The sequence below is a fragment of the Emys orbicularis genome, chromosome 24 (assembly GCF_028017835.1).
Source record: "Emys orbicularis isolate rEmyOrb1 chromosome 24, rEmyOrb1.hap1, whole genome shotgun sequence".
NCBI lineage: Eukaryota > Metazoa > Chordata > Testudines > Emydidae > Emys > Emys orbicularis.
This window is the reverse complement of record NC_088706.1, coordinates 6030816-6174000: the sequence shown is the minus strand read 5'-3', so window position 1 is coordinate 6174000 and position 143185 is coordinate 6030816. Positions and strand designations below refer to the sequence as shown.

Below are 143185 nucleotides of genomic sequence, written 5' to 3'. Positions count from 1 at the left end.
ATATAAAAACCAAGGCGCACTGCTTTTGAGAATTTTCCTTTTCTCTTAAATGGGGTTTATGATCCTTCCCGACCTGTCGGAGCAGTGTTGTGAAGGTAAATTCATTAACGTTGGCATGGTGCTCGTCACAATGCTGAGCACCAGAGAAAAGCCTCTACGTAACCCTTGGAGAGGGCTGTTTTAGTACAGCAAGGAGAGGCAGTTGTGTGTTGTTACACGAGTGCTTCGTATCTTTATACGTGTCAGTAGTTCATAGATAAGGTGCTAGTAGAGGGCACTGAAGAATACGTAGCACAGTTCCTGGGTTTCGCAGGACTAAGGGTACGTCTTCACTTACATCCGGGTCCGGATGTAAGCAATCGATTTTCTGAGTTCGATTTATCGCGTCTGGTTAAGACGCGATAAATCGATCCCGGATCGATCCCGGAAGTGCCCCGGATCGATCCCGGAAGTGCTCGCCTTCGACGCTGGTACTCCAGCTCGGCGAGCGGAGTACGCAGCATCGACGGGGGAGCCTTCCTGCCGCGTCTGGACCGCGGTAACTTCGGACTAAGGTACTTCGAATTCCGTAGCTGAATTTGCGTACCTTAGTCCGAAGTGGGGGGGTTAGTGTAGACCAGCCCTAATGCTGTGCTCTGGAACTGGCTTCCTCTGGGCCCCTCCCTGCATGGGAGTCGGGAATGTGTGGAACCAACATGAGTCCGGCAGCTCAGTCTCCAGGGCAGAGCCTTGATTTAGCCTTGCAAAACAGATATGAAAACTTACAACTCAGGCACAAATGCTGCTCCTCTGGCCTTGCCCTGAGGGGAATGAAATCGACTCATTTGTCCCAGGACACTGGGCCAGTAGAACTTTACAAGACTGCCTTATATGGCGACGTCAGCACTGCTTCTCCTTCAGGGACTTCCCTCCTGCTCTGAAAGGAGCTACGTGATGTAACAGCATCTGTCCCCGGCAGCTACCCTTGCTAATTCTCTCCCGGGATCTCTAACTGCAGTTGCCATAACGACAGAATGATGCAACAGTTTATTGCTGAATGGATACACAAGCCGTGTTATTCACCTGCTGCCCCTGTGCAACCATAGACCTTCATGCTGGGGCCGATGCAGGATTGTTGCATACAGGTTGTTTGTCTCATCTAGTCTGAAATGTCCTAAACAGTGGGGCTCCCAGCCCTTCCCTGGTATTCATCCCACTACATACCATGCCTAGGAAGTGATTCTGAGATCTTGTCTAAACATTTTCCTTTTCTTAGGGCAGTGGTGTTCAACCTTGTTTTCATCTGCTGACCCTTAAAAAACGTTGAATGGAGGTGTGGACCCCTTTGGAAATCTTAGACATAGTTTGCAGACCCCCAGGGGTCCATAGACAGGTGGAAAACCACTGTCTTAGGGCTTGTGTGCATGGAGTAAATGGACTGGCGTTGCTATTCTGAAGTGAAGTACTTGTTCCGGGATAAGGTAACTGAACAATGTCCACATGAGGGAGTTATTCCGGAACAGCAAAATTATAACAGACTAACAATAGCAGAATAGTTATTCCAGGATACCATGGCCTCCCCCCCTCACCCCCCGCGTTGTAGAAAAAGCCTTAATTTCATCTCTTCCCTCCAGAGTTTTGCTTTTGTTTTCTAAGGGATTCTCTAGTCCACTGAACCTCACTCGGCCGTTACCAAGGCCATTGCCAAGGGATTGCCTGTTGCGGCTGACGTTGTTGTGGATCTGTTCTTGGGAAAAGACCTTATCCAAACTGAATGTCCTAAACACTCAAGAGTTTTCATTGCTAAGTGTGGTTTGGCAGATCCGGGATGTATACAGGAGCATGTTTGTCTGGGACGTCCTGATCGTCTATAAATCTGTTCTTCACTGTTGAGGAGTGAGCCAATTATAGGGTCAGCGTATGTCATAAAGCGTTTGGGACTCAGGAAATCTGCATTCTGTTGGTGGTTCTGCCACATCCTTACTGTGTGACCTTGGACAAGTCACTTAATCTTTATGGGCCAGATTTTCAAGGGAGCTCAGGGCCAGATCTTCAAAAGAGATCAGCACCCAAGAGGCCGAGCACCTTTGAAACTCTGGCCCCAGTTCTGGATGCTGTGCCCTTCTGAACACACTGTCAAATGATGTCTAAGACTTCCCATGCCTAAAATTTTGACTTCCTAATTTAGGGCCCTGATCCTGCAAACGCATAAGTAATCTGTTCATGTGTCACTTAGTCCCTCTACATCAGTGGGGCGGTTCACGTGAGCAAAATGACTCGTGCATGAGTGCAAGCAGGATCAGGCCCCTAGGTAGGCAGAATCTAATTACCCTGTTTTGCCATTTGGCAACAAAGCGGTGTTACAAGGCTTCCTTCATGGCGGGCTGTAAACTGCTCTGCAAGGGGAGGTGAAAATTATTGTTTTGTTCTCGCCAGGTTCAGGGATGGAGAAAGCCGGGGAAATTGTCAGACTGTCGCCATCACTGAACAGAAAAAGCCAGCTAAATTCCTGCAAGTTTTGTGCAGACCCTCCCATGGTGATGGTCCAGATCCCAAACCTGTTGAAGTTAATCGACTTCAGTGGGCTCTGCATCAGGCCCAAACTGATTAACTGTTACTTGTTTTTTGTTTCCAACACCTTAAGTTCTCTCTGGCATTGGTCCTATTGACTGGGTTCCCCCATCTCTGGCTTTTTCAGGCTACGGTAGCTGGTTGGGTCATAGCCATGTTGTGGTGCTTACTCTCTCTGTATCTGGGAGAACGTTGTTTTGCTCCTTTATGTAAAGTGTGTCCAGATGCCACCATGAGACAGGCACTTCATAGAAACGTCTGATTGCTAACAGACGGCACCGGCATGCAGGGCTAAAAGCCACCTGCACAAACTGCTTGGCAGATTCCAACCGAGGCTGTCTCCCCAGTCAGCTGCAAGCTTGTTAACTGCTGACACTTCAGCACCAGCTGTAAGAGACTTGGCACTGCCAAGGTGTTTGCTGAATCCCCATGGGCAGAGTGCGGGCCTTGTCATGTCATCTTGCTCCCTGCCAAGCCTGGCATCCGGTGACTCAGCAAGAGAGCTGCTTGCACGTTAGCTTCGTCACTGAACGTAGCACATGCTGGGCCAAATCCATCCCTGGTGGAATACCGCTGATTTCAGGAAAGCACGACTGTGTTGTATAAATTGCATACATAGGCTGCAAGCAGAGGATCCCTTCCGCTCGTGGATCACACAGACACGCACCCTGGCATCCTGCACAGGAGTGGGGATCAGTTGTCTTTGTCTCCTGGCACCATTCCACCTGTCTCTGGATTTGCAGGGAAACGCCATGATCTATGGGTGGGGTGGACAGGGGAAGAGGCCAGGAGGCAAGGACACCCATGCACGCTGACTCCTGGCAAGCAACAGTAAATCCTCCTTGAAATTAATACAGCTTGGGGCTGCATTGGCCTTTTTTTTGGGGGGGGGGAGGAGACAGATGGGATTCTGAACTTCCTGTTTGTTCTATATGAATAAATCCCCTTCCTTCCTAATGGGATGATCCAGGGGAAACTCTGAGACACAGAGCCCCCACCCACCCCCTCCTGTTTTTTTTTTTTTCAAGTGCATGGGGTGAATCTTCTAAGATGGTGAAGGTCAATAAACCACCCTGTGCCCAAAAGGGAATGAAGTGCTCCCATGAAACGTTTTCTTCCTTGGAGCAGACTTGAATACTACTGCCCTGTTAGATGATGGTTGTGGCATTTATCAGTGAGATCCCATCCTCCAATGTCCCTCAGCCCGTGAACTGCCTCCCTGATTCTGATTTCAAATTCAGCTCTTTCTCTGATCAACTGAGACCTCCTAGCTTCTGCTCCACCTGCTCATTAGAATCGAAGCTCATTCACCTTCCATCAGGTTGTGGGGAAAGAGGTGAGGCTCAAATTGGACTCAATTTTACCTTTCTGCCTCTTAGTGCAATTAATTTTGTCTTGGTGGCTTTGGACCAGGGCAATTAAAATCATCTCTGGCTTCAGCATGTTTGTATGTCGGTTTCTCAATTTCTCCATATCAAATGTTCCTTTGTATGCACACAGGGGGCAGTGTCTGGCTTCACTGCAGAATTAAGTAGGGTTCTCACCTGGGTGCCCTAATCTACCTCCTGTCAACACACAACCCTCTCAAGCAGGTTTAGAGGTGCTTTCATCCTGGGCTCGCTGGGGGGTGTGGGTTAGAGCCTGGGTACTGCTTTGACTCTCACTGGCCACTCTGCAGTGCGGATGCTGGCTAAACCACTTTATTAGTATTTGTGTTACGGTAAAGCCCCAGTCATGGACCAGAAGGCCAGGCTAGGCGCTGTACAAATATGGGGGGGCGGGGGGAAAGTCCCTGCCCCAAAGATTCCAAGCATGAGACAAGAGGAGACAGCCCGATGGGACGTACAAGAAAACAATGAGATAATGTCGGTCGACAAGTTGCACAGTGGTCTCAGTGCACCAGGGGCTTAACTGTTGTCAATTTTTTGGAGGCATCACAGCACAAGAGAGTTTTTAAGGAGGACAACGAAGTGGCTTTGCAGATGTTTGTGGGGCGTAACTCCCAACGGTGAAAGGCAGTGTGAAAGACGGACCCTCCATTTACCCGATCGCCCTAAGGGTATGTCTACACTGTGCAAAAAAACCCTCCAAAACCTGCAGCAGCGAGTCTCGGCGCCCAGGGTTACAGCCTCGGGCTCATGAGACTTTCACTGGGGCACTGGAGGGGGCTCTGTGGCCCAGGGATGGAGGGATGGTTGCTCTGTATAAATACACCAGGGAGGGAGAAGCACTTCTGAATCTAAAGGACAATGCTGGCACAAGAACCAATGGGGATAAACTGGCCAGGAATAAACACAGGCTGGAAATGAGAAGGTGGTTTCTAACCGTCAGAGGAGGGAGGTTCTGGAACAGCCTCCTAACGGGAGTTGTGGGGGCAAACAACTTAATTAGTTTTAAGCGTAAGCGGGACAAATGTATGAATGAGGTTATATAACGGGGGTGCTTGTGTTGGTGGGGGACAGGGCTTGGCAGCCCTGGGGCGTCCCTTCCAGTATATGTTTTATGTTCCTAAAATTGTCATGCGTCAGATGGTCAGCTGCAGGGGGTCAGGAAGGGATCTTTTTCCCCCCCAGTGTATTCTGGGGTTGGGTTTTTTTTGTCTCCTTTCTCTGAAGCGCTAGAGATGGGTCACTGGACGAGGTGGGCCAGTGCTCTGAGGTGTTTAGGTGGCTGGTTCTTGCTCACATGCTCAGGGTCTAACTGATCTTCATATGTGGGGTCAGGAGGGCATTTTCCCCCAAGTCAGCTTAGTAGGGTGTTTTTTGCTTCACTCTGCTGTGTGGGGTGCAGGTCACTTGCCAGGACCATCTGGGTATATATCACTAAATATTTTCCCTGCCATTGCGGGGGTTGGGGGCCTCGAGCACTGGTGCACCTCGGTCCCTCCTGTTCGCTGCCTGTGGCCCCTACCAGTCAAGTCTCCTGAGGGCTGTAACACTTTAGTCTAACTTCAGTTGGGTTTAGTGGATGGGTGGTGTTGGTGGCCTGTGATATCTGGGAGGTCAGACTAGATCAGGGGTCGGCAACATTTGGTACGCGGCTCGCCAGGGTAAGCACCCTGGCAGGCCGGGCCAGTTTATTTACCTGCTGACGCGGCAGGTTCGGCCGATCGTGGCCCCCACTGGCTGCGGTTCGCCGTCCCAGGCCAATGGGGGCAGCGGGAAGCCGCGGCCAGCACATCCCTCGCCCGCGCCGCTTCCTGCTGCCCCTACTGGCCCGGGACGGCGAACCGCAGCCAGTGGGGGCCGCAATCGGCCGAACCTGCTGCGTCAGCAGGTAAATAAACTGGCCCGGCCCGCCAGGGTAAGCACCCTGTTGCTGACCCCTGGACTAGATGATCTAGTGGGGTCTTCGGGCCTTAAACTCTGACAACACGAAGGTGGTGCTCTGAAAATGTAACCCGTGGGCAGTGGAGGCTGGCAGTGTGGGCTGAATGGAAGCAGGAGCTGACCTTTTGATTCTGAATGAGAGATGATGGGTAGAGGTGGTAATAGGCCATGAGGGGCCTTGTAAATGCTGACTTTAATGCTGATGATCCTCCAGCGCTTTCCAACAATTCTCCTCTCCCCTCCCCTGCCAGAAGGACAGACACATTCTCCCACAATTCACTGGGACTCATAGAGTGGCTCATTTCACTTTAACAGCAAGAACCATGGAAGATGCTCCTCTGAGCCCTAGCAACGCATGCAGCGGGGGGGAGGGGGGCAGCACCCGTGTAGACACAGCAACTTGAGTGTGGCCACTTACACCCCGGCAAGGCTAATTCGGGCACTGATCACCCAAGTTAACTCTGCAGGGAAGGCAGCATACCTCTGTCTGTCCGTCCGCCCCCACCCACCCCTTTTCTTTTGCTATGGCTGCAAATCCCATGATCTGGATCTTGGAGCCTCCTTAAAGTCTGAGATTGTTTAAATCCAGGGGTTTGGGTTGGCCACTTCTCTGCTTTAGGAGATAGCAGAGACCTTGAAATCTGGATCCAGATTGCACTTTATTAGCTAACAGGTTCTAAATCTCTAGCGTAGTATATGCTGCCTTATCTGCACTAGGCCTTTAAGCCTTGTCTAAACACAGGTGCTACCTATGTTGAAGCTGGTATGACTGTCTCATGTGGGTGAGCTCTTGGAACAGGTGGGTTAGAACCTGTTCCAGCACAGCTTGAAATCCAAGCCAAGACAAGCACTGAAACGGCCCGTGTTAGCCTCATTTTAGGGGGAAACAGAGGTCCCAGGGCAAGTCAGCTGTGCGAATGCTCCTCCCCAAGCTCTCGCAGCTAGACCATACTTTCTTATCCTGAGCGAGGCAAGTGGCAATTTCAGTGGAACAAATCAGCTGGGATGGAATTTCCCCCTTGTGCCTTCCTGGCCCCCACTGAGGCTGAGATCAGCCGTGTCCAGGGAGCCATTTACGACGCACTCCAACAGAGTTCAGCCGTGCAGGGCAGACGGGAGTGAACTGTGCTTTGCGTGGCCCCCAGATCATGGACTTTTGCCTTCTACTTAGATGGGAAGCTCTTTGGAGCAGGGACTGTCTTTTTGTTCTGTGTTTGTACAGCGCCTAGCACGGCTGGGGTGGGGGTGGGGTCCTGGTCTGTGACTAGGGCTCCTAGGAGCTACTGCGATGCAGCTGATAATCCGAGGTGCAGGCAGGTGTTGTAAACCCCATGCAGTCCCCTGTACATTGCACAACTGACCTGTGATTGGTGGAGGGGAGGGCGTGGAAGGTCACGTCTATGTGCCAACCAGGTCCCCCAACAGGTTGAATTTGGCTCATGACTTAGCTCCGGGTGGAGAGTCAGGTGCTGGAGCAGCTGCTGGAAACGGCTCGTTCCCCTTCAGGAATGACAAACGGCTTTCCACGGCTCAGCTGCAGATTAGTGGCTCCAGCCTATTCCCCCAGCCCGAGCATAAAGGGAGCTATAAAAGAGGTGAAAGTCACCTGACGCGTATCATTGCGGGTTGGAAAGCTCCGGGGCCTGCCCTTTACACCACAAGGGAGTTGCTGAGCTGGTTCCTTCCACACCCCTGTTGCCAAAGGCAGGCTGTAAATCTGCCCAGAAAAAGGAACGGCCAATGGGCCGATTCCCCCTCACCCCCTGTTCAAAGCGTTCATTTCCAGAGCCATCCCTGTGCTCCAGCAGTTCCTGCTCTGCTCAACTCCCCCTCCCCCCTCAGCCCAGCCTGCATTTCAGTTTCCAGATTGAGAATGACCTCAAAAAGCTTGTTCCCTTTCTGCTGTATTATACCAGATTAGGGCTCCCGTGAGAGAACCCTTGGCTGCTGCCCAGAATAGTATGGGATCAGTGTCAGGAGTGTGGGGGGGGAAATCGCTCTCCGTTCCTGTAAAACTTCAGCCAACTGTTTGTCTTGGAAGAAGAGAGGGTCCCGCCTGAAGGAATGTGTTCTAAAAGGCAGACCTCGCTCGTGATTCAAGCTACAGGAGGCCCCATCCGAGTGAGGGGCAAGCATTGCCGAGGAAATCTCGTTAATGGGGCGGGAACTAAAGAACCACTCCAAAGGGTGGTCGTGTCTTTGCTAGGCGAGGAAACGGGCACAGGGCCGTCGGTGGCTCAGAATGGCTGACTGGCTGCTACAAAGGATGTCCATGCAGCCATGTCCTGGCCCATCCGGATGCCGTGTGACTCTCACCTATGTTTGTATCTGTGTGCAATGAGAGACAGCTCCACACCCAGACAGCTGGCTATTGGTGGGGATTAAACCCATGACCCTGCAGCACATGGTACACAAGCTGTACTAGCTGCGTCAGAGGAGTAACCCACTTAACTGCCACTAAGTTGCAAGCTGTTACAGTCACTGGGGGAGACATGGTCACATGCGCTTAGCCAGCATGTTACCAGTGCATCCAAGAGTTTTAAAAGAACTGGCTGAGGAGCTCACTGAACCATTAAAGTTGATTTTTAATAATTCTTGGTATCCTAGGGAATTCCAGAAGACTAGAAGAAAGCTAATGTGCCAATATCTGAAAAGAGTAAATGGGATGACCTGGGTAATTATAGGGCTGTCAGTCTGACATCAATCCGAGGCAAGATAATGCAGCGGTTGATATGGAATTTGATTAACAAAGTATTAAAATAAATGATATTTTCCTCCTTTAAATCAACATTGGTTTATGGGAACTAGATCCTGTCAAACTCAGTTGATCTTTTTTTTTTTTTTTTAATGCAATTACAAGTTTGGTTGATAAAGGTAATAGTGTTGATGTAATATACATAGACTGCTGTAAGACATTTGACTTGGTATCACACAACATTTTGATCAAAAACCTAGAAAGATGTAGAATGAACATTGTACACGTTAAATGGATTCAAAGCTGACTGATAGGTCACAAACTGTAATTGAGAAGGGGGAATCGTGAAATGGGTGTGTTTCTAGTGGGGTCCCGCAGGGCTCAGTGCTTGGTCCTACACTATTTAACGTTTTTAATGTTCTGGAAGAACATGATCTGGAAAAAAATTAATGACCTAGAAAAAAATATATGATCATCACTGATAAAGTCTTTAGATGCCAAGAAGTGGGAGAGTGGTAAATAATGAAAGGGCAGGTCACTGATTTGGAGCAATCAGGATAGCTTGGTAAGCTGGGCGCAAGCAAACATGCGTTTTAATGTGACTAAATATAAATGTGTGTATCTAGCAACGAAGAATGTAGGCCGTACTTACAGGATGGGGGACTCTGTCCTGGGAAGTAGGGACTCTGAGAAAGATTTGGGAGTCATAGTGGATCATCAGCTGAACATGAGCTCCCAGTGGGATGGTGTGGGTCAAAGGGCTAATGCAATCCTTGGATGCATAAACAAGGGAATCTTGAATAGGAGTAGAGGTTATTTTACTCTGGTATTTGATACGGGTGCAACCACTGCTGGAAGTGTGTGTCCAGTTCTGGTGCCTACGATTCACAAAGGATGGTGATAAATTGGAGAGGGTTCAGAGAAGAGCCACGACAACGATTAAAGGACTAGAAAGCCTGCTTTAGAGTGACACAACCAAGGAGCTCAATCTATTTAGCTTAACGAAGAGACGTTTAAGGGGTGACTTGATTACAATCTATAAGGCTTTACCTAGGGAATAAATACACCTCTACCCCGATATAACGCTGTCCTCAGGAGCCAAAAAATCTTACCGCGTTATAGGTGAAACTGCGTTATATCGAACTTGCTTTGATCCACTGCAGTGCACAGCCCCGCCCCGCCCCTCGAGCGCTGCTTTACCGCGTTCTATCTGAATTCGTGTTATATCGGGTCGCATTATATCGGGGTAGAGGTGTAGTTAATAATGGTCTCTTCAATCTAACAGAGAGAGGCAATAACACGATGCAGTAGCTGGAAGTTGAAACAAGACAAATTCAGACTAGAACTAAGGTGTAAATTTTTAATAGTGAGAGTAAATAACCATTGGAACAGTTTACCCAGGGTCGTGGTGGAGTCTCCATCACTGGACATCTTTCAATCAAGATTGGCTGTTTTTCTGAAAGATCTGCTCTGGGAATGATGGTGGGGGCAGTTCTCGGGCCTGTGTGACACAGGGGATCAGATTAGATGATCACATTGATCCCCACTGGCCTTGGAATCTATTAATCAAGTGCAGTTGGGGATTCCCGAACAGGGCCGGCTCTAGGCACCAGCAAAGCAAGCAGTTGCTTGGGGCGGCAGATTTGCAAGGGGCGCAAGAATCCAGCATGGGAGCTGAGAACCAACAGGGGGCCCTGGGAGCTGTAGTTCCTTGGTTAGCTCCCTGCCTATAGAGCCAGCCCTGGAGCAGGGAAAGAACTACATTTCCCAGCATTCCCTTGGCCACTAGCAACAGGAAGGGGTGTGGGAAAGGAGTATGGAACTGAAATCTGCAGCTTGCTGTGAATGGTAGGAACAGAGCCAGCTCTAGGTTTTTTGCTGCCACCCCCCCTGCACCCCTGTATTGTCCCAGCCCTGGACTCTCCCCCGCCCACACCCCCTGCTGCCCCAGCTCCGGCCCCCACCTGCACTCCCCTGCTGCCCCAGCCCTGGGCTCTTTCCCCCCCCCAGGCACCTCCTGCTGCCCCAGCCCTGGGCTCTCCCCCCCGACCCGCACTCCCTGCTGCCCCAGCTCTGGGCTCTCCACCACCCACACCCCCTGCAGCCCCAGCTCTGGGCTCTTTCCCCTCCCCCGGCACCTCCTGCTGCCCCAGCCCTGGGCTCTCCCCCGCCCACACCCTGCCTCCCCAGTCCTAGGCTCTTCTCCCCCCCCCCCCCCCCCGCACTCCCTGCCGCCCCAGCTCTGGGCTCTCACCCCACCTGCACCTCCTGCCGCCCCAGCTCTGGCCCCCATCTGCACCTCCTGCCACCCCAGCTCTGGGCTCTCCACCACCCACACCCCCTGCAGCCCCAGCTCTGGCCCCCACCTGCACTCCCCTGCTCCCCCAGCCCTGGGCTCTCCCCACACCCGCACCCCCTGCCGCCCCAGCCCTGGGCTCTTCCCCCCCCCCCCCGCCCCTGCACCTCCTGCCGCCCCAGCCCTGGGCTCTCCCCCAAAGAAGGAATTGGAGGGACTAAATGGACGGTGCACCTCACTATCTGAAGCCTAGCAAGGGAGGTATGTGGATCTCACTAGAATTTAAAATGAAAAGTAAGGGAGGGGAGGCTCTGGACCTGGGCATCTTTAGATACAGTACCAGGCACTTAGGAGGATTTCCACTTCTGAGCCATGGAAGCAGAAATTGACTTTTCCTTTCCAGATATAGCTAATATTCAGAAAGGGAATCTAGCACCTGCCTTCCAGATTTGAACACCCTCAAAATTCAGGAGTGCTCAAGCTCAGTTTGGGCAGCTGTTACTTCATTTCCCCCAAATCAAATATACTGATCCACTGTAACTTGCTGTAGAAAAAGTAGAATAAATTGAGCAAGAAATGCTTCCCAGTGGTTATTAGGACTGGAATTGCTATTTTCAACAGCCATTGCTTGTTTATTTTTTTTTTTAAGTTTTAGTTTTATTTGTTTAAAAGGGAGACCGTGATAGTGCATTCCCCATAGAAACAAAGAATGGAACAAAAGAATAATAAAGGCACCTCAACTTTTCCTCATTTATGTAGGACAGTCTTATAATATGCATCCAGATATCCTCCAATCACACAAGCTGAAAATTGTTCCACTTTACTGCAGTTCTGTAACCATATGGGAACCAATCCTGTCTGTGTTCTGTGCACATCCAAAATTCCTGCTGAATGACCTGCCCTGGGAGCGAGTTACCAGTGACCCAGGGCTGGGGCGGCAGGAGGGTGCAGTTGGTGGGGGGAGGGGGAAAGCCCAGGGCTGGGGTGGGGGGCAGCCCAAAATTTTTTTGCTTGGGGCAGCAAAAAACCTAGAGCCAGCCCTGTTCCCGAACCACCTGTCACTGCTGCTCGGCTTTATTGCTGGGAACAGGGCTTTGTGGCAGATGCCAAATGAAGGCATGGCATTGTGAGATGGCCGTGCAAGAACTGATTGCTATTGGGAAGCTTTCTGTCTGTGCTGGAGACCGTATGCTGTGGCCAGGTTCAGTTGGCCCTGAGTTGAAGATCTTTACCCAGGTGTTGCAATAATGGATACAAGGATGCTTGCAAAGCACCTTGAATTGCTGTGGGGTACAGATGTGGAAGCTCAGACAGCCTTTATGCTGTAGCTTGCATAGGAGGCCTCATGCAAGAAGTTAAATCCCTTCCATTAGGGAACCCACCACACTGAGGAATGGGGAAGTAAGTTAAGCACGTTTTATTTCCCCAGGATGTTACAATTAACCTTGGCTTTATCAGCGCCCAGCACTGAATAGGACAGCGTACTGTAACTGTCAGCACTGAGAGGCAGGCCCCTTTGTGTCAGGGGCCGTACAGATACAGAGCGAGAGCAAATCTCTCTGTGAGAGAGAGAGAGAGAGAGTCCTTGCCCTGAAGAGTTTACACTCTAAATAGACAAAGAGGACAAAGGGCAGCAGGAAAAAACATGTACAGAAAGGGGAAGGGACTTGCCCAAGGTCACAATAGCAGGTCAGTGGCAGAGCTGCAAATAGAACCCAGGTCTCCTGAACTCCAGGTCCTCCAAACCACCCCAGCTGCTGTATACTAACCCAATGTGTCAGCTAAAGGACAGGGCTGTGTCCACAATCAGCTGTCGGCTGTGATGGTAACATTTCTTGAATTCAAGAGCTCAGAGAGATGCATGTGGGAGGTGGGGGGGAAATCTGTGCTGCAGCCTCCTCTGCGGAGGAGCACAACACCATGTCCAAGGGCAGGAGGTGAAGATGTCCTTAGCCAAACCCAAGCGCAAGGGTTGTCTGGGGTAAACCAGAAGGTAAGTTCCACCCGATGTTGGAAAATGCTGGGTATTGTATAAATCAAGCTATGGAGGCACTGCAGGAAAACACGGTCCCTTTACGGGTCAGAGACCAGTATCCTGCCCTGGGTTTACACTGCAGACTGTAACCTCCCCCAGATGGGGAGAGGGGGAATGAGGTACTGAGACAGTGCACTCAAGGAATTGGAATAGTCCCATGGCAAATTCATCATAGGACTAGAGCAGAACCACTGCTCATAGCCCCGGGTAATCAACCATGTGATCCCTTGCTCAACTTCCCCTCGGACAATTGTGCTCTGTGGTGAACCCCGCTGATGCCCCAGTGGCTAGAGAAGCACCTTGAGAGCTATAATGCTATCTATGCAACAGGGCTGATAGGCTCTTCTGGGAAAGTGAAACCCTGCATGCAGAGGGAACATGGTCTGCTGGTTAAAGCACAGACTTGTGAATCAGGACATCTGGCTTTTCCTTCCCTGCACTGCCCATGACTTAGTGGGCCTGCTTCTCCATTGACCTGGGCCGTGTGTCCTCATTCACACCTGTGTGAAGCCCTGCCCCTCTGGTTAATGGTACAGGGTAATAAAGGCCTCGCCAAGTCGGATTTTTCTCTCACTTGTTTTACAGCAGCATAAATGCCCTGATTTCAGTGGAGCTGCTCCTGCCCTGCTGTGAGGGGGATCAGAATCAGGCCGAATCTGTGACCTTGGGACATCACTTCCCCATCTATAGGAGAAGGAGAAGGGTACTTACTCACCAGTCTCCCAGAAAGGGCTAAGACATAAGAACAGCCATACTGGGTCAGACCAAAGGTTCTTCCAGCCCAGTATCCTGTCTTTCAACAGTGGCCAATGCCTGGTGCTTAAGAGGGAATGGACAGCACAGATAATCATCCAGTGATCCATCCCCTGTGGCCCATTCCCAGCTTCTGGCAAACAGAGACTAGAGACACCATCCCTGCCCATCCTGGCTAATAGCCATTGATGGACCTATCCTCCATGAACTTATCTAGTTCCTTTTTGAACCCTGTTATAGTCTTGGCCTTCACAACATCCTCTGGCAAGGAGTTCCACAGGTTTACTGTGCATTCGTGTTTATAAAGTGCTCTCACATCCTCAAGTGGAAGGCGTTGGAGAAGGGTGGAGTGTCATTGCTGGGCTGAAAGGTTCTTGGGACCTCATGGTAACCCGCCATTCCAGTGGGTGTTCTGCTCAGTTCCCCCAGGGCTGGCTTTGGCCCATATGTGTCCAGTAGCATATGAGCCCTGGAACATGTGGAGTTAGCTGGCTGGTTTGTGTTACTGTTTAAAAGCCATCACAATTTTAACAGGATGAACTTGATTTTCTTTCCAACCTCCCCTACAGGACGCTTCCAGCCCAAGCTCCTCCTTTGTGTTCGTTTATTTATCAGCAGATTTGCTTTGCCACAGGACTCAACCCAGACTTTTTAAAATTTTATTTTAAAGCCACAGTCGGACCTTCAGCTCCTTCTGACTTCATCTCAGCTGGAGGGAATGGGACATGGCAGGTCCACCAGGCCAAGATGCCAGGGCTTGGTGTGCAGCATCAGGGTCCCTGGAACTCCCTGCCCTGCTCACCCGTTGTGCTTCTGTGTGGCACCTACATGTGCCAGGCACCCTTGGCGCTGTGAGCTCCTTTGCCCACCCCCAATCCTCCTGGTTTAACAAGCCCTGCAGCATGAAAGCCGTTTGGGTTTGTTTGTGTTGCTTTTTCCCAGCCTTTAAAGAACAAGGGTGACTCCTTGGGCTGCCCGGGGTTCCTAGCTGCGATTTGATCCCACACGCCCCATTCAAGGGGATGGCAGTGGGGTGGGGGGATAGGCACGAATTGGAGCCATGCTGCCTCCTGCTCGCAGGGCCCCCCCGGGACAAAACTCAGGGTGCACGGGTCTGGGGACTTGAACCAGTTTGACGGATAGCGTAGCTGTTCCGAAACGTTTCCCGGCGCTGGGAGCCAGAAGAAGTGGGGTCCCCTCTGTTGAAGTTATGAGTTCGGCTCGAAAGCAGATCTACGCACGGCCACAGCTCTGCTCTGCAAAGGCTCTTCATCCTCAGTGCCTCCATTATAGCCACTGACTCTCCCCAGCACTAAGTGGAGGAGACAAGAAAGTGGTTAACCCTCAAGCTGTCAGGTGTCCAGAAAGCATTTTACCAGCATCTCTCGTGATAGCCCCAGGCTTCAAAGGAATAATAGCTGGACAGTGCACTAAGCCCCTCTGAGGGAGCAACATATGGCAGTTAATTAAATGGAGAGGAAGCGTGTCTTGTCACATGCCAAGGAGTCAGGACATGTGTTCCCATGCAGTAATCTGGGTCTCTAGGGGTTAGAGAATGACGGAGTCGAGATGATTCTGGGGCTATGGATGATTCTAGGAGGAGGACTGTGGGGTCCAGAACACACCTTATGGACAGTTTGCATTGGGGCAGTGTTAAAGGGAACACCCAATGCTCACTGTGACCAAGGCCAGTAACGCCAGCAGGGGGTGGATTATAGGCCCATTTCTGACTGTACCCCAAGCTCATCACCACTCTGCCTTAGTTCCCCCATTCAAGAGGGATGTGTAAGCCGGGTGGGGTAGCGCACCAGCCCCTCAGGGATCGATGCCCTCTCAGCAGTGTTTCAGGCCCTTCCCTCGGGGGCAGAGCGGGTCAGAACCCCCCCACTCCACTCCCCCAAGCAGTTTAGTCAGAGTTTGCCAAAGTAAAATGTTCTACGGAGACGGTTCCCTTTCAGCTCAGTGCCTCTGGAAAGCAGGCATGGTTCTGACAAAAATGTACCTGGATTTACTGGCAGCCTGCCCGCCCTCTGCAGCCCAGGCTTACAGGGCTCATCACTCCAGGGCAATCTACCAGGCAGACTGCCCCACGGCCAGGAACTGCCATTCCCCTCAAAGAGACTTGAGATTTTTGGTTGGCATTCCAAAGCCGAACCAAACCGGGTTTCCACAATAGCAAAATCCTCCATAAGGCAGGATCCCTCCTTTCCACTCAGCACACGCTTTATTGGTTAAACAGAAAACTTGGGCAAAGGACCAAAATAGAGTAGTTCCTCCTCCACCCAACATGAGTGCAGTTCCCTGAGGCTTTTCCCTCCCCGTCTCAGGCCTTTGCCCTGGCCTAGCGCCCCCCACTGGAGCCTTTCAATTCTCCGTCTCTGTAGCTCCTCCGATCTGGGAGTCATGCAATCACCACCTTCCCATCTCTCCCTGCAGGTTTTTCACTGCCCTTAATAAGGACCAGGTGCTCTTTAGGCGATCACCTGACCCCTCAGAGACAGCTGATTAGTCACAGCTGGGGCTGGGCCCGGGCCCATCTCCCCTTAAATGGGCAGTCATCCAGTGACAGGATGACAGTAATTTCTCTTCTGCTGCTCATGTCTCTCCTCCTCCTCTCCTCCTCCTCTTGCCTTTGCCTTTTAAATTCTCTCTCTCTACTTGTATTTACGTTTGGCTTTTTATAGGCACAGTGACAGCTGTAGTTAAGGGGCCCACAGGTTTTCATTCTGAAAACTCCTTTCCAACGTCTTATAACTTACAGAGGTTCTTGGTTGTGTCTCTCACCAACAGTGGCCCAAGAAAAGATATGACCTCACCCACCTTGTCTCTCTAATATCTTGGGACCGAGGCAGCATACAGGTTGTGTCTGACATTTCTATTTAGGAGCTCATATGGCATCACCATGGTATCACACAAACATTAATAAACAGAGCCTCTGATGCAGGGAGATCATATAATAATCCCTATTTCAAATGGAAAAACTGAGGTACAAAGTAAGCACTTGCCCAAGGTTCTACAGGTAGTTTGTGAGAGAGCTGGGAATTGACCTACTGTCTCCTGTAGGCCAGTATTTTGCTTTAACCCCAACCAACCTTCCTGGCATGTATGTTCTCTTTCCAGGAGTGATTTTTTTTCTGTTTAACTTTGTGAAGTGCTCAGGGATAGAGTTGTGTGAAGGACCACTATAGAAAAGAGAGTTTTCTTGTATTGTAGCTCCTCCAAGTTCTAATGGTTGTGCAGAAACTTGTCATTCAATCTGCATGTAGGACAGTGACCTCTGGTAAATTTCCCCCTCCCTGGAAGAGGTCCATCTTTGGCAGTTTGCTTTGTAACTGCGGTCCTTTCTGGATTGTATTTGCGTCATCAAGGCTACTAGATAGTATGTTACAAATGTTGACAAAATGAGAAATCACTTGTATTGCGTGGGCCCTCAAAATTTTTCTATGGGAAGAACTGGGACTGTCCCACTCCTAATGGGAAGTCAGAAGTTCCAGTGCTTCTCTGGAGGTCCCATCAAACTTCTGCACAACCTAAGCTTTCATTGTCTAAAGAGGGGGAAAGGTTTCTACCCCTTGCTGTTGTGAATACAATTTTCTGATGCTGAGCCAGCGCCTTGATAGACAGACTGACTCGATAGCTCTAAGAGGCGTAGCCTGCCCCATTGAACTCTGGAGCCTAACGACAACAATGTGAATATCAGTGTGACCCACACACCTTCTGGGTGTGGTGTTCTGGCCCATGTAGTGGCACTGAGACCACTTAAAGAGAGAGATAAAATGAGTCTGCTCTACAGCCTTAGCTAACAGCCAGTTGGCTTTTAGCTCATGCAGTAGAGGCCCATGCACTAAGCTCCATCGGTTCGATCCCGACAACAACCGGGGTCTGTTGGCATTACATCAGCACAAATGTTTTCATTGCTGATCATTTTAGCAGAAGAATCCAGCCCTTCTGGGGTTGTGACCAGAGCTTGGAAGGCTCCCACTTTATTTCCTCAACATTTCACTCCACAACATTTTATACCCTAGACTCTCGCAGGAATTATCTGATTACAGCAGTGCCCCCAGTGGAAAGAATCACCTAGTGCCCCATCTACTGCGGGTGGGAAGGGCTGTTTTTGGCTACGGGGGACAAGGCACAGACACCTGCTCTTATCAAATGTGCTTGGGTTTTTTAATGACCACACAGAGCCTTGGCTTGGAAAGGTTTTATCTGAAACATGCAATAAATTGTGTGGATCTCGATATACCAGCCTTGGAAGGAAGAAGGGCAGAGCTAGCTTGGATTTATACCTGCAATTTTGAGGATTCTAGTTATTTCATACCTGGGGATTATTCCCACTCAGCCATCCCCCCTGCACGACGATTCTATGCCCCATCACGTATAACACGTCCCCAGCTGGATTTCTCTGCTCTGCACATGCACTCAGGGATAGCTCTGTCATTATCTGTGATCATGATTATTATATTGTTCCTATGACTATAAATAACCTCATCTGCTCCCTCCTCCCACTGCTACATCCTTCCTCATATTCACTTGGCTCTCCGTGTGTCCTCAGCTGCGCTGCGTTTGTATGTGTTCCCCCCGGCAGACATCAGGCAGAAGGGTAGCCACCCATGCATGCTGGACTCCTGCCTCGTAGCAATCTGGAAATGGACCCTGCCTACTTTCCCTTCTCCACCCATTTACTCCATGCATGACTGGAAATGCTGAAAGGCCTTTCCTCAGATCCAGAGAGACAGCTCACTGCAGACCTAGCAGCAGGAGAGAGACCCACTCCAGTGGTTCTGGCGTGTGTATCGGTCTCCATAGATCAGGACAGAACCAGGCCCACATCCCAGACCGGAGATGTTGACCTATGCAGATCTGGATTCAGTATACACATTGCAGCAGGAGCCCACAAACAGCTTTGCAAGCCCTGCTCTTTCAGGGCTGCTGTGTCAACTTCTCACTAATAATCATCGCTCCAAAAAGACGGGTGAGCAGTAAGAATGTACGTCAGTGATTAGCATATAAAAGACACATTAACAATCAGAGAATTCTTGGTACTATTCAATCAGTGGATCCACAGCACCTTCCAAAATCCGTAAGAACAAGGGGCTCCCTAGTGTTGACAGCACTAGGTCGATAGGAAAATTCACCTGTTGACCTAACTCCGTCCCGCTGCTTGGGGAGGTGGATTAACTATGGGGACAGGAGAACCCCTCCCATCGGGATAGGGACCATATTCCGGGACATCACAGTGAAGTGCAACAGCGGCCTCGGAAGGCACTCAGAGTCCCACAGCTAAATACACGATGGACTAGATTGTTCAGCGTAAGGTGAAGTGGGCAGTTAACACTTCTACAGTCACAGGACAGAGGAGGGGGAGTGGGTCACAGATTGCTGTAATGAGCCATAAAGCCCGTATCTTTATTAACTTCATGATTTTTAGCACCTAACAAAGTTATGAATTTAAACTCCCAGGCATGGGCGGCGGGTGAAACCCTGCTTTGGGAGGCCAGCATGCCGGCCCGCCCCTTCCCCCTGAGGCCCTGCTCCCGCACACCGGAGCGCCGAACCCCTCCCCCCCCTTATCAGGAGGAGCCCTGAGGGCCTCCCACCCCAGCCACAATGGGTCGAGCCCCCACCCCAAGCGTGGGCAAGCTGCCAGCCCCCTGAATGCCGGGCCGCTGGTCCGGGCCGACTCCAGCGCTGGACAAGCCACCAGCCCCCCAAGCGCCAGCGCTGGGCCGAGCCGCTGGCCCCCTGCCCCTGAAGGCTCCCCGGTTGAGCCACTGGCCCCCTGAGTGCCTGGCCCAGTGTCCCCCCCACTGCTAAGCCACCAGCCCCCCCAGCACCGGGCAAGCCTCAGCACCCGGATGAGCCACCTCATCCCCCACCAGATGCCACTGGCTGCTGGCTTGCTGCATCCCTCCTCACTCCCCCTCCCAAGAGAAAGAGGGACACGGCGAGCAGCGGGGACTTCCGGAGAGGTGGTGGTGGTGGAAGGGAGTGTGACAGGTTGGATCACAGAAACCCCCTTGGGAGCTGCCACCTGATGTGTAAAGACTACCCCTGCTTCTGTTTTCCCTGCCAGCTCAGGACTCCAGCACCCTGTCTTGCTGAACCAGATACTCCCGTCTGGCTCCAGACACAAACCCAGGGTCTGAATCACTTGTCCCAAAGCTGCAAGTTTACCTGAAAACAGCTTACAGTAGTGTGCTTGTCTTTAGCACTCAGATGCTCAACTCCCAATGGGGTCTAAACCCAGATAAATCCGTTTTAACCTGCATAAAGCTTATGCAGGGCAAACTCATAAATTGTTCGCCCTCTATAACACTGATAGAGAGATATGCACAGTTGTTTGCTCCCCCAGGTATTAATACATACTCTGAGTTAATTACTAAATAAAAAGTGATTTTATTAAATACAGACAGTAGGATTTAAGTGGTTCCAAGTAGTAACAGACAGAACAAAGTAAGTCACCAAGCAAAATAAAATAAAATGCGCAAATCTATGTCTAATCAAACTAAATACAGATAATCTCACCCTCAGAGATGCTTCAGTAAGTTTTTCTCAGACTGGACACCTTCCAGGCCTGGGCACAATTCTTTCCCCTGGTACAGCTCTTGTTCCAGCTCAGGTGATAGCTAGGGGATTCTTGATGATGGCTTCTCTCCCTCTCTGTTCTCTTCCACCCCTTTATATATCTTTTGCATAAGGCGGGAACCCTTTGTCCTTCTGGGTTTCCACCCCCCCCCCTCACTGGAAAAGCACCAGGTTAAAGATGGATTCCAGTTCAGGTGACATGATCACATGTCACTGCAAGACTTCATTACTCACTTGCCAGCACACACATATACAGGGAGACTCACAGGTAAACAGCCATCTGCAGACAATGGGAGTCATCAAGATTCCAAACCATCATTAATGGCCCACACTTTACATAATTACAATAGGCCCTCAGAGTTACATTTTATATTTCTAGTTTTAGATACAAGAGTGGTACATTTATACATATCAGATGATCATACTCAGTAGATTATAAACTTTGTAATGATACCTTACAAGAGACCTTTTGCATGAAGCATATCCCAGTTACGTTACATTCACTTATTACCGTATTTTCTCTAAAACTATCCCAGTTACATTATATTGACTTATTATCAAGTTTTTATAAAACCATATAAACTGCACAACGTCACAGGGAGGACTTATTGGAAGGCAGCAGCAGCAGGCAGTGAGGGCGTCGGGGAAGGGGCAGGGCCACCACGGCCCAGGCATCCGGCGGCAGGTTGGGCCAAGCGTTCCCTGGCCTCTTATACCCACCGCCCATGCTCCCAGGCTCGCCTTTTGAAGGTGTTGGGCAGGTTTCCGTTGAGGACAAGGACTGAGAGGTCAGATATGGAGTGATCGCTTTGTGAAAAGTGTTTGCCCATAGGGTGTTTTGGTCTGTGTGAGTTTATTCAAGAGCGTAGTGATTGTCTGGTTTCACCCACACAGCTGTTATTGGGGCATTTAATGCACAGCGTGAGGTAGACCACATGTTGTGATGGCCATGTGTAGGACCCATGGATCTTGAAAGCTGTGTTGTGGGGGGAAGGGGATGAGCACTGTAGCAATCAAGATAAGTCTGCAGGTTTTGCCTCTGTTATGGCAAGGGCTGGTGCTGCTTTGAGTTGGTGGGTCCTGGTCTGTGGTGATGATTCGGATGCTGTTCCCTCTAATTTTTTACGTCCATGTGCGGAATGAATGTTGTTATGTGCACCAATATGGAGGTGATGAGTGGTGGGGGTGGGGCCGAGGGGTTCGGAGTGTGGGAGGGGGCTCAGGGCTGGGGCTTAGGATTGGCGTGTGGGGGGTGATGGCTCTGAGGTGGGACCGGGTTTGAGGGGTTCGAGGTGCAGGCTGCCCCGGGGCTGTGGCAGGGAGAGAGGACTCCCCCCAGCCCTCTCTCGCTGCAGCAGCCCAGGGTTGGAGGAGAGGTGCCTCTCCCCGGCCGCGGCAGCTCTGGAGCTGGGGTCAGGGGAGGGGCGCCTCTTTCCAGCTGCGGCAGCTCTGGGGGAGGGGTGTCACTTGCCAGCCACCGCAGCTCCGGGGCTGGGGACGGGGAAGCGGTGCCTCTTGCTGGCTGCATGGCCCTTGATAGTCAGCTGCGCAGTTTAGGGGGAACGTAAGTGTCTGAAGGCCAGAAGAGGGGATTCAGGAACGATTTCTTCAGGACGTGGTCCCCATCAAGTATCACTGTTTAGTGATACCCCATATGGGTTCCTGCGTGGGGTGGTAGCTGACAACCATGGGTGTGCAGTAAGAGGGTTTGGGTTGTTTTTTTTCTGTATTGAAGCAGGCTCTCTCGGGGTATTTGGGTGGCCCGTTCCATGATGTGACCTACTTCTCTGGTGGAGTGTCCTAGTTTGGTGAAGGCGGGTTTAAGTGTGTTAAGAGGTGTATCCCAGACTTCTTCCTCAGAGCATGTTCTGTGGTAGCTGAGTGATACCGAGATTCAGCCAATTGCCACTGACCAAATCAGGTCACATCAGCTGATCTGGGGCCTCATGGTCCCATGACGGAGGATGCTGGGGGGAAGTGCAGAAAGGAAGAACTCTCCACTCACCCAAGGGAACATGTGAGCCAAGCCCACTTCTGCACTGACTCACAATTCAGAGTCAAAGCAGGCCCTGGTCCAGCAAAGCACAGGTGCAAACTTAATTCTACGCTCCATTGACTTCAGTGGGTTTACTCATGCTTAAAGTTAAGCATGGGCTTAAGTGCTTTTCTCAAGAGTCATAGAATATCAGGGTTGGAAGGGACCTCAGGAGATCATCTAGTCCAACCCCCTGCTCAAAGCAGGACCAATCCCCAGTTAAATCATCCAACAGATTTTTGCCCCATATCCCTAAATGGCCCCCTCAAGGATTGAACTCCCAACCCTGGGTTTAGCAGGCCAATGCTCAAACCACTGAGCTATCCCTCCCCCATGACTGGATTTGCTACAGGGCCAACCCTGCTCCTACTGAAACCATCAGGAGTTTTACCTCTGCCTCCAAAGAGAGCAGGATCTACCCACACATGTATCCTGAATATGTCTACAAATGGGCCTGGAAGCAGGAGCCTTAGAGGCTATAGGCTGCTGCAGCTACTGGCAGAGGCGGCGGGAGCCGGGCTAGCTTTGGTTCAGCTGGAACCGGACGTTACTCTTTGCAGATTTTGCTTGGCCTTGCGCAGCCTTCCCCTTTATGGGAGCCAGATGAAGTTTTTGATTGTTACATCCTGGCCTGCATGAGTACCAGGCATGTATTGAAATGTCTATCCCCACATGCCGCATAAAATATTCCGCAGTTATTTGAGCTGCACGTGATCACCAACAATGGATACAATTTTCAAAGCCGGGAGCCTGACGTTAACATTAGGCTCTTTAATCCACTCCACAGCTGAACAGTTTTCCAATATGCTAAGGGCTGATGTATGTTAAAGAGGACGGTGATCAATTGCGCTCCAGGTGTCATTGGAGGTTTTTAAGAACAGGTTGGACAAACCCCTGTCAGGGATGGTCTAGTTTTAGTTGGTCCTGGCTCAGCACGGGAGGCTGGACTAGATGACCTCTTGAGGTCCACTGCATCCCTACGTAACGTTTCGGTGATTCTAATGAGGTGGGCGCCTTTATCCAGTTCCTAGTGGGACAGGAGTCCCCATCATAACTGGGCGGTGTTAACAGAGGGGGTGAAAGGTGGCTGAACGCTCATCCCCAGAGATGAGTGCTCCTTAGCAGGGCTGAGAGGTGTTGGCAGGGTAGAAAGGTGACAGGCATCTCGGGAATAGAAGGGCTAGCCAGGGAACAGGCTGGGGGCAGCCTGCCCTGCTCCTGGCTAAGGAAAGGAAGCTGGTAGAGTGCAGTGCTGGGAAATCGGACCATCCCATGAATGTTAAAGGTGACCCAAGGAGAAACCCAAGCCCCATCCCCGCAATTTCCGCAGAGCTGCATTAAAAGCCTGGATGTCTCCAGAGGCCCTGTGGGGCTACTGGGCTTTCTCAGCAGACACTGAATCTTGAATGGCTCAGCCCAGACCTTCAGCTGCTGTAAATGGGAGTTGATCCATCCACATCAGCAGAGCTACACCAGCTACAGCAGCTGAGCATCCGGCCTCTCCTCTTCCCACTGTCAAAGCTCCTCTTTGGCACCGGACTGCAGCCCTTTGCTCCAGTGTCTGCATGACTATGGCTTACCCTGCTCTCATGCCATCGCCTTCAGTGGGTCACTCCAGTGCCCGGAAGGTCAGACGGTGCATGGTGAGCAGGGCCCCGGAGGAAGGGGAAAAGGTGGGTGCAGGGCCATCTCTCTTGGATCTCACTCCTCCAGTGACACAATGAAAGTCACATACTCGGGAAAACAATGTTAGTAGCACAAAGGAGGCCAGGCTCCCAGCAAGGAGGGGGTAGGGGCTGCAGCACCCCTCTCCCCCCGGCTGATTAACACTCAGTCTGCAGAGCCGCATGCACTCGAGGGGGATTTGCCGGATGGCATTACTGTCAGGGGAAGATGCTGTCATGTGCAGGAGTCAGGCCTGCTCTGTCCTCCCATTTAATAAGGGGATTGTGTGAAAGGGGAGGATCACTGAAGACAAAGAAGCTGCAGAAGGAAGCAAAAATCAGTGGCGCCCTGTCAGTGAGGGGAGAGAATTTCAATAGATGCCAGATTCAGAGACATTCACTGTGTGGCTGAGAGTAACATGAAATCAGCTGTGCTGTGTGCAGCCGTGGAGTGAATAGAGCCCTTGTACAATATCCAGCTCAGCCTGCCAGCAACCCCACACCCCGCTCTGCTGATGCACCTCCGTCGTGACTCGCAGCCCCCACCCTCCTCCTCCAGCCCTGCGCTCCCCCGCCCACAGCCACTCAATCCTGACCTGCAGCTCCCACCCTGCTCTTCCAGTCTTGGGCCCCTCTCACGCAGCTCTGCTGATGCACTGTGATTTGAACCTGCAGCACCCCTCGCTAGTCCAGTCCTGGACCACCCCAGCTGGGCTGATGCCCTTCAGTCCCGATTTTTGCTACCCCAGGCCTGGTACGCCACCCAGCTCTGACATCGCCGTGACGATAACATTACCTGGTCCATAGTGCCTTCCATCCAAGGACCCGACAGCACTTTATCAACATTCACTCATTCGCCCTTCAAGCACGAGACAGGCAAGGGATCCCCGGGTTCCAGACGGGGAAACTGAGGCACAGGGCAGCGATGCAGCGCGTTGCAGGCCACATAGCGAGCCAGTGGCGGAGCCAGAAATAGAACCCAGGAGTCCTGCGCCTCCGCACCATGTTGGCCACCTCTGAGGTGCTGCACTGTCCGCCAGGCAGGGAGCTTCCCGCTCGCACACCTGCTGGACAACACCTAGACAAGCAGATCTCAGCTCCTAGCTTGTCCCCTGCCTGGGCATGAGTCAGGCCAGGCACAGAGCTTGCCCTCCTGGCACAATTTGGAATAGCAGCGCCATCTAGTGGACATTGAGGCCACGGACAGGCAAGAGTTGGATGCTCCAAGATGGATGCTTCAGGGTGTGTCTGCTGAGGCTGGTCGCCCTGGAAATAGCAGCCAGCGGCACTTGTTTGCTGCCTGGTCTTGTACAGCTGAGCATCCCCATGGCAGGGCCTGCATGCGCTAGTGACAGAGCCCGGGAGACGTACTGCACAGACTCAGAGCCTCGCCTCTCATCTAATGATCAGAATAAGAGACTGGGAGTCAGGACTCCTGGGTTCTATTCCCAGGCTCTTGTCAATGACTCACATGAACTTGAGCAAAGTCATTTCCTCCCCTGCCTTAAGTTCCCCGTCTTTTAAACAAGGTCAGTAGTACAGTCCTGCCCCACCACCCAGGGCTGGTGTGCTGCTTGAGTCCGTATTGGTGGACTTCGGAGCCATCATCTCGTTAGCTGACCATTCCCGAGTTTGGCATCCTCTCAGCTGCTGTGAGTTCCAGCAGGACCTGTGCTAGCACTAAATGCATTGTCTCTTTGTGCTAGCCTCTTCCAGCGACCACCCCGTGAATAACGGGGAGCAATCCACAACGCCTGGCAGGGCAATGGACCAGCAGAGAGAGAGCTGGGCGTTTGTTCCCAGCTGGGCCCTGCAGTGCTGGGGAACGCCTGGGAGACTGAGTCAGTGCAGACCCCCTGGAGCTGAGGTTCTCTAAGGATGGGCAGTGGGGAACCAGTGGGATGAAAGCAGAGAGCAGGAAGGATGAGGACTAGTCCCCATCCTGCCCAATCCTAGTCCAGATCCTCAAAGCTATTTAGGGTCCTAACTTCTGCCAAAATCTATGGAAGTTAGGAGCCTAAATACTGTTGCCCCTTTTTGACCCGAGCGGCTAGTCGAAGTTTGGGACCCTGTGGGTGTCCCGGTTGGGGACGTACAAAGTGATGGAGTCTGGTATTTTCTTTGGTGCAGCTTTTTTTATTACAAAGAATGTACCAACCCCTTTGTCTCTGAACGCAGAAGGAATCAAGCAGCAGGAAACAGCTTTGTTTGCTCCCAGCCCCTTTTAGCCTGCACGCTTGACCCCAAACCAAACCTCTTCCCAGGTTTCTTCCAGGGTCAGCCACCGACCTTTCAGCTGCTCCTTCAAGCTGTCTCTCGCTGTCTGTTCTTGTTTGGTTGCAGTTTCTGTGTGATGGCTCCTCCCCTCACCCCCCTCACCCAAAACAAAAGCATCTGGGTGGGTTCACACACACCTTTGGTAGGGTGGCCAGGTGTCCGGTTTTTGACTGGAAAGTCCAGTTGAAAAGGGGACCTGGTGGTGTCCGGTCAAATGTACTGACTGGACACCAAAAGTCAGGTTACTGCGGGGCGGGGATAAGGGTCGGGTCATTAACCTATACCAGCCCCTGATCAGCTCCTTGTCAGGTTTCAGCAGTTCCCGTCCCAGCCCTGGAACAGAGGGAGCCCAGTTGAGGGGGAAGAGGGAGGTGGAGATGATCCAGAGAGGAGGAAGGCGGGGGGCAGAGCAGTGATGTACAGGGGGAGAGGGGAAGAGGTGGAGCAGGGGTGGGGCCTTGGGGGAAGAACCAGAGAAGGGGGCAGGGCCTGGGGGAAAAGGCGGTGCAGGAGCAGGGATTCGGGGGCAGAGGTGGGGCAGGGGTGGGGCCTTGGGGGAAGAACCAGAGAAGGGGGCAGGGCCTGGGGGAAAAGGCGGTGCAGGAGCAGGGATTCGGGGGCAGAGGTGGGGCAGGGGCAGCGCCTGGGGGGGAAAGGTGGGGTGGGGCGGGGCCTGGGGGGAAGAGGCAGGGCAGGGGCAGGGCCTCAGGGGCCCAGTTATCAGCCATTACAAAATTTGCAACCCTAACCTTTGGCCTAATGCTTACAGTTACGTTAAGGATGAGTTCACCAACCAATCTCAATGGGGTTTTAATTCACCCAGCTCATAACAATACTTTTGAGGATCTGGCCCTTTCTCCTAAACCCAGCTTCTCTTTTCAGAGCATTGCCCAGCCGCTCGCTTCCTGGCTCTATCTATGGTGCTGCTAGGGCCCTCATCCCCACCATCTAACTGGGAGGCAGGGCTATTCTCCCCATTTCACAGATGGGGAACTGAGGCCAAGGTCACAATGAGAGTTTGTGGCGGAGCAGAGACGTGAACGGAGGTCACACAAGCTCCATGTGTGCTAGACCATCCTTCCCCTCCAGCTGGCTCCCTGCTGGGATCTGTACTGGTCTCTGTGTCATTGCCCTCAAAGCAGCCGCAAAATCAGTCAAGGAGAAAGAAAATTCCTCCAAAGAGCAGGTTTGCTGAGCTGAGAGTAGCCAGGCAGGACAGGGCCAGGGTGTGATCCAACCCGGGCTTCATTTTAAAGAGACAGGAGGGCATTTGTGGCAGAAGCTGCTGGCCACTGCACTGGGTCACAGCAGCTGAGCGGGTTCCCCTGTGGGCAATGCAGCTAGTGAGGTGACTGTTGATCCTGGCTGACCCAAGACAGTCCTGGTTTCCCTGTGTCTCGGGAGCAACTTTGGGGACCCTGGTTTTTCATTTCAACAATTGAAACATTTTGGATATTTTAAGTACTAAATGTTTGCCCAAGAGACGTTTGCAGCGAGCGGAACTGGCTGGGCTCTGCCAGGAGCCAGGTGCCCAGCGGAGGACTCGAAGGAGCATTCAGCATGGGTGCAGAGAGGAGTGGAGTGAACGCAGGTGCCAGCCGAGCTGTCTTTTGCTCAGAGTGGCTGTTAACGGCCCTTGGTAAACTCATGAAGTTAGGGGAGGATTTTCCTTGCTCGGAGAAATCTGTTCCTGTCCGTGGGGCTGCAGCTGTGTGTGATGTTTTAAAAAGGCACCTCTGTCTTCAGGGAGAGTTCACAACCCTACAAAGTGGCCCTTCAAATGACCCTGGGGTTTGATCTCAAAAATAGGATCCCTTTAGCCATCAGGCGTCATCCTGGGACCCTCATAGTGGGGGTGAGCCACAGGCAGGGATGAGTCATTCCTGTATTAGGCTCCAGCCAATCCACAAGCCAGGAGCTCTCAGGGCAGGTATATAAGCCTCACAGGTGAACCAGCTGCTCAGTCTTATCAATGAGGTTGCCTCGTTGCTTAGCAGGGATGTCTCCTCTGCCTGATAGCAGGGACAGCCTCTGCAGGGCCGGCTCTAGGCACCAATAAAGCAAGCACGTGCTTGGGGCAGCACAATTCCAGGGGCCGCATTCCGGCCATTGTTTTTCTCTCTCTTTTTTTTTTTGGGGCGGCATTCCGTCCACCCTTTTTTTTTTTTTGCGCTCTCGGAGCTTGGGGCGGCCAATTTTTTGCTTGCGGCGGCAAAAACCCTAGAGCCGGCCCTGGGCCTCAGCCTGCTCCAGCCAGGCTCTGGCTCCAGTCCTGTCCCTAGTTCTGCTCCAGCCCTGCTCTGGTTTCCAGCCCTACTCTGACCTCATTCCAGCCCTGCTCTTGACTCCTGGTTCCAGCTCTGACCTGTAGGCCCCACTGCCATCGCTCCAGCTCATAGGCCTGACCATCTTCACCTCAGTTTCTGGCGGAGAAACCCAGAGGAAAAGGACAATTTCAGAAACACCGTGGAGCTTAATAAGGCCTCCTTCTCCATGGCCCTACATCTTGTGCGGTCACTTACGCTACTGCAAAGCGCTACCGTTCTGGTAGCATTTTATACCTGCTCTGTACTGGTACAAAGTGCAGGCAAATGGAGACTCCAGCCCGGCTACTTTACCTCATGAGCGGAGGCAGGACATAATAATAACAACAATAATCCCGAACTCTTCTCTGGTGCTTTTTAATCAGTAGGTCTGAAAGTGCATTACAAAGCATTATCCCCATTGTTTTACAGTGTAGGAAACTGAGGCATCGGGGGGGGGGGGGGACGTGACTTGCCCAAGGTCACCAGCAGGGCCATGGCTGAGTTGGGAGTAGATCCCGGGTTGCCTGAGGCCCAGTCCTCTACCTACTAGGCCACACTGCCTTGTGTGTACTTATATAGCGTCAGTCCTCCAAGAATCTCAGCGCCCTGCACAACTGCTTATTAATTCAGCCTCACAACCCTTCAGTGTGGAGGGCTGTATCATTGGGCCCATTTCACAGAGGGGGAAACTGAGGCACAGAGAAGTGGAGGGGCTTGCACCCAACTCACCCACTAAGTCAGCGACAGAATTATATCCAGTCTCTTCCCTATCAGGCTGGTGCTGTTATTGTTTGTATTACAGTAACACATCGAGGGCAGGGCCCAGCCCAGCCAGGGTCACCAGTCTGCTCGGTGCTGTACAAACATTGGTAGATTATTACGGCCGTTACGATCCTGTAGTCTGACCTCAGTAAGGGACAGGCCCTGCCCTGAAGCACTTACAATCAAAAGAAACACGGCAGGCCAAAAGAACCAGAGAGAAACCGAGGTCTCCTAATTCCCAATTCTTGTGCCTCTACCCACTGGACCTCACTGCCTCTTCTATCCATCAGCACCACGCTCTAGGCTTTTGCATTTGTAGGCTACAGGCTGTCGTTTCCATTACGTAACATGAACACAGTATAAATAAATGAAAAGGTCTGAAGGGGCGTGAGCTAAGTGGCTTTTGTTGTTCCCTCTCTCTCCTTCCAGAAAGAGCATTCACTGTATCAGATGCTGACACCAGAGGAGGTTGGGAGAGGAGCTGGTTAGGGATTTTTCAATGAAACTTTTCCCCGTCAGAAAACGCCGAGACATCGGAACCAGAACTTCTCCGTGGGAAATGGGCCGATTCGGCAAATTGCTTAACTCGAAAATCTTTTGGAAAAGATGTTGTGACAGCGTCGGGATGTTTTGTTTGAGCATTGGCTTGCTAAACCCAGGGTTGTGAGTTCAATCCTTGAGGGGGCCATTTAGGGATCTGGGGCAAAAATCTGTCTGGGGATTGGTCCTGCTTTGAGCAGGGGGCTGGACTAGATGACCTCCTGAGGTCCCTTCCAACCCTGAGATTCTATGATTTTCTCTATGAAAACAATTCCCGTTGTCCTTTGAGTCTGAGCTGCTGCTTTGTGGGTGACGATTGCTGCTTCCTCAAGGCAATTTCTTTCCAGAGTAACGCGGCAGCTTAATATCTGCCGCCAAGATGTTAGATCTTAGTGTCTTCGCCAAAATATGCATCTGGAGTTTGCAGGCCTGGTCGCTGTGAACCTGCACGTGTCATTCACACGGATGCACAGCGAGATCTGCCGGGTGGCGTTTTACCCCTTCCTGGCCTGGGTGTAAATGTTGACACAAGTGGCAGGGTGACAGTGAACCAGGCCCCGGGTACGTCCATCAGTTCCGAGTTTAAGGCCAGACGGGACCAGCAGATCATCAAATCCGACCTCCTGCATAGCACAGGGCCCACGATGAGCCTGATAACTTGAGCGGGACTAACCTGGGTGCCACAGGCAGAGACCAAGGGCCACCAATGCCTCATGCCCCTGCAATGGCAGGGAATTAATTAGGTGAGATGTACCCAGATGATGCCAGCCGGCGATCCACACCCCATGCTGCAGAGGAAGGTGAAAACCTCCCCAAGGTCCTTGCTGCTCTGGCTTGGGGGGAAATCTGGTTAGACCCTGAGATGGCACACCAGCTTGGCACCTAGAAAGCGGATTCTCTGGACTACCCCAGTGTATCCCCTTCCCCGTGTCAGGCTCCCAGCTATGGGGGTCCATGTTGATGTGGAACCTGGGTAGGGGTGGACGTGGTCCGAGTTCAGTGTAGGTTCAAGGCCAGAAGCAGCACTCCGTACTAGTGGCACGCTGTAGGATCAGGCCAGAGTCCAGGTCAATGGGCCGCAGCGGGTCAGAGTGAAGTGAGTTAGTCAAAGAAGGGTTAGCAGAACAGAGGCAGGATGAGGGGTCAGGAGCAGAGTTGAAGACTAGGAGCGGGGCCAGGTATCAGGAGCAGAGCTGGGACCATTCTTCATCCTTTTATACGGATTTGAAACATGGGCATTGCTTAAACAAGATATCAGGCGCCTGGAGGCATTTCATACACATTGCCAGCGGCAACTCCTGGGTATAAAAGGGTTTGATTTGATGTGTCATTGAGAACTGGCCTTGAGAGGACTAAAGTCCCCATCAGTCACCGCTGGCTGGCACTTTTGGGTCACTTAGCCCATCTCAGAGACAAAGCCCCCATGCATTGAACCCTGACGATAGGACTCAAAGTCAGGAGGAGACGTTGCCCAGCCACAGACTGGAAGCAGCCATGAGGAGACGTTGCCCATGCCAGACCCGCCTTGTCTAAGCATGTTGTCGTTGCTGCTAGCGCTAGGACCCAGGAGCAAGGTGAAGTATCAGGAGTGCACAGCAGGGTCTGTTTGCAGTGGCAAGCCAAGGATGCACTAGGTGCATAGACAACCTCCAGGCAGAGGTGCTGGAAATAGGGGTGCTGCTGTACCCCTGGCTTGAAGTGGTTTTCATCATATACAGGGTTTACAGTTGGGTTCAGTGGCTCTCAGCACCCCCACTATAGAAATTGTTCCAGCTGCCCTTCCTCCAGGTGTTTTCCCTAGGGCGTAAATCTTGTGCCTGGGCCTGGACATCCAGCACTGCTTGAACCCCACTTCACCAGAGCTGTCAGGCAGCAGCATGGACATAGCTGACGCTAGGGTGACCAGATTTATAGATTCATAGATTCTAGGACTGGAAGGGACCTCGAGAGGTCATCGAGTCCTGTCCCCTGCCCGCATGGCAGGACCAAATACTGTCTAGACCATCCCTGATAGACATTTATCTAACCTACTCTTAAATATCTCCAGAGATGGAGATTCCACAACCTCCCTAGGCAATTTATTCCAGTGTTTAACCACCCTGACAGTTCGGAACTTTTTCCTAATGTCCAACCTAGACCTCCCTTGCTGCAGTTTAAGCCCATTGCTTCTTGTTCTATTCTTAGAGGCTAAGGAGAACAAGTTTTCTCCCTCCTCCTTATGACGCCCTTTTAGATACCTGAAAACTGCTATCATGTCCCCTCTCAGTCTTCTCTTTTCCAAACTAAACAAACCCAATTCTTTCAGCCTTCCTTCATAGGTCATGTTCTCAAGACCTTTAATCATTCTTGTTGCTCTTCTCTGGACCCTCTCAGATTTCTCCACATCTTTCTTGAAATGCGGTGCCCAGAACTGAACACAATACTCCAGCTGAGGCCTAACCAGAGCTGAGTAGAGCGGAAGAATGACTTCTCGTGTCTTGCTCACAACACACCTGTTAATACATCCCAGAATCATGTTTGCTTTTTTTGCAACAGCATCACACTGTTGACTCATATTTAGCTTGTGGTCCACTATAACCCCTAGATCCCTTTCTGCCGTACTCCTTCCTAGACAGTCTCTTCCCATTCTGTATGTGTGAAACTGATTTTTCCTTCCTAAGTGGAGCACTTTGCATTTGTCTTTGTTAAACTTCATCCTGTTTAACTCAGACCATTTCTCCAATTTGTCCAGATCATTTTGAATTATGACCCTGTCCTCCAAAGTAGTTGCAATCCCTCCCAGTTTGGTATCATCCGCAAACTTAATAAGCGTACTTTCTATGCCAATATCTAAGTCGTTAATGAAGATGTTGAACAGAGCCGGTCCCAAAACAGACCCCCGCGGAACCCCACTTGTTATGCCTTTCCAGCAGGATTGGGAACCATTAATAACAACTCTCATTAATCCAGCCAGTTATGCACCCACCTTATAGTAGCCCCATCTAAATTGTATTTGTCTAGTTTATCGATAAGAATATCATGCGAGACCGTATCAAATGCCTTACTAAAGTCTAGGTATACCACATCCACAGCTTCTCCCTTATCCACAAGACTCGTTATCCTATCAAAGATGTCCTGATTTTATAGGGACAGTCCCGATATTTGGGGCTTTTTCTTATATAGGTGCCAATTACCCCCCACCCCCATCCCGATTTTTCACACTTACTATCTAGTCACCCTAGCTGGTGCCCAGAAACCAGCAGACTCATCTTCCAGGCCCATGGATCCTCATGCATGAAGGTAGGCATAGCTTCATGCCTCCAGCTTCCATCCCGGACACACCACACGATCTGTCGTCTACAGCCAAGCGCTGCGGTACAACCGCATTTGCTCCAACCCCTCAGACAGAGACCAACACCTACAAGATCTTCACCAAGCATTCTCAAAACTACGATACCCGCACGAGGAAATAAGGAAACAAATCAACAGAGCCAGAAGTGTACCCAGAAGCCTCCTGCTGCAAGACAAGCCCAAGAAAGAAACCAACAGAACTCCACTGGCCATCACCTACAGTCCTCAGCTAAAACCTCTCCAACGCATCATCAGTGATCTACAACCCATCCTGGACAACGATCCCTCGCTTTCACAGGCCCTGGGAGGCAGGTCAGTCCTCGCCCACAGACAACCCGCCAACCTTAAGCATATTCTCACCAGCAACCACACACTGCACCATAGTAACTCTAACTCAGCAACCAATCCATGCAACAAACCTCGATGCCAACATATCTACACCAGCGATACCATCACAGGACCTAACCAGATCAGCCACAACATCACTGGTTCATTCACCTGCACGTTCACCTATGTAATATACGCCATCATGTGCCAGCAATGCCCCTCTGCTATGTACATTGGCCAAACTGGACTGTCCCTACATAAAAGGATAAATGGACACAAGTCAGATATTCGGAATGGCAATATACAAAAACCTGTAGGAGAACACTTCAACCTCTCTGGACACACAATAGCAGATTTAAAGGTAGCCATCCTGCAGCAAAAAAACTTCAGGACCAGACTTCAAAGAGAAACTGCTGAGCTTCAGTTCATTTGCAAATTTGACACCATCAACTACTCAGGATTAAACAAAGACTGTGAATGGCTAGCCAACTACAAAAGCAGTTTCTCCTCCCTTGGTGTTCACACCTCAACTGCTAGAAGAGGGCCTCATCCTCCCTGATTGAACTAACCTCGTTATCTCTAGACTGATTCTTGCCTGCATATTTATACCTGCCCCTGGAAATTTCCACTACATTCATCTGACGAAGTGGGCATTCACCCACGAAAGCTTATGCGCCAATACATCTGTTAGTCTATGAGGTGCCACGGGACTCTTTGTCGCTTTCAAGCTAAAGTGCATTCAGCATAATTCCCTTCGCTCAGGACTGCAATGCAAAGTTGAATCGGCTGGCTCAGCTGTGTTTCACAGCCTACTGGAAGAAGGCAAATGGAAGTGTTGCGTTGCTTTTCATAGTACGCTCCGCCAGAGGGCAGTCAGACACACCATCCCACACCTAACATGGGGGAGGAGGATGAACTGTCAGTGGAGGAGCTATCCACAGTAGCCAGGAGCTGCGTAGTGCAGGTCAGGATGCAAACTGCCCCCAAGTTCACATCAAGGGCTTTAGTTTGGACCCATCTCTGACTGACAGTCCTGCCCCTTCATCCAGCCTGGCTGAGTGAGACGCTTTCAGTCCCCTCGGGAAGTGTTCGGTGCGAAAGGATGGTGGAAAATAATCATAATAAAAAAGAGAATCCAGGAGGACTGAAGGCATGAGGGATGCCGTGGGGAACTGTGGGTCAGGCCTGAGGGGCGTCGGCAGAGGCGGGGCGGGGGGCAGGACTGGGATAGCAGGGGGCGGGTCGGCTCAGCACAGAAGTGCCTTGGCACAGCTCTGTGAGGTTGCAGGCCAAGCGTTAGCACAGACGCTATATTGCATGTGGAAGGAGGAGTCTTTTCCCCCGGTGGGACTGCATGCCCATGGCTCAGTAATGGGCTATGGAGCCTTCCGCCTGTAGGTCACCGGCACCGCTTTGAGCACTGTATTATCTTCCAGAGGATGGTGTGTAACGAGCTCCCAGTCTCAGTCCAGGTGCTCAAGGGCCTTGGCTACACTTGGCAATTCACAGCGCTGCGAGAGCTCTCTCGCAGCGCTGTGAGTACTCCACCTCTCCGAGGGGAATAGCTTGCAGCGCTGCGAGCGAGCGTGCAGCGCTGCAGGCGCTGATTACACTGGCGCTTTACAGCGCTGCACTCGGGGGGGGGGCGTTTTCACACCCCTGAGCGCAGCAAGTTGCAGCGCTGTACAGCGCCAGTGTAGCCAAGGCCTAAGACACCTGTCAACTAGCACTCCTTGTAGCTGGCCTGTGATGGGGCAGATGGGGCTTAACGAGGCGGACAGGCTCCCCGCTGGCGAGGAGAGGGTTAAGGACAGCCTGTGGACCCATTTCACCCCACCCTGCTACACCTGTAGCCAGTGACAGGCATGGAGACAAGGTGAAAAGGAGGAGACCCAGCCCCATTCAGGGCTGACCAGGATGGAAGGAGACAAGAGCGCTGCTACTTCCTTAGGGAGGGAAGCCTAGGACCCAGCTAAGAGGCTAAGACAGCTTCCATTTGGTGGATGAACCAACCAGGCCCAGGAAGATGGACAAGAAGGGTCTAGCCGCCCAGAGACAAGCCCGGAGCAGAAGGATGGGGTCTGGTCAATGAAGCCGCGAATGAAGCTGATTTTTTAGTTCACTGTTTTCCTTTTTGTTTTGGGCTCTAACGGCCTGGAAGGGGTCGGACTCCAGCGTGTGTTAACCGGAGGGCTAATGCACCCCAGCGCTGGGGGCAGCACCTGACTGTTGGGGACCCACAGTAGGGAAGTGATGCCGTGATGGGCCACGAGGGAGTGCTGCCTAGACAGCCCGGTTACACGGCCATAATCTCGGTTACGGGGTGTCGTCCGGCTCTTTGATGGGAAGCCGGCCCTCGTAGGCAGTGGACTGATTTCAGTCTCTCCCCGCGTTTTGTGTGGAAAGAAATAGCTAGTTGCATGCTGCTGTTTAGTGCCTCTTCCCTGAGCTGCAGCCTGCCTTCTCCACCCAGGTTCCTTCCTGCTCACCGAACCGGTGTCAGATGGTGTAGGGCTGGGCTCTGAGGCTACAGACCTGTCTGGGGGGACACAGCCATTATAGACTCTAAGGTCACACACCTGCTCCCTGTGAACCAAAGCCACTGGGCTTGGCGGAGAGGCACCCAGAGAAATCCCTGGCTGCTGCTGAGATCCCTTCAGCAAATCATTGGTGCCCGAACCCTGGAAGCCGCAGCTAGGACCAGACTTCCAAGGAGGCCCAGCATGCTGACCTCTGATTATGGGCACCGAGCTGCCTTGAAAACCTGACCACTAGAGCTGGACCATGTAGGAGATCCCTCAATGCTGGAGACAGTGGCCCAGATCCTCACAGGTATTTAGGCACTTAACTCCTATTGAAATGAATGGGAGTTAGGCAGGGGTGAAAGTAACTTAAAAGACTTACCGGTACGCCGGAGTCCTGAGCGGGGGCGTGGCCTCAACCAGAAGAGGCGGGGCCTTTCAAGTTTTAAAGGCCCTGCGGCTCCGGCTGCGGCTGGGAGCCCCAGGGCCTTTAAATCACCCCGGAGCTACCAGCTGCAGAGGTGGCTGGGAGCCCCGGGGCTCAGGGGCAAATTAAAGGGCCCGGGGCTCCGGCCACCGCAGTACTCCGGGCCCTTTAAATCACCGCCGCGGAAGCCAGTCCGGCATGGCGTACTGGCTCTTGCCGGTACGCCGTATAGGACCGTACCGGCTTACTTTCACCTCTGGAGTTAGGCACCTAACTATAACAGGGCTAGTTCTGCTAAGGCCTGGAGAAGCTTCCTCCTAATTGAGGGGGTGGCTGCTCTCACTGGGACACTGAGCATCTTCTGTGCTTTTGCAACATCACCTGAGGCCCAGAGAGGAAAAAAGACACTCCCAGGGTCACCCAGTGAGTCAGCTGCAGAGCTGGGAGCAGACCCCAGGAATCCTGGCTCCCATTTGCATACTCAAACCACTAGGCCTGCCTCCCTCCAAGGGTTGGGAACAGGGCGCAGGCTATTCAGATGCCCGGTCCCCTGCTCTCAGCACCGAGGGCCGGCTTTTCTAAATCACCCAGAACCCGAGATGCTGAGTAGTTTATACATCTGGCTGCTTGTTTTGGAGGCTAAATGACAGCTCAGTTTTCTTTGAAAATCTGGCCCTGTTTGCAGGCCCCAAGCACTTGAAAATCTGCCCCCTAACCCCGCCTGCCCTTTCTGCAGGGTAAAGCCACAAAGGCTATCTCGAGCCGGAACACGCTGCCTACTGCATGTGCTCCTCCGCCATAGCTTGGCCCCAGGATGTTGAATGTTATAAATTTTTAAACCATATTTTACGCTTACAAATTCCACAGAGTGGCCTTGAAGCCTCTCATCTGCAGAGAGCTCCTTGGAGGTGCATTGCCGTTACTTGCACATTGCACGCAGAGGCATGCGCTGGATTAGAGCAAACCTTTCCAAGGTCCCCTTTTCAAACGCTGGCCCCGTTTCTCTCCTAAAGCTCCGTCAGAGACAGGGGTGGGGATGAAGTTATTTATAACATGCAATCAACTGTGTGAATCTCGTCTCTGCGAGTGTGTGTGTGTGTGTCGGGGAGAGTGTTAAGAGTGCTGGGGTAGCTAAAAAATGACTGTTTAGTCAAAGAAATTAAACCTCATAGGGCCCATTCCTGCAACCCTTCACTCATGCAGATGGTCCTTCCCCACACAAGGAGTCCCTAGGAATTGGATAGGCTTATTGCCAAGAGTAAGGACACCTTCACTGAGTAATCCACCGAAAACCAGGCCACAACAAAGGAGAAATCGCTTCAAGCTCATACGTGCTCATTCCTTGACAAACAGGTAGTGGGTCAAACTCTGATCTCAGTTATGTGGTGTAAATCTGGAGTAACAAAGTCATTTTGGCCTAGAATAAGCCTATGCTTGCCCACCCCTGTGGAAAAGAACATCTGTATCTTCCGCATTTATGTTGCTGAAAAGCTATTGCCAGCATTATACGAAGACACATTTCTCTCTGTATTATAGGGAGGAAGGACTGACCTAAGGGGGGATGGGAATGAGGCAAAAAGTTTGGGGTGGGGACCCCTGGCTTTCAGCACCCCTACTGTAAAAAATGTTCCAGCGCCACTGGACTTATCCACAGAATATGAACGGCACCCAAAAGCATAGGTGCTGGAACTAGGGGTGCTTGGGGTGCAACAGCACCCCCCCTTGAAGTGGTTTCCATCATATACAGGGTTTGCAGTTTGATGCAGTGGCTCTCAGCAGCCACACTATACAAACTGTTCCAGCACCATTGCCCAAAAGTGTTGATTCTCTGTCTACTGCTCTAACCATGAGACAGAATTCCCCTTGTTAAGGCAGTCAGTATAATCACTTATAAATACCTTAGATAAACAGACATGTCCCTCCAGGTAGCATGGGAGCAGGGGTGATCTTATGGCTAAGGGACAGGATGGGAGTCAGGAGCCCCGCATTCCAATTATCTATCACTGCCACAGGCTTCCCATGTGAGCTTGGCACTACCACTAACCCCAAGCATTCAAAAACCATGAGACAGGCCCCCAGAATCATGAGATTGGGATTAAATATAGTAAAAATCAGGTTTTTTTATTTGATTTGTGTGCGTGCGCACATGTGTGTGTGTGCGTGTGCACATGTGTGTGCATGTGATGGTTTCAAGCTCTTCTCCAAAGCCACAGGAGCTAGAAACTTACTTTTTTCTACCACAGTGGGGTCCTCATCAGTGACTCGGGCTCCTAGGTGCTACGGTCAGACAGCTAATTATAATAAAGCTGTGAGAACTAGCAACACTGCCTTGGACAAGTCACTGAACAAGTCAGAGTCTCTGCTTCAATTTTCTCATCTATAAAAGAGGGTGATACTTCCCCCATTGATAGTGGTGTTAGATAAGGCTAAATTAACAGATGGTTGTAGAGCATTTTGTAATCATAGGAGCAGACATGGGGTCCACCTATTCCAGCATCCTGTCTCCAACAGTGGTCAGCACCAGCTATTCACTTCTCTGTAAGTTCTTATACTGCACTCATCACCAGGCTGGCTGAGTGCCTTCTGGTAGCACATTAAGCAGCATGACCACATGTCTGCCACATGACAGCTGCTTCACAGGGTTAGACACTGAGGCCTGATCAACACCTAAAACTTAGGTCAACTTAGATACGTCACTCAGGGCTGGAAAAAATGTCACATCCCGAGCACCGTAATTAGGTCGACCTCGCCTCCACTGTAGACTTGGTGAGATCAACAGAAGGATTCTTCCATTGACCTACCTAACACCTCTAAGAGGTGGATTAACTGCATCACCAGAAAACCCCTTGTGTTGATGTAGGCAGCATCTACACTATGGCGCTACAGTGGCACAGTTGCAGCACCATAGCTGTGCCACTGTAGCTCAATAGTGTAGATATACACTAACTGTTCCTGGAAGCCGCAGGCTTTTTGAAATTAACCATGTCATGGAAATCACAACACAACACATTTTCCAAACAAAAGGAAATAAGAATAGGATTGGAAGATTCCTCAGGAGGTCATCTAGTCCAACCCCCTGCTCAAAGCAGGACCAGCCCCAACTAAATCATCCCAGCCAGGGCTTTCTCAAACCAGGCCTTAAAAACCGCTAAGGATGCAGATTCCACCACCTCCCTAGGGAACCTATTCCAGGGCTTCACCACCCTCCTAGTGAAATAGTGTTTCCTAATATCCAACCTAGACCTCCCCCACTGCAACTTGAGACCATTGGTCCTTGTTCTGACATCTGATACCACTGAGAACAGCCGAGCTCCATCCTCTTTGGAACCCCCCTTCAGGTAGTTGAAGGCTGCTATCAAATCCCCCCTCACTCTTCTTTTCTGCAGACTAAATAAGACCAGTTCCCTCAGCCTCTCCTGGTAAGTCATGTGCCCCAGACCCCTAATAATTTTCGTTGCCCTCTGCTGGACTCTCTCCAATTTGTCCACATTCTTTCTGTAGTGGGGGGCCCAAAACTGGATGCAATACTCCAGATGTGGCCTCACCAGTGCCGAATAGAGGGGAATAATCAGTTCCCTTGATCTGCTGGCAATGCTCCTACTAATGCAGCCCAATATGCCATTAACCTTCTTGGCAACAAGGGCACACTGCTGACTCATATCCAGCTTCTCGTCCACTCTAACCCCTAGGTCCTTTCCTGCAGAACTGCCACTTAGCCTGTCGGTCCCCAGTCTGTAGCAGTGCATGGGATTCTTCCTTCCTAAGTGCAGAACTCTGCACTTGTCCTTGTTGAACCTCATCAGATTTCTTTTGGCCCAATCCTCTAATTTGTCTAGATCATTCTGGACCGTATCCCTACCCTCCAGCTTATCTACCTCTCCCCTCAGCTTTGTGTCATCCGCGAACTTGCTGAGGGTGCAATCCATCCCATCATCCAGATCATTAATGAAGATGTTGAACAAAACCAACCCCAGGACAGACCCCTGGGGCACTCCACTTGATACCAGCTGCCAACTAGACATCGAGCCGTTGATCACTACCCGTTGAGCCCGATGACCTAACCAGCTTTCTATCCACCTTATAGTCCATTCATCCAGCCCATACTTTTTAACTTGCTGGCAAGAATACTGTGTGAGACCATATCAAAAGCTTTGCTAAAATCAAGATATATCACATCCACCACTTTCCCCATATCCACAGAGCCAATTATCTCATCACAGAAGGCAATCAGGTTGGTCAGGCATGACTTGCTCTTGGTGAATCCATGTTGACTGTTCCTGATCATCTTCCTCTCCTCCAAGTCCTTCAAAATGGATTCCTTGAGGACCTGCTCCATGATTTTTCCAGGGACTGAGGTGAGACTCCCAGATTCTCCTTCTTGCCCTCTTTTAAAGATAGGCAGTATATTTGCCTTTTTCCAATTGTCCAGGACCTCCCGCGATTGCCACGAGTTTTCAAAGATAATGGCCAATGGCTCTGCAATCACATCAGCCAACTCCCTCAGCACCCTCGGATGCAGCGCATCCGGCCCCATGGACTTGTGCACATCCAGCTTTTCTAAATAGTCCTTAACCTGTTCTTTCACCACTGAGGGCTGCTCACCTCCTCCCCATACTGTGCTGCCCCAGTGCAGCACTTTGGGAGCTGACCTTGTCTGTGAAGACAGAGGCAAAAAAAGCATTGAGTACTTCAGCTTTTTCCACATCATCTGTCACTAGGTTGCCTCCCCCATTCTGTAAGGGTCCCACACCTTCCCTGACCTTCTTCTTGTTGCTAACATACCTGTAGATACCCTTCTTGTTACCCTTCACATCCCTTGCTAGCTGCAACTCCAATTGTGCTTTGGGCTTCCTGATTATACCCTTGCATGCTCAAGCAATATTTTTATACTCCTCCCTAGGCATCTGTCCAAGTTTCCACTTCTTGTAAGCTTCCTTTTTGTGTTTAAGCTCACCGAAGATTTCTCTGTTAAGCCAAGCTGGTTGCCTGCCATATTTGCTATTCTTTCTGCACATCGGGATGGTTTGTTCCTGCGCCCTCAATAAGGCTTTTTTAAAATACAGCCAGCTCTCCAGTACTCCTTTCCCCCTCATATTAGCCTCCCAGGGGATCCTGCCCATCAGTTCCCTAAGGGAGTCGAAGTCTGCTTTTCTGAAGTCCAGGGTCCGTATTCTGCTGCTCTCCTTTCTTCCTTTTGTCAGGATCATGAACTCGACCATCTCATGGTCACTGCTGCCCAGGTTGCCACCCACTTCTACTTCCCCTACCAATTCTTCCCTGTTTGTGAGCAGCAGGTCAAGAGGAGCACGGCCCCTAGTTGGTTCCTCCAGCACTTTCCCCAGGAAGTTGTCCCCAACACTCTCCAAAAACTTCCTGGGTTGTCTGTGTACTGCTATATTGCTCTCCCAGCAGATGTCAGGGTGATTGAAGTCCCCCATGAGAACCATGGCCTGTGATCTGGAAACTTCTGTTAGTTCTCCAAAGAAAGCCTCGTCTACCTCCTCCTCCTGGTCTGGTGGTTTATAGCAGACGCCCACCACGACATCACCCTTGCTGCTCTGGCCTCTAGACCTAACCCAAAGACTCTCAACAGGCGTTTCTCCAGTTTCATACGGGAGCTCTGAGCAATAGCGCTCCTTTAACGTTTCTTCTCGGGGGATCAGTTTACACAGGGATATCGATTGGCACAACTGATGACAAGGGCAAAGCCAGCCAGTCTATTTGAAGCTAGATGGGACAAAGGGCTGGATAGTAGAAGATTGGGAGCAATCCTGAACTGGCTGGAGAGATGGATTAGATGGGACCAGAGCTGCTCAAAAAAATGGGCGGGAGGGCTGCAAGGGAAAAGACAACCCACCAAAAATTGTCTATTTTGTTTTCCACATTTTAAATCTTTCTTAAAATATTAAACTACCTCTAGCAGGTGGCTTATAGAAACCTTTCCTCTAACTTCTATGGGCCTACAGTTCAATCAGTCATATAAACCCTTGTTCTTTCAAACTATGTAGCATAAAAAAACCATGTCTTCATTATTCCTTCCTCCCCACCCCACTTCCCGCCTGGATGGTCTTTAATTTTAATCACAGCTATGATCCAATCTGGCCTTAAGGTTGGAATTTTGATACTTCAACAGGACACAAAAGATGGTCTGGAGCCAAAACCTGGGGTCCAGGCATTCTTGGGGGAAAAATATGGATCGGGATCTGAATTGAACTGCTCAGGCCTATCTCCATCAGAAACTAAAACTAGGAGCCCTAATCAAGGACCAGCCCCTCCTTGTGCTAGGCACTGCACAAACACAACAATAAGACAGTCCCTGCCCCAGCGATCTTACAATATAATACAAAAGACAGCAGAGGGATAGACAGATAGATGGGGGAGTATAAAGAAACAATGGTTGATAATGCCACCCTTTTGGTTTTTCCCTTAAGAGAAGACAGGCTGTTAGCAGTAATTCTCCCTCATAAAAGGATATTAGGATGCATTAGCTGTTTGCTAATTTGTTTACAGTGGGTTATAACTGCAGTGCCTTCCTGGGGATCTTGTATTGCTCATGCCAGAGCCCATAACTGAAATGTGAACAGGCTGGGGTGAGGTGGCTGGAGATATTGGCACAAATGGTAACATTTGTCTCCAGAGGATGCCTGCTAGAAATGTACATCAGCAAAAGCAGAAGGTGACATTATTTATAACATAAAATCAGGGTTGCTAGTGTCACATAGGAACAGAAGCCTAGAGCTAAGGGAAGGCCCTTGTACATTAACCTGGACAATGAGTGAGATCAGGGTCTTAATTAGGGATCATCCCAAGCAGATTTCAAACCAACCGAAGTTTGGGAGTGGTGTGGCATCCAAGATATTGGTTCTGTCCCAATTGTTTAGAAATCTTTATAATGAGCTGAACCAAATAGGAAAGTCTGTGGCCCATCTCCATCAGGAACCAAAGCTGCCAGGTCCTCAAAATGTAGTGTTTTAAAACCAGATCAAGTACTGGATCCAAGTCGTGTAATCTGAGCCAACCCGTGTTTATGGGAATTTGGCCACAACTGGGTCTGGTAGCTGTTCTCTCCTCTGTAAGCCTGTTAAGGTTGTTGACCTATGTCTTTGTGTCAGTGTATATTTTGATCAAACCTTCAGCTTGAAAAGGGAGGAGAGTTTTGTAACCTATATAGGAAAAGAAAAATCGGGATTTTGTCCTTTTTTGCTTCTTTGTGATGTTTAAATACTTTTAAAATCCAAAATAGTTTCCCCCATCTTTTTTTATATTAGAAATATCAGGAAAGTGAATTCTGATTTTTCCAGAAGCCTCACTGTAGATCTCAGATGGGGACTGAGGGTTTTCATAGTCAGTCGTTAAAGGTTTGATCCTGCCCCTCTGCCAGACAGTGTGAGATTTTTTATTTATTTGAATGGGGGCAGGAGCATGCCCCAACTGAATGAACAGGGGATGGCGACTTTATAAGTGATCTGAATAAAACAAAACAAGTAAACAAACAGACAACCTGTATCATTTCTTCTCTCAGTTAAGCCAGTTTCACTTATGGTTCCTCTGATGTCACAATCTTGTTAGTGCTCCAGTTGTACATAGATTCCTTCAGGCAAAAACAGGGTAAATAAGACCTGAACGTTGTCAAAACCACGTAGAAACAAAAAGCAAAAGGTAAAAAATTGTTCATCCCTTCTTTATCCATAAAAAAGAAGCTAAGGAGGACACAGACATTTTTACCTGTGCAAGGTCATCTTTAAATTCCTGTCCTTTTTAATATTTGGAAGAAAAGGACTGGATGGAAGAATGGGCCCCAATCCCGTATTTCTTACCTCCACATTTCCCTTTACTCTGTCACTCCTTATCCAGAGCATCACCTGCCTTATAAGAGCCCTCACCTACTATGGAGAGCACTGCAGCTTTTGTCATGTGCATGCACAGTGGGTGATGTTCCAGATTATTTTCTGCTTTGGAGAATTGCTAGCAGTAACTCTGATCAGTAAGCTTAACACACAATGCCATTCAATGGGAGAAGCAGCATTACATCTGCACTGCATACATCTCTCCTCATGGGTGCTCTGCAGGGTCAAGATTTTCAAAAGCAGCTAGTGATGGTGGGTGCCTCAGAGTTTAAGTGCTGTCATAGACTCATCATTCTGGAGTGTTCCCTCTTAGTGGGACCTGCCTGGCAGTTTAGCAACACCGCTCTGCACCTCAGGACATCAGTGTAGGGTCACCAGGTGTCCGGTTTTTGACTGGAATATCCGGTCGAAAAGGGATCCTGGTGGCTCCAGTCAGCACCACTGACCTGGCCATTGACTGTCCAATTGGCGGCACAGCGCAGCGGGGCTGGCAGGCTCCCTGCTAGCCTCTGCACTGCGCGGCTCCTGGGAAGCAGTGGCATGTCCCCCCTCCGGCTCCTACGCGTAGGAGTAGCCAGGGGGCTCCACACGCTGCCCCCACCCCAAGTGCCACCCCCACAGCTCCCATTGGCTGTGGGCCAATGGGAGCTGCGGGGGCAGCGCTTGCGGACGGAGCAGCACACAGCCGCCTGGCTGCGCCTCCGCGTAGGAGCTGGAGGGGGAACATGCTGCTGCTTCTGGGAGCTGCTTGAGGTAAGCGCCACCTGGAGCCTGCACCCCTGGCAGACATCTTAAAGAGGCCTGATTTTCAGAAGGTGAAGGCTCAGCATTTTCTGAAAACCATTCTCCATGAAAGTGACCCAGTTTAGGCACCCAAACATTGCACGGCCCAAAGCCACTAGTCACTTTTGAAAATCTAAGTGGCTCCAGGGGCCACTTTATGTGTACATTTTTGGTGGGGTTTAACTATGAAGTGCCATTTATGACTTAGTGCTGTGTGTTTGTGTCACCCACACACCTCCTGGGTGTGGTGTTCTGGCCCATCTAGTGGCACTGAGACCACTTAGAGAGCAATTAATAGGTCTGTTCTACAGCCTTAGCTAACAGCCAGTTGGGTTTTAGCTCATGCACTAAGCTCTAGAGGTCCCAGGTTTGATCCTACCTGCTGATGACTAGCATCTGTCAGTGTTACATTTGCACAGTGTGTTGCACAATGGGGTCCTGATCCCTAGCTGGATAATAATAAAATAAGAGCACCACAACAATGCTCTACTGTGGCTTTGAAGTTGCTGCTGCTGCTTTCATATCCGCTAGTGGCATGTACATTTGTGCCTTTTACACTCTCAGAGACTAGCATTTTGGCCCCACCTGGATTCTTCATCCGCAGGAGTGGATTTGGATTATATTTATTATGTTGTCATGAATTATTATTTAGCTTTTGTCACATCATTTGTATTTATTATTACAGAAGATGACAGATTACAATATCATTTGTTATCATGCTGCTGTTGTTATTATGAATGACACACTCACACAATAGTATTTGTTATTCATACAGCCCTTACAATGTACCAGGCACTTTACAGTACAACCAAAAGGCATGGCCCTCTTGCCACATGCAGTGGTCCCGCTATAACGCTGGGAACCTGGTGTAGGTCACAGCACCAGGAGTAAAGGGGCTCAGCTTTTCTTGCAGCAGGATGGTGGGGCGGTGGGGAAAGGGGAACATCCCTGCATCATTGTGCATTAAGGGTCCCGATTCAGCAAAGCACCTAAGCACGTGCTTAAGGGCACCCCTATTCAGCAAGTGCCTAAAATGAAGCAGGTGCTTAGGTCGGAGCAGGTGAGCTTTTGGGGGGTGGGGTCACCTGGCTGATCCCTCTCCACGCCCCGGGAGTGCAAGGGCCCTGCTGGGGGGAATGGGGCGGGGGTGGGGGGAGCTGTTCCCCAGCCCCTCCCCGAAGGCAGCTGGCAGCTTCGGCCGGGTGACGTGGAGGCAGCAGCGGGGAATCACCGCTGGGGGGCGGGGTCAGGGTCAGAGGGCGGAGCTAGCGCCCAGAGGGGCCGGGGAGGAGAAATAGGCGCGGCTCTGGCACACAGGGGCGGAGCCAGAGGGAGCAGTGACGCGGCCTTCGCGGGAGTGGGCGGGGCCAGAAGGGGTGTAGGCGGAGATATGGGCGAGGGGGCGGGGCGGAGGGTGGGGCTAGCGGCTGTGAGGGCGTGGCGTGGCGTGTGGCGGCCCGGAGGGGGAGGGGCCGAGCCCTCAGCTGACCGGCCGCCATTTTGTCAGGCGCTCGGCTGAGCGGAGCCCGGAGCAAAGAGATTCCAGCCGCCGGGGCCGCCGCTGCCTCCTGCGTCCCCGGGGCGCGCGCGCCGCCCGGCCCCGAGCGGGATGTGAGCGGCCTGGCCCGCCTCGCCCGGACACACACGGCAGCGGCCCGGCCCGGCCCCTCAGCTCGAGCGCAGGCCCCGCCGGCCCGGCCCCGCCGCCGCGATGGCGCTGAAGATGGTGAAGGGCAGCATCGACCGCATGTTCGACAAGAACCTGCAGGACCTGGTGCGGGGCATCCGCAACCACAAGGAGGACGAGGTGGGCCGGGGCTCGGCGGAGGGCGGGCTGGGGCCGGGGAAGTGGGGCTGAGGGGGGAGGGGAGCAGGGCGCGGGGTCTGGGCTGGGAGGGGCAGGGCGGGGGTGGGGGGTCCTGGGGCGGCTGAGCAGGGCAGAGTAGGACCTGGTGAGTTATGAGGAGGGGAGTGGGCCGGGGGGTAAATCCCCGCTGCAGGATCCGGTGGGGGGGGGTAGAGTGGGAGGGGAGTCTGAACCACAGCCCCCCACCCCACAGCGAGCCGAGGAGGGCTTGAGGTTGCTTCCTCAGAAGAGCTAACCCCGGGCCTTTCCCATCTAGGCTCCTGGGGGGAAGGGGTGGCAGCCCCTCTTCCTTCACTCGGTAGGGTTTTGGGGGCGGGTGGCAGCTGCCTTCCTCCTCCTCTCTCTTCACCTGGGGCTGCCCCCCCTCAGTAGGGTTTGGGGGAGGGTGATGACTGTCTCTCCCATTCAAGCCAGGGCTGCCCACAAGAGAATACAAATCTAGTGGGAAACGCTGGACTTGTCTCCTGTGTGTGGTTCTGGAGGGGGTGACTCACATCTGCTGCCTCTCTCTGGGCTGTGCGAGTCTGAGTCTCTTTCTCACACACACCATCAAAATAAAAGGTGTTTCTTTTCTGCTGAAAAGGGGATGTTGTCAAGGGGGAAAAGGGCAAGTAGAAATGAAAATGAGGAAGAAGAGTCTTGTGCGGGGTCGCCTAAAAGGGAGAGCCAATTCAGGGAAGCTGCCAGAAGCAGTGGGGAAAGATTTGGCAGGTGGGAAATCTTTGTTCTTGGTTCAGTATTTGGTTATAGTATCAGAGGGGTAGCCGTGTTAGTCTGAATCTGTAAAAAGCAACAGAGGGTCCTGTGGCACCTTTAAGACTAACAGAAGTATTGGGAGCATAAGCTTTCGTGGGTAAGAACCTCACTTCTTCAGATGCAAGTAATGGAAATCTCCAGAGGCAGGTATAATCTCCAGAGGCAGCACCTCCAAGGGGCTTCACTCTCTACATTTGTCCTACAAATTCTCTAACCTCATTCTTCAATGTGATTTGTAATGTAAAGAAATTCCTGTCTGCTGCCTTCAAGAGATAAGTGACTATTTTCTAAGGTGCGATTGGAGTATAAGAAAAGTGAGTTCAAGTGTAATTAAGCTTTTTAGTTAAAATAATTTCATTTAGCTTCTGTCTAAAACACATTTCCATAGATGCCATAATTCATTCATTTAAGGTAGAAAGCACTTGGATGTCACCACCTGATATAGTCTTCTATATTATTTATGAGTTAGATCAGGAAACTGATGGAAAGTAAATAATTACTCATCAAGAACTAGTTTATCTGAGAAATGAGAATTCTTTTATCAATTGTTGTCATGTGGTATACGTTAATCAGGAAGTTCTTGGAGGCTTGGCACAAGCAAACTCGGTGTTGGAAACTTTTATGTGTACAACTTCCATAATTATCTTTTTGGCAGAAAATTAGTAACTTGGTGTGGAGTTTAGTATGATAGTACTGGGACAAGCTAGTAGATAGCATATCACAACTTCAAAATACAGTAAAGAGCAAAATAATATTGACCATGGAAGGGATTAAGAAACAAATGTAGATTTTGTTGCTAGAACAAATAGATTGTAAAATTCATTTGTGTTGTATGTTCTTTATCACTGCTGATCTCAGGATAAAATGCAATAGTGTTTCCAATAGACATTAACTTTCAGATAGCTTTAGATTTGGATATTTCACACTGATGCTCCACAGTACAAGGTAGTATTTACTAGAGCCACATACCACGAAAAACTACTGAATCTTTCAATTTCATAATGTAGTTTAAATACTGTTTGGTATTGCTTTGGTGGCATAGGAAGATGTAGTTGCTATCAAGGACTCAGTGTTCTGCGCACAAAAAATAGCACCTAGCAGCTTCTAGTATTTAATGAAAGAGCCAGCTTTTGTTAGATCATATCATAAATTATTTACAAGTGTTTATGTGACTGTTTATTGTGGCGATGGTGATATGTATATTAACCTTTTATCCATGCTTGTGTAGTTCATGCTTTGAGCTATTATTATTCCACTCAAAACTTAGTTCGATAAACACTTGATGAATAACTCTGTGGAGATTACAATTAGAAATTTCCTAGAGGACAGCTAGGCCTACTAAGATACTGAGCACCATATTATTTGGCAGTAGATCTCTGCAAATATCAGTGCCTTTATGATCTTCATGCAGGCCCTAGGCCTTACTTTGTGACTCCCATCATCTTTGTCAAGGAGAACTGAATACTGTATATTATTTCCAGTTCTAGAATAAGTACTTGACAAGTAAGTCCTTTTGTAGGGATCTAGAGAGTCAAAGAATGAATAGTGTAACTCTTCACCATTTAAAACTAGATAGAATAACTTCCTTTCTAGATCTTCACACATGCAGTAGGATAAGAACTGATCAAGTTTCAGCAACAATATGTACAGATCATTGAGCAATTTAAATGCATATTTCCTACTGGTACTGTTATTTCTCTAAAGATTCTCCACAATATACAGTCCCTCTGGAGGGAGACCATCAAAGATGCTACTTACTCACTGAAAGAAGTTGCTGTTAAACAATGTAAGGTATTTTTTCTTTCTTCCTTCCCCTGCCTCATTTCATTGCAGAGCAGTTTAAACACATGCTAGTTTTGAGTGAGGTACTGGGAACTGAACCAGAGCTTCCCAAATGGTGATGGAAAGCACTATATTTTTCCAGTGTTCGAGTACCAATCCGTAATAATCAAAATAGTACTTTAGGAATAGCAGTAAAAACTCTTCTGTACTTCTCCATTGATTCCATTGTTCATAGGGTTTAGGAAGTGCCATTGAGACACTGACAAGTCTGGATGTACATCTTCAGATTGCCTTGAGACAAGACTATCTAAAAGTCAACTAAAGGGTTTGGCCTGTCCAAAAGAGCAGATATTTACTAACACAGACTTGTCAACAAATATTGACACACACTTTATGCTGGTGTCTATTATTGTGTTTGTTGTTGGCTAGCAATTAGCATTATAAATCATGGATGCCTGGCAGTGACTCTTAGGCCTTGTCTGCACTAGGATTTCCCTCCCTACAACTTCCCACCATTAATATCTGTAATTTGTCTCCACCATGGGTAGCAATGGTGGAAGCATTACTATATACAAAGTTTGCTGGTGACTGCAGCATCTTTAGCATTGCATTGGCTAGACCTGCTTAGAGTCTCTTCTATGCTAGAGCTCTTACTGTTGCTGCTTCTGCTGGAGCTGAACTAGTGGGATATGCTAGGAAAAAAACGAGTGTAGACACCCAGTGAAAGCAAATATTAAAATGGAAAAACAGATGTTTCTTGCCGTTTGTCTTCACGCAGGGTTTTGTAATGTCATAATGGTTTTACTAATCAAAATGAATGGACCAGTTAAACTTTCCTTACTGGGTTGCTGGCAGACATAAGCATCTGTTGGACAAAGCATCCTGGAAGTGGTGACCCCATGGCCCTTGCTTTGTGTGCATGAAGAGGTTTCTTTCTCTGGGATTTTCGAAAGAGGCTAAGAGTTAGGCACCCAGCTCCTATTTAACTTCAGTGGGAGTTTGGCATGTAAATCAGTTAATCTCCTTTGAAAATCCCATTTCTAATGACAAAACCCCTGTCCATATTGGGAGCAGGACTGTACCAGTGACAACCATATTTGAAAACAGTTGTTCAGTAGTGATCTGGGGAAAAAGTGGCTGTAGCAAGCATGGTTTCAGTGTCCATTGTGGAAAAGTTTTTTAATAAAAATAAATAATGCTTTATTCTATTCCCCTTAGCAAGGCTGGAGTCTTATAAGTCCTTTCTCTTTTAGTTTCATGGCTTTCTATACAGTACTTTGACGCAGGCTTAATTTATCTAATTCTGGTTTCACTTATTTTATTTTAACTGTAGTAACATAAATGCATAAATTAGGGGAATTGAAAAATGTATTGGAAAAGTGTAAAAGCATTTCTTCCCACTGGCTGTGCTGCTGAGTAGACTTCCTCATTGATATGAGCAGGAAGATAGAATCATAGAATGTCAGGGTTGGAAGGGACCTCAGGAGGTCATCTAGTCCAACACAGGACCAATCCCCAGACAAATTTTTGCCCCAGATCCCTAAATGGCCCCCTCAAGGATTGAACTCACAACTCTGGGTTTAGCAGGCCAATGCTCAAACCACTGAGCTATCCCTATACTATAAAAGTACTACTGTTATAACGTTGCTTATTGATTAATAGCTTTTGAAGGTGAGATTCCCTCTGTTTTCATTTTGCAGCATTAACTTTTTTGTTTGGCATTTACATTATATTTTAATCTAATTTCTGCCAAAATAAAACGTGTGTAATATCCGCCTATTACCAGCCAGCTGCTGCCTAACCCTTGAATCATTTTTAAATTTTTAATATATGTAAAAACTTTTACTTTACCTTACATTTGTAGTGGAACATCCTGGGTCTGGTACACTTTGGCCTGTTTCCATGATTCCATCTGTGGGAAGAAGGTATAATGGAGGTTAAATAAAAATGTCTGAGATTGAATGAAAAACGTTGTCCTGGCTTTTATCTGTGGGTTCAGTTACACTTTATGAAGCATGTTTCTTTCTTGGCTAACTTTTATTTTGTTTCAGAGTAGCAGCCGTGTTAGTCTGTATCCGCAAAAAGAACAGGAGTACTTGTGGCACCTTAGAGACTAACAAATTTATTAGAGCATAAGCTTTCGTGGGCTACAGCCCACTTCTTCGGATGCATATAGAATGGAACATATATTGAGGAGATATATTATATATACACACATACAGAAAGCATGAACAGGTGGGAGTTGTCTTACCAACTCTGAGAGGCCAATTAAGTAAGTGAAAAAAATCGTTTGAAGTGATAATCAAGATAGCCCAGTACAGACAGTTTGATAAGAAGTGTGAGAATACTTACAAGGGGAGATAGATTCAATGTTTGTAATGGCTCAGCCATTCCCAGTCTTTATTCAATCCTATATTGATTGTATCTAGTTTGCATATCAATTCCAGCTCAGCAGTCTCTCGTTGGAGTCTGTTTTTGAAGTTTTTCTGTTGTAAGATAGCCACCCGCAGGTCTGTCATTGAATGACCAGACAGGTTAAAGTGTTCTCCCACTGGTGTTTGAGTATTATGATTCCTGATGTCAGATTTGTGTCCATTAATTCTTTTGCGTAGAGACTGTCCGGTTTGGCCAATGTACATGGCAGAGGGGCATTGCTGGCACATGATGGCATATATCACATTGGTAGATGTGCAGGTGAATGAGCCGCTGATGTGATTAGGTCCTATGATGATGTCACTTGAATAGATATGTGGATAGAGTTGGCATCGGGCTTTGTTACAAGGATAGGTTCCTGGGTCAGTGTTTTTGTTCAGTGATGTGTGGTTGCTGGTGAGTATTTGCTTTAGGTTGGGAGCTTGTCTGTAAGCGAGGACAGGTCTGTCTCGCAAGATCTGTGAGAGTGATCATTTTGTGTTGATACTTGTCTTCTGGGGAACAGTGGATTACATTAAAATCAGCATGCAGCAATTCCACCAAGCAACACTTTTCTCTTCAAGATTGTGCAATGTTTTCTGGTTGAAATAAACCTTATAAGCTTCCATCTTTCCAGCTCTTAAATATGACAGCTCCCCACTCCTCTGCAAGAGCTGACATTTGCCATCGTAAGTGCAATTTAATTAAACCAGTAGCTCAATTCCATTAGTAAACACCATAAGAATGGCCATATTGGGTCAGACCAATAATGCCAATGCCAGGTGCTTCAGAGGGAATGAACAGAACAGGTAATCATCAAAGGACACCATCCCAGCCCATCCTGGCAAATAGCCATTGATGGACCTATCCTCCATGAATTTATCTAGTTCTTTTTTTGAACACTGTTATGGTTTTGGCCTTCATAACAGCCTCTGGCAAGGAGTTCCACAAGTTGGCTGTGTGTTGTGTGAAGAAATACTTCCTTTTGTTTGTTTTAAACCTGCTGCCTATTCATTTCATTTGGTGACCCCTAGTCCTTGGGTTATGAGAAGGAGTAAATAATGTCGCTCACGAACCACGGTTGGCCACCCCTCACATATCATCTTTACTTTTGAGGAATCACATGCAGTGGCATGTGAATCTCTGCAGCATTTCCCTGTACCTGGATAAAATTGTAGGGAAACGCATGCATGCAAGCAGGGAAAACAAATAACAATCTGTCTCATTCTGCCATGCCATTCTTTTTCTGTCTTGTTTGTGATTCACCAGGGAAACACATCCTGCTGGCAGTGAGAGCGGTGGGCAGACGTAAAACTTAATTTTATCCTTTGTGTTAGGTGAATTTATATCATATGGAATAAGTTATCACAATAGGTGTCCATTTCTGGAGCACTTGCAGCACAGCTGACTAAAGGAAGAAGTGGGTTGCTGTGTCTGGCAAAACTTTTCAAGGAATCTGTGCACCATATGATGTGAAAGTGTATTGGATGTTTGCTCTGGGCCTTCCTAGCTGGGACTGATGTGGTTAAAGGTACATGGTTCCATACCTGAAATCTGCTTGCAGGAGGATTTTGGCACTGAAATTGTTTAGCTCTTGCATATCACTTTGCATCTTCAGTGTGTTATAAATATTGTCACCCCCATGAGAGAGCAGTATTATCTGGTACTGTGATAGATACTGTGGTGAGGGGTGCCATTATAAAAACCTGGTTAGGTGAAGCAACTGGGGCAAAATGGTAGAGAGACTTACTGAGGAGTTTTACACTCTGACCATGTGTCTTTGTAATTCAGGTACCTTAGGTTTATTGGAGTGGTCTCGTGTATTTATGGCAAAATCTGCACAAAATGTCTGAAGGATTGTCATATAACTGGTGGATAAAATTGCTCTTATGCTCTGCCTTTGATAGGACAGACTTCTTGAATGACAGGATTAGGACTTCATATTTTTTCAGTTGACAGCTTTAAGAAAAAACAGTTATATGGTAATAGGATCACTTTGGCCTTGGTTGCACTTTAGAGCTAGTCAGAAGCCATCTTTCATGTCTGAGCGTGAATTTTCATCAGTAGGCAAAACTGAGTTATGAATCCTTCACAGAATTTTTCTCTTAACATAAAAAGTATTGAAAAACACATCTTTCCATGCATAATGTAAAGTGATAAATCAACAATGAGTAATTTGAGGGGTTGTAGCTCCTGAAAGAGGCAGGGTACAAAGTTACAAAATCCTTTGCTCCCTTCCTCTTAAGATGGTTATGTAATCAGTTTCTAGGTGGAAAAACTTAAGACCTGAATTAGAATCAACCCAGTGGTCTAATGGGAGTACTCCATACTGAATGGTGGGTTTAATTGCCAGAAAGAATTAGGTGGGTTTTGGTGACCCTGCTCCCCTTCTTGGTGTGTATTTGGAGACAATGGATTTACATTTCTCAAAAGCCATCCTTCTTACTGAATAAAGACCTGTATTGACTAGTTGCAAAGTTTAATACAATTGTCTTCAGCTGGAAAAATGCCAGTCTCAATAGGGAGTTCAGAGGCATCCTAAATGATAAGCTCTTTGGGATGGGGATTGTCATTAACTGTGTTTGTGGATCTAGCACAATGGGGCCTTGGCTGCTTGGCCTCTGGGGACTACTGTATTATAAATATTACATAGTAATGGGCACAGGGTGGGGTATAAAATGAGGGAAACTGATGAATGCTAGAAATCTGACTGGAAAAATATTACTGGTAGGAAATAAGCAGTTCATCTGACATGTCTGTACCGTCCTTAAATTCACTGATACTTGATCAGTTCCTATGTGTTAAGATCTTTGAAGGAGATCATTATTCCATCTACTCTTGAATGGGCTGAGAGTTGCTGAATCCCTGCAAAAGGCAAAGGAGTTACTAGTCAAGTACTTTAACCCAGAATTGGAAATGCTACACAAAAGAGGGTTTGATAAGGACCTGCCAGTCTGCAAGAATCCTGGTCTCCACCTTAGAAGTGGAGCCAGTGTCCCTACTTAGCTCTTTTGTGGCATTGGCAAAGGGGAGGGTTCTGGCAACAATAAGAAACAAGTGACTTTTGTGTGTTTTATAATTATAAAGGGTAATGTAGAGTTTAGCCTTCACTACGTTTCTGCTTTCATTCTATGTTGAACCTTTGTTTGTGTTGTCTGAGGCACAGCTAGTACCCATAACTTGCTCTGGCCACACAATAATGATTGCTTTATTAGGGAGTAAGAAGCTTGAATCAACCAGGCTAATGGATCATTTTGCAGCTCTCTCACCTGTGTATTTAAAACAGCCTAGCAAAATCAAGAAGTGGGTTGTAGCCCACGAAAGCTTATGCTCTAATAAATTTGTTAGTCTCTAAGGTGCCACAAGTACTCCTGTTATTTTAGCAAAATCAATTTACTCATAGATTAAATAAAGGTGGTTCTTAGGCAAGCAGGTGAGGAGAGTTCTGCAAAACTTCTTGCTAGTAGCTTATTTTAAGAAGTTTGGAGAGCATGTAAGACAAATTTTGCAAGCTGAGAAGAACTTCCAGAAACTTTCAACAAAAATAAGATGTCAACTATACTGTGAATACTTAGTTCAATGGCATTTCATTAATTCATGCTTTGTAACCTCCCCATTAAAAACTAACTTCTAGACTTGTGATTTATTAAGCACAGATCTGCAGAATGCTGGTGGGGCCAGTGTGGGTGATTACTGCATTCAGGGTGCCATGTTGCCTGGTGTACACCTCCATCACTTGAAATCCCAAAGCAGGTCTACTTATGTTGCTGCTCCTGCATTCTCAACCTTCCTGCTGGTAGTGCTGCGATAGACATTGCATCCATGGCTGCTCTTAAGGAGAATCTGCACATCCAAGTTTGGGAGTAGGGTGCCTTTAGAAGGGCTGTAGACTCAGTTTTGCTCTTCAGTGATGGCTCTTCAGAGAGTTGTTTTGTATTCCCCGCGGCTTGTTGATGCAGTCACAGGAGAGATTAAAGATGGTAGCTGTCTCTGCTCTGTGTTGAGAGAGAGCCTCTGTTGCTTCTGATCTTTCCTGGCTTGGCACTTGTCCACAATCCTCATTAAGGCTCCTCCTCTTCGCTGCAGATTAGAGAAGATCTTTCATGTAGTTAGATTACTTTAGAGTAGTTAGTATAGAAATGTTCTTCAGCAGCATATTGCATTTCTGTGGCATAATGAGCAGCAGAGGAGGTATTAAACTATTTGCATGCATCAAAAAGACTGAATCATGGGACCAGTTATAAAGAAGCCTCTGTTCACTAACTTATTAAAAGCTGACAGTATTTATTTTGAAAGATGGCACTGAGGTATATTCTGAAGATAATTAAATAAATAAGTGGTACAATTAAGGAGATATTTGAACAAGGAAAAGGTACAGGAAGTATATGGTTAACAACACACTAGTGATAATTCATCCTAGTAGAAGCTGATAGTGGTATGTTCTTATGAGAAGACATGTTTAAAATGGCTGTGACATATTTAGCAATATCCTGCAATATCTTTGAGAGATCTTACTGAATTGAGCTTAAAATAGTTTGAGTCCTTTGTATTATAAATGCAAAGTTTAGGTAGTATTATGGGATTGTATGTAACTTGTATCTGGGGGAAACATGACCAATGTAAACTCTGGGAAGTGTTATGAGTTCCAAAGTACTATTTGAAACAATGTGCCAGGCAAGAATGAACTTCTGGAGCAAACAGGTGGGTTTCCTAGGAAATCTGTAGGGTGAGGTGTATGCAAATATACCCCCTTCAGTTTTATAAAGACTTAATTTTTCAAAGTTTTGTCCTAAGGAGAGGACCTTTGTCTGCTCATCTTCTGTTACATGAAGACAAAATCAAAGGCACAAACTGTATAAAGTTCAAAGTGAACAATTCATGGGGTTCTTGTTCTGTGCTAACAGCTGTTATGAACTTGCAACCACAGGAAAAAACCCTTGGTGGGATTTGGACTGATCACCTGTCAGAACCCTTGTTGGAATTGGGGGTGATCTCTGGTAAGCTTAGTATCCGTTTAGGTTCATTTATTGTTGTTAATGTTTTCTTTGTAGTGCTTTCACCTTAAGAATAAATGTGCTTGCTTAGGCTGTGTGGTGTCTTAAAACTAGGGACAATTATGCTGATTATAGCCTCTGAGGAGAAAGCAAAACAGGCCTCCTTAGGCAGTCTGACTTGCTGGGGAACTCATGAACTGTGCAGCCAGGAAAACTCCTGGTCAAGGAGGAGAGAGACATGGGTCATCAGCCAAGACGGCTGGCAGCTGAGGAGCTGGGAGCCTAGAATGTTTGCCACTGGTGGACCATGAGCGGAAAACACAGGTACAGTTGCCCTGAACTGTGAAAATGGCTATGGCAATATTTTAGAATCGCGTTAAATATATCTGTGAAAAAGGCTTCAGGAAAATGTCTAAGTGTCTCTAACCTTTGGCCAAGATGTCAATTACAGAAATAGTTCATGGAACACAGTTTAGCGCTATTATTTTACCCTTTATCACGTTTCTTTGTTTCATTACACAGACAGCGGAAGCTAATTTGTTCAGACAAGTCTTTCTTTGCATTCAGTTTTAGATACTGTTGATCTAATAGTTAAACTTAACTTTTCCATCCTGTGTGGTTTGTATTTGATAAAATGTTGTTAGGTGTAGTAAGTGGGTGTTAATATAGCTGTATAAGAAAGCTCTTCCGTTTTTGTTTTTCACAATAAACATAAGCCTGAATGAATTGAGTCACTCACTTGTTATAGCTGGCAGTGATACGTCTTCACTGTATTAAGGACTATAAGTTTGGTTTGAGCAGGTGGACAATTATCTCATCTGCTGCTTGTTCTACAGACTTGAATTGTAGAACTCAGCAAAAAAAGCATTTGTAGTGGACTTATAAAGAACAGCCACTTGACATGAGCCATTCTCCTTTTCATTATCCAGCTCAACGTTATCATTTAGAACATCAGTGGCTTAGCATGTACTGTAGTACTACGTTTCAAATTGTATATATTTTTAATATTTTGTCTGTTTTTTGTATATTTAGACAATGTTAATAAGCACAACTGCCCCTAACAAAAGGTTTATTTGTATATGGCTAAGCATGCTTTCACCAAAGCCTGATATACTGTACAGAAGTGTAGAAATATATCTGGTTCCATGATGCTTAGTGGAAGGTTCAAGGGAGTCAGAAAACTCTGATGTGTGAAATGGTTTTTCTTAAAAATCCATCCACAAATTGTTGCTCATTTAGGAAATACTCAGTTTGATTTTCTGTTGGCCTCAAAGTTGAGTCTGGAAATGGTGAATAGCTGTTTAGTTAAAAAAGAAAAAAGAAAGGGCTTTCATTAAAAATTTTTTTTTTTTTTTTACCTCTATAATATCAGGCATGTCGAGTCTTGTCATCCTTCTTTTGTAGAGGGCTCCTTGGTGGACCCAGAGAAGTGGTTTTCAGCTTTCCCAGGCCTTAATTGAAGCGACTGTAACTGAGGTCTTTTGTTACGCTCTTGGGTTAAATAAGGCATTTAGAGCTTTAAAGTCTGAGTGATTTTTGATTCAATCAGGTTTCACTTGCTTGGTAACTATCATAGTCTATTAATTCCTCAGTCATCCATAGCCTTCCCAGAAAAACAAGATAGTTGTAACCATTTAAAATGCTTCACACAAACCCTTTTAGAAAGAAGCAAAGAAGGCAAAACTAACTTTTGCCTTTACATCTGTTGCCTGAACTGAAATGGGTTTTGTTCTTGATTTCATAGTTGTTTTAACTAGCAAAATGAGCAACCTGTTGCCAGTGAGAAATTGGGATATTTGTGAGAGGTAGTTGCCAGTCTCACTTTCTTGAATTATTTTTCCTGAGCAGAATGAGTTTCCTATATTGTTTTTTCTTTTGTAGTAAGCGTGGACATTTCTGGTGTGCCAATTTTACTAGTTCTGCTTGGTGTCTTTATACAGTGTTTTGTCTTTGCATTTTTTACTGTTAAGGGTTCATTTTGAGCAAATGTGCTTATTTGAGTAAACTGTACTTAATTTATAAACTTATTGCTTCTGCATGTGGACATCTTTGACTCTGTAAAATAAATACAGAATTAACAAATATATATCTAAAAATACTCTGTAAAACCACTCATATTCTTCTGCAAAATATTCCAGAGATCAATTAAGCTTGATCAAACAGATGTCTACAATGGTAGGTGCTTTCATTTGCCACATATGTATATATTTGTAAGGTTTTTTTTCTCTTTTTTCTCTCTGCTGTAGTGCAAAGTGGGGAACAACTAAGACTCTTGAGAATTGTCTAATAGGAATACTGATCACTAAATCAATTGCCATACACTCAAGTTGACAGCTACTGGAGACTTATCTGTGTTTAAATGGTATATCCTAAACATATTGACAGTGTTTATTTGCAGACTTGTATTACCAAATATTACCAATCAGTATATTCTTAATATGTATATGAATCTAGGCCTCAACATATAATATGGCAATGGGCAACTTAGAAATGAAGATGATACGTTGTGAAAAGTAAGAGCATCCTTCAGTTAGACAAATTACTGTCTTTTAAGAGAGATTATGTAGAGGTTAATGTGATGGATATTTTAGAAATTCATGTAGGTGGATGATTGTCTGTCTAGGTTGGTGCCATATCCTATTGCCATTTATAGGAAAGAATATATTGTGAAAGTTGTTAAATGACATTTAGATAACTTTTTTGTCCTCTCCATTCAGAAGAGAAATAGAGATGGAAGATACCTATTAGTTCATGTTGGTGTGCTGTGACCAGTATTATCTCATTGTTTCCTTGTAATCCCCTGTCTGTATCCATCTGTTGTCTCTTGTTTTGTACTTAAATTGTAAACTCTTTGGAGGAGGGACTGTATATTCTGTATTTGTACAGAGCCTACCTAGCATAGTGAGGTCCTGGTCCATGACTGGGGCTCCTGAGGGTTAAAATGATGATAATCTTGTCCATTCCTTTATAAGAATTGTTCTCTATCTAGATTACAGATTCTAGTGCTTTGTCCAGTTTATTCCTAAAATTCTAAAAGATGGGGCTTCCAATCCTTTCCTTTGGGTAGTATTCCACAATCTTAGAGCTCTTTTCCTAATTTTCCTCTTTTTTAAAAAGCTTGGAGAAATAAGATTAATAGAATAAAGTCAAAATGTGAATGCATTGAGGAAGTAGGGTCACTCTTTGTTAGGACTGGCCTACACTGGGAACTTAATTGGCATTGCTGTGTTGCTCAGGTGGTGTAAAAAATCCACATCCCTGAGTGAGGTAGTTAAACTGACCTAACCCCCAGTGTAGACAGCGCTAGGGTAATGGAAGAGTTCTTCTGTCAATGTAGCTACCGCCTCTCAGGGAGGTGGATTGCCTGTACCAACAGGAAAACTGCTCCAGTCAATATAGGTAGTGTCTACACTGAAGCATTACAGCGGCACTGCTGTAGCCCTTCCAGTGTAGACAAGCCCTTAGCCTTATAGCATCCAAGCAAAAGTATAGAACAGCCCTGGAATATTGTGGGAAGCTGAAAAGTCACTACATGAAATAGCCTGTCAGCCAATGTCTTTAATACTTGGAGGACAGAAATACCTTTTTAATTAGGCATTGGCTAAAATGTGGTGGTGGTGGTGGTGGGGGGGGGAACAAATATGCCTCCATTTTCCCCATGTAATTCCCTCAAATGTGTGTTGTTACTGGCAGAACTTGGGGCCTTACACTCAACTCAGTGGCATTCCTGTTTGTCAGTATGTAACACAATAAATTAGACTGCCATACCAGGTCAATTCTGACACCTCAGGGAATGTTCTAAGCATCAATGGGGGAAAATGGGGGACCTATGAAGCCCTTGCCAGCTATGTAACACAACCACAAAGAGGTCGTGGAGGTGGGGAGTGTACAGCTGCAAGGAATCCCTGGTGTGTGCAATAAGCTCAGCCTATACAAGGTATTAAATAGTATGTGACCTCCCCATCCTGCTTATATCACTATTTGTATATTGCTTTTCAATTAATATTGGAATTGTCTTGTTAAAAATTATGTTGCCTAGCATATTCTCACTTGAATTATTAGTATTCTACAAATATTTTGTGTTTTGCCTGTTCCACAGGTGTGTAGCAGTTTGGAAGATTCTAATCAGCCTCTTTAAGTGGGAACTAAACTAATCTTTCACCTGCCTAATTGTCTCAAATCTACAGTTGGGAAAACATGAGTGTCTGTAAACTCTTGACTTTTCTTGCAGGCAGCCTCTAGTTTACAAGATATCTTAAAATAAAATAGTTGTAATGAAATATTTGTTTTGATTGAAATTTCACCTGGGAATCAAATAAGCAGTTCTCGTGTAAACTAGGCCATTTGGAGTCTGACTGCAGATTCTGACACCTGTTTTAAAAGATAATACATGTGCTGTCTTTTATAATGGCAGGTGGCATCAACAATCTCACTTTATATGGTCTCTGGGTTTTTAGGAATGCATCTTATTTTACAGTCTATACTTGCTCTCCAGTAACCCTACAGGTGAAAACAGTTACTGGAAACTGATCAGCCTTTTATTTTTGTCTACGATGTGAATAGTGCCTGTTAACTTGGACTTTATAATTTATTAGCCATCTGGGGTAGATCTAACAAAAATAAGTCAATAGGATTCTCTCTTTAGGCCATCATACTATAAGCAATAGCCTAAGAAATATAATTAATTTTCCTCATTCCAGAATGGTGTTGTACAGGCAGAATCTGTAGCATCTGACCCATTGCATTTCTAAACCTCATCTCACGCTTTCTACTTTATTGTAATAGGAATACTTGCATATGGGTCTGAGTCTAAATCAATGTGGAATTCTACTTGTAGTGAAACTTGTGTTCCTGTGTGAGAGATGGGTTTATTCAGCCTCAATTCATTAATATTAAGGTGATAATTTATGTAGTAGGACATGCAACCACAAGAAGTTTCTAGATTTTGGGCTATTACACCTGTAATGCTTCTGATTCTGCTGCTGCAGAGGCAACCATTCAAAGAAGCAGCATGAATCTGAAGTCATTGATAACATGATTTTTGCTTTTGACAGACATCAAAGAAGTTATTTTGTGTTCCCTGTGGATGTTGGAGGGCAATCAGTGTTTACAAACTGCAGAAAAGCAAAATGGTGAAGCTAGCTTATTATTTTCAAAGTTCTAAGGAGATGTTATAGTACAGGTGTGTTTGGTTATCTGCAAGACCCAATAAAAAATGCAGTTTGTCCTCCATTTAACTTTGCTGGCATGCAAGAAACCCTGGAATTAGCATTTTCACACAGTGTTGTTGTTCTGCATTGGAGTAGAGTGATGAGATAATTAAAACTTGTGTATCTTTAAAGTCAATCTTTTCAGATAGTCAACCACTGTATTTGAAGTGTTTTAAAAAAAATCATGACCCCCTGCATCTACTCTTAGGGCTGGTCCACACTAAGCCCCCAGTTCGAACTAAGATACACAACTTCAGCTACGTGAATAACATAGCTGAAGTCGAAGTATCTTAGTTCGAACTTAAAGGTACTTACCGCGGGTCCACACGCGGCAGGCAGGCTCCCCCGTCGACTCCGCCTACTCCTCTTGCGGAGCAGGATTACCGGCGTTGACGGCGAGCACTTCCGGGATCGATTTATCGCGTCTAGACAAGACGCGATAAATCGATCCCAGAAGATCGATTGCTTGCCACCGAACCAGCGGGTAAGTATAGACGTACCCTTAGAGAAAGTGTAAGAAATATATCACCGATAAGCCTATGTAACTTGTCTGTTTCAAGAGGTTGATAGAAAATACTTGACTTTGAAGTGTCGTTGTGTGTGGGACAGTAAGGGAGTGAGATTTTTGTTTCAGAATGTAATAAAATTTTCAACACCTCATGACCCTCCCTAGGGGTCATGATCCACTGGTTAGGAAATGCTGGTGTAGACAAATGCTTTGCAGAGTATTTAAAGCTGCAGCCAGATTCTTTAATGGGAAAGGCGTGAGATCAAGTAGAACGTGTACTTTATCTGAGTGTTATGATGACTGTAGTTTCCCTCAATACATTTCCAAAGATGTAAAGTATATGGTCAAATAAGAGATTTGTTTGTGTAGTTATTACGATTAAAAATTAAGACCCCTTTTTCATTGGGATAGTCGTCTTGATGTGTTTAAAATCTTGAATGATGACTTTACCACACCAACTAGTCACTACTTTATCTATTTGTAAATAGCACTTTCTCTGCATTTGAGAGGATCTATATTGTTATAGTAAAAGTAAAACTGCTCATTTTAAGAGCAACATGCCAGGAGTCACATTATTGATTGTCAGTACAGAAACTGACATGCTAGCTGTGATGATGTAGTTGTACCTTTTAAAAAAAAAAAAAAAAAATACTGAACATCAGTTTGTAGGTGAAATAAATCACAGTTCTTAAAACTTGGCTTCACTGCCTGTGCACCAGGAATTGTGATCATGGTTTCTGATGCAATCCTGAGTGGTGGTTGAAACATTCAACGCTATGCTTGTGTTATAAAGTTAAATGTAACCAGCCATGCAAATGTTGGCTTCATAGAGACCACGAAGTATGCAGTACAGCAAAGACGACATCCTTCCAGTTTTTAGTGCAGCTGCCTTACAGGAAGACACCGCTTAAGTTCTCGAATTCAAAATCATGCTATATTTGAGAAAGAGGATAGAATGAAGCTATGTCTATACTTAAAGCACTACAATGGCACAGCTGTAGAGTTTCAGTTTAGACACTACAGCGACAGGAGGGGTTCTTCTGTCACTATAGGTAACCCACCTCCCTGAGATACATTAGCTAGGTTGACGGCTGTTGGCCTAGTGCTGTCCACGCTGTGGGGATTAGGCCATCTTAACCATGGTGCCCAGGGGTGAAGATTTTTCAGTGTAGACCTACCCTGAGACTGCAAGGTAAAATGGCAACGGCTGACCTTTAAGTATCAAATATTGATCACTGAACTATAATTCCTCAGTACTACAAGAACATTGTTTTAATGCAGAATATTAAAACATACTGTTGGGCACATGAATAATTCCCTGAGATCCTAAAGATTAATTTTGGTAGCAAACTCAGACCTACTGTAAAAGGTACAATAATATAAAATATTTCTCCCCTAGCAGAACACAAGTGTGGCCTTTTTAAAAAAAGCCCTCTCCCATCTGAACAGAAAATCTAAGGTTTCATTGATTCGGCTTGTTTTGCATCGGTTCACGCTGGCAGTTTGATGCCAGTCTAAGGAATTGATGCTGTTCCATAATTCTACCACATTTATGTTCTGTCACATCCCAACTTGCTTAAAGTTCCCTGAAAAGTATAGTGAAGTTCCTGTATGTATCTCTGTGGTTGGCAAATAACTTGTGGTATAGACTTTTGAGCCATAAAGGTTTCTTAAGGAAGGATCCTGGCATCATTCTTGAGGGCAAGTAGTACAGTTAATTACCTTTATTTTCAGCATTTTAAGAGGTTTAGAGGGTAGCTGGAATTTCTAAGTTGTAAATTCTTTGAGGGCAGGGATTGTATTTCATTATTTGCATGTACAGCACAATGGAGCTCCGATCACTGAGTGAATTTGCTACTATAATGCCAATAAAGTAGTCTCGAGGCCACATCTTCAGCAATTATAAAATTTCATAGCTCCTTTGGCTTCATTGGAAGATCTAGCCCAGTGTGTACCCAAGATGAACAAAAATTGGCAAAACTTCTCTTCAAAAGTGAGCCCGATTTCTGATAATACACCACATTTGTGGAACACGTGGAGTAAAAAACCATGAACAAATCTCTCCTACAGTATTATATTTGACAGTGTTTTTTCTATTTTTAAAGTTGACCTGTAACTATCTTACAACTATTGTTAATGACAGAAGTTATTCAAACTACAGGTTTTTAATCTAATTTATTTAGCGCTGTTTGCTGTTAACTTGTATTTCCTCTGGACAACGAAAATATGCTGATCAGTTTTACTTCTGTTCATTGTCAGTGACTACTTAATTTTACCTTTAGTTTCTCCTGCCCTGTCATACTGCAGTGTTAGAGTTTCAAGCACTGTAGGGGATTATTGGTTTGTGTAAAACCTTGTCCTTTAAAGCCTAAATCTTGACCCAAATTTGTTCTAATGATGATTGTGTGTCCATGTGAAATGCCCCCTTCTTTGGGAGAAGCCAAAGGCCATGCAGGCAATTTCTGCTGTTTATTTACAGCCCTGCTTCATTGGATTATCTGGCAGCAAACACTGTTAGCAGCATAGATGAGACTGTATTTTATTTAAAGCAGAAGCTGTTTTGAGAGTGGTTTTGCTTCCAAGCATTGTAGTACTCTCAAATGGCTAGTATCCAAATAATATTTCTTAAGGCTGTCAAATAGAGCCGATGATGATTTCTTGGTTGCCATTGCTATAGGCTTTTCAGAAATCATATGACAGGTCATGTGATCTCACGAATCAAAGCTTCCACATTGTTGGGAGCTCACTTTAACTTTAGACAAATCTCTTGAGTTCTATAGCCCTCCCACCCAGAATGTTTAAATAAAAGCAGACGAAACACGAATGAGGTTTTATAGGTGACCTCAGTTCTTTGTTCCCATCTTCCTACTTATTTCTTCCTCTCCAGCTCTTGGCTGTCTCTGTCATGATATGGGAACAACTTATTTGAGAAAAAAGAACAGGAGTACTTGTGGCACCTTAGAGACTAACAAATTTGCATCCGAAGAAGTGGGTTGTAGCCCACGAAAGCTTATGCTCTAATAAATTTGTTAGTCTCTAAGGTGCCACAAGTACTCCTGTTCTTTTTGCGGATACAGACTAACACGGCTGCTACTCTGAAACCTGTTATTTGAGAAACCATCTCACTTGTTACCAACGTTCACGGTATTAACCAGTGTTCACTGCCCCTCCCAAAAAACAAACAACCCTGAAAAGAGAAACGTCAGATACTCCATGAAGTATTGATCTTATGTGGAGGGCACTTTGATACCACACTGATGGGCAGCAGTGTAAAACCCTAAGACAAATCAATAGTGACAGTTCCAGTGGGGTTGGGGTCTGAAGAATTGGTCGATACTAGGGATTAGTGCAAGGCCTTGACTTCAGACCTTTCTCTGCCTGTGGTGCTTTGCCAGAACATAGCAGCCTTAAGGGCACGATGTAAGTCACACTTAGTTTAGCAATTTTTGATTGATTGTTGTATGGTTGCTTGTCCTGTTTTCTTAAAATTACTGACAATGGTCGCACTAATGCGTTAAATTTTGTGTAAGTTGCCATGGTGATGTATGCTCTAAAATATTGGTGTCATTTGCAGCTGCTCTAAAATACTAAGTCTTAAGCAAATGAGAATAGAGACTTAAATGTAAAGGAGCACATACTCTGGGATATAACTGTTAAATTAGACCGTTCAATAAATGTTAATCAGCTACAAAAATTCACCTGCACTTCAGATGCTTCACTCTTGCCAGGGTGAAGTGTGATATTGCAAGAAAAGTGTGACTTGTGAGAAAATGAAACACTGGGGAAATGAAAGTCTGAGTTTGTGCTTTGGTTTCTTACAATAAACTGTTTTGAAGGGATTGTGACAGTCAAAGATCTCATTTATCCATCCCGGCTTTGCCTCTCCAATATAATCACTTTCATTTTTCTGCATTAATTTTAAATATTTGCACTTTCAAGATGAGTTCTTGGGACTCTCAGAATTTAGGCAGTTTCTTGAATCAGTGTTTGTATATCTTTATAAGTGTGGAAATAATGCTTACCGTGTGTGTGTGTATATATATATATTAAGAGAGAGCTGTTATGACTTCATGCTCTATCCCCAGCTTTGCTAAGTCATTACTGTGTACATCTGCATTTTTCACTTGAATTTTTGCTTTACTGCCATGAAAATGTTTCTGCAATCTTTTTTTTCCCCTTCTGTTTTCTCATATGGTTCTCAATCACCAAGGTGATTGCAGCAGTGTTTTGCCTGGGGAGTGTTCCTCTTGGGATACCAGCCAGATTAAAGGATCATAAGTATTTTTACCTTTCACTTACTATGAAGTCTCCTTTTCCCTGTAAACTTCAACTTTTGACTGCAGTTGTCCATCTTTTGCTGGATTTGCAGTGATTTGCTAAAGCATAGAGATGATTCTATTAGGGCTTGCTGTTTGTGGCTCCTCAGGTTCTTAACTGGCTCAGAGATTGAAAGGTCTATTTTAATGACCTAGTTTGTGCCCCAATATATGGTGGTCTTACACGGGGTGCCTAAAAGGCAAGATACATAAATATCATGACTTATAGGTGCTTCAGTTTAACTAGCCAGAACGTATGAGCAGCTGACTAGCATGCTTGGATCACTTAAAAAGAGGCTTTTATGGGACCAAAACAGAATTTAAAAATTGAAGCTGTGACCATTGTTGAATATGATATTTAAGAGTGTAGTGTGTTCGCCTTCTCTGGTAGGGCTAATCTATACTTGGAAGGAGTGGACCCAAAAAGAAAGTGCTTTAAATGAGCTCTGCGTACTCCTTTCTGAAAAGCACTTACCTGCATTTAATGTGTAGCACCTTTGATCCCAAAATCTCAGCATTGCTTCACAGAAAACTGAGGGTATGTCTATACTGCTGCTGGGAGCATGCCTTACTCCCCAGGCAGGCAGATGTGCACTAGATCTGCTTGAGCTAGTGCGCTAAAAACAAGCACCATGGTCATTGCAGCACAGGCTAGCTGCTCAAGTACGGACCCAGGGTGTCAGTCAGGCTTGAACTCGGACCGCTAGCCTGTTCTGCGATGTTCACACCACTATCCTTCACGCAGTAGCTCAAGCGGCGCTAGCATGTGTCTGTCTGCCAGGACTGGGAGGCACCCTCCCAGCTGCAGTGTAGACCTACCCTGAGCCTCTAAATCCCTGTGAGGTTAAGTATTAACTCTGTTTAACAGACTGGGATACCTTATGCTAATCACTTCTGTAGAGCAGTATCAATGAGTCAGTAGTAGAGCTGGGAATAGAACACAGGAGTCCTGACTCTTTATCCTCTGTTCTAACTAGATATTCTTCTTTTGGTAACTTCCCAGGCGCTGTCTGGGGACTCCCACGCCTGTAGACTTCAAAAAATGAGTGTTCTTCATCGTCCTAAGTTAGTGATTATTCCGTTTTCTACTCTCAATTTCATTGTCTGAATTGTGCAGCTTGAAGGTGGCAATGGGAGGATCTGATCATTCTCTTTGAAAATACTCTGAAACCTAACATCTGGTGCTTTAGAAACCAAACGTGCTTTGAGTTCGAGAACAGGGATGAACTCCTGCATGGTCTATTCCTCCGCACCTTTCATTCAAACACTGCCCCCTTTAATATGGTAACAAATGTGGCTTGGACAGGGTTCTTGGGTATACAGATGTAATGGAAAGCTAAATAGATCAGTTTTTTCCATATTCCTCATTCATAGACAGTGCTATTCCACAGAGATTAACAAGTTAATACCTACTGATCCCTTAATGTTTTCTATTTATAGGGTCTTTTGTTTCTTGTATTCTTAGTAGATGTTTTGGAATGAGGTGTTCTGCTCCCCCAAAACTTAAATTCAGATTTGCTATATTAGTTCTGATTTAGTCTCTCATACTTAGATATTTTTCTTCAAAGGAACGTTATTGAACTCATATTAATCTAATGGGGCACCAGCTAGAGATTTACAGTAAGCGCTCTACAAATAGGCTGTAAAAATTCACATAAGGAACAAGTAATCTAAAACTACATTAGAGATTTATAAGTGAAATGGAAGACAGTTACAGAATGGTTCGTGCTTTGTCATCCTTCCCTTACCTAGTGCTGTTCAGTGCCACTTACCCCACAAGTTGTACACTCGGGGCTTGTCTAAACACATAGGGCTAGTCTACACTGGCAAGGCTGAAACGCTGCCACAGCAGCTCTTTAATATGGCTTGTGTAGTTGCAGCAGAGTGCTGGGAGAGAGCTCTCCCAGCGATCTAGAAAAACCACCTCCACGAGGGGCGTAGCTACCAGCGCTAGTGCACTGTCTACACTGGCGCTTTACAGCACTGAAACTTGCTGTGCTCAGGGGGGTGTTTTTTCACACCCCTGAGTGAGAAAGTTGCAGCGCTGTAAAGTGCCAGTGTAGACAAGCCCAAACGTTGTACTGCTTTAACTACACTGGTATAGTTCATGTGGTAGAAGAGTCGTCCTAGTATGGACAGTATGGGAGTTGTCTGTCTCTCTTGTGGATGTCTGTAGTGAATGATGGCTTAGGTTGTAGACTAAATGAAATACCTTTGTGTTCACCACTACCCTCATTCTTAAACAGTGAGGGTATGTCTACACAACAAAGAAAAACCGTTGGTGCTAGACCCCTGTGAGGCGGGAGTGTCCCAGAGCTCAGGCTCCAGTCCAAGCCCAGAAGTCTACACAGCAATGAAACAGCTGCTGAGCCCCACGAGCCCGGGCTGGCCTGTGCCAGGGGTTTTTCTTTGCTGTGTAGACATAACCTGTGAGGCTTAGTGATGGTCTATATCCCTAGCTGGCAGCTTTCACTTTGAATGTGCTCCTGAGAGTCTTTCCTGTTCTAGCATTTTTGTTTTTAATGGACATTTATAATCAATTTTAAAAAAGCTATCAGCAAATGGACAAAATTAGATGCATTGATCAGTTTCTTTGCTTACTTCTCATGTACTAATGTGAGTGAGATATAGCTGCCAGAAAGAATGGGATTTATTTGGTACTCTGAGTAATACAAGATGAACTGGGGTTTCTTTTCAAATTCTCCTTGTGGCAAACATCGTCACCAGACTTTTCCTGACATGACCTCTGTTTGCTTCATAACAGAAGAATAAAAGCATACATGAGCACTAAAATATAATAGCCCTGGTATTAATGGACCTCTAGCACTTTGTGAGACTTCAGGCCAGAAGCAAACTGAGTTGAGCTGCCAGAGGTTATTAATGGCAATTAAATATATTCCTGGGCTTGTTGTCTTTGTTTCACTCCACCCTTTCATTGTTAGATATGAGTTGTGAAAGAGGGACACTGACTCACAATTTCATGAGAATGAAATCTGTAACCACAAAGTAGGGAATTAGCTTGCGTTTTCAAAGATAACTTTTGCATTCCAAAGATTCCATGGGTTTGTTTGATATTGCCCCCTGACCTAAAAACCCCACACTTTATTTCCTTGATTAAAAAACACTGAATAAACCAGTGGGTGGAAGTTGGGAGGATGAGGGCTGGCAAAGGTTTTCTGAAACAAAATACTCTTCAATAAGGTCTTTGGCCAGGAACTGTATTTTTGTTATGTGTTTATAAAATGCCTAGGATAATGGAGTCCTACTCTATATGATTGGGGTCCCTAGGTGCTACTATAATCCAAATAATTCACTTGTAAGCATATTTATTCCTCAAATGTAAAAAGGCACACATTGGCCAAAATGAAAAGGTTGCAATTCTGTAAGTAAAACACAAGCACAATAATAGTCACTAGTTTACTAACTAGTTAGGCTTATGACTTTTGGACGTGCGCTTAGATTCTGATATACAGTAGAACCTCAGAGTTACGAACATCTTGGGAATGGAGGTTATTCGTAACTCTGAAATGTTCATGACTCTGAACAAAACATAATGGTGATTCTTTCCAAAGTTTACTCATGAACATTGACTTAATACAGCTTTGAAACTTTACTGTGAAGAAGAAAAATACTGCTTTCCCTTTATTTTTTAGTAGTTTACATTTAACACAGTAATGTACTATTTGCTTTAATTTTTTGGAGGGGGGGGGGGTCTCTGCTGTTGCCTGATTGCGTACTTCCAGTTCCAAATGAGGGGTGTGGTTGACTGGTCAGTTCATAGCTCTGGTGTTTGTATCTCGGAGGTGCTACTGTGCTTCCAAATTTGTATGATTTTTCAGCACCTAATCTATTAAAGGTTCAACCAAGCCAATCCAAATGTGCAAAAACTCTCGTGATTGCTGATCTGGGAGGACAGGAGTGCAGGGGCTGTAAAAATAGCCAATGTTCTGTGCTCAGTTTCATAAACTTCTATGGTTTTGTCACTTTAATGCAGTAACCTATGGCACAACCACATTCACAAATATTAATTTGAGGTAGAAATCTGCTTTTTCAATTTTTAATGCTACAAACGAGGGAGGGAATTTGAGACTCAGGATTTTGTTCTTGTCAGTCATGTTTAGATTGGCTTTTATGTATCTGGGCTCAATGTTCTTTTCTGTTTAGGAACCTGTTATGAAGACACATGCAAGCCATTTAATCATTCAATTATGATTTTCTTTATTGACAGCCTGGGGGATATTGACTTTCTCAGGGTGTTGTCAGGCTTAATTTAATGTCCATGAAGAGTTTTGAGATATTGCTAGAATGGTGTCTGTTTTCTTGGGCTGAGGAAGGAGGATCTGCATTATAGTCCTGCATTGAAAGCTAGCACTGATGTTGCTTGCCAGGATATGGGAACTAGATACGCATGTGAAAGATTCAATGACACTTGTTCCAGCACACTGCTACATGAACATAAAATATTTAAGGCAAGGTACAATGTATTGCTTAAGAGTTCAGTTGTCCATTGTATAAGAGAAACTGTCAGCATCTCCTGTCAAGTGCATATTTATAAATATCAAACGTTTTTTAGTTTTAAACTCTTAAATTATGTTTTCTCTCCAATCTGTCTGAATGGGATTGTTTTCTACATAGTCTTTCATATTGTGGATATTTGAAAGATGTTTACAAAGCAATTATTATGATACTCAGAATGCAGTGTATGAAGGCAAACTTGCATCCTAGGACATTAAAACAGTGGGTGAGACAGTGAGGTCATAGTGTTGTTTAAATTCAACCTGGATACCCCTGTAGACAGAGGAAACCTCTGTAGAATGAATAACTTAATTATAGAGACCGAATGGTTAAGGTTACAGTTGAGATTTGTGCTTTAAAGCAGGGCCAATCCCTCTGTCTTGGGCATTTATGAATGAATTTGGTCTCCAAGTTTGGAACAATGATTAATAGGAAAATTGAATTTTCAATATAATATTACTAAGAAAATGTTAGGCTGGCAAAGGAAACATTAAAAAATTTGCTTGATTTTGCTTTTTTGGGGGGGGGTTCCTCTAGCTCAGGGGTTCTCAAACTGGGGGTCGGGACCCCTCGGGGGGTCGCGAGGTTATTACATGGGGGGGTAGAGAATTGTCAGTCTCTACTCAAAACCCCGCTTTGCCCCCAGCATTTATAATGGTGTTAAATTAAAAACACTTTTTAATATATTTATAAGGGGGGGGTTGCACTCGGAGACTTGCTATGTGAAAGGGGTTACCAGTACAAAACTTCGAGAACCACTGCTCTAGCTAAGCAATCAGTCACCACATGCTGCAAACTTCACTCTGACCTGTTCTTGAATTATACAACTTTTAGACTTTTTAAATGTAGTAAAACTTTTTTCAACTTTTGCTTAATTCGGACTTGTTCATTATATCTCATTTTATCAGAATAAACTTATTACAGCGTTAGGTGACATTGTTTAGGGCCTCGATCTTGTCAAGGTCTTTCAGCAAAGGTAGGGAAGTGAAGACGCGATATTTTGATCTTTAAAGGGAAATGAAGCACGAGGGTTTTGTTTAAGTTGTAAAAGGCTAATAAACTTTTTTTTGCTTCATAGTTCACCTTAAAGGGAAACTGTCAGTTTAAATAACATTATAAAAAAATATCAGTACTACTGATACTAACATTTTAGATTGAGTGAAAGAATTTTAAAGGATCTCCTTCATTAATTATGCTGTCTTCTGTTTTGCATTTGTGTGGACAACGAAGTCTTTCACTTCTGTTTTAATCTGCTTCATTTTAAAGTAATGCAAATTTGAGGTTCCAAACACAGCAGGAAGGGGAAGTTGCTACATAAAATCAAAGCTTTACGGTGGGCATTTTAAATAAAAACTAGGTTTTTATTAACTTTTGCTTTTACAAAAACTGAGTTTTAGATCAAATTTGAGTGCAACATCCCTTTTGAACATAGTTTCAAGCTCTAGAAATGGAACCCAAGTTCCAGCCTTAATTCATCATTCTGTCTTTGTCAAGATTGTTCCTCTTGTTACTTTTAATTTAATTGTATTTTGAAAGAATGAGAAATACTGATAGTAAAATAAATTACAAATGTACTGAAGCTTTCGTCTTGCATGATTTGCTTAAAAAGTATAGGGCAATTTCTTGAAATTAAGTCTTTTTTTCCTAAATGGCTTGTATATGTGGAAGGGAGACAGGAGTGAAAGTAACTGAGGACACTTACCGGTGTGTGGGGGGGGGCGCGCACGGCTCTGCGCCCCCCCACCCTGGAAGGGGCAGGGCTGGGGGTCAGCATCTGTCTGGGGATTGGTCCTGCTTTGAGCAGGGGGTTGGACTTGATGACCGCCTGAGGTCCCTTCCAACTCTGACATTCTATGATCCCCCAGCCAGCCCTTCCAGGCTGCCTGACCCGCGCCTCCCGGGGCTCCGGGCCCTTTTAAATCACGGGCCCCAGGGCAGTTGCTCCCTTTGCCCCCTCCTCCCCCGCCCGTCAGTGGCCGGGGGTCAAAAAGGGCAGGGACGTTAAAGCGCTGCAGGGTCCTTTGCCGTGGCAGCGCTTTAACGTTGCTGCGGTCCCTCCTCCCCCACCAATGGGGGGGAGGGGAGCAGCAACATTAAAGTGCTGCCTTGGCAAAGGACCATCCTTAAAGCACTGCAGCGGCAGTGCTTTAATGTCCCTGCCCCTTTTATCTCCCCTGTCGGCGGTACGGACCCTACCGGCAGGGCTGCCGACGGGGGGAGGGGCAGCAACGTTAAAGCGCTGCTACGGCAAAGGACCCTGCAGCGCTTTAATGTCCCTTAAAGGATCCTTAAAGCACTGCCGCAGCAAAGGACCGTCCTGCGCTCTAACAGTGCTTCCCCCCCCCCCCGGAGGGGGGGCGGCGGCGGCCCTGCTGGTATGGACCCTACTGAGAGGGGAGGCAAAAGGGGCAGGGATATTAAAGCTTTAATGTGGGCTGGGTATGGGCCGGTGCGGTTTCTTACGGTACGCAGTACTGGCCCGTACCGGCTCACTTTCACCCCTGAAGGGAGATAGCATTCATTTTTTATTCCCCTCCAAACTTCTCACTGCACTACCCAATGGCTGCAAAACTGTGAGGGCTAGCTGAACTGACTAGAATCAGAAGTGATCAACTTCTGTTTTTCAGTCTTGTAACTTACAAATTTTGTAACACTTATTTTGTGAAGATGGTGAGCCAGCAGAACTGTTCCCAGATGGATCTATGCTTAGTAATCTTGTATCCTTCCACTGTAAATGGTGCTATACCTTTAACTATAGATACGTGAATTGCCACATAATGCTGCTGCTTTGGAATGTGAAGCCCCTAAATTAATATGCAGTTGCTACTTGCGCTAACTAGGATCACTCCATGGTTTGTTTTTGCACTATAAATGCCTTTTTCTTGCCTGGATCTGCTATTTTATTAAAGATAATACAGCCTCCCTACTTCACTATCTAGTGACTAACTCCAATGACTTGAAGCAAGAGCATCACTCTAACATTCTAAAAAAAGGCCCGAGAACAGTCAGGATTATGCAGTAATTCCAGTATAAAGAGGAGAAATATTCAGTAATGGCAGCAGACCAATGGATTTCCATATCCAACATTTCTCAGATGTAACTTGCTGTAGGAAGTAAGTCACTAGGGAGAACTACGTATTAATACTAGATAATTCAGATATCTGTTTTTGACTAGATTCCTCTGACAGTTACTTTATTTGGAATTATAAATACCCTGGTGTGTGTGTGGCTTTTTTAGGGAAGGCTTTTTTCCTCCTTTGAAATCTTGGGTGGTAACTTGTAGATGCCTTTATAATAATATTTTAATCAGAGTTAATCATCATGAATTGAAAGAATATCTGACTGAATAAAAGCCAATTTATAGAGTAAAATATCTGCTTCAACAGACTTCTTAAAATGAAGTGTGTGTGCAGGAAGGACATGGCAAGTACATGATCCTTCAGAAAGAAATAGTCCCCAAACACGTAGCTGTAATGTAACAACATTTGGTTGTTTGGAGTTTCTGAGATATACATATGAGTAAGCAGGTGCAACAGCTATCAAATCATATAAATGGCTAAGTTACACCTCTCTGACTGTAAAATTCCCAAACTATCAAGGCAGTAGCCCAAATACTGCTGTCTAAAGGGTAGAAATCAGATGAAATTAACAAGTATCAAAGGGGTAGCCGTGTTCGTCTGGATCTGTAAAAGCAGCAAAGAGTCCTGTGGCACCTTATAGTCTGTTAGGGTACGTCTTCACTACCCGCCGTATCGGCGGGTAGCAATCGATTTATCCGGGATCGATATATCGCGTCTCGTTAAGACGCGATATATCGATCCCCGAACGTGCTCACTGTCGACTCCGGAACTCCACCAGAGCGAGCGGCGGTAGCGCAGTCGACGGGGGAGCCGCGGCCGTCGATCCCACGCCGTCTGGACCCCAGGTAATTCGATCCAAGATATTTCGACTTCAGCTGAAGTTGCGTATCTTGGATCGCTCTCTCCCTCTTCCCCCTCCCCCCCCCCCCCCCCAGTGTAGACCAGCCCTTAGTCTATAAGGTGCCACATGACTCTTTGCTGCTTTTACTTGAAATTAACAGTTGCTCCAGATTTACCTCCTAAAACTCTTGTCCCCTGGCACTTTGGTAGGAATAATGGGAATGTGGGCTGCATGTTTGGGGTGCTGAATGTATAAATACTCAAAGACAGACTGGGTTATTGGCTCCCTCTGGAGCTGGTGGCTTATTCAGTTTCATTGGGAAATCATTTAGGGGTTGGGGGTACTGAGAAACAAATGTCTTAAGTTGCTCAATAGTGACCCCTTCTGCTGTGCAAGCAGTAGCATTGAAGGGCTCCAAAGGCAGTCCTATCTAGTTTTCAGCCAGAACAATTGTGGCTGTAACATAGATAGTTAAAGATGTATGATGGAGCATTTGAAAATGGGATCCTCAATGTGTAGGTGGTTCTGTTAAGAAAATATAACTAAGAGTAGCATACAATTATTTTTAATCAAGGAAACTAATATTGTGCTTTCTGTAGTGCCTGGCATCCTAAATTCTCTTGGCACATAATAAACAATTGTCCTAACTCCCCAGTGAGGCAGATAACTAGTATGATCTACAAATGGTGAAAGCAGAATCTGCTCCTACTGTTAGATACACAACCTCCTAAAGCTTCTTTCCTGTTAAGATTTTAAACAGTGGCTCCGGGCTGAATTGATTTATTCACAGGAAATTGAAAAGAGATTTGAAGAAACACTGTTGGCTGTAACATTTAGCATAATGGTTTTGATTGGCAAGTAGTTTCTTAAGAATTGAATGCTTATCAAAACAGTGGGTTATGAAAATTTGTGACAAATTGGAAATGAGCAAACAAAGACTAAGGTCAGGTCCTGCTAAAGTACATGCAATCTACAGGATGAAGAATGGATCATGTAACTGAGTATGAAAATAATAACTTTCTCTTCCCTCAGGCAAAGTACATCTCCCACTGCATCGATGAGATCAAACAGGAGCTCAAGCAGGATAACATTGCAGTGAAAGCAAATGCAGTTTGCAAACTTACATATGTAAGTACCTTGCTAGGTTATAATGTAACAATACCTTTTATTTTACTTGCTAACTTCCAACTGACTGTGTGAACTGTGCCTTCAGTTACTTTTCTTAGTTTTACTTATGTAATATGACTTAAGCATGATATTTTCTGAAAGTGGTTAAAAGGGTCACCAACTTAAAAAAAAAAAAAAAAAAACACTCCTCTTTGGAGAATACCTACTGGTGTTACAGTATTTTTAGTGCTACTTGAATCTGAAAGGTTAGACAAATTTTCTTCGTGTTTTGACAGCCCTTCGTACATAGAAGATTTTGCCATTTTTTTTTCTCTATAGTCAGTCAACGTCTCTTTGCATGGGCCTTTCAAGCAGCAGCAGGAAAGAGAAAAATTTTAAATACGTGATGTACGAGTAGGTTTAATATCTGAAATTACTCTTTTTGGACACTTGCTTAATTAAAAGGGACTTTTACTTGAAGCCTTTATATTCTAGGGGTGGGAGAAGATAAAATTAAATAGCCATGTGACTTTTCAGCTGTCCAGAACATATATTCTATAGTAGTATTACTGTACATTTTCAACTTGTAACAGTTACCCTGTTCTTTAAAATTTCCTGGTTGTATTGGGTCTTGTATTTTGAAGTGTGATTTTTTTTTTTTTGGCTCCTTTTTTAACAGTTACAGATGCTGGGCTATGACATCAGTTGGGCTGCATTCAATATTATTGAAGTAATGAGTGCATCAAAGTTTACATTCAAAGTAAGTGGTCTGTATAATTGAGTATTCTAGCCAACACATCCATTATCAACTGTATCGTTCAATATAGATTGAAGTCGTCCTACCTTTGCTTCTAACAGTCAGACAGGACATAAAACATCAGCATTACTTTCTTCAACCAGACATGTGGGGTGTATCCTTGTTTTTTGATAGCCCTGGTCTCTATTCTTTTTAGGTTGCTTAAGGCTGCTCATCAGTGGGTGTATTTTCTTTAATTCATTATATTTTTTTGGAATGTTTTTTTCACGAGTTAGTGTCTGAGGCTGGGAAAGGCCACAGTCTAGCCAAGGAGGGTGGACAAAGCTTCTAGGTTTCTAGTTGTTGTTAGAGTATTTCTCAAGAGCCAGGAAAGTAGGCCATCTCTCCAAAAGAGCACTACCATTCCAGCCAGAGTGAGGCAGAGGGTCTGAACCAAATCTGCCATATTGCTGCTGCTGTTAGTCTACCAGGCAACTTTCTTTAAAGTAAATTCAGTGCTGGTGAATGGTACTGAATTGACAACCCGAGAGAATGAAGTCCTCACTCCACCTGACACATTGGCAGCAGAAGTGCAGCATTTCCCAGTTCCCCCTCCTGATGAGTCTGTGGTGTTCTCAGGGGGCCCATCAACAGTTGGGAGAGTGGAGTTCAGTCTCCTTGGCTCCTTGAAGCCTTGGCCTCTTTAATGAGATGGACAAAGGAGACAATGCCAGTTGGAGTGGTGGTTTTAAAACCCTTGTGAGGTAGCTAAATTAGACCCATTTTACAGATGGGGAAGTTCAGAGGTGAAGTGACTGGCTTAAGTGCACACAAGCAATTTGTACAAGGACTGATCATATAGAACCAATAGTGAGTGTTGCCTGCTCTAACCATTAGATGACATATTCTCAGTATATAATTATGCAGTATGCTAATTCTGCTGAAGGAGTATCCAGTCCAATCTTTTGAGGAGTATCCAATCTTTTGAAGATGCTGTGGAAAATCAACACTTGTGAATGACTCATTTCCTTCTGTTTCTCTTAACTGTGCAGAGAATTGGTTACCTAGCTGCCTCTCAGTGCTTTCATGAAGGGACTGATGTAATTATGCTGACTACCAATCAGATTAGAAAGGTAAGGTATTAGCTTCAATAGGAAGGAATTCAGACTGTTGTAAGGTGTTTATTCCATCTTCCCACTTGGCGTCTCAAAGCTGTATAAAATCTCTGCTTCATATAGAATGTAGGTATGTGAGCAGAGTTGTCCTCATTTGGCTCACATTCCAGCCTGATACCTGAGTTTGTCAGAGATTGATCGGAAAATTGACAACCATTGTCGGATTGTTTCCCCGTGGTGCATGGCCCAACTGTCTGGGCTTGTTCAGAGTGCCAAGTGAACATGAAGACCCTAACTTTTCTTGACGCTCCCAATATCACACATGAGGCTGATGGGTGGGGAAAGTGCTGCAGTATGTGAAAGGAACTGAGTGATTAATTACCTAGTTAGAAATGAGATTGCTTTTTGGATCCATGAAAGGCGGCTTCATCCAGCACTGACAGACCCTTGACCTTCTCCCACATAATTATACAGAAAACAGGTGAACAGCAGCTGTTTAAATTAAGACTGTTTATTCTTGTACTAACATGCTCAAATGTGTTCTTTTGGTTTGGCATGGCATTCATTTTGTTACTTGGATTCCTTTCACAATTAATGGATCTGCATTTTTCCTGATCAGCTCCTGCAAATAGATAAGAAATCTTAAAACAAATGTTAATTTAGTTTCAGTCTTTAAAATAAACATCCTTTTAATTTGAGGACCCTAAATACTTGGACAACTCTTCCATCAGATACTAGTCTGTGATTAGCTTTGTTATAAATGGCTGACCATGGTTCTCGCTTGCTCCAGAGAAAATCAGCAGAATGGGATCGTGTTCAGTCTCTAACCTAAAGAACCAGTGTTCTTCCTTTAATTATATTTTAAACTATGTTCAGGTCTGACAGATAAGTCCTTTATTTTATAACTATATGTTCAGCTCTTTGTTATGAAGACTCTGCTATACTGGTATTCTCTAAATCACATTTTGTTACAAGTCTCTTCCATTCTCTTTATGGATGTTTTTGTACTAAAAGCACCTTTGTTAAGGCTCTTCTATGCTCCATTGACCTAGCAACTATGTATTTAGAAGAGGGGACCATCACCTCTCCCAAAGCATTAAAACCAAAACGAACTGTAGAGCTTTCACTTTCATTTATTCCAAAGTGTGATTTAATAATATTGTCAGCCTAATCTTTTCCCTTCACCCGCTGTGGGGTACTGAAATGAAGTGTAAATTGCACACTGCCCCAAAGTCTGAATGACATGTCTGGAACTCCCAATTCCATCATTGGAATGGGAATCTTAAATATGAAGCTTGCAAGTTCATATGGAAAACATGCATTTTTATTCATGTTTTTGTGCACCAATTGCCATATTTTTTAAGGACTGATCTTTTCCATAACTGCTTTGTTTTTAAAATCCTTGTCAAAATAAATTCAGATACAAGTATAATGCAAATCTTAAACAGTCCTCTCAAATTGGAAATATCTAAGAGTATACAATATTTTATAAAAACAAAATAAAGAGAAAATTGACAAAATATGTATTCTGCAGTTTAGCTGGTATACTGTCTTTAGTGGAAAGATAAACTGTAGTTAATGGGGACTTAAACTACACTTATTCTAGTTTAGCTGTATAGGAAGGTTAAGCCAGGACACTATATCAAACAGTGGACCCCCACTGAAGTCAGTGACAAAACTCCCACTGATTTGTGTAGGGTTAAGATTTCAGTCAAGATTTTTAACGACCCTAAACACTCGGAAAAATGTCCATGTTTTCCAGAAGCATATGCAGCTTCTGAAATGCCATGTGTGTTGTGCTCCCAATATTCTGTAGTTTAGTTATGTAAATTATTATATGTATTAAACTAGTGCCTAACCATCTCAGAGGATGAGTACGCCTCTACCCCGATATAACGCTGTCCTCGAGAGCCAAAAAATCTTGCCGCGTTATAGGTGAAACTTGCTTTGATCCGCCGGAGTGCGCAGCCACCCCTTCCCCAGAGCACTGCTTTACCGTGTTATATTTGAATTTGCGTTATATCGGGGTAGAGGTGTACTAAAGAAGTGACAGTCTTCTCAAAAAATCAGATAAGTAAATCCTCTCAAACCAGTATGTCAGAGGAGATATTCTGTAGAAAGGAAGCTCTGTTCTGTCTCTGTTAAACAGGGCAGTTTTATTTATTTATATTTGAGATGTTTGTCTTTTACCCTGAGTTTTCTTTGTTAAAAATCAGAAGTTTTTAACCCTGTCTTTACTTTTTTAGGATCTGAGTAGCCCTAACCAGTATGATACTGGAGTAGCACTGACTGGTTTGTCCTGTTTTGTTACTCCAGATCTTGCCAGAGACTTGGCAAATGACATCATGACTCTGGTGAGTTGATAAAAAGTGAGCAAACCTTTTTTCCATATGATTGTGTCTAGAATATATTTAGACTATTAGAAGCATACTCTTCCTTGTAAAATTTACGAGTGCTATGCCTGAAAACTCGGTAATTGGTTGTTAGGAGTTCTTGTGTCTCGGGAACTTTACAGCTCCTGACTTGTGTAATCTCTTTCACAGTTCATGTCTCAAAGTTAGCAAACAAATTGTGCACCCAGAGTTCATTTTAGAAACTTGTCACAGTGGGACCACAGACTGCCAAAAGCAAGTAGGTGACGTGCTTTTAAAGTGAGAATCATGCACTGACATTATTACTACGTTGGGTCAGGTAGTATAGTCCTCCTTGTTACTCCTACCACTTCACCATGCTCAGCTTGGCTCTTGAAGAGAAAGAGCAGCTTTGAGGACTTGAGTAACTCAGCCAGAGTGGGTGGGTGAGGTTCTATGGCCTTCAGTGTGCAGGTCAGACTAGATGATTAAGGTCAGAAGGGACCATCATTAAAGTATCAGTATATTAGAGGTGATATTTCTGGTATAAGGTCTGTTCTTTGTCCTCTTTCCACTTTTACGATGAGTACTCCTTTCAAGTGTTATTACCACTGTATGCTTCAGATGGGTCAGCAGCACTAGGTTTGCAGTTGCAACCCCTTCAGATGGGGTATGGTAATGGAGATAAGCATTAATACATCCAATGTGATTGCTGCTGCAAAGGTGAAGGTGCTATTTAATGGTGAGGGAGGAGCAGTTTGGTTAAACAAGCTTTTTGATATGTTTGAGACACTGCTTCTTTCCTCTATCCTCTGTCACTGTATTAGCTTGATTGCGTCTTATCACATCTGCCCATGTTGGCTGTACTTGAGGCTGGACACGTTTCTGCCTTGAAGATCGCTGTTTGATGCTACTTGTTAGATTGAATAATAGGAGTGGTTGAGTGCAGCGACTTTAAGAACAAGGTGACTGGCAACCTCTCTTTACCCTAGGCCAGTAGGGAGCAGGTGCTCTACAACACATTCAGAGTGGGAGTCTTGTGGTTGATCCTTGAACCCTGGTCTTTTGTAAATCACACATCCTTGGCCAGCCCAAAGGGACTGCTTTGACTATTTGTTTTGACTTGCATGACTGACAGTATTTTGCTTTTTATCTTAAAACGCTGAGTGCATTAAAAGAGCAGCTGCATGGAAAGACTGCCCAACAGAATCAATTTTTATAGGTATTGCTGTGGAGGCATTGACTAAAAATGATATATTGAAAGAAACCTCTTGGGAATGTGAGCATGTTAAGAGTCTGACTGTGGTTGTTTCACTAACAGATGTCTCACACAAAGCCTTATATCAGGAAGAAGGCAGTGTTAATCATGTACAAAGTGTTTTTGAAGTACCCTGAGTCCCTCCGTCCTGCATTCCCTCGCCTTAAAGAGAAACTGGAAGATCCAGACCCTGGTTAGTGAATTTTAATAAACTACTTTTATTGCAGAACGGGACCTCAGTGAAGACATGAATTTTTAGTGGTGGTTGATTCATGGGAGGCAAAGGAAGGTAACCGGTTACATATTATAAATTATTGCTGTACCTATGGGCAGGCACCTGAACACTTGAAGGGATGTGATCAGATTAAAAACACATTTTATGTTGAAAAAAATAAAAAGGCCATTACTTGTTACTAGGCTGAATTAATGGATTAAATCTTAATGACGTAAAACCATTCTTACGTTTTGTAGTTCACATAGCTTGGCTACTGCAAATACAGTAGTCAACTTCAGTGTTTTTTGCTTCTCATGCCCTAGCCCAGGGGTGAGCAAACTACGGTCCGCGAGCTGTTTTAGTAAGTCATGGACAGGCACTGGCAGTAAACAAAAATTCATGGCCCGTGACCTGTCCATGACTTGTACTATATCCCTGACTAAATCTTGGGAATGCTGTTGGGGGTGGGGGGGTGTGCCGCGGCCAATGAGGACTTCCAGGGCAGTGCCTGGGGGCGGAGGCAGCATGCGGAGGGAGGGACATGTTGCCACTTCCAGGGAGCGCCCCCCCCCCCCCCCCCCCCCCCAGGGGCTGCCTGAGCTGCTTGGGCAGCCCCCGAGCCAGCCGCACCGGCCTCTGCAGAAGTCACGGAAAGTCACGGAATCTGTGACCTACGAGACAAACTCGCAGCCTTAGTCATAGCTAGTGCAATGAGGAAGCTGCAGCATGGAGAACTTTATTTATGTCCACCAACTGTAAGAATTATTGTTCACATATCTGTAGCCAAACAGTCTTCCCAGAATTTATTTAGGATGCTTATTTTTCCCCACTGGATGGAAATGCTGTATATTCATTTTGAGAGTTCCACCTGAGACTTAAGCCTATGACTTTCAGCTGCTTTGTGTTTAAAGTGAGAGAATGTAAATAGATTCACCGGCCTGATTTGATTAGGGTAAGGTAAGACCTGCCCTCCAGTGATATGTGCAAGAAAGAATCAATTTCACGTTAAAAGGTAACCTGCAAAAGGGGGGGGTTGTGCTTTTGCTCTTTTGGGGGTTCTATGATGGATAAACCATGAAAGGCTCTTCAAAACATTGCTTGCCTGTGTTAGGAAACCAGGTTCTGTCTAGACTGCAAAGTCTATGATCAAAAACCAAGCCTGTGGGAGTTGGAACAAATGAAAAGGGATTTTTAGTCACTGTTTACCATTCTGTGTCACGTATAACATCTATTTAACTTAAATGCTTAATGAACACTTTGAAGAAAGGAAGCTTTTCGGCAAATCTTTAAGGTGTGAGGATTAATGGTGAATATCTTCTGTACCTCCACACCCCCTGAACAAATCCTCCAACAGAAACAGGGAAGAACAGAGCTAACATTCATGGTACTTCTAAAGGTAGAAAACATATACAGAGGGGGAAGAAAAACGTTTGTGCCCTTTTACATTATAAAGCAACCAAAAAAGGCACAAGCCCAGTTTCTTAAAATCATTTGCAGGTTCCATTTAAAATACTTGGAATATAATTTCTTCCATGGAGTAACGTTGCAAATGAGGATAAGCAATACTTCCAGCTCCGTACTAGTCTAATCTGTAGCTGCTCTTGTTCTGTTTGTTTTGAGTATGAAAATCAAGCTACAATTGAATTGTTGATTAGACCCCTTTTCTTCCACTTCTGTTTCCCAGGTGTCCAGTCTGCGGCAGTAAATGTTATTTGTGAGCTGGCCAGACGCAATCCCAAGAACTACCTTTCCCTTGCTCCGCTCTTTTTTAAATTGATGACGTCTTCAACCAATAATTGGGTCCTCATTAAAATTATAAAGTTGGCAAGTATTCCACTTCTTCTATGTTAGCTCTTTTCCAGGGCTGGCGTGCTCATTAACAGCACCTTGGGTGTGAAAATAAAGCTATCGCTTAGAGGGATAATTACTAGTAAATCCAAATGACAAGGAAGAGAAACAGACATCTGTTATAATGGAACATAACAACCAAAAGGAGACAAAATATCTCCTTTTAATTTTGTTTTGTTGTGTTGTGACACATAAATGATGATAGTACTGTTTTACCCTGGCGAAAGCTAGCTATTAAAAGAATTTCCCTTCCTCCCTTTCTTTTCAAATAGTTTGGTGCTCTTACTCCATTAGAACCTAGGCTGGGAAAGAAATTGATTGAGCCACTTACCAATCTCATACATAGGTAAGTCTGAAAATATACTTGTTTCACCTCCTTAATTCTTCAGCATTGTTTAGGCGGACTCCATTCATGCTAGCACAGGTTTATTGCATCTGGAAATTTTTGGCTCCAGGCATCAAAAGTTAAAATTCTGTCACTGGAGCAGCCCTAGTATAAAATATCCTTTTAAAACTTCTTGTGAATGTGTGACTGGCAATTGGAAGAGACGTAAGAGAGGCCATCTAGTCAAGTCCCCTGTGCTGAGCCTAGAAAGATGTGTAAGTATGGACAAATTGGAGAAAATCCAGAGGAGAGCAACAAAAATGATTAAAGGTCTAGAAAACATGACCTCAGAGGAAAGATTGGGAAAAAATTGGGTTTGTTTCTTTTGGAGAAGAGAAGACTGAGGGGGCATGATAAATCTTCAAGTATGTAAAAGGTTGGGATGAAGAGGAGGGTGAATAAACTGTTCTCTGTATCCACTGAGGACAGGACAAGAACTAATGGGCTTAAATTACAGCATGGGAGATTTTAGGTTAGACATTAGGAATACTTTGGTAAATGTGAGGGAAATTAAGCACTGGAACAAATGGCCTAGGGAGGCTGTGGAATCCTCATCAGTAGAGGTTTTTAAGAACACGTTAGAAGAACACCTGTCAGGGATGGTTTAGATAATACTTAGTCCTGCTTCAGTTCAGGGGACTGAACCAGATGACGTATTGAGGTCCTTTCTAGTCCTGCCCTTCTATGATTGGGAACCCCTGTTTTAGAGGGGGGGAGGGGATCTTTTCTGTTAAGGCTCGCATTAGTCATGATAGGATTGATTGTTTATGTTGAGGAGACAGGAGGTGAGCTGTGAGTGAGCAAGTTCTCAATCAAACATGTACAGTATCATCTACAGTATAATAGTGGAGAGAGCGGTGCCCGAACAAACCACTTTTTCTCCGTCCATTTAATATTCTTTGAGACTGCTCTGTGGTGGAAGCTTAATTTTGTATTTAACGAGACAGTTAAATGTTAAAGGCCCATGGATTATAAAAAATATTACTTAAGTTAACAGTATAGCCAGTACTAGGGACTGGGCAGATGGCTCGAAAAATTGTGCACAGACCTAGATTTCACCCTACTGGGGCTGGGAAGCGCAGCCTGCACCTGTTATGTCTACAATGGATGCTGAGTCCCAGAGAGATTCTTTCCTGGGAGATGCAGGAGGGAAGTCAGGTCACCTTGCTGCCACCAGCCTCCCTCAGGGATTCTGCAGAATGAGCTTTAGTTTTCTGAGAGCTCCATAGAAGTCCCAGGTGACAGGGATGCTCTGAAATGGTCCATTGCTTGGTCAGTATTGCCTGCTTTTTGAATTGTGATGGCCACCCAAAAAGGAGGCTGCAATTGCTTTGTGCTGTCAGTGTCTCCATCAATAGACTTTGTCACCGTGGGTTCTGTGTCCATCTATGTGCACCATGCTTTTATTTGATCTCCCAGATGTCATAGATATTGTGGAATGCATTTGCATCAAATTCCTCTTGCAGCCATTTACTAAGGATACCTCTATTCTAGAGGGTTCAGTTGAGCCCTAGGGTAAACAGCAAACATGTTTGGAGTGTCCAGAATAGCATTTACAAAAAGTTAAATTGAATTAATTGGCAGTCAGTTAACTCAAGTTAAGTCTCAAGAGCAGTCAGACCCAAAGTGTTGTAGGTGAACTAGCCCCAGAGTTTCAATCATTGTCTTAAGTGTAGTTAGTAACTTCAAATTAAAGCATTACCTCAGTTTCCACTGTTCATGCTGCTAGAAGAGAAGCCCATTTGTTACTAGTTATAGACTAAGGAACGAAAAGTGTCTGCTGTAACCCATCTCTCTCTCGAACAGCCAGCGGGCTTGCATCCAAATACCTAAAGAGGGTTCAGTTCATTGCAGCACTGGCAAAAATACAAATTTAGTACTACTTCAAGAAAAGCAGCGAAATGGACAGTATGTATATCTACACCCCCTCTCCTTCCCTCTCCTTCCCACCTCCTCCTCCTGCTCCTGCAATAGTTCTTCATTTAATTATTTGTGAGGACTTTAACCTGAAGTCTGGTTGGTTTCCATCGTATTAGTCATGATGTTCCTGGTCCAGTGTCATCTAATGCATAAGGCAAGAAACCTGCCACCAACTGCTAACAGCATAGACAATACAAAAATCTTATCCGGGACCTGGGTGTACTGGGTTTTTAGATCCTATGTGCTGAGCCTGGGTGTACTGGGTTTTTAGATCCTCTGTGCTGAGCCTGGGTGTACTGGGTTTTTAGATCCTCTGTGCTGAGTCATCTTTATAGTGTCATTTGTGACTGCGACATCAGGAATTAACTTGGTAGTTCATTACCTCAGTGGACCATCCCTCTGGGTTCTACTCCTACCATTATCACGCTCACTGACTCTGGCAAGTCACTTCACCTCTGAGCCTCAGTTTCCACCCTGTGTAAATGAGGACACCAGCTATGTAAAGTGCTTTTGAGACCCTCTGTTGGAGATAGCATGCTGCGTGCAAAGTACTGAGAGCAGGCAAAAGTTTTGGGCGCAGACCCAAGTAGAGATACATTTTGGGAAAATGACTTTTAAAGAAGCAGATTTTTCTCTAGTAGAGGTGAGTAATGGACACAATCCAGTAAACTTCTGAAAGGATCAGTTGCTTGAGCAGCATTTAATGGTCTTGGAGGAGAGAGATTTCAGGGCTTTCTACCAGCCCTGTGTTTCACATGCATTAGTGGTCTTAATTTGACCCTACCCTTATATTCGTTCAGTTCTTAGCCAAGTTTGGGGCAGTGATCTGTACTTGATGCTGAGATCTTGAGTTTTTAATTTCCCCATACCACTCAAAATGGTGCTATTGCTTGCTTGTTTCCCAGAATAAAAATGGTGTAAAGTAGAACCTTGTGGATTTCTCAGGTGTCAGGAATATGGATTGAGAAACTAGTTGTTTACCACTCCACCCCCATAAATTTAACTGGATTCAATGAAGACTGGGTATTGATTGTTTTGAAGAATAAGAATTATTTCATCTAGTTCAAAAATATATGGAGGAGGGAGGAAAAGGTTGGTAATTTTCTGTGTAATAAAAGGTGTTTTTGAGAACTCTTCATAATGTGATATTTTTTCTTTATCTGAAATACTTGATTTGTTTCTTCCCTGTAGCACCTCAGCCATGTCTCTTCTGTATGAATGTGTGAACACAGTGATAGCAGGTGAGAACTGAAACTCATAACCTAAAAAAGAGCATGTTTAACTTTGGCAGCAGTTAAATAACGTCAGCTATAAAATCCCTTTTTACCTACAGGTTCAATTAACTTCATATAACCACATTAAATCGCTTAGTGAACTTGCCTCACTATGTAATTGAAACTGAAATCCTGTGCTGTCAATATATAGGGGATAAACTAACAAAATATAAATCAAACTTGCTAAAGGTAAAAGCAAACAAAACTTAGCTAGCAAGATAAAATAATATACAAACACTTTTAAGTAATGCACAACTTAAACCCACAAAACCCAGCAAATACAGTATTAAGCTATGTACCTATATGAAGCAATCTCCCACAGCTGCATGCTCACAGACCCTCAAACTAAGCCAACAGTTCTCTTGATGCATGAGCCAGAATAGAATCCAGCACCCTCTCCCAGAAACGTTGGCTCTGCATGGTTAGTGGGAGTAAAGAGAAATAACTCTCAAGTGACTACAGTCCACAGATATGCCTGAATACTCATAGGGAACCGACTGGCTGAGTAAGAAGGAGCTTTCTCCCTGCCTTTTAATGCCCATTCTGTTGCCATGGACATGGATGCACTTTGACAGGCTGTGTGATGGCTCTGAGTTGTTTGCCATGGAGTCATACACTGCCAAAGCTGCACAAATGCCCACTGGAGTCAACAGTAAAGCCTGCCTTGCCCTCTGGGTTGTGTCTGGGTTGCTAGATGGAAACTGTAAAAGGGAGACTAAGGTTACCCTGGCAAGAGCAAGGCATCGTGAAAACAGAGGTCTTTGGGAGGCTTTGTAAAAGCTCCCCCATATGCCTCCCTTTGCTCTGCCATATCATGCTAGTCTATTCTTGGGGCCTTGCTTGAACAGACGTCACAGCTGTGTTGACATTGTACCATGGCTGCCAGAAAGCACTAGGGCGAGACCAGCAAACACATCTTCACGTGAGGGCTAAGCCAGATACTGTGTATTAAGTTTTATCTTGTTTATACTTTGTTGTGCTGAACACATGTAACTTTAGTGCTTGTGTGTTTCAGTTTTGATCTCTTTATCCTCTGGGATGCCCAATCACAGTGCCAGCATCCAGGTACAGCACTTCTCTTAATGTTCGTATTTTGCCACGTCATACCTATTTATTCTGAAAACTGGGGGAAAGAAATACTTCAGATATTTGAAGTAGGAGCCTGCTGATCGGACAGCCTTGCTTATTGTCTGGCTTTTATGTAGTTATTTCTCAGATAGGTTCCTAAACTTCCTTTCCTCTAAAATTCAGCTTCTGTGTGCTCTCTTCTGCTTCCCCTATCCCGAAAGGGTGTGTGGAGCAGGGAAGGCCAGATGCCTAAGAATAAGATTCAATTTGAGAGGCTTTGCTATTGCTTTTGATCAATTGCCACTCAGAATACAATCACTGGAGCTCCATGTTCCCTTCATCTTATGATCGGTTAATGTAACAATACTGTCTTACCAGGGGTCACAGAGCCTGGTAACACTGCTTTGTCATGTATTGCACCCACCCTAATATAGCGAGTCATCTCCATGAAGGGACTATTTTAAATAGTATTCTTCTCAAAGCTCACGTTAATCCCGACTTGCACTTTTTTCCAGCTCTGTGTTCAGAAGTTAAGAATACTAATAGAAGATTCAGATCAGAACTGTAAGTGTTGCTTGTCTTCCTAGAGGCTTCAGTGGCCGATCTGATGGGGCTAAGTGGCAGTGGTATTAAAAACAATGAGCGGTATTATAGAATGCCCAGTATTGTGTGTATTGGTACTAAAGAATAGTGAAAATCATAAACATGTACAACTAGCTGTTTTTTAAGTAGATGAATAATAGTGCCATTTATGGTATGTTAAATCTAAAACCAAAAATAATTTTCTCTCCATCTCCTGGGTTTTCCCTTCATAGATCTTCCAGTGAGGAAGCACATCCAAGAAACGCTAGTTATTCCATAGACTAATGGTAAAATCCAAGACTGCCAGACCTTGTTAGTGCTGGGAAATGCATTGGCATAAGTTACTTCTAGCCAACACCATTTAAATCCTTTTTAGTGACGAATCTTTTCCAAGCACCTGTAGCGAGAACTATAAATGTCTTCCTCACCTTCAGACGAGAACAGCCCCTTTTCAGTATATTAATTCTGTTTGCACTATTGGAGTAGCTCTAACACTCTGGCAGAACCCAGCCACTGAGCATATGCGGTACCATCTTGGGCAGCGGTCTGCACTTCATCCAGTACCAACATTGGTGCAAGCAGTGCAGATGACCTGATGCTGACCTGGCAGTACAGATGCTGCTGGCACCATAGTAATTTTCAGTACAGCGTGATCTTGCTATGCCCATGCAGCCTGAGTCTCTTACTATCTGCAGCTGTTAATTCCTTTATGGTACCAGCTACTGGCGCTGTTTATATTAGGCACCTCTCCAGCTCCAGTCTGGGAGGAACGGTTACTTACTTTGCAATAACTGTGGTTCTTTAAGATGTGTTTTCTACATGGAATTCATGACCTGCGCTCCTTCTCTGCTGCTATGGAGGAATGGTGGACCTGCTTTGCCTTTTATGTCTTTGAGGGTGGAGAAGGTGATCAGGGCATGTAGGGTGCAAACACTCCAACTGACACTGCTGGCCAATATAATCTAATCTTGCACACATGGAGTGCATGCATACATCTCAAAGTGCCACAGTTACTGTCACTCTTTACAGATGGCAAAACCTGAATGGGGGTGACTCGGCTGAGAGTATACACGTGGGGGGCAAAGGAAGAAATAGAAGCTTAGGCTGCTCTTTTCGTTTTCTATCTGATAAATGTGCTCCCTCTGTCAAAGTTTATCCCAAACAGTATATTTGGAATCTGAGGTTAGATGGGAAAGTCAGCCCATCTTAAAATCCCCTATGCTTGCAAGAAACAATACAGTATGTACAATATGTGGAAAAATTGTATTTTGTTTTTTTCCCCCCACAGTGAAGTACCTGGGTTTGTTAGCAATGTCCAAAATCCTGAAAACTCATCCTAAGTCAGTTCAGTCCCACAAGGATCTCATTCTCCAGTGTTTGGATGATAAGGATGAATCCATCCGACTCAGAGCTTTAGATCTCCTATATGGCATGGTATGTTTCTGTGCATTCCTCCCCCCTCCTTAGTTAGCACTTAAAAAAAAAAAAAAAAAAAAAAAGCCCTGCGGTGAGATCCTTGCCCTTACTTTGGCCCCTTTATGCAGGGTGAAGGGGCTGGTACGACATGGAAAGATTCCCCTGATCACAGGCATTATAGAAGACATCTATAAGGCTGCCTTCTGAAGACCCCTTGCAAACCTTGGCATAGACCAGACCAGATAACCAGCAGGGTGTTGAGGGTGGGGGCTGTAGCATACAGTGCTTTGGAAATTCCCGGCACCACTACTGTCTGTACTATAGATGCTGTAACTCAAACATGACTCCAGGGCTGTCTAAATTACGCTGGAGCTGAGGAGCTGCATCCGATCAGGACACAAAGTTGGCTTTAAGCCACCTTAATCTGCCATGCCCCACCATGTCCCTCTGGGGCCTTCAGGTGCAACACACAATCTCATCCCAGGTGCTTGTGCCTCTGTTCCTTTGTGTGCGTGTTGTGTTTTGCTACTGTTCAAGGAAGTTTTAACAATGCTGGCTAGACTAAAGAAATACAGCTTAATGGAGATAATCTTGTAGGTTTTTGAAGGCACTGTGGTTACAACCTTGGTGTATAAAGTGCCTTTCATCCAAAAAGCTCTATAAAAATACATTCACATGGGTGGATCGTGGCAGACTTCATTCCTAAAATGCTGTGATATTTTGGCAGTGGAAGTAAAGAATATTGTGTCCCGTTTAAAGTGTTTTTCTGGTTGCTTCATAGTTGGGCAGAGAGTATCTAACCAAATTATAATTGCCTGGGAGTCTTGACAAGAGGTTAAGATGTTTTTTTTACATATTCAAAAGACAGCCCTTCCAGCAGTCTTTTTGCTGCTCTGACTCAGAAGGAAAAGTGCCATATACTGAGTCATCAACAGCACTTCTGCAATACCTACGCTTCCTGGAAGGTCTCCATCTATATACTGATCAAGCCTGAGATGTGCTGTGATCATAGCACGAGGTGATATGACTGCAGATGCTGGTGGTCACAAACTTGCACTGAATTCCCTACTGGTTGCTACATGTCAATATTTAGGTTCCCAGAGCAAGTTAAAGTGCAGTTATCCATAACATATCACCATAGTATCCTTGCAGTTACGGATTGAAAATTATTCTGATCTAGTGGTCAGGGTCTTACCAAGTTCAGTCCTGGGCTTATGCAGATAAACCTCTGCTAGATCAAGTGTCCAATGACAGGTGTCCAGCCATTAGACTGGCACAGACGCTATCGAGACGTGCCCCAACAAATAAATTCAGTCTCTGGCTGCAGCTAAATTGTACAGCAGTCCAGAGCCAGAGATGTTGTTAGTATCTCTCTGTGTTCTTAATACCTGTCTCACCCTCAAACAGATACAGGTACATCTACTAAGTATCTACTACTTTCCTCCGCTTTTATGAAATGGGAAAGACCTGGCAGCAAGTCCGCATTACCTGTCTGTGGCTCATGTCTCATTTCACTCTTAAAACAGGTGTCCAAAAAGAACTTGATGGAGATAGTGAAGAAACTGATGATTCATGTGGACAAAGCGGAAGGGACAACCTACAGAGATGAATTGCTGACCAAAATCATAGACATATGTAGCCAATCCAACTACCAATACATCACAAACTTTGAATGGTCAGTACTTTTGCATGTAGACTTTGAAATAAGCAGTGATGGCACCATCTGCTTGCCTGCTATTAAGATTGTATCCCTTTCACCTCCTGTAGGTACATAAGCATCCTGGTGGAACTGACCCGGTTGGAAGGTACTCGGCACGGCCACCTTATAGCAGCTCAGATGCTGGATGTAGCTATCAGGGTTAAAGCCATTCGTAAGTTTGCCGTTTCCCAGATGGCTATGCTCCTGGACAATGCCCATCTGATAGCCAGCAACACTCAGAGGAACGGCATCTGTGAGGTGCTGTATGCTGCTGCCTGGATATGTGGGGAGTTCTCAGAGTAAGTGCAAAGGGAAAGCTTTTAAATCACTTTTGAAAGGTGAAAAGCAGAACGTTGGCAGATCGAGACTCCTGTCACTCGAAAGTGAAGGTGTCTTGGGTGATGGAAGCTCAGAACATGAACCATAGAGCCAACAAAGCAGTATTTCAGAGTGACCACTGCTTTTCCCAGACGGGTGCAGCTGCTCCTACCCAAAATGGCTACTGCGTTTGAAAAGCTGTTGGGCTAGTCCGTGTCTCTTGCATCCATATCCCTGCCAGCCGAGAAAGTAAGGGATGGATATGGGTAGAAGTGATGTAACAGAGAGGCAGCATGCACATTCCCTGGGAAAGGTGGTGTTAACTCAATAAATCTTGGTCTGATTTAAATGGATACTGTCAACTCAAATCTCAGAGGCATAAGAGGTAATAGAAAACACTTTCCTGTTCAGTTTGATAACTTTCTGCATTTGACAGAATTTTATATATTATTTCCCCTACAGAGTCAGCCAGCTTCTCCTTTTTGTGCAAGTCTTCCACACAGCCATGGGAAGAGACTCTTTTTTTAAAAAGGAAAATGTAACTTGACCCACAAAAACCGGCAGTGTGAAAGCTGGATTCTGTTTTTGCTCATGCATTAATAATGTCACTTACTAAGTTCCATTTCTGTTTAATAGGTGTGCACAGGTATAACAAACCTTTGTTACTGGTGACGTATAAGATGGAAAAAACATAGCTTTACTGTTGGATCCTAGACTGAGTTTGCAGAGCAAACATTTATTAAAAAAAAAAAACTTGTAAATTGAGCACGCTTTTAATAGATATCACTGAAATGGAAACTAAAATGCCACTTCTTCAGAGTTGAACCATAAGTAGTATTGCTTACATAAGATTATTACTGTAACCTGGGACTGTGTTTAAAGAAAAAAAAAAATTGTAGATCTCAAGCATTTATGGACGTGCTGTATATATATTTATATTGCTGTCCTATTTCTTTCTCTTGTGCTCATCTCCAAAAATGTGGGTCATAATGCAAATTAAAACAGTACTGGACTAAAAGCAGACCCCCAGCCAGTCAAAACAAGCAAAGACGAGGGGTAGTTAATGAAAAAGGAAGCCCTTATGTCACCTACCAGATTGACAGGAATGGATTTCTTGCGCATCCTTATACTTTCCTCAGGATCTAAAATTTCATTTAGAATAGATAGGGAAATCTGGGTCCCACAGAAGTCTGGCAAATTTCCCACTGATTTTAAATAGGAGCCAGGATTTCACCCCAAATATTCCATCCCTTCTGGTTGTGAAGGCAGTCATGAGTAAGGCTGCGTGTGTATCTCCAGAAGTCCTGGATTCCATCACTGCTGCAGCGGCCAGTGCGGCTGACCCCAGGGCCACCTAAGCAGGGGCCCCAGCTGCTGCAGGAGCGGCCCGTGGGACTGTCGGAGCAGTGGCCGATGCAGCTGGCCCTGGGTGCGGCCCCTGGTGGCTGGCCCCAGAAGCCCCCCAGAACAGCAGCACCCCAGAGGCCCCCCCAGCTAAGATTTAGATACCCATGACTAAATCATAGCCTTAGTGATGAGAGTCTGAAACAAAAATCAGAGGAGTAGCCGTGTTAGTCTGTATCCACAAAAACAACGAGGAGTCCGGTGGCACCTCAAAGACTAGCTTTCGTGGGTAAAAGTGGTTTTTTTACCCACGAAAGCTTATGCCCAAATAAATTTTAGTCTTTAAGATGCCACCGGACTCCTTGTTGGTTTTTTTTTGGGGGGGGGGGGGGAGGAAATGCTGCTGTCTGACTGGGAATAGAGTTAGGCCAACACAGAGTTCTGCTGAAAATCTTTTAATGTCTAAACGGTTTTTGTAGATTTATATGAAACTTGGTGAAATGTCAAGCTTCTTAAATTGACTCCGCTCTCTTTCTGCCTTCATCTGCGTCTGCTCAATGTATTTCAGACACCTTGAGGAATCAAACCAGACCTTAGAAGCAATGCTGAGGCCTAAAGTTACCACTCTACCAGGCCACATCCAGGCAGTTTATGTCCAGAACATGGTAAAGCTTTATGCATCCATCCTACAGCAGAAAGAGCAAGCTGGGGAGAAAGAAGCAGCCCAGGAAATTACCCAGCTGATGGTCGACCGTTTGCCTCAGTTTGTACAGAGTGCGGATCTAGAAGTACAAGAGAGGGTAAGGGAGCAAAACTATCTTTGGTTTTGTCAAAATGATCTTTAAACCTCTACTATTGGTTTCATTTGTGATAGTGGATTAACATAATCTTGCATGGGTCATGCATGTATTTGATATAAATACCTGTCATACAAGATCTCTGCCGGCATTATGTACCTTGCACACCTCAGTGATGCAGGTGCGTAAACAATTCTTATTTTATAGATGTGGATACTGAGACACGGGGAGATTGAATGACTTGCCCAAGATCGCTCGCACAGCGAGACTGTGGCAGAGTCCAAATCTGACTCGCAGTCCTGTGCTTTAACCATTAGACCGATCTCAGTCTATATAAATAGTAGTTTGCAGTGTTGTTGTAGCACGGTTGGTCCCAGGATATGAGACACAGAAGCTAGATGAAGTAATATCTTTTATTGGACCAACTTCTGTTGGTGGAAGGTACAAGCGTTTGAGACCTAAGGAAGAACTCTGTGTAGCTCAAAAGCTTGTACCTTCCAACAGAAGTTGGTCCAATAAAAGACACATAAATAATATGCAGTTACAGCCCAAACCAATCCTGCAAAGATATAAATCTATAAATGCTATGTTCGTGTTTACATATTGAGCAGCATCAATCTCTGTGATTTCATACCATGCCACACTTATCACCCTATCTGAACACCTTTGGAGTGCAACTCTTCATAGCAGGCAGCTCAAAATAAGAGGTGACTGTTGCAAACACTGCATTAGTGCGCGTTCCAGAAAGAATTGCTGCAAATGTTGATGCCTGAAGTGGTTTGTCAATCAGTGTTCTAAAAACTCTCGCAGCCTCTGATGGGGTGTACAAACCCCACACTGGGCAACAAGGGGTTAAGGGATTATTTTGGGCTCAGCCAACCCATGTGCAGCAAATGCTCCATCTGTTGGAGGAATTAAAAGGCAGGGAATTAGCTCATTTGGGTTGCAGACCTGCAGCCCCTGGCTCCAGCAGTGCAGAGAGGAGAGAAGCCTAAAAGCTCTGACATAGCTGCCCAAAAGGGCCCTCCCTGAGGAAAGGGAGGACCCACCCCAGAGACAACCAGAGAGGGAAATATCCAGTGGACCTTGGACATTGGTAACCACCTCTTTCTTATTTTGGTTTGGATTTCCCCACCAGGGGAAAGCCTTGGAGTAAGCTGGGTGGGGGGTGAGAGGAAGAGGCCCAGGGAGGACAGCCTTGGTTGCCAAGGCCCTGGGTTGGAGCCCGGTGGAGTGGGAGGGCTGGGGCTCCCCTCCCCACAACCCCGTTGGCAGTCAGGGATTGTGACCATGATGACTAAGCCACACTCCCCAACCAGACCCCGAGTGAGGACTATTACACAGCCCCCACTGAATCGAGGTGCAAGGTGAAGGGAGTGAAAGGCCATTATCTACAGTGTATGGAAGGAGCAGAGGGCATAGAGTATAGATTAAAAATGGTCAGTGAAAATTATGTGCATAATGAAATGTGCTTTAAAAAAAATTCTGACATTTATAACCAATTCAGTCAGTTTTGCCAACTAAGCCATGAAATCATAGTAAGGAGGAATAGGCAGTGTAGAAAAAAATCCCTTTGAGGCTCAGTATTCAGTGACCTGCACAGCAAGAGTTGATTCTAATTTGTATGTGGTGTTAAATGTATTCTTGAGGCATCAACATTACTTTATGTATAGGGCTGGGAGCTCCCTTTAGGAGCTTCTGAAAATCCCGCCCACAATGCGTTTCATCCTAGCATCTGAGTGTTTTGTAAGGGTGGATAAGCATTGTCCCTATGTTACAGATGGGGAGGCGGAGGCACAGTTTGGGTTGTATGCCCAAGGTCACATAGTGAGTCTGTGGAAGAGCTGGGTAAGGAGTCCTGACTCCCAAACCCCTGCTCTAATCCAGCAGCCCACAGTGCCCCCTGTAATCCTCCTCTGCCAGTCTCTGTAGCTTCAAGGATGTCTGTACAATTACAAAATGCTATATCTTACTGCAGCTGTTTACTCTGTTTTCTGGTTCAGTGACTGTCAGTGCATTGACATAGTTCTTAAACCATTTTTTGTACTTGGTTTTCCAGGCTTCTTGCATTTTGCAACTGATTAAATACATTCAGAAGCTACAAATAAAAGAGGTGCCTGTAGCCGAGGAAGTGATAGCCCTGTTTGCAGGCGAACTGAACCCAGTAGCTCCTAAAGCACAGAAAAAAGTCCCAGTTCCGGAAGGGTAAGATTTCCCCCCCCCTACAGTCTTTTAATTGTAAGCTCTTAGAAAATGAGAGTATGCCTTCCTACATGTCTGCAAAATGCTTAAATAATAAATAAAACTGTTAAATAATTCCAATAATAAAGCTAACTCTGATTGACTAGAGACACTGTGCATGGCTGTGCATGTGGACAAAGCTATATGTTGTAAGTAAATATATTTTGACCTTAGTCTGAGTCTATAAATGTTGCAATTGTTGCCAGTTTGGACCTTGATACTTGGATCAATGAGCCTCCATCAGATAGTGAGTCTGAAGATGAAAAACCCAAAACAATTTTCCATGATGAGGAGCAAAGGCATTCCAGACATAGACAGCCAGAGATGGATGAGGAAGAATTGGCCAGGGTAAGTGAACATAAAAATACAGTTTATGCATTTAAAAAAGCGTGATAAAATGGTATAGCCAACATCATTAGAGAAGTTGGAAATGTTGCCATAGCTGCATAACACAGATGGGAGCTATGCCTTTCTCCTCACTTGGGAACATCTTATAAAGCGAGTAAGGATAGAAGTCATTGCATTCAACTGCTTAATCATTGCAAACTGCTCCAGAGCTTGTATGCAAATCCATACTTATTATTATAATGTTGTCTTGGTCCATGCTGCTGTTCTCTTTTGAGCTGAGAGCAAAGGTTTTTTTGGAACAGATTTTCCAAAGGACTCAGCAACCAATGTGCAGAGCTCTTCTGAAAGTCTAGCTGCTTATTTTTGTGTCTAAATGGGAGCTGAGATCTCTTCCAAACTTGGCCCAAGTTGGGAGTGCTGAGCTCTTCTGAAAAATCTAACCAGTAAGCTCTGCAGGTATATATTGTACTGACCTCTGCCAAGAAGATGGACAGACTTTAAAAAAAAAAAAAAATCGTTGAAGGAAATGCCTGGTCACTCTACCCAGTAGAGGGTCATTCAATTGAAATAGGAGTGTGGGTTTTATTTACTGTAGATGGGCAACCCTCCTCAATTTGCAGTTGACTTTGAGGCTTGTCGCCTTGTGCGAAGTCTGTTAGAGGCGGACATGATCAATATTGGCAGTTCTGTGTTGGGCTTTGTTACCTATGTTTTTCACAAAAACTGTGTGAGCACACACATACCTTTGTTACACTACCCATCCCTGCAACGTGTGCTATTTGTCCCACAGGAAGATGCAGGGATTAAATAGGAGTTGAAGCCAAGGTGCCTCCTCTGAAACCTGTCCAGAATTTGCCAACTCTTAACAATTCCTATTTGCAATGCAGCTGAGAACTGTCATGCCTATAACACCCTGCTTCTGGCCTTTTTCCATTTTGATCAAGAATTACTTGTTAGGCTCGAATAATTCCCTCTTCCCACCACAACTGCAAAATAGGGATAGAAGCAACCAACTGACATCAAAACCTTGTTGCCTTCAGGAAGTTTACATCTCTCCTAGCAGAGAAGCCAAAGAATAGAGGGCAGGGATATTTTTAGGTTAGTGCTCCCTATCAGCTGTTTTCTAGTTTCTGTTGCAACTACACAACTTGAGAACTAGATAGCTTTAGACCCCCGTTATTTTCCTAGAGCCTCTTGAGAGTTGTTTGCAGTGCTACCAATATGCAGCAAGAACACACTTTGTAATGTCTGGAAATAACACAGAGAAAAATCTTCAAATTTATAACTACAAATACTTTTTTTAGCGCCGAGAAGTCCGGAAACAGGAACAAGCAAACAATCCATTTTATATTAAAAGCTCTCCTTCCCCACAGAAGGTAAGTCTAGCTTGTTAAAAAATTCTCTCGCTGTCTGTGTATGTAACAGTACAAGGACCCTCAGACTTTCATAGTCGCATCTTAATAAACTGTCTTGTGGATCTCTTCCCTCTCTTTGGGAGCACTCCAACCACTTCCTCTCCCCCATTTGTGATCTCTTAACAGCTTAACATCGTTGTGGCAACTGCAGCAATTGCTTCCATGGCAGAGTATCATAAGGACGATATTTAATGTCTGGTGATCTTTAATGCACAATTTTTAAATTACCATCTCCTTTTGGTCTCCAGATCTGCCCCTCCCACCTTGGCTGGTCCCCTTTCTTGTTCCTTTCTTGTGTTTACTTGGTCCTCTCTCCCTCCTCTTCTCTCATGCTTTACTGTGGTTTGGTTCCCTTCTCCCCTGCTGTGTGCATGCTGCCCTGCCCACTTGATCCTTTACTCCCACTGCTTTGTGGGCATAGTGCTCAAATGCTAAGTCCCCTTCTCTTCTGAATCACTGTACTCTCCGGCTAGTAGCTTTGGTTCCTGAGGGCATCTCCAATTGGTTGCTTTAATATAGCACTGGTCTCTAGTCTAGAGGCAGCTGGGACTGACCCCTCCTTGTCTCCAGCTATGTATAGGTCTACTTTGTGTTGAAGAGCCCGAAAACGACTAGAATCAGCTGGCCGGAGCAGTCAGCACAGTGTGAGCAGCTAGCGCTCCATGGATCTCCAGCAGGCTGCAGTTTGGGAACTGCTGTAGCAGTAATTGTTGCTGTTCCTTTTAGACAGAAGTTGAGAATCATCTTACTAACTTCTTAAGTAAAGCCTAGAATTTAGAATCCAGCTCTGAAGAGCAGCCAGTAAAAGTGGAGTAAATAGCTGCAAAGAACACAACATAAAACAAGTAGTCTCTAAGGTGCCACAAGTACTCCTGTTCTTTTTGAAAATAAAACAAGTCAGGTGAATCCACTGGTTTTGTAATTTGGATACACGTTTTCCTTTGTAGATCAGGATAATTTATTGTATCTAAAGTCCTTTCCTCCCTCCCCTTCCCCCCAAAATTCCTGTGCAGGCAGTTGGACATTCTGTTGAAATGATGCAGTAAATACACTTGGCAACATGGCAGATTGCCAGACACTGAGCTTGGTGAGCAGTAGAGGAAGGGTGAGGTAGATGAGTGCACCTGGTGTGGTCAGCAGCAGTGAACTTCAGCAGTTAATTCAGCAGACTGGCTGGCTTGAATGCACACGCCATGTGTCTGTTCTCTGGACCAAAAGCATCAAAGGAGCATTAATTAAATTGATTTGTTGCCTCTCCCTTCTTTTAGTCTCTTCTTTCTTTCCCCCACTCCTCCTTGAGCTGGGGCTTTCCATTGCCCCATTTCCCACGTCCTGGACCTCAGTATTTACCTCTGAGGTGGTAAGCAATAGAAACTTCCTCACGTGATTTTCGCCATCAGTTCAGTGCTTTTCTTGGCTGTAACAAGTAATGTTAAAACAATCACATTTCATATGCACCTATTGCGACTTGATTAGCACCAATGAGCCAAATAGTTTTTCAGGCGGTCTTATTTAATCTGCCCTTTGAAGTGTTCATGTCACAGGTTAAACTGTTATTTCTATTTACTATTTCTATATAATGGAGACATTTTCAAATGTTTCTGATGAAGATACTCAAAATGTAATAAATCAGAATTGATTTCTTGTTTGGTTGAACATCAGCATAGGCCGATGTACCTAATCAAGCTTTGAAATGAGGGACAATAACTCAGTATGCTCTCCTATTGTAGAGTCAATGCTAATGTATCAAATCTTCCATTTTCCCAGCAATACCAAGACACCCCAGGTGTGGAGCATATACCCGTGGTCCAGATTGACCTTTCTGTTCCCTTAAAAGTTCCAGGTAAGCACATTGACCAAACCAATTTCAAAGTGGAGATGAAGAATTTAATAATTCAACAAAAGAGTAGTAACTTCCTCTCAGTTCTAGAGGATAGGCGAACAGCTTTGGTCTTGCATGTCGAGTTCCCACATTGCCTGTCACTTCTGAGTGTGCCATTAAACTTAAAACCATAGTTTCCACTGTCCTGTGGATTGTAAGGCCAGCCTTCCTTTAAGTGTTAAGTTCAGACAAATAATAAAATAACCCTACAGTTAGGTGTAATTCACAGGCTGACTGCATAATATGAGAACAAACCAATATTCTGTCAGGAAACATTCCTCTTTAGAATGTCCACGCTCTGCGATTTAATATCGGAGACAAAAGGCTGTGATCAGAGCTGATGGGTTGGAGATAAAGTGAATTTGAGGAGCTGTAGGCCGCTTCTGAATGACAGGCGGATATAGAGCTGAAAATCTATGGCTGAAGTGCAGCACATGGTAGAGAATTTCTAAATACACAGCTGCCTTGCATGAATGACTTCTTTCAGACCAGGTTTACAGCCTTAATGTTCTCCTAGGATTTAGTGAAGGGTTTCCCAAGGATATGAAAAATGCTGTCAAATATTCATTTGATTGAGAGTAGTCTCGAGGCCAGATTCTTCTTTCAGTGATCTGTCTAACTCACAATAAAGTCAGCAACAGTTGTGGATGAGAATGGGAGCAGAATTTTGTCCACTGGCTTGCAAAGGGCTGTGAAGTTGGTTGGAGGAGGCTTTTATTGAAGTCAGTGTGGACAGCTGGGAAGTGAAAGGGTAGCGTGGGGCTTTGATCCTTTAGGAGTCTAAGTCGGGGGGCAAAATAAATGTGTTAACTCCTAACTTTCTAATGCGACGGTCAACCTGTAAGCAACTCTCACCTGAGAGCAACTTGCGTCCATGTGTTCAGGAATGCCCATGTCTGACCAGTATGTGAAACTGGAGGAGGAGCGGAGGCATAAACAGAAGCTAGAGAAAGACAAGAAAAAGAAAAAACAGAAAAAAGAGAAGAAAGGCAAACATCGCCGCCATAACTCCCTGCACACAGAGAGCGATGAGGACATTGCCCCAGCTCAGCACGTGGACATCATCACGGAGGAGATGCCAGAGGTCAGTTGCTTACTCGATAGTCTGAGCTGTGGGACTTGTTTGTGTCCCACCAAGGCATATGTTAAGGTTCCTCATTTCCTATTAAAAATTAGACTCTAATGTCAGCCTCACTGGGTCATTGTGATGTGGGGGTCCTGACTTCTCTTTGCAAAGCTGGTTGAATAGCAACATATGCTGCTTCCCCAGTGAAACCTTTACCTGCCCACTAAAGGGATGGGAAGTCTATTGGTGCACAGAACCAAAGGCTGCAGTTGACCCAATAGAAAAACAAATGACTGATATTAAACCCACAATACATGTCTGCTGTAGAAATAATGCTACCCACATAGCTGTTTCATTTATAATGCCTCACTGCTTCACTCTGAGTTTAACTTGCATCCCAATCAGCAGGCTTTCTGCTAATATAGTTAATTGTACCTGCTTGTGCCTGTAGTCTTTGTTCCAATCAAAACCAAATTCATCAGTAACTGAAATACTAGGGTTTATGAAAAATAGTTGTTCTACTTTAAATTCATCTGATAAATGCCTGAATGCGGGATTAAATTGTACAATGTATGTGACTGCTCATGTCTAACTGTGTAAGGAGGTCTGTCACTTGTATCAGTCCGGTGAGATTGAATTTGGGATGGGACTGTTCTAGTTTTGGAACTGTGCTCTGCTTGTGTCTTCAGTGGACAGTCAGTTTTTCTTTCCCTCCCCACCCAATTAGAATGCGTTGCCCAGTGATGAGGATGACAAAGATCCCAACGATCCATATAAGGCACTTGATATCGATCTGGATAAGTAAGTACAAAACTGTGATATGTGGGTTTTCTTGCCTGTTAGTCAGATTACATGAGGTCTTGGAGGTCAATGCAGGACTACAAAGGTTACGGTGATTAAAGGTCCTACGGTAGGATCTAGGTTCTGCTTGCATTAGATGCGAAGGCCAATCTGGCAAAGCCCATCAGTCCTTACCCATCCCTGAGCCGACTGCCACCTGGCCTAATCTGTGCACATTGGAAAACCACCCCACATACCAATAGCTTCTTTCTTCTGGGATTTCCGAGACCTGCTGCAAGGAATGTCGTGAATCAGCTCTGCCATTAGTAGTCGTTCAGAGCATGGCTGGATTCCTGTTTGGGTGCTGGGAGGAATGAGAAAGGGGGAGAGTCACACTTTTATTAACTGCACATATACTGAGCAGTTGCTCTTCCTTTGTGTCTCTTCCCAGTAGCTCTTCAAAATGCTTTGGCTGGTGGAAGGTGACCAATAATCTATCCCAGCCCATTGAGTTGGGAGCAGTAGAATGCTGGGATCCTCATGTGCCCTGCTGGAAATCTTAAACCCCCAAAGGGCATTTAATAGCTACCATCAGAGGCCAATTATAAAATGTCGCCTGGGGAGGTTTTTCTGCAGTTCTGGAGAATCGTGATATTGGATTCATTGTAGTTGCTGGTTTAGGACCCACTGATGCCTCCTGCAGAACGTTGACGGATGTTCTGTTTAGAGCCTGTTCTGTTTCCCTTTGGGACAATAAAAAATGGGGGAGAACAGACTTCATGAAGAAACAGATGAATTCTTTAAGAAGTCGTCGTCTTTCTCATAGAATCATAGAATATCAGGGTTGGAAGGGATCTTAGGAGGTATCTAGTCCAACCCCCTGCTCAAAGCAGGACCAATTCCCAACTAAATCATCCCAGCCAGGGCTTTGTCAAGCCTGACCTTAAAAACCTCTAAGGAAGGAGATTCCACCACCTCCCTAGGTAACCCATTCCAGATAGAATCATAGAAGAGACTCCAAGAGGAATAAGTAGGAAATGAATTCCTAACAGGAAAGATTCTGGTTGCATGCAAAGGCTAAACCGACCAGTGTGGAAAACACTAAGCAGAGCTGTTTCTAAATGGAGTGTTCCCGGAGGTGTCATTGGGCTGTCACACCATTTCTATTCATGCTCTTTCCATTTACACAGAGTCATTGTGCTCTTCTGTCACGTTTTCTCATATCTCTGTCCTCTCTCTCTCTCTCTCTCTCCCTGTGCTTGCACTGCTATGTCTGTGACACAGACACAGACACAGACACACACAGTCTGGTTTCAGGGAAGCCTACCAGGCAAAAGTATCTCACTAAGTAGATGGTCGTCGTTGAAAGGTTGGTTGATACCAGTGAGCAGTGTGAACCGCTCCATAATCATGGATGTATTAGAACCATTGCCCCCAAACTATGAATGAGACTCCCCCATCCTTACTGGCTTTCTTTGAGCCGTGACCTCTGTCACCATACAACTCCACATGAAATTGTTTTAAGACTGAGATCTGTTGACTGCTTGATCAGACATGATCCTGTTGTGTTTTACAGTGTCTGTGTTTGAAGTAAAGTTAGATCAAGTCGAGTTCTTCATCCAGAATCTTCCTGATCTTATGCTTGCTGCTCAGCAAACATGCGAATCAACATTGAACAAAAACACACATCTGAATGTAACAGTCCATGCAGAGGCGATGTATGTGGGGGTCAAGTGCCTCCCCACCTCAAACACCCCCGCCGATTTGCTGCTTGACTTGTATTTAGCATGCTCAGTAACACTGCAGAAGCCAGCTGCCCTCACCCTGCCTCCCCACTATCAGCTGGCACTGGTTGTCTGAGTCCATGGACTTTCTCTTAACTGTCTCACCTTAGTATGACCGTAACCGGGAAGATGCTGTTATATTTGACTCTGGGCATAGAATATAAAGCCAAACTATTAGGCACAGTTCTGTTGTGATATGGGTGTTCCAGTTTAGAGTGCAAACTCATTTTAATTTTAATGCTGGGGCTTGTGATTCACAGCACAACCTTCCAAAATGAAATTGCTTCTAAGTAATGCTAAGAGAACTCCATTTACAATCATAGCAATCCTATACAGTGGTTCAAATACAAGAAACATTGAGTCCTTGTCCTGGGGATTTGTTTGAGCCAGGCTATCACTTCATAAGATACAATTCATTGCTTGGCTTGTCACATTTCTATTGCAAACGTTTCCTCCTATTTTACATCTTCGCTGGTTCCTCAAGGATAATTTCATAGGTTTGCAACATAATGAATGCTGTGTGTGTTTCAATTCTTCAGTAAGCATTATTTAATCTGCAAGTGCGTCACTATCTTTTAAGGGTGTTTAAGAGCCCAGGGCTGACAGCTCACAGTAGCCAGCTCATCTAACGTCTAATGCCTGGAGGCACAGTCTGTGTGGTTGCATAAATGAGCCTTTATTGGGATTCTGAAGTGTGGGTCAGTTGAGATTTTTTGTATGTGATCCTAGGAGAATTCTGTATGAGCTTTCTTGAGGTGGCGTGGGCGTGTGGGGGGAGGGGAGGAGAAACTTGTCTGGGAATCTAGTAAGTGCTCTGTGCAACAGGGAAACTGCCTTCGCTGGAAGGTAACTAATCATCTTTTGTTAAGACCCTTAGCGGATAGTGAGAAGCTGCCTGTGCAGAGACACAGAAATGCTGAGAACCTGAAATCGCCAGACACAGAAGCTCCCTTAGTAGGAAAAAAGAGCAAGAAACCCAAAAAGAAGGAAAAGAAACACAAAGAAAAAGAGCGAGAGAAAGAAAAGAAGAAAGAGAGAGAAAAAAAGGTGACTGAAGAAGGAAAAAAGGTAATTATCTAAGACATGTCCTGTGTTTCAAACGTGCTGCAGTAGGCCATATACGGCCAGGTATTTTCCATGTCCGTGGTCAGTTTTGGCTGGTACTAGGGGGGACACAGCTGATTATTTTTACTTTGTTTCACTTCCTTGGATTTCTACAGTAATAAAAGCAGCACCTGCCTAGGTGCCCCTGCCACAAGTTACAAGTACACAAATAAAAGTAAACAGCTACTTAGCCTTGGCAGCCTGCAAAACTCGCCCCTGGCAGAACACACCGAACTCCTCCCCAACACGGAGCTAATGAAGAAATGGCAATGCAGTGAGCTGCTTTAGCAGGGAAATGGCCACTTGAACCCCACTTTTGTATTTAGAAAATGAAGTGAATTTCTTGCTGGCAAAAGTTGAGGCCAGTTGTTGGCTGCTGCACTGAAGACTCAAATAGTCTCTGCCCAGACCAGTTTACGTTGAGAACAGCAGTGGCACAAGCTTCCCCAGACATTGCAGCCAGTGTCCCTTGTCTATGACCTAGAGAGACCACTTGTGGAGATAAGAGGGTACTTCAGCCTGCAGACTGACTAGTCCCAGCCTCTCTGCTCAGACTGCGTACAAAGATGCTATTTAAAGCTAATTGTCCTGGTGGCTTTATGAAGCTGGACTTGACCAACTGATTTCATGAGGGCCGTCAAATGATAGACTTGCGGTTACTTCCAACCAGGGCCAGGTTTGAAGTGTGAGCTAGAGGTGAAATGGGTCCTGAGCTCGCTTTAAGGGCCCTGAGCCATCTGTTCTCCCCATTTCTACACATATTGCAGCATCTTCCATTTCAAGCAACTTGCTGTATGGCTGTACGTGAGAGCAATACAATGCAAATGTTAAAACTTAAATCCACAGACTAATGTTAACGCAATGGTAAAGGTTTGTTTGCTTTGGTGTGTGTCAGGGAGAAGACTTGGATTTCTGGCTCTCCACTGCTCCACCTCCGTCCTCCATTACACAGACACAGGTAGGTCTGTTAGTAGGCCCCCCCAAAAAGCTTTTCCTTGTGGTTGAAAGTACAGTTACAAGCTCTGAAATGAACTCCAGTGTTAGTGCAAAGAGAGAAGGGAGATGAGGGCTCCAGCTCGTTCTGATGGTCCTACCAGGATCCCTTTGCTATAAGGCAGTGGAAATTAGTCCCGTCTAATTAACAGTTGCTCTGTAGGGTGAGGCTTCAAGCCCAACTACAGAGGGAGATCCGTGGGTTTGAAAAGCACCTGTAAATGCATGGAAATAAAGGGGTATGCTGAGTCAGCTACCTGCATTGTATACAGCATGTCGCTAACCCCTTCAGACTAACTTAATGAGCTGAGAGTGTCTGGAAACATGCAGATCAAGGAAACCTGGGTTTTGAAGGTGGGTTACATGCCTTCCTCACTGCATCCCATTCTTTAGGGATATTGCAGTGTTCATGGCATGTCTAGATCCCCCAGAGTTTAGCAGTAACAAAACAAAACAGTTTTCTTGTGTGTCTTGTCCCAAGTCCTAAACCCCTGAAACAAACACGTTAGCAGACCTTTAATAACAGCTCTAAGATAAAAAGCGTCCGACGAAGTGGCTATTCACCCACGAAAGCTTATGCTCCAATACATCCGTTAGTCTATAAGGTGCCACAGGACTCTTTGTTGCTTTTTACAGATCCAGACTAACACGGCTACCCCTCTGATAGCTCTAAGATAGTACAGCAATAATTGCTGCATTCTACCCAGGACTTAATTGTTTGCGTTATCTACATTCAGTTAGTGTCATAGCCCTTCTGATTGCTTCCTGTCCAGAGTGAGCCTGAGGGGAGCACTGTCCTAGCTGAACCTGAGGAGAATGAAGACGCAAAGAAGGAAGAGCAAGAAGAGGACAACGACGAAGGAAAGGTGAGTGGTTAAAGAATTGACCCCAAACGGTCGTGATCTCAACATAAGTACTGCCAGACTGGATCAAACCACTGCTCCAGTATCCTGCTACCAACAATGACCAGTACGACTGCTTCAGAGGAAGGTGTAAGTAGCTTTGCTGTAGACAGTGATAGGATAACTTGCCCCTAGGGATCTCTGAACCCCTAATAGGTAGAGGCTAGGTTATGCCTCGTAGCAAAGGGGCAATTAACTGACCATGTTCAACACTGAGCTTCTATCCATGGCCATATGTTCCAATGTAACAGATTCAGACCTCTGCTTGTAAAACACTGCCTTGGGTTTGAAGCATTTGCAACTTGGAGGCAGGCAGCAGTGACACACTGGGAACCCAGAACAGGATTATTACTGAGGTGTAGAGCAGGAGCCTAGAGTTGGAAGTATTACTACTAGGGAAACTCTTCGTTTTTAAGAGCACATTGCTGACGCTTGTTTCTGTTGCATGGTAGAAATCCTCCAAGCATAGGAAGAAAAAGCACAAGAAGGAGAAGGAGGAGAAATCCAAGGACAAAAAGAAATCCAAGAAGAAGCATCATCACGGTGAGGAAGAACCAGCAGAGTCAGTACAGAATGGAACGCTAGATGATGAACCGCTACCGGTGAGGAGCTGTGCAGCTCTGGCATCTTTAGGGTGGAGGGGGAGGTGTGTTTGCTACATTATACCAGAGCCGCACTTGTACCTATTTCCCCAGCATCTTAGCATGTCTTATAGACCCTCCCATCAAATGACCTTAAGGCAACTACAGAATTTGCTTCTATGGATAATTAATTAGGAGAGGATTTAGTGTATTTAGCTGTCTTCCTGCAAAGTGAGGAGGAGCCATCATGTGACCAGCCAGCTGTCCACAGAACGATGCCCATGCACTGTTCGAGCCGAATGTCCTTTCCTCCTCGGAGTTAGAGAATGTTTCAACTAAGCAAACGTTTCCCATTTGCTGCTTGGAGAACTCACTTCACATTGGAAATGGAGAGAAAAACTAGGCTTGAAAACCTTGGTGTTCAGGATTGCTCAGAGGCATGTGGATATGAAGCTGCGATTTCTAGGGCTGGTTGCCAACAATGACTGCATTAAGCACTCTTTTTGAGGGGCTTTTGCTGAGCTGGTTGAGTTAATCAGTGAGCCCATGGTAGGTGGCTTCCCTTTGGGCATGTCTCCTATTTCAACTACTATTTCTGCCTCTTCAAACATGATCCCTAGGAGCTCTTGATTTGCTTTGCCTCTCGGGGTAGGTCTACACTCACAGCAGCGTATAAAGTTCAGACATTGCACACCCAGACAGCACAGGTATAAATAACAGTGTAGACAGTGAGGCACTGCTTAGGTGAGTAGAATACATACACACCAGATCCCTGTATACCCTACGTGGCTCTCTAATGCCCAGACAGTGCCTCTCATGTCTACACTGCTATTTTTAGTGTCCCACTGCCACAGGGAAAGACTCTGACACAGCAGGCAGCAAGGAAAGGCTCCAGCAGCTCACTGCTGGCTCCCCTACCAGGCACCTTTCACTGTGACATTTAGCTATACACCCTGCATGCCACTGCAAGCCCAGACAAGGCCTCGGGCTTTGATTTAAGCCTATTCCCTTGTTCAAGGGAATCAATCAATTTCTTCGTATTGGGAGACCCTTAAATGTAAACAGAGGTTTCTGTGCTGCCTCCAATAGCTGGCTGCTGTTGACACTCGAACTTGAACTTAGATATTCTCGCACTCTGGCAGAGCTGTTACAGTTAAGTGCAAGCAAATGCCCCTCTGTTCAGAATTGTGCCTGGGAGGGAGGTCTGCTTGCTTTGTAGAGCTGAGTTCTCTTTCAGACACATGGCTTTTTATATAACTTCCTGCTTGTTTTTCAGCCTATGTCCAGTTACTGCCTTCTTGCTGAAAATTCATACGTTAAAATGGTGAGTAACTCAGTTGTTAGTGTCTCTCTAACTTCCCTCCCTCTTGCATTTTCTGAGCACTTTTGAGAAATAGCCCTGGGACAACGTACTGATGCAACGGTTTTGCATAAGCCGCATTTAACCAGAGAACCATCCCAATTCCAGTAGCTAGAAACTACCAGGCAGATGTCCATAGCAAGATCCATCCCTGGCCCTTTAGTTATCAGGACAAAAGTCTGGGTAAATCCTACTGCTTGAATGTCCTGCAGTGCAGTTAAATGAAGCCTCAAAGCTCACCAGCAGTAGTGATGTGTGTAATCCCCAAATTGTGTTCAATCCACTGCTGTCTGAAGCCTGTCCACGTGTACTGTCGGCAGCTTCTAAAGCTTCCCTGTGACTTCTTCATTCACAGACGTACGACATTCAAGGAAACCTCCAGAATGATAGTCAAGTCACTGTCTCCGTGATCTTTGAAAACAAGAGTACTAGCTTCCTGAAAAGCATGGAATTAAACGTCCTGGACTCTCTCAACGCTAAAATGCTGCGGCCAGAAGGGTCGTCGGTACATGATGGGATACCTGTGCCATTCCAGCTGCCCCCTGGTATGGCCAGACTACAGCTCTGTCTGTGGGGCTCAGTATGTCTAGTCCCACACTGCCCTCACGTGGGAAGAACTAACTGAGCTACTTGCTACTTTTCAGAAAGTTGCTTTGCCACTGTATCTGGTGGGGCTGCTTAGTCTGCATGCTAGGTAGCCCCTCAGATGGATTGGAGATGTACCCACTCTCCAGTAACTGTACTTACAGGTAGTGGTAGACTCTGCTACCTAGTAGCTAATACACAGGACTGGGAATCAGGCTACCTGTGTTCTTTTCCTGGCTCTGCCACAGGCTGATGTACTTTGGATGTCACCAGGGCTGCCCACCCCCAGCACGCAAAAATGACAATTGGCTTAAAAATGAAGATTTTTTTATATATCAGGGGGTAGCCGTGTTAGTCTGTATCTACAAAAACAACAAGGAGTCCGGTGGCACCTTAAAGACTAACAGATTTATTTGGGCATAAGCTTTTCGTGGGTAAAAACCTCACTTCTTCGGATGCATAGAGTGAAAGTTACTTCGCAACTGGTTCTCCACTTGCGAAGTAACTCCCTGCTCTCCATGTGTCAGTATAGAATGCCTGCATCTGTAACTTTCACTCTATGCATCTGAAGAAGTGAGGTTTTTAACTATGAAAGCTTATGCCCAAATAAATCTTAGTCTTTAAGGTGCCACCAGGCTCCTTGTGATTTTTTTATAGTACGGAGTTATTTGCTTTCTGGGTGCTGAACCTTTAGGTTGCACTGTGGTCACATTCTCAAGCTTTTCTCTGCAATCGTGAACGCTGAGATTCTCCCCTAATCCCCTGAATCCAGACCTTAAACTTACACCAAAGATTGCAGACGCATGATAAGATCACAGGGTTTGGCTGCTCTGAGACACTTAACTGCATTGGGCCTCAGTTTCACTTGTGGTAAATTGGGGGTTAATTCCCTCACAGGAGTATTGAGGCTTAGAGACACTACAGTGCTTTCAGATGGGTGAATGGAAAGCACTATTGAGGGGCAAAGGAGTAATACTGTTACATACTGTTAAAAAAAAATCCACTACATACACTTGCATGTTAACAGCTAAGCATGAGAAATAGGAACATCCCTCTAATATTTAATATTTATAAAGTGCTTTCACTGCAGAGTATTACATGTATGTAAGTAAAAGTGGCTTGTATAGGACAGTAAATTCTGCTTATTAACAGTTCCGGTTGCCAGCAAGAAGGTTGCTGTTAGCAGGCAGTTGCTAATCGGCAGAAGGCAGGCTTGCAAGGCAGCAGTAAGGGAAGGAAGCTGCTGCTCTGGGATGTACCTTCCCTAGGTGCAGCCCTGCAAACCTGCTTGTGGATAGGGTAGTTGCAGGCATGGGTGCTGCAGCCCAGATGCTGGGGCTTTCTATAGGGAGCAGGGATGCTGGGAGCGCATGGGGGCTGCACCATTCTTCTCCCTGCGTTCTCTGGTGGTCGGGGCTCAGCATGTCCTGGTGCTTCCTTCCCTGTGTGCTGTCTCCTGGCAGGGTACGGCCTGGAGAGTGCCGGGGAGAGGTCCCATGCAGCTCCAATGTCTGCAATGCAGTCCTGCTGTGGCCCTTCCACAACCTCCCCTCCCAGCCTGCAGCCCCTTACCTCCAGTGTGGTGCACGCTGCGGGCAGGTTTGCCAGGCTGCAGCCCCAGAAGGAAGCACTGGGAGGACCTGAGCACCAGCTGCAGGCAGGTTTACAGGGCTGCAGCCAGGGAGGGCCCATCCCAGCACTTCTTTCCCTGGCTGCAGCCTCACAAACATGCCAGCTGGTGATGCTTTTTTTTTTTTTTTTTTTTTAAGAAAGTTGCTTGTAAGTGGCATGCCATTACCGGTATCTGAATCCCGTTATAACACTGGCAGCAGTATGTTTCCATTAAGTGAAATCTACTATCTCTCTGTTGTGAAATACATATCCTGCCAGGAGGGGTCACTGGACAGATATCAGCTGATGGTGGTAGTTGGCTTTAGGCTGGTGTTTTCAGTGACCCAAAGGAGTTAGGTGCCCAATTCCTATTGATTTTCTGTGTGTTGGCTGCATAACCCCCTTAGGCTCCTTTGAAAATCCCAGTCTTGATCGGGGTCCAGAACCAGGCATTGGTTAAGCTCAGTGCCTATCTCCTGTGCTGCTGCATAACGCTAATGATTAAAATCTTAGCCACGTAATAAGAGACACAAATCCCTTTTTATGTCCTCACTCCACTCTCTCCTCTCTTCACACTAGGAATCTCTAACGAAGCCCAGTTTGTGTTTACTCTTCAGAGCATTGTTATGGCTCAGAAGCTAAAAGGAACGTTGTCCTTTATAGTGAAAGTAAGTGCGGCTTTAAACTCTCTACTCCCGCCTTCCTTTGGAACTGCATTGGGGAGCTTGACATGGCTAGAAGGCACTGCTTTAGGGCTTCTCTGGAGCGTCATTTCACCTCTGCTACACCAGCCCATTGTGCAACCTGGGAAGTATTTTACGTGATGTACAAAAAGCATCCTGAGTATAAAATGAGCATGTCCTGAAGTGTCACTCCTGGCAGTGTGTGACAGTTTTCAGATTGCACTGCTCGGTGTTAGCTAGCGGCTCACTGCAGGGAGACATCTGCCTGGGAAGGCGGGGAGGTCAGTCTCAATGTCACTGGCGAGCAGGAGATGACTTCAGCTTTCCCAGATCAGTTCTACACTGACACCTAGGCTCCATAGCTCTACGGGCTGGAAAAATGGATAGTAACTGGGTGTAATGCTGAGAGCAAGAGTGGAGCTGGCTAAGAGGTTTAAGTACCAAGCTCTGGCCTTTCAAAATCTGCTGTTTCTAGTCTAATTGCAACAAGTAGTCACATTAGTAAAGTATTTGAACATAAAGCTGCAGCGCCAAATCCAAGTAGACGGCCAACTCTGAGAGAGCCATTGTTGTTGTCTCAATTTTCGATTTTTATAAGCTTTGTTGCAAATCCACCCTTCTCCTAGGATGGGGAACAGGAAATGTTCGTTTGCTTCTCAGGCTGTTTCCCAAATTGTGAAACTCGATCACAGTGTGATAGGCCAAATTCAGTCTGTTCAGTCTTTATTTCAGCAGGACGTGGAGTTTAAAACTTGGCCAGATCCGTCTGGTTCACTGTGTTTAAACTGTCCTTTAACCCCTCTACATGCACAGACAAAAAATCCAAACTCATCTCTTAATACGCTGGGTGGCCAAAGTCAAATTCCCTAATCGTGGCAGTAACTCCACCCCTCAGTCCCCAGCTAGCCCTTCAGGCGTGAGCCTTAATGGGATGCTTAACCTGAGAGCCAGTCAGTGAAATCTCATCCAGGCCTCTGTGTGGTAGGTTGGGGTAGGCACCTTCTCTCGCTGCCTCCGGGCTCCCCTTCATCTCCTTTCCTTTGACCTGTTGCAGAACGATGAAGGTTCAACCCATGAAAAACTAGATTTCAAATTGCACTTCAGTTGCGCTTCATACTTGATCACAACGCCTTGCTATAGGTAAGTGCCACCCGAGGGGGCGCCAACATCCCCTGGGCACCATTGGCACCCACGTGAAGCTTTGGCTGTGGGCCAGCTTTGCAGATGTGCAGCATGTTCCTGACTTTCCCAGCCAGTGGTTGCTTCTATTTGTAGTTTTTCTGTTCTGAGGAAAATGTAACCTACTCCTTACTTAAAACATACGTCCTCCCATCCCCCTTTACCCTGACACAACATGAATCGTGGTGTGTGATGGGCTAGCAAAAGTAGGTCGCTGAATAAGCAGCGTATTTTTCTCCTTCTCCCTGTTTCAGAGATCATAGGGATACCCTGAGACAGCTGGAGGCTAGATCCCAGTTCCACTCCTAAACCGGAGTCTCCTGCTAGATCTTAATTGTATATGAGCTGCTGCACTATTAGACTCATTAAAGCCTGCATGGTGCTGTCACGAAAGAGCTTAGCATGGGCTTGTAGCCTAAGTGTATACCATGATCCCTCCTTCATGTTTTTGCAGTGATGCTTTCGCCAAGCTTCTGGAGTCTGGAGATCTGCACATGAGTTCTATAAAAGTAGATGGAATTAGCATTTCTTTCCAACATCTACTAGCAAAGATTTGTTTTTATCATCATTTTTCAGGTGAGTTCCTAACACAGAACCTGCTGCAAGGTTTCTTGTTCTGAAATTACTACTTAAGGGACTAGCTTGGCCTAGGGAAGGTAGATGCTCTTAAGCTCTAGATCATTGATTCAAATTCAGTCCAGGTGAAGCCAGTTTGGAGGAAGGAATCTTGGCCCAGTTTTAGTAGACAGGGGTCCTGTCCCAGAAGGAACTAATTAAATCCTGAACCATTCAAAATCAGCTCCCACTGGATCTGTATAAATAATTTGTCCGGTTCAGTGAGGCACATTGGGAGCCAGTGCTGCTGGTTCTGTGGAGAGAATACTTCAGCCTCCAGTGCTGTCAATCACCAGCACTAAATGTAATTGGAATGGGAAGAATTTAGCTTTATATCTTGGAGTACTTGCAAATTCTAAATGACTAGACTAAAGTGGAATGTCTTCACCACATCCTGGTGCCCAGCAGTTCTTCACCAGAGCGGCGTGGCTTTTAAAATGGCCAGTGTTTGTTAGGCTAAATTAACAGCTTTTGGATAAATATGCTCTTTGCTGCAAGAAGGTCAGTTTTGTGAAGTCACATCATAATTAAACTTAATATGTCAAAATAGCCCAAAAATTTGAACAAGCAAATTGACGGTTAAGGCATCCTTAACTCATGGGGCAGGTCGCTGTCAGCGGGATGGGCCCAGACAGCGGCTGTATTTACTCTTTTAGGAGAAGGTAGAAAAAGCTGTTAAATAAAAATGACTGCTTTCTTCTGTAGTTGTGGAACGAGTTGACTCTTGTGCATCAATGTACAGTCGTTCTATCCAAGGTCATCATGTCTGCCTACTGGTAAAAAAGGTGAGTGCTCCTTAAGGTTCTGCAATGGCGCAGTCAGGTGGAAACTAGCTTATCTGGGATCCTTTTTATTCCCCGTTCATAAAAATCGTACAGGGTGGGATTCAGGGTGGCTTCATTCAGCCAGCACAGCTGCTTGGGAGTGACCCCTGGTGAGCCCCCTCTGCCCTGTACCTCTGTTCATGCTGTCCTGTGACTGAATGAACAGGGGCCAGTGCCGTTGTGCAGAGCATACCTTATCACCAGAGATGAATTAAGGTTTCCTGGGGCCCTGGCCCTGGTACAGGGCAGAGGGGGCTCACAGGGGTCACTCCCCTTCTGCCTGCGGCCCTGCCCCCTGTTCCACCCAGGGTCCCCCCTCATTCTGCAGTCCCACAACCCCTTTTGCTCCTTTCCCCCTCCCCTCCCCTCCCCCCTCCGGTCCCAAGACCAGAGAAGCTCTGACCCTGCACCACATCCCTGGAGTGCAGCGGGGAGTGAGAGCTCCTCCAGTGCCAGGGCTGCAGCAGAGGTCTGGGTGCTGGGGCTTGCTTCTCCCTCCCTCCCTTCCTGCCCCGCGGCTTCTGCTGGGGATGGGGAAGGGGGGTTTCCCCTGTCCCGCGGCTTCTGATGGTGTCGGGGGGCGCTAGGGATTCCCACGCCTGGCGCTGCTGCAGCGGAGCAAGATCGGGGCACGGGGGCGTCCCCCAGTTGTGCAGGTCGCCTGGGCACAGGCCCCATTGGCTCAGTGGCTAATCAGCCACTGCCTGTTCACCCTCCCAAAGAACAGACCTAGGGCCTGCCTTGGCTCCCACTGGCTCCACTGGGAGTAGAATTGTGCCCTTACTAAAGAAGGGGCTTAACTGACTCACTCTTTTTTTTAAAAGGGAGAGAATTCAGTATCCGTTGACGGAAAATGTAATGATTCCACCCTGCTGAGCAACTTGCTGGATGAGATGAAAGAGACATTATCAAAGTGCTGAATAGTCTTTATAAATATTGCAACTACAAGAGATGCACTTAAAGAAGTGTAAGACAAACAGATCCAAGTGTTACGTTTCTCCCTCGTACGCATGTACTATCTCGGGGCACGTGCTTTTCAGTTAACTCCACCATTGTTTGCAGTTTAGACATTTTAAGGCTGTATGTTACCTTTTTTATTTGGAATCTTTTTACCAACTGTGATGTTAACCCTTTCCAGCCCAGTGAGATCCTGACATGTTTGGGGGGTTATTTATTCAGCAGTTCCCAGCAATCCAATACACCCTGCCTCCCATATGGAGCAGAATGTTATCAGTAGCATTGTTAACGTAGAAGGTTGCCTTGGCCCTTGTCTATGGAATATGTCTGCTTTAGTAGGTGTATATTTTTAGCAGAAGCTGGTGTTGGACCTGAAGGCAGCCACCTCCTACTCTCAAGCTCACTTGGTCCCGAATATCAACATCCTTGATATCGTAAGAGCTAATCAGTAGGCACCTGGTAAGAGTTTGGGACACTCCTTGGTTTCTGCTTATGGTAGCTGCCTTGGGCCTTACCTTCTGTTAACGACAGCTAAACCATGGGCTGAAAAGTGTTGACTCCTTAGTCCTCTCTGCTCCTGTTCATCCCCAAAACAAGGCCTATTAAACATCTCCCCATAAGTGATCTCTGCTGATGTGCTTTGTAAAGTGCACTGAAATTTCACATTCCTGAAAAGTTAGAATGTAGCAAAGAAACTGGAAATCCAAAGGTTTTTTGTTCCTGTTTTTTATTTTGTTTATAATGTGGCAGATGAGGTTGACCAGTAGCAGGTTGGAGAAATAGCCACCTAAAATACCTCCTGCTCCAAAACGTCTGTCCCCATGTTATCCATGTTGAGATATGACAATGTGTTTAATTGGTCCCTGGAGCATTGTGCTGGCCCTGCTTTCATGAAGGTAGATTTGGACATAGCCAGGTGCCAGCAGCCAAGGTATAATTGGGGCTGAGCGGGAGTGGATGGAGAACACTACACACTTGTGTTTGTGGTACGAGTTACTACAAGGGTATAAAGGAGGGTCTGATAAATTGACTCCATTCTGTGCTGTTGAGAGTTCACCTGGAATCTTTGACTGGAAAGGGAGTTTTCTGTCACTGAAGTACAAATGAGGACCATACTCCTAACTGGCATCACTTTCCAAAATCTCTCCTTTTTCAATTCCTTGTGCTGTTCTATTTCCAGCAGACTTGGAATGCACTAAACGGTTATTACTTTGAGATGTGGGTAAAGAACTGTCAATTGCTACTACCAAAAGGGCTCCAGTGGAGGAGATAGACATGGACAATGTCTGCACTTAAGTTTTTGGCAACTTCCCCCCTCCAACAAATGTCAGTATTGCACAGCAGACTGATAACAACCCTACAGCCTGGGGACAAAGGGTGAGATCAGAACTGATCCCGATCTTACCTTTTGTTAGACACATTGTGCCTCTTTACACTCTTCCCATGTTAGGGCGTTTTTCGAAAGGCTCTGCTGTGGTTTTATTGCTAGGACCAGCATCGTCTGCTGTCTGATTGCACTTGTGTACTGCCGGAATCCTTTCGCGGCAGGCTCCTGTGCTGGTGAAGTGGTCTGGTTTGGTATTGACACTCAACCTCCCTTGGTTAGCCAGTTTGTGTATTAGAAACTGAACATATTACAGTTGTCTTAAAGGATGATAACGTTCCTTAATTAGTGGGGGTGGGGGAATTAAAAAATTAATGGATGAAAACTGTCACTTTAGCATGTAGAGTCTTCTCTTAAAGAATCCTGTGCAGTGATTCTAGACCTTTGAAACTGTCTGATGTGTTATATTAAAGAATTTATTTGCTATCAACATTCCCTGACGAAGAAAGACCACAAGCTGCTGTAACAATTTTGTGTCAAGATGATCTAATAAAATTTCAAAACAAAAGTTAATTTTGATTTTTGTAATACCTTTCTAGTCTTACAGCCTTTTATTAAGAGTGGTGGATGAGGTTTTTATAAACCATTTTCAAGAGATCATTTTAGCTGTCACTGTAATTGCAGCCAGTTCTGGAGTGGAATACAGAAGCTTATTAATGCAACTGAAGTGGCAGGGAAACTATGCAGGCATTCGGGTAAAAAGTGATTTCCTGCTGTCCAGTGGCTTGATGCATTTTGATTAAATCGCCTTTGAGTTGTGTGTGTGAAACGTGATGATGTATAGAAGTATAACATAGCACTCCACTGATCGTTTCTGTTTAATTTCCCTTACACCTAATACATTCTAAGTATTCATTTAAAAAATCACAGCTCAGCAGTCTATCACTTTGGTGGGGGGGATTCTGTATTTGTGCCATCCAGTAGTCTTCCTGTTCACACGTGTGTTGTGCCAAGTCTCAGACATGCTGGCCTTTATCCCTTGGAGGTAGAAGAAACAAAAACCCATCAGCGCTTGGACTGGTCTGAAAAGCACAGCTAAGCCCATGTGATGAATGGAACTAGTGCAATCTCTTTGAGTACCCAGGAAAGGAGGCGGCAGTAGAGGAAACATCATTTTGAAGCAAAGAGCTGCAATCCGCTATCTGCAATGAAACTCAAGCTGGGAGAAAGATGGCCTGTTTACAGATGCTCCAGCTGGGAGCAAGGAAAAGCTGCTCTCAGATGGTTGGAGCCTTCCTAACCACAGTGCAGAAAGGCTTGTATATCTTTACTGTGGCTTCAGTTTTGAGGGCAGAGAAAACGGAACTCTGTTCCAACATGCCATAGGGCAGCAGGGAAGGGTTTGACCTAGTCTCGACTCAAGAAAAATTGCCATTTAATAAAACAGCCACAATTAACAGGTGAGGTGCATTGGCAGAGCTCGGGGCGGGGCAGCATGGAGAAGGCCTGCCCTGGCATCAGTCCCACGGTTAGAGGAGCACTGATGCCCCCTCTTGTGCATTTGCAACCAAGGGCAAATGGAAACAGCATGCTGAAGGAGAACATGAGTGTAGCTGGTGTGAGGATTATGACTTTTGCTAACCACTCTGCATTTTAAATCCAGCTTCTGCCTTTCAGACTTGGACACCTGCTGGCTCCAGCTCCACGTACTGGATAGTTTTAATTCACTTTTCCCTTAGGAAATGCCCTCTGTGTCCCCTCTTCTACTCATTTTTAGACTTCAACTCCTGCTAAGGCCCTACAAACAATGGCAAAACACATACAAACCATTACCTTCCAGGAGGCTGAACGAGGGACCCCAGTCATCGTCCTTGTCCCCCAGACGTCTGCAAAGTGCATCCTCCACTGTTCTGTGCAGGCCAATAACCTCCAGCAGTAGTGCAGATTGGAGAGCCCCTTCCTGTGGTGTCTACACTAGCGATTCTGCTAAACATGTATCCCCAAGCCACCCCCCATCTAGGGCCAACAGAGCCGGCCCTGGCTCCATCTCCTCTATCCCTGGTGAGCAGGTCCACACCATGGTTAGAATGCTGGCCAACACCGGCTCCTGTCTCTAGCAGTGCTGCTATTGGCCAGGGAGACCCGGAGGAAAAAGTCAACTGTAGCCGCAGACGCAGCTAGCCCCCAGCCCCTTAAAGCTATAAGAAATCCTCTATTTGCAAACTTACTTTTAAAGTTGAGCATTGCTGGGCTGTAGGGAAGGGAGAATAAAACATTCAAGATTAATAATTTTCTAGTAAAAAATGAAATGCTGCAGGGGCTGAAAGGGGCACGTGCGCTCGCTCGCTCTCAGTGGATGGAAATCCGCTAAACACAGTCCCTAGTAAAAGCAACAACTAGTCCATTTGTGAAGATTGTTTTCTACCTCCTTAAATCTAGAGGGTCGTGACTGCTCTCAGCAGGAAGTACTAGGGCCAAGACACTAGCTTTGGCCACAAAAGTGACTGCAAAGCCAGAGTTCCTACGGTGTGGGCAGCAGTGCAGCGTAGTGGCGGAGAGCTGCATTTACCTCAACGGCTCTGCTTGCCCGTCCTGGGACAGGAGTGCCATGTTCATTACACTAGGGGGAAGAAGCAGGGAGGAAAATCTGAAATAATTCAGTGGGGGTTGCATATAGTTCTCTGGCTTCACCATGGCACCTCAATACTCAAGTAGGCTTGTCTGTTCGCAGAGTTATTAAAAGTTGCATGAAACTGTACCCCCACTGCTTCCAAGGATGGTTGCAATGTGCTTCTGAGGGCAGGAGGCGGCCCATAGGGCAGGAGCAAGGTGGGAGGGAAATGATAATCTAGCTCTTCTATAGCCCCATCCCTCAGAAAAGATTCCCCTCAACACTGAGGCTCTTTTGCTGAGAGAGCAGGAAGCTGGCTACAGTTTATGCTCAAATTAACAAGTCCCCTTCCTGGTGCCTACTTACCTGGTGGATGTGCAATTGCTGAAAGACAAAGAGGCTGATTAGAGAGCTGGGTGGTAGCTGAGCACTGCTGTCAAAAACCAACCCCTGCCCCCAATCCTCTGAGCCAGAAAGCTAGCTTGCTTTCACCAGAATAGGATGGAGTCTAGTTATCCTGGGATTACAGATCAGTATGGTAGAGCCCACTGACCCCAGACAAGGTCAGAGCCCCATCATGCTGTACAGCGAGAGACAGTCCCTGCCCTGAAGAGTTTACAGACTAAACAGACCCTGGGTGGAAGGGGGAACTGCCCCAGCTGTCTCCGTGGCAGAGCTGGGAATCGCAGCCAGTGGCCTACCCTCTCGACCCTGCTGCTTCTGCACTGACCAGCCATACACAGCACAGTCGTCATATGAGTTAAGAAGCGGAGCAGTCACTGTAGGATTGAACGGCCTGGTCCTAATCCCACTCCCCAAAGCAATGGGAGGTGACTGTCAGAGCAGTGCATGGGGAATATAGCTGTGCAATGCCTAATAACCGCTCATTTCTCATCCATAGGCGTTAAAAGGGCTGAGCCCAGGAGAAAAGAACGGAAGGATCAGTCCTCTTCTAAGGAACTGGGTGTATCTCTGTGCTGGAGGAGCACTCAGCAGCCGAGGCCTGGCATGGGCCTGGAATGCTTCGTGGCAGCTGGCTCCCTAGGCTGTGTGAAAGGAATCTCTGCCCTTCAGGGAGGCCATTTGAAGAACTGGGTCCCTGAAGCCCAAACTGGAGCCGAACAGACACTCACTGGAAGCCTGGGATCCTTCTCAAGGCAACTAGCCACCTTGCTGATTGCCTGAGGAGAAAACATGAGATTAGAGGCCCTTCAGTTCAGAGGAAAGCATACAGAATTCATCCCTGAGCCAGGCTGCAAGGGCACTACCAGGTCCCCCATGAACAAGGGGTTAACTCCAGCTCAGTGCCTCTTCCCCCCCCCCCCCCCCCCCTGCACTGCCACAGGAAGGGCTGGAAGAGGGGTTGCAGCTCCCCATCCAGGCTCAGAGGGTTGAGCCCCTAAACGGGGGAGTTTCTCCTTCACTTGTGCCGAGTCTGCCATCGTGTTCAGAGCACTGCTCCTGGAAGACGCAGCCTTGGTCCCTGCAGCCCTGAATCAATGGCGGGTGGTTCCACCAGCTGACACTGATCAATGCAGGTAGAGACCAGCTACTACCCCCACGGGGCCTAAGGCCCAGCTCCTCAAAGCTGGATAGGCCCCTGACTCCCACTGATTTCTGAGCCAGAGAGACATGATTCACCCGAGGAGAGAACTGAACCAGGTCTTCAAAGTCCTAGGCTAACACCCTGACCGCCAGGCTAGGCCCAATTCAGCTCTCACTTAGCCTGGTGTAACTCAGTTGCAGTCAATGGAGTTACCCCTGATTTATAACGGTCAGTGAAAGGAGAATCTGACCCCAAGGAGAATCTGCAGGACAGATGCCTTCAGTGTCCCATTAGAAACCATCAGCCCAGGGGTCAGAGAACGGGCTGCAGCATTTCACGTCCCTGTTTCCCTCCAGCGAGTCACCAGCGTGGAAAGTATTAGAGGTAGATAGAAAATATCTGCTACTGGTCCTGGAGTCCTTCCAACTGGTAAGGAAAAAATGCCCCACTTACCGGTATATTTTGTTTCTGAAAAAGAAGAAACACGCACTGAAATAGGAATGTCAGGGATTTCCCCCAGCTGTTGAATGGTGGGTTCTCACCTCGCCCTCGCTCTGGGACTCAACCTTATAGACACGGTCTGAGCCGGCCCAGCATGGTGCCCACCTGAGCTCAGTGTGAAAGGGCTGGGCAGGACACAGACAACCCAATACTGCACTGATGGCTACCAAGTCAGGCCTCCAGTGGAGTTCCACTACAATAACCCCCGGAGCACAGAGCTCTGAACCTGGGCAAAGGTCTCCAGCAGCAAATGTCAAACTAACACTGTCATTCTCGTGCTAGAGAAGAGGAAATCCAGAGCCTACCACGCCAGTGCTACCTCCTACAGCTATTGCTACAGGGACAGAAGACACCAGCCCAGCATGTGCTGTGGGGAGGAAGCTCAGTGCTTTCCTAGGCATGGTGCTTTCAACATCTTTCCTCGCCTGCAAAAGTATCTGAACGGGGCTGCTGCCTCCCTGCTCCCATCTCAGAGCCACACCGGGTTTAAAGGTAACAACATCATTCCGTTTAGGGGCCCATCATTTTCTCCCCCTGTCCTCAAGCCATCAGTGCATGGCTCTGCTTTCCTGGCACGAGGGCAGCTAAGCAGCCAAAGCTACATCGCTGCACGCCGTGCAGATGCTGGAAACAGAAAGCAGAACAGCATCCCCACCCCCATCGACGCCCACCCTCTCTTAGATGAGGGACCAAAGAGGGTCAAAGTAGCTCTTAAATCTGGGGCCTCTCCCGCCCCCGTGCATTCCCCCCAAACTGCTGACCCCTGCTGGTTAGGGTTTTCATTCTCCACCACTTGCAATCTTTCAAGCAGGAGTGGATGTTTTTCTAAACTATCTACTCTAGTGCAAACAGGTCCCATTCCAGTTACTCGTGTGAGTAAGGGTTCCGGGATCAGAGCCTTGTATTGTATTTGGAAAGCTCATTTAAAAACCCTGTGTAATGAACTAAAAACCTAAACCAACACCATCCACAAGGCCTTGTCTTCACTAGGAAAATGTGTTTTTAACCTCTTTCTCCTAGTGTAGACACAGCCTTAGTGACAGATCCTGGAAAGCCGAACACCGAGCTGACACTTACATGTAATCAAAAAGGCCTTTCAAGGCTGTTTCCCATTCTTCTGATGACCTGTTGAAGAAAGGGAAGGTTTGAACACACCTGTGGATAGGTAGATGGTTAGAGGGGTGGGGTAAGGACTTTTTTTAGATGTTTCTCTTATAGTAGGGCCACCTGGTTAATCAACAGCCCTGTTAATAATCTATTCTCTTTAAAGAAGATGTATACTTCCTCTGCCCTCTCTTAGGCAGTTACCAATGTCCCTGGGTACAGTACAGCCACAGGGCTCAGCCGGAGCTGATGGGCAGTTCTCTCTCACACAAACACACACACACACACACACACACACACACTCCATAAAAAGACGTGCTCCCTACTCGCAGTTATATCCAAAGCAAGCTGGTCTGGAGACGTTACAATTCATGCAGGAGACAGCATCATATCTAAAGATTCCTGTAACATACAAGAGTGAAACTGACTGCGTGGGGAAGTCGCCTGTTAGACATATTGGCAGTAACTTCTGGTCGCTGCTGGAACAGTGGAGATTATAGGTCTGGGGTGAAATCCCAGCCCCCCGTGAAGCCCATGGGAGTTCTGCCATTAACTTTAATGGGACCTGGACTGATTTGGGCGGATTCACCGTCATGCTTTTTGTTTAGATCGGGGGTCTCAAAACAGGGACTGGAAGAGGTGTCTGGGGTCACGCCCACCCTGCTCTCCCCGCATGGCTAACTGGAAGGGGGGCTGCAAGGTGGAAAGAGCTGAGAACCACAGAGCTAAATCATTAACAATGAACCCCGCAACCCCCCCTGGCTTACCACAGTGACGTTCACACTCCAGTCTGCCTAGGGAACGCAGGGAGAGTTCATTAGGGTTAAAGAGCCCTCGTTTCAACTGATCGCCATTAACAAGAGACACTGTACTTATCTGGCCCTCATCACGGCAGCACCTGAGTGCCTCACACTCTTTGCTATATCCTTCCTACCCCCCGGGTGGAGCAGTGCTACTGTCCCTGTTGCACAGAAGGGAAACTGAGGCCCAGGAACTTCTCCAAGGTCACAAAGGAAGTTTGTGGCAGAGCAGAGAATTGAACCTGGGTCTCCGAAGTCCCCAGTTAGTGCTCTAACCACTTGGCACTGCTTCCTCAGTGCTCTCTGGTGTGAAAACCAGGACCTGCTACTCTGCCCATGATCTTACTTATCCCCTCCCCTCAAGCACTGTAACACCCTCATTTTCCCTGGCGTCTCAGTTCTCATGGTGTCATGCAGGCAATTCAAAGCGCAGCTCTGCTTCCCCTTAGCCCTACCACAAAGCTGGAGACCATCCCTGACCTACTCAGAAATCTCCCCTCGTCTGCCCAGGATGAGATCTCCCTTCTAGGCCCCAGGATCTTCTGCAGACTTGCTGAGTCCCGTCCTGCCTGACAGCTCCTCCGTCCCCAGCCCACTCGGCGATTCACAGATACTACATGCCATCCTGCCCCTTCCCCACCATGCTCCAGCTCTTGCTCTGAAATTGCCCTCACTGTCTGATAAAACCCCTCCCTTCCCACCAGGCCCTTTCCCTGACAGCCTCGTGTCAACACTCAGCAGCCCTTTGACCCCAGCCCCCTCCCTTCACAACACTCGTGAACCCTACAGTTTCCCCGTGTTCACCTTTGCACTCTTTTCCACTCCCTCTTTACTACAGCTACAGGTGCTACCAACAGAAACCAAAGCTGAGGGTGTGGCATGCAGAGGAAAGGGAAAAGGCTCACTTTCAATGATTGCTCTCTGCAGCAGCTGGATCTGGTTCTGAAAAATGGACTGCAGGAGTTGAGGGAGAATACCTTAAAAAGAGAGAGATGTAAGTTGTTTGGGACAGGGACTGTTATTTACTATGTTTGTATGGCACCTAATGCAGCAGGGCTCTGACCTGCTTAGCAGGTAGGTGCTGCCACAACATACCTGTTAAATCATACGCAGGGTCCTACCAAATTCATGGCCATGAAATACGCGTCACGGACTGTGAAATCTGGTCTCCCCCCGTGAAATCTGATCTTTTGTGTGCTTTTACCCTACACTATACAGATTTCACGGGGGAGACCAGCGTTTCTCAAATTGGGGGTCCCAAAAGGCAGTTGCAGGGGGATCGCAAGGTTATTTTAGGGAGGTTGCGTTATTGCCGCCCTTACTTCTGCGCTGCCTTCAGAGCTGGGCGGCTGGAGAGTGGAGGCTGTTGGCCAGGCGCCCAGCTCTGAAGGCGGCGCCCCGCCAGCAGCAGGGCAGAAGTAAGGGTGGCAATACCATACCATGCCACCCTTACTTCTCTGCTGCTGCCTTCAGAGCCGGGCAGCTGGAAAGTGGCGGCTGCTGAGGACCCAGCTCTCCAGGGAGCAGCGCAGAAGTAAGGACAATACCATACCAGGCCATCCTTACTTCTGCGCTGCTGCTGGCGGCGGCCCTGCCTTCAGAGCTAGGCTCCCGGCCAGCAGCCGCCGCTCTCCAGTTGCCCAGCTCTGAAGGCAGCGCCGCCGCCAGCAGCAGCGCAGAAGTAAGGGTAGCAGTACCGCAGGCCCCCCCCCAATAACCTTGTGACCCCTCCCCTCACATCTCCTTTTTGAGTCAGGACCCCTACAATTACAACACCATGAAATTTCAGATTTAAATAGCTGAAATCATGACATTGACCATTTTAAAAATCCTATGACCGTGAAATTGACCAAAATGGACCGTGAATTTGGTAGGGCCCTAATCGTAAGTGAGAGCTCCAGTGGCTCACATATTCCTGGCTATAATTCAACTTCGTTCCTGAATCAATACAGCCGACTCTAGCTGACTTTATTTCCCTTTAGTTATTCTGCCAGCTTTTTAGAGGTAATCAGAAAGCGCCTCTAGACAACAAGGGAGCACTCAGCTCAGTCTCGGGCCGTCATTTAAACCGATAACGTCTGGAACTCCCGACGTGCATGTCAACATCGGGACACGAAAAATATTACTGAATGAAAGTGGGCCTAAGAAATGTGGGTTCTCTCCCCAAAAGTGCAGGCTTTAACCGGAATTCGCAGTGCTACGGACTAGGGTTGCTTCTGTCAGATCATATGAGGAAAAAATATTCTACACTTGCTTTGTATCGTAAATTAGCACCCGATTCCGCAAACATTCATGCATATGCTTAACTTTATGCCTGTGAGTATTCCCATTGACTTCAGGGAGACTACTAGTGTGCTTAGAAGTTGAGTGCATACATGGTGGCAGAATCAGGGCCTCATTCCCCATCCATCCAGATCCTAAGCCAAGTACCTTGCATTTCTGCTACGCTTGTATCCTTGGCCCCTGAAAGAAAGCTGTGTCCTTCTCAGGAACGCTTACAAAGCTAGTGAAACAATGACAATGTTGGCAGAAATTTGCTTTGTTTTGTTTCAATTAATCTGTCGCTTTTAGTGATCCTGTTAGGTGAGAGAACGAAAGTGACCAATATTGTCTTATTGTTTCCTTGCGCTCCCCCATCTGTCTGCCTGTCAGCTCTTAGGGGCAGGGCTGTCTTTTTATTCTGTGTTTGTACAGCGCCTAGCACGCTGGGCCCAGGTCCATGAGTGTGGCGTCTATGTGCTACCACACTACAATCATAATAATACAAATAGAACTTCACTGCAGGCTAATATATAATTTACGGTAAATTACAATAATAATTTATTATATCTCCAGTAATCCCGGTATGGCAAATATTTCTGCATTGCCTTGGATCTGTATTAAAGGTGGCCTGCACAAACTGGGTTTGTGGCTCTTTATGATGAAGATGGGCAGCTTGAAAGTTTTAAAAATAAAAAAGGGGGGAAATCCTGCTTCCTCTTAACATTGGAAATGAAAGTTTTGTCATCTTGTTTTCCTAGAAGACTGTACAGATGTCTGGGGGACCAAGCTATGATATCAGAAATCATGCAGAAGTGAAACCTGATTAATTAGGGGGGAAGTGATTTTTATTCAGATGGTTTAAAACTTGTATTTTGTTGTTGCTAAAACCTATTTAAGGAATCTCTTGAGAAATAACTGGGGAAAAGGTGCCTTAAAGCTCCCACTACGCATCACCATGAGTCTTCTAGCAAATCCAGGGAAGACCAGATGTAGCATTCCTGATCTTTCCAGGGTGAAAAACCACACTTTAAAAAAAAACAAAAAACACTGTTTGGCTGTCTTTGGAGACCATCAATAAAAAATGGCATAAAACCATTTTTTTCATCCATTAACCCTCACACTGAAATGATCATCATTCGAGTTATAACACTAATGCTTATATTTGGTCAACAAAAAGACACCCGTGAAATTAAATACAGAACATGGCCCTGATCCCATGAGGTCTGTGGGAGTTTTGTATTTGACACCTCCCAAGATCAAGCCCCAACATCTATTTTTTTCCATTTTCATATATTTTCTCCCATTTATTTTCCATCCAGCTGCTGATAGTCATCACCACGTCCTGACTTAACGGCAAGCCCTGCAATGGAGACCCATTCCACTTCTTCACTAGGCAACAGACATCCCAGATCACCAACCCTTCTGTACGACACATCCCCTTTTTTGCAAGTCAACTAACTTACCTGGTTGGTACGTTTTCCCACTCAACAGGATGTCAAGTTTTTCATACACTTTGGCTGCAATTTCATGTAGCTTATCCAGAGCTGGGAATGTAGAACAGAAGTCAAGGAACGCCTTGAGGTCACTAGAAATATTGAACACTTAGGCACGATCAGTGAAATTTCTGTTCAAAGTGACCGTGGTGCAGGCTACAGAATCTAGGAACATTGTCTAAAAGCTCTTCATCTGAAACCCATTTCAATGCTGCGTTTGGGGCTTATGTGATTTGAACAGCCTTGTGTGAGTTCTCTGTACTGGAATCAGTTTCACTTCAAAACTACAGCAAGTTGGTTTTCAGACAAATCTTTCACTTTTCCAGCACTGTCAATCCCAAGTGTTCAAAAAATCTGGAGTGAGGCACCTAAAAATCATGAGATTTTTAAAAAATAATACATTTGCAGTTTTTTTAATTTGCCTTATTTTGTGAGCCTTTAGGGTACCTCCGGAACATATTTATACAACCACGAGGGGTAGGAACATACTTTAAAAAAACCACCAAAAGTGAAAGCTGAGATTCTCCCATACTCCTATGACTCCAGGAGCTGATGCTTTGAGCAAGAACAGCAAATATCGTGGCAGCTGGTAATACTGTTTTGATGAACATGGCATTGGCTGAATTAAAGATATCTAAGCCAGTCAGAATGCAAATGAAACGACGAACACAGAGACCATTACAGAAATGGTGATCAGGAATATTTTCATAGAATTACCACCTCTGGCTTAGAAAATGTGGGTTCACTTTGCCATGCATTTTTAACATGGCTCATTTTCACCTGGGAGATTATTTAGCAGCAGGAGGCCTTTATCTGGCTGTGGCATCACCGTATTCGATCAATATCATCTCTTATTTTAATTAAGATTCCAAAAAATAACCAACCTTTTCTGATTCCAAAGAAATGAAAATGACATTGGAGTGGTCCCTGGGAAGTAACGTTAAAAACTCCATTTAAAATAGAAATGCTCTGAATGCTACAATTCGTCAAGCTCAGAACCGTTTAACAGATTCCAAACTTTTAGTAAACGAGTTTCTCTTTGCAGAGCCAGGTAAAATTTCCACATGTAACTATTCCTGTTGGATCTGTGCTAATGAAGGGCAGGCACAATCAAAGGCTAAGGGGCAAGGTAAAACAGAAACAATCTTTTCTCTCAAGAGATGTTCATCTGCTCCTTGAATTAACTTCCAAGGTACCAGTAGTTGGAATAGGAAAGACGTGTCAGCATGATGGCAAATGAACTGAATGGGGCCTGGGGAGGAAGGGAAATGAGGTTAAAATGACATAAACATACATCAAAAAGTAGAAGTGCAAACCATAGGCCCTGATTGTCTTGTAATCTTCCGCTGCACAGAACGAACAGCCCCAAGAGTTCTGGGCTCAGATCCTCAAAGGCAGTAGTTATCAACCAGGGGTACGCACACCCCTGGGGGTACACAGAGGTCTTCCAGGGGGTACATCAACTCATCTAGTTATTTGCCTAGTTTTACAACAGGCTACTAGCATTAGCCAAACCAGCACAAACTAAAATTTCATGCAGACAATGACTTGTTTATACTGCTCTATGGACTATACATTGGATGTAAGTACAATAGTTATATTCCCATTGATTTATTTTGTAATTATATGGCAAAAATGAGAACATAATCTATTTCTCAATAATAGCGTCCTGTGACGCTTTTGTATTTTTATGTCTGATTTTGTAAGCAAGTAGTGTTTAAGTGAGGTGAAACTTGGGGGTACGCAAGACAAATGAGACTCCTGAAAGGGGTACAGTCGTCTGGAAAGGCTGAGAGCCACTGTTCAAAGGTATGTAGACTTCTAACTTCCATTACATCAATAGAAGCTAGGAACCTAAATACCTCTGAGGATCTGAGCCATGGAGCTTACATTTCTCAGTGCATAGATAGACTGGGACTGTACCCTGCATTTTCCTTATCATAGCTTCATGTGATGGCTACTCATCCTACCCTTCAACACACCTTGAATAACATAGATTATCTCCAAATAGCATAAATTCCTGCTAGATCTCACTAGTTTGGAGTACATTTTAAGGTCAGGATTTGTAAGTATTCCAGTCATGTAAGAAGGGGTTTTGTCACGTTTCAATGAGACATTTAAAATCCCACTTGGTTTGTTTAAAAATCTCCTTCATTTAAAGTCCCAGCAGCAGAACTTCAGAAGTTCACATCCCATGTAAAATGTTGACATGGTTTTGCACAACCTCAATTGTCAGTTCAGTTTTGGGGTTTGGTTTTTTATTTCTTCCTAAGGGACAGATACTGATCTTTTCCCATCCAGGATCTTTCAAAAGGGACAAGTTCTTTTTTAGAAAGTGTGGCCTATTGAGTAGATTGTGGTGCTAACTAATGGCCCACAGGCCATGCACGGCCCACCAGAGCATTTCATAAGGCCCGCAGCCTGCTTCAACACAATACGCTAACGGCTAATTCATTAGTGTTTTGTCATCATTTAGTTTATACAAATGTGTAAATAGACAATACTGTACATAGAAACAATCTATCTAAATACACACGAAACAAGCTGAACTTAACATATAAGTCAATACAGATGACTTTAAATCTTATTAATACACTTCTACCCCGATATAACGCTGTCCTCGAGAGCCAAAAAAATCTTACTGCGTTATAGGTGAAACCGCGTTATATCGAACTTGCTTTGATCCGCTGGAGTGCGCAGCCCCGCCCCCCCGGAGCGCTGCTTTACCGCGTTATATCCGAATTTGTGTTATATCGGGTCGCGTTATATCGGGGTAGAGGTGTATATGTAGAATCTGTTTGACCCACCCAAGGCTGTGCTTAGGTTCATGTGGCCCTCCTGTGTAATAAGGCTGGGCATCACTGGGGTACACCATTGGACTGGGACTTAAGAGACCTGGATTCAATTCCTAGCTCACCCCCTAGCCTTTTTAGCAGCAGTATCACATTGTTTACTCTTGTTCAATTTGTGATCCATTATAACCCCCGCATCCCTTTCAGCAGTATTAGGGTTACCATATTTCCTCATTAAAAAAAGAGGGCTCTCCACGGGGCCCTGGCCCCGCCCCAACTCCGCCCCTTCCCCAAAGTCCCCGCCCCAACTCCGCCCCCTCCCCTGAGCGCCCCGCATTCCCCCTCCTCCCTCCCAGCCGCGAAACAGCTGCCCCGAGCACTACCGGCTTCACGGTTTGCCGGGCAGCCTCCAGACCCTGCGCCCCCGGCTGGGCGCTTCCCCTCCCGGGCTCCGGCTGCGCTGGGGAAGCGCCCGGCCAGGGGCGCAGGGTCTGGAGGTCTGGGGGCTGCCCGGCAAACTGTGAAGCCGGTAGCGCTCGGGCAGCTCGGCTCTTCAGCTACACAGAGCTGAGGTGTCTGGGGGGAGCAGCAGCAGCCGCCGCGGGGGAATCCGCCTGCAGCTCGCAGCCTGCGGGAGCCGCACGGTAAGCAGGGGACTGGGGCAGGGATGCCGGCAAAGCTATTTTCCCGGACATGTTCGGCTTTTTGGCAAATCCCCCCGGACGGGGATTTGAGGACCAAAAAGCCGGACATGTCTGGGAAAAACTGGACGTATGGTAACCCTACCTAACTGCCCCTCAGGACTCCACCCCCTACCTAAGCCTCCCTGCTCCTTGTCCCCTGACTACCCCCTCCTGAGACCTTCCCCCCATCCTAACTGGCCCCCTAGGACCCTATCCCCTGACTGCCCCCTTCTGAGACCCTCCCCCCATCCTAACTGCCCCCCTAGGACCCTACCCCCTACCTGTCCCGACTGCTCAAAACCTTACACCCCCCCACCCCCAGACAGCCCCCCCCCGAACTCCCGACCCATCCAACCCTGCTCCCTGTCTCTTGACTGCCCCCTCCAGAACCTCCCTGCCCCTTCTCCGACCCCCTGGCCCCCTTACCGTGCCGCTCAGAACAGCGTGTCGGGCTCCACGCGCAGCCCGACACGCTGCTGCACTCCCCCATGGAGTGCATAGCCCGGTTCCCGCCCTCGCAGAGTGCTGCGGAGCGGCGCGCTGGGCAGGGGAGGAGCTCCAGACTGCCGGAGGCCCAAACGTCCGGCGATCTGCGAATGCAGGGAGAGAGGGAGGGAGTGATCTCAGCTGCAGGGGAAAGGAGGGGGAAGTGGAGGAGGGGCTCTCTCTGGCTGCCGGAGCCCAGTGCAAGTGGCACATCCGGCCGGCTGCCCTGTCAAGCCGCGCGCGCTCTGCATGGGGGGGGAAGTCCGGACATTTACAAATTCCCCCCGGACGCTATTTTTAACTCAGAAAAGCCGGACATGTCCAGGGGAATCCGGACGAATGGTAACCCTAAGCAGTATTATCACCTGGGCAGTTATTCTCCATTTTGTAGTTGTGCATTTGATTTTTCCTTCCTATTACTTCGCAATTGTCCTTACTGAATTTCATCTTGTTGAGTTCAGATCAATTCTCCAATTTGTCAGGCTTGTTTTGAATTCTAATCCTGCCCTCCAAAGTTCTAGGAACCCTCCCATCTTGTGTCATCCACAAATTTTAGAAGCATCTTCTCCACTCCATTATTCAAATCATTAATGAAAATACCGAATAGTACTGGACCAAGGACACACCTGTGGAACCCCACTAGATACATCCCTCCAGTTTGATCACTACTCTTTGAGCATGGTCCTTCAACCAGTGTGCACCACTTTATAGTAATTTCATCTAGAGTTCTAGACCACGTTTCCCTTATGAGAATGTCACTTGGGGCTGTGTTAAAAGCCTTACTAAAATCAAGATATACTGAACAATGGAAGGATTATAGGATTATCCTCCCCAGTGTTGCCATCTGGCATGAGACTTTGTCTTTTTCTTAAACCCCCAGCTTCTGGAGTCCTGGGATAGGAAGAGAATCGCAGCTTCTTTTTTCTTTCTTCTCATTTTTTTTAAACAGTAAGTTTCTAGCCTTTCTGGTTGGGGAGAAAATCTTGAAAACGTGACTCCCCCAACGGCAAATAAAAAGAACCTAGCTAGCATTTATTATTCTTCAAAAAAACCCTCAATTTTTATGCCAATCTCATAATTTTGGGGGTCTGAATTCTAATTTTGGAACACGTGGGAGTTGGCAATACTGTGCCCCTATGCAGTCAGATGGGGCCGCTCACCAATGGGAGGAGGGAGGCTGAGCAGTTGCCTATGGGAGATGTCCATAGGTACTGTAACTAGGGGTGCTGGGGGGTGCAGCTTGAAGTGGTTTCCATTATATACATGGTTTACAGTTTGGTTCAATGACTTTCAGCACCCCCACTATTCAAATTGTTCCAGCCCCCCTGGAGGTATCTAGAGGGTCTCTTTCCTCTCTATAGCAGTGGTTTTCAAACTTTTTTTCTCATGACCCAGTTGAAGAAAATTGTTGATGCCCGTGACCCAACGGAGCTGGGGATGAGGGGTTTGGGGTGTGGGAAGGGCTCAAGGCTGGGGCAAAGGGTTGGGGTGCAGGGGTGAGGGCTGCTGGGTGGGGATGGGAATGAGGGGGTTGGGGTGTGGGAGGGGGCTCTGGGCTGGGGCAGGGAGTTGGGGTGCATGAGGGGGTTAGGGCTCTGGGCTGGGGTGCAGGCTCTGGGGGGCTGGGAATAAGGGGTTTGGGGTGCAGGAGGAGGCTCTGGGTTTGGGGGGACTCAGGGCTGGGGCAGGGGATTGGGGCATGGGGTTGGGGCTTACCTCGGGCGGCTCCCAGTCAGCGGCACAGCAGGGGTGCTAAAGCAGGCTTCCTGTCTGTCCTGGCACCGCGGACCGTGCTGCGCCCCAGAAGCGGCCAGCAGCAGGTTCAGCTCCTCGGCGGAGGGAGCACAAGAGGTTTCGTGTGGCTCTCATCCACAGGCACCGCCCCCCCAGCTCCTGGCCAATGGGAGTGCAGAGCTCGGGGCAGGGGCAGCACACAGAACCCTGTGGCCCCCCTGCCTAGGAGCCGAACCAGCTGCTGGCCGCTTCCGGGGCACAGCGCAGTGTCAGAACAGGTAGGAACTAGCCTGCCTTAGCCAGGCAGCATCGCCGACGGGACTTTTAACAGCCTGGTTAGCGGTGCTGACCAGAGTTGCCGCGACCCAGTGCCTTCCATTCCGCGACCCCGTACTGGGTCGTGACCCGCAGTTTGAAAACCACTGCTCTAGTCTAGAGGATCTGAGAGGCACTTATTGATCTCAGTGCATAAAGCCAAGTGCCCACAGGAGGTTCCTATCTTGAGAGACTAGGCACGGGGCCTTTCTCACTGAAGGCCTAGGAGGGAAGGATAGAGTGACCAGATAGCAAGTGTGAAAAATCGGGACAGGGGGTGGGGAGTAATAGGAGCCTATATAAAAAAAGCCCCAAATATCGGGACTGTCCCTATAAAATCGGGACATCTGGTCACCCTACTAGACCCTCGCTTTCTCAGGGCGCCCGGAGGGCTTGCAAGGGCTGTGCTTAGGGGTGTCACTCCTGGATCCCAGGGTGGCTAAGAGGAACCTCCTCTCTCGGGGACCCCAAAGGGTGGGAAGATGGGGGAGGGCTCCTGGGGAGGCTCTCCTGGAATTGATCAGGGATTTGGGAGGAGGAGACCCCGAGGGACAGAGTGGGGGGATTGTGTCTGGGGGTGTCACTCGGGGGCTGGGGATGGGGGGGTGCCCTGGGGTCACTCGGGGGCAGGGCCTGGAGGGGAGCAGGACGGGCAGGGACCGGGGGGAGGGGTCCCAGGCGCAGGGGGTGTCCCGGCATCACTCGGGGACCCAGGGGGTGTGGCAGGCTCGGCCCCGGGGCGGCGGCGGTCGGGGTGGGGGTGTCCCGGGCGGTCCCGGGTCACTCACGGATCTCGGCGGGGATGCTGAGGCGCAGCCCCCGCACCGTGTCCCCGGCCCAGCCCCGCAGCAGCCGCCCCGCGGCCGGCACGTCCCCGAGCCCCCAGGACTTGCGGCTGAGGCGGGGCCGGTAGGAGGCGAAGCGGGCGGCGAAGGCGGGGTCACACTGCAGGCAGCCCCGGGCCGCGCCCAGCGCTAGCGCCGCCGCCAGCCACAGGCCGAGCAGCCGCCGGGCCGCCCCCATCGCAGCCCGGCCCGGCCCGGCCCGGCCGCGTTCCAGCCCCGCGGGGCGTCACAGAGAGCGGGGAACCCGCGGGGGGGCCAGGCCGGGACACTGATGGGGGCTCTGGAGGCCGGCGGGGGGCAGGGGGTGGTTTGGGGGTGAGGGGGTAACCGGGGGGCTAGGGGGTGGTTGGGGGAGAGGGGGGCTAGGGGGTGCCAGGGGGTTGGTTTTGGGGGAGAGGGGATAACTAAGGGGACGGGGGGTGGTTTGGGGGTGAGGGGGTAACCGGGGGGCTAGGGGGTGGTTTGGGGGTGAGGGGGTAACCGGGGGGCTAGGGGGTGGTTTGGGGGAGAGGGGGGCTAGGGGGTGCCAGCGGGTTGGTTTTGGGGGAGAGGGAATAACTAAGGGGACAGGGGGTGGTGAGGGGGTAACCGGGGGGCTAGGGGGTGGTTGGGGGAGAGGGGAGCTAGGGGGTGCCAGGGGGTTGGTTTTGGGGGAGAGGGGGTAACTAAGGGGACAGGGGGTGACCAAGGGGATGGGGTGGTTTGGGGGTGAAGGGGTAACTGGGGGGCTAGGGGTGGTTTGGGGGAGAGGGGGGCTAGGGGGTGCCAGGGGGTTGGTTTTGGGGGAGAGGGGGTAACTAAGGGGACAGGGGGTGGTTTGGGGGTGAGGGGGTAACCGGGGGGCTAGGGGTGGTTTGGGGGAGAGGGGGGCTAGGGGGTGCCAGGGGGTTGGTTTTGGGGGAGAGGCGGTAACCAAGAGGACAGGGGGTGACCAAGGGGATGGGGTGGTTTGGGGGTGAAGGGGGTAACTGGGGGGCTAGGGGTGGTTTGAGGGAGAGGGGGGCTAGGGGGTACCAGGGGGTTGGTTTTGGAGGAGAGGGGGTAACCAAGGGGACAGGTGGTTTGGGGGGAGAGTGAGTAACCAGGAGATAGGGAGTCCCTGTGGGGAATAGGCAGTGGCTGGGGGAGTTGGTTTGGTGGGGAGAGGGGTGGCTGAGGGGTTGGTTTGGGGCAGAAGGGGGAGCTGTGGGTTGTTTGGGAGAGAGGCAGTGCATGGGGGTGGTTTGGAGGAGAGCTAGCAGCTGGAGGGGGTTGGTTTGGAGGGATGACAAGTAGGTTTGCAGGGATAGGGGGTAACCTGGGGGGATTGGTTGAAGGGGGAAGGGGTGCCTAGGAAGTAACAATATCACCAGCCAACTCAACTTTGCCGTGGAAATGGGGACAGGAATTCACCCTAAGAATATAAAGTCTCGTGTTCATTGGTGACATTTATCTCTGCCGCAGTGCCTCCAAAAAACTTGATAGGGGCCAGGCATCGGCAATCCTGACTCTATCATCCATTGCCCAGGTGGGCTCTGTATCAGAGTTATGGACATGCCAGCAGATCGCATTAGGTGATTGATATTTGTTGCCTCTTTCTGGAGATTCATAAAACCACTGAAAGGCAGAGGAAGATGGAAAACCAAAGGCTGCTCTTGCATTTCTCTGTCCATTGGAAGCAGCAAAGGTCTCCTTTTTCCTGTGGGGCAGCCACCAGGCAGAGGACAAAATGTGTGGTTTATATTCTGAAAGACTGGATGGGAGAAAGAAGTGTAGTGGTGCATCCCACCACCTGCAATTTACCGTGCTGTGCTACAGCCAGCAAGACAGCCCTTAACTGAGGAAGATGGGGGTGAGCAGAATTTGACAGTTCTTTTCTCCCAGCAGCATATTCAGCTTTTTGAGTTAAATCAGTCATAAGCAAACAAAAGATAAAGGGTGAAATTCTGGCTCCAGTGAAGTCAATGGCAAAGCTCCTTTTGCCCAGTTGGGCCAGGATTTCACAAAAGAGTTTTAAACAGTCTGAATACATCATCCTAATTTTGGTTTAATTGCACAGCATCTCTTATGTCATATGTTCTTTGGTCTTCTGAAGAGTTTATCAGGAAAAGCAGAGGAGATAAGATCTGGATTTCTAGTGAAAGAAACAAGCAGAAAAAAACCCATGGTTTTTGGTACAGGGGGAATTTTTTCCCAGGTCTTTTTGACATGTCATAAAGCAACCCCAAGGGGCACAAACCCAGACGGTTGTTGGGTTTTTTTCATTTATAGGTCCACCTTCTCTGAGTCCAGACCCTGGAAACCTGTGCTATCTGGGCAGGAGAGGAGAAGAAACTCCATCACTCATGCACCCTGCACAATTTTTCTGTCTTTATTGTCATGAGTTGTTCAAGCTTAGATCCTGATTTTTGCCCCAGATCCCTAAATGGCCCCTTCAAGGATTGAACTCATAACCCTGGGTTTAGCAGGCCAATGCTCAAACCACTGAGCTATCCCTCCCATTTGCAGCGCTATTCGGAGCGGTGCAGTCTGGGCAACTATCCCACAGAGCATCTCTTCCTCTTCTGCCGCTAAGAGTTGTGGGAAGGTGGAGGGGGTCACATGGCATCCTGGCTCCTATCCCAATGCCCCGGGATGCATTGCTTCGCATACTAGCAATCACTGTGCTTCCGTCCGCATTTGGCACCATCTTTCAACAGTTTGTGTACTGTGCGCTCTGCCTCTTCAGTCTGCAGGAATGGATCCCGCACTGTTGACCAATATGCTGCTCACTCTCACTAACACGTCAGGAGTGGCAGTGGAGTTATTCCTTAAACTACAAAGGCAAGAGGAGTTTGACATTGATCTCGCCACGCGTAGTAGCTACGACACAAGATTGCTTGTGGCATTCACGGAGGTGCTGGCCACAGTGGAATGCCATTTTTGGGCTCGGGAAACAAGCACTGAGTGGTGGGATCACATCGACATGCACGTCTGGGATGACGAGCAGTGGCTGCAGAATTTTCGGATGAGGAAAGCCACATTCATGGGACTGTGTGATGAGCTCGCCCCAGTTCTGCAGTGCAAGGACACGAGAATGAGAGCTGCCCTGTTGGAGACGTGTGTGGCTATTGTACTGTGGAAGCTGGCTACTCCAGACTGCTACCGATCGGTCGCTACCCAGTTCGGAGTGGGAAAGTCGACCGTTGGACTCGTGTTGACGGAAGTGTGCAGGGCCGTTAATCGCATCCTGCTCCGAAAGACCGTGACTCTGGGCAACATCCGTGACATTGTGGCTGGCTTTGCACAAATGAGCTTCCCTAACTGCGGAGGGACGATGGATGGCACGTATATTCCAATTCTGGCACCAGACCACCTAGCCACCGAATACATTAATCACAAGGGGTATTTCTTATGGTTCTCCAGGCGCTTGTGGATCACCGTGGTTGTTTCACAGACCTTAATGCAGGCTGGTCCGGAAAGGCGCATGACACACTCATCTTTCGGAATACTGGCCTGTTCAGGAAGCTGCAAACAGGGACTTTCTTCCTGGACCAGAAGATCACCATAGGGGAAGTCGAAATGCCCATTGTGATCCTGGGAGACCCCGCCTACCCCTTAATGCTGTGGCCCATGAAGCCATACACGGGGCACCTTGACAGCAGCAAGGAGCGGTTCAATAACAGGTTGAGCAAGTACAGAATGACTGTTGAGTGTGCTTTTGGCCGTTTAAAGGCCCGCTGGCGCTGCCTATATTGGAGGCTGGATCTGGCCAATGACAATATTCCTATGCTTATAGCCACGTACTGTACACACCATAATATTTGTGAAGGGAAGGGTGAAAGCTTCACTCAGGGCTGGACCGCTGAGGCTCAGCTCCCAGAGGCTGAATTTGAACAGCCAGAGACCAGGGTTATTAGAGGGACGCAGCGAGGGGCCATAAGGATTAGGGATGCCTTGAGGCAGCAATTTGAAGCTGAAAGCCACTAATATTTATTGCTATGTTCGGAAGTGCAGTGCTTGTAATGCTAAGAGGTGATTGGTGCAGACAATTCACTATGAAGGTTCAAGAAAATTGCCTTTGCTTTGCAGGGTTCTGTTTGCTTTCCATTAATGGAATAAAGATTGCTTTCAAATCAAAATAATTCTTTTATTAAAAAACAACAACCGGAGGAGAGAGACAAACAAAAAAACACATCAGCACTGTGGGGGATTGGGGAAGGGAGGGCCCCAGGAGGAGGTGGGGTCCCGGGACAGTTAAAGATTTGTGTATGTCCAGGTATCAAATGTAACCTTGTCCTCTGGAGTACTGTACTTCAGCAGGGCTAAACTGCAGAGGGATGGGTGTTGAGTGCAGTGGGTACTGGGAGTCTGAAGGGCTGGACTGTGATGGGGCAGGAGTGGAATTCAGTGGGTACAGACTGGAGCCAGGAGGTTGATAAGAGTGTGTTGGCGGTGTCTGGGGGCCACATGGGAAAGAGTTGTGTGACAGCGGCTGCAAGGGAGGGCAGGCATGGAGCTGCTCGGTTTGCAGTGCTAGTAGCACCTGGAGCGTGTCTGCTTGGCGCTTCATAACGTTTAAGAGCCGCTCCGTGGCTTTGTTCTGGCGTGCCACGTTCTCCTTTCGGTCCCTCTTCTCACTGTCCCGCCATTCCTTCAATTCTTGTTTTTCGGCCGCAGAGTGCATCATGATATCACGCAGAAAGTCCTCTTTAGTTTTTCATGGCCGCTTTCTAATTCTGCGCAGCCGGCAATAACAAAGATGGAGGCTGGGCTCCCAAGATCATATCTGTGAAGCCAAAATGCAACATTTTACAGAAGCAGTATTGTTTGCAACACACAGACCACTGATTCAGTGATTTAAAACACAGCCACTATTCACATACCTGTCACTAACTGGCTGATCCCTGGTAAGCAGACATGAGCCACAAGACTCCCAAAATGGTAACCGCAGGGGCAGGGGAAATCAGTGTTCCAGGACCGTACTGTACACTGGTTCTGGGGAAAGCCAGCACTGTAGTGGGGGCATGATAATCATTACTGTTCCCATATTTTCCACAGGATGTGATCATTATGGAAGATATCTCGCTGTTGAGGGTGAGCAGGGAATCAAGAGCGGGTCTTCTCCAAGACTTCAGCTTCCGCCCTGGCCCTTATGCGGCTCACCTGTGTGCAGCAATGGTCCCCCCCCGCCCCCAGTCATGGCAGAGTGATGCAGGAAAGTTACCGTGTTCCGCTGCTCAGACTGGGCATATGGTGGTACGTGCATCATACAGACACAAGCCTGCTTTCTGCAACCCTCCTGCCCACAGGTGCCAACTTTCATTGGCGCCGGTGGGTGCTCGCACCCCCGGCCCCGCCCCCAACTCTGCCCCTATTGGATCCCTCCCCAAATCCCCGCCCCGGCCCCGCCTCTTCCCCGAGCACGCTGTGTTCCTCCCCCCCCCCCCCCCCCCCAGCGCTTGCTGCGCGAAACAGGTCTTTTGCGGCGCAAGCGCTGGGAGAGAGTGGGGAGAAGCAGGACGTGGCGGCGCCCTCAGGGGAGGAGGAGGAGGCGGAGGTGGGCGGGGGTGCGGTGAGCTGCCGGTGGGTGCAGAGCACCCACCAATTTTTCCCCGTGGGTGCTCCAGCCCCGGAGCACCCACGGAGTCAGTGTCTATGTTCCTGCCCCCAACAACTCACTTCAGTGATTCCCAAAATCAAAGCCACTTACCAGGGGCCTCCTCTCCTGTTTGCGCTTCACCAGGCTCTGACAGTTATGACTGGCTAGTCTCCTCCAGGGTAGAGAAGAGCTCCTGGCTGCATGCATCTCTGACCTCTGAGTCGTCCTCTGCCTCTGGGTCCCCCTCCCCCTCCTCGTCCAAGATCTCCTCCTCCTGGCTTGGTCCACTCTTGACTGGCACGTGAGCCACTGAAGTATCCACAGTGGCCTTCGCAGTGGAGGTAGGATCGCCACCGAGTATCGCGTCCAGCTCTTTGTAGAACTGGCAGCTCGTGGGCGCACCAGAGCAGCGGTTTGCCTCCCGTGCCTTGTGGTAGGCATTCCGCAGCTCCTTCACTTTGACCCTGCACTGCAGTGTGTCCTGGTCATGGCCCCTTTTTGTCATGCGTCATGAAATCTGTCCATATGTATCATGATTCCTATGGTTGGAGCGCAGCTGGGACTGGACAGCCTCCTCTCCCCAAATGCTGATGAGGTCCAGTAGCTCAGCATTGCTCCAAGCAGGGGAATGCCTGGTGTGTGGAGCAGGCATGGCCACCTGGAAAGATGCGCCGAGATCACTGAGCAAACAGGAAAGGGACTTTCAAAATTCCCAAGGAATTTAAGGGGTGGGGCTCACAGTTGGTCACCTGAGGGCAGGGCAGTAGAGTTCAAACGATGACCAGAGAGGCGAGAACAGGCATTGTGGGACACCTCCCGGGGCCAATTGCAGCGCTGTAATTGACCAGGCTGTCTACACTGGCACCACAGCACTGTAGCCCTGGCGCGGAAAGCTCTACGCCTCTCATCAGGGTGGGTTTTTTAGAGCACTGCATCTGCGCAGTTTCTGCGCACTAAGTGGCTTGGCAGTGTGTACACTTCGGGAGTTACACCGCAAAAAGCTGCTTTACTGCGCAGAAACTTGCCAGTGTAGACAAGGCCTAATTTAGATGTGGGCCTTATTGTGCTAAGCCCTGTCTGTAAGGGTGAGGGAGTTGGGAGTGCAGGTGGTGTTCTCTTCAGTCCTTCCAGTCAAGGGTAGGGTCCTCGGCAGAGACAGATGCATCCTGGAGGTGAATGCCTGGCTGCGAGGATGGTGTCACCAGGAGAGATTCGGCTTCCTTGACCACAGGATGCTGTTCCAGGAAGAAGGACTGCTAAGCAGAGATGGGGTCCACCTATCAAGGAAGGGGAAGAGCAGATTTGGATACAGACTGGCTAACCTAGTGAGGAGGGCTTTAAACTAGGTTCGACGGGGGCAGGTGACCAAAGCCCACAGGTAAGTCAAAAACATGGAGACCTGGGAGAAGGGTCGGAATGTGGGGGGAGCATGGGCTGTTACAGCAGAAATGAGAGACAAGACAGAACTGAGGGGGGGCGGGGAATCAAATCAGTATCTTAGATTACTGTATACTAATACGAGAAGTATGGGGAATAAGCAGGAAGAACTCAAAATGCTAGTAAATAAACACAACTATGACATAGTTGGCATCACGGAGACTTGGTGGGATAATACGCATGACTGGAATATTGATATAGAACAGGGGTGGGCAAACTTTTTGGGCCAAGGGCCACATCTGGGTGAGGAAATAGTATGCGGGGCCAGGGCAGGGGGTTGGGTGCGGGAGGGAGTGCGGGGTGTGGGAGGGGGTGCAGTGTGCAGGAAGGGGCTCAGGGCAAGGGATTGGGGCAGAGGAGGGGTGCAGGGTGTATGAGGGGGCTCAGGGCAGGGGGTTGGGGTGCAGGAGGGGTGTGGGGTGTATGAGAGGGATCAGGGCAGGGAGTTGGGGTGCGAGATGCAGGCAGGGGGCTTAGGGCAGGGAGTTGGGGGGCAGGGTACAGGAAGGTTTCGGGCTCCGGCCCCGCTTACCTCAAGCAGCTCCAGGGTGGCTGCGGCGCGCACTGGGGCCAGGACAGGCTCCCTGCCTGCCTGCCCTGTCCCTGTCCCTGCTTCGCTCCAGGAAGCGCTGCGGCCCCTGGGGGAGGAGGGGCAGACGGCTTTGCATGCGCTGCCCTTGCCGCGCCTCCAGGTACCTCCCCCGAAGCTCCCATTGGCCACGGTTCCCCATTCCCAGCCAATGGGAGCTGCAGGGGGCGGGGCCTGGAGGCAAAGGGCAACACATGGAGCCCTGTGCCCCCCCACCCGGGGGCCACAGGGACATGGTGCCGGCGGCGCTGTGGGCCGGATCCAAAGCCCTGAGGGTCCGGATCTGGCCCACGGGCCGTAGTTTGCCCACCCCGGTATAGAAGGATACAGCTTGCTCAGGAAGGACAGGTGGGGAAAAAGGGAGGAGGTGTTGCCTTATATATTAAAAATGTATACACTTGAACTGAGATTGAGATAGAATAAGAGACAGACTTGTTGAAAGTCTCTGGGTAAGGATAAAAGGGGTAAAAAACAAGGGTGATGTCATGGTAGGGGGTCTACTACAGACCACCAAACCAGGAAGACAAGGTGGATGAGGCTTTTTTTAAACAACTAACAAAATCATCCAAATCACAGGACTTGGTGGTGATGGGGGACTTCAACTACCCAGACATCTGTTGGGAAAATAATACAGCGGGGCACAGATTATCCAACAAGTTCTTGGACTGTATTGGAGACAATTTTTTAATTTCAGAAGGTGGAGAAAGCTACTGGAGGGAGGCTGTTCTAGTTTTGATTTTGACAGATAGGGAGGAACTGGTTGAGAATTTGAAAGTGGAAGGCAACTTGGGAGAAAGTGATCATGAAATGGTAGAGTTCATGATTCTAAGGAATGGTAGGAGAGGGAACAGCACAATGAAGACAATGGATTTCAAGGAGGCGACTTTAGCAAACTCAGGGAGTTGGTAGGTAAGATCCCATGGGAAGCAAGACTAAGGGGAAAAACAATTGAAGACAGTTGGCAGTTTTTCAGAGAGACATTATTAAGGGCACAAGAGCAAACTATCCCCCTGCGTAGGAAAGATAGGAAGTATGGCAAGAGACCACCCTGGCTTAACCAGATCTTCAGTGATCTAAAACTCAAAAAAAAGAGTCCTACAAAAAGTGGAAACTCGGTCAAATTAGAAAGGATGAATATAAACAAATAACACAAGTATGTAGGGACAAAATTAGAAAAGCCAAGGCACAAAACGAGATCACACTAGCTAGGGATATAAAAGGAAACAAGAAAACATTCTACAAATACATTAGAAGCAAGAGGAAGATCAAGGACAGAGTAGGCCTGTTACTCAATGAGGAGGAAAAGACAATAACAGAAAATGTGGAAATGGCAGATATGCTTAATGACTTCTTTGTTTCGGTTTTCACCAAGAAGGTTGGTGGAGATTGGACGTCTGATATAGTGAATGCCAGT

At 46.8% G+C, this 143185-nt stretch overlaps 2 protein-coding genes across 3 annotated transcripts; one reads left to right on the top strand and one right to left on the bottom strand.

The window, feature by feature from the left end:
- Positions 1 to 46774: 46774 nt before the first annotated feature.
- AP3D1 (adaptor related protein complex 3 subunit delta 1) lies at positions 46775 to 115654 on the top strand. Of its 2 annotated transcripts, XM_065422012.1 has the most exons (32): positions 46775 to 46873; positions 76380 to 76475; positions 77134 to 77214; positions 78243 to 78323; positions 80552 to 80659; positions 81978 to 82107; positions 83813 to 83952; positions 84249 to 84322; positions 87473 to 87522; positions 88571 to 88620; positions 89139 to 89187; positions 90494 to 90639; positions 92148 to 92296; positions 92389 to 92619; positions 94551 to 94782; positions 96839 to 96984; positions 97227 to 97368; positions 98673 to 98744; positions 100551 to 100626; positions 101550 to 101749; positions 102459 to 102532; positions 105165 to 105342; positions 106295 to 106357; positions 107166 to 107258; positions 107747 to 107896; positions 109152 to 109199; positions 109591 to 109780; positions 112011 to 112099; positions 113169 to 113254; positions 113748 to 113869; positions 114614 to 114693; positions 115557 to 115654. In XM_065422012.1, the coding sequence occupies exons 1-32, from the start codon at positions 46778 to 46780 to the stop codon at positions 115650 to 115652; spliced, it is 3618 nt and encodes a 1205-aa protein (XP_065278084.1). In that variant the 5' UTR covers positions 46775 to 46777; the 3' UTR covers positions 115653 to 115654. The 2 variants fall into 2 exon arrangements, with proteins under 2 accessions (XP_065278084.1, XP_065278083.1); XM_065422011.1 differs by lacking the exons at positions 106295 to 106357; positions 107166 to 107258 and having other exon boundaries at positions 46778 to 46873.
- A 2290-nt stretch (positions 115655 to 117944) lies between these two features.
- Positions 117945 to 134363, bottom strand: IZUMO4 (IZUMO family member 4). Its single transcript, XM_065421923.1, has 11 exons — positions 134129 to 134363; positions 127301 to 127381; positions 124481 to 124552; positions 123543 to 123569; positions 123102 to 123177; positions 122749 to 122796; positions 121624 to 121638; positions 120758 to 120805; positions 119991 to 120008; positions 119242 to 119264; positions 117945 to 118051 (listed from the first exon to the last, which is right to left on the bottom strand). Exons 1-11 carry the CDS (start codon positions 134361 to 134363, stop codon positions 117945 to 117947), a joined length of 750 nt encoding a protein of 249 aa, XP_065277995.1.
- Between the last annotated feature and the right edge of the window lie 8822 nt (positions 134364 to 143185).

What these genes read in the sequence shown, in the direction of transcription:
- IZUMO4 (XM_065421923.1), bottom strand. Translation starts at nt 134,363, where the DNA reads ATGGGGGCGGCCCGGCGGCTGCTCGGCCTGTGGCTGGCGGCGGCGCTA. An exon ending in CAGCATCCCCGCCGAGATCC is followed by an intron (nt 127,382 to 134,128) that starts GTGAGTGACCCG and finishes CTACATTCCCAG; the next exon opens with CTCTGGATAAGCTACATGAA. An exon ending in AGCAATGCTCAACTTTAAAA is followed by an intron (nt 118,052 to 119,241) that starts GTAAGTTTGCAA and finishes TCTACCTCCAAG; the next exon opens with GGATAAAGGCCAGCATGTCT.
- AP3D1 (XM_065422012.1), top strand. Translation starts at nt 46,778, where the DNA reads ATGGCGCTGAAGATGGTGAAGGGCAGCATCGACCGCATGTTCGACAAG. An exon ending in TCACGGAGGAGATGCCAGAG is followed by an intron (nt 101,750 to 102,458) that starts GTCAGTTGCTTA and finishes CCACCCAATTAG; the next exon opens with AATGCGTTGCCCAGTGATGA. An exon ending in GCCATTCCAGCTGCCCCCTG is followed by an intron (nt 109,781 to 112,010) that starts GTATGGCCAGAC and finishes TCTTCACACTAG; the next exon opens with GAATCTCTAACGAAGCCCAG.